Below are 115,555 nucleotides of genomic sequence, written 5' to 3' on the forward strand. Positions count from 1 at the left end.
TCAATGATTCAATTCAATGATACTTTATTGTCACGTGTACCTAGGTGTAGTGAAATACTTTGTTATGCATACAACCCGGTAAAATCGTACAGCATACTTCACCTAGACAGTACACAAGAGTCGCCACGTTTCTGGCATCGACAAAGTTACAAAAAGTTAACCGAAGTTTTATCTTCAGCTCACGGTGGTGAACCAAATCAGCCGTCGCACATAGCAGTAGGCGAGTCGGCCCCTCGCCAGGTCCCCCCTTCATTCTTGGCGGCCCTCCGCATGGTCCCCCCTTTGTTCTCAGCGGCCCCCCGCCAGTTAGCGTTCGACGGTCCCCCTCAATCTCGACGCTCTCGTCAGTTCCCCTAGGCTCTGGATGGTACATCTCGGTCGCGGGTTTCTCCTTGCTCGCGGGTCCCATTGACGCCAGAGTCCGTGGTGGGCAAGCTGGGTCCACGGGTGGGTCTTCCATCTTCGGTCTACAGTAGTTGTGCTGGGCCTGCTTGCCGGGAAACTACCGGCAGTTGCTTGCCGGGAAATTCAGTGTCTGTCATTAACCCATCAAAAGCATCACTAACCCCTCTTAAACGCTGTCACTTTCTTCCTCGGAAAATGGCTGTTTGTTGTTTCTCTATTACCCCTCTCCCCGACTGTCATTCCACTTGTTCCACTTCACTTCCAAAGTACAGTCAGCTCGATCACAGCTTTGAGCCAAAACCTCTTTAACTATCCCGTCGGCACCTTCTGAGAGTCAACAGCGACCACTCACTTTTTTTTTTTTACATACACACCTTTCATCAGAAATAATCTGATCTTTCTGAAAACATCTGTCAACGCCCTCTAGCCTGACTCATCCGATCAAGCACATGATCTGACAAACTTTATTCTTTTTGAAAAAAAGCATCAGAAACAAACAGTTCATCTCCTGCTGCTGCAAACTGATCTTTGTTCTGCCTTGTCTGGAATGAAAAGTATGATATTTATCAAAACAAGAAAACCCTTACTCCCTGTCGACTATTTATTCACTGCCTTTGGTAACTATTGCTGACCTGGGTCATCTGTTGTAGCAACTTGGGTTTACAGAATCAATGCATAATCTAAATCAAAAATTACTAAACATTTGCAGACACTCAAGAGGTTTGCAGTTACTCCTCCAGTGGAAAGCTCAAGACAAAACAGTAACCAGAAGCCAGCAATGCTGATTCTTGGGTAGATTTTTGAGGCCTGTCCCAGTTGTAAAGACTGGGGAACAACATTCCAAGGTGAGCAACACAAATTAATTGCAGGGTTGCAGTGTAGAATTAGATCCGTCAACTCACCAAGGCTGCAATTTGAAAGAGAAGTCCAGCTTCCATCCTTATTCAGGGTATCGACCCGAAACATCACCCATTCTTTTCTACCCACAAATCTGCTCAACCAGTTGAGTTACTCCAGCAGTTTGTTTGAGGCTGTACTTTTCATTGTCTTCACTCAGACTAATGATCCCAACTGCCTGTTTGCTCTCCAAGGTGTTCTAATAAGCCACCTATTGTAACTTTGCCCTTTTCTTTGCATTTGAATTCAATGGCTCACCAAACTCATTCCTTGCTGTATGTTCTTTCAGGCTTGAGAAGGGCTGGCCAATAACCCACAACATGTGGGAAATGCTCATCTAGTTTAGCAGCGTGGGTTGGGGGTTAAATGTTGGGTAATAGATGGACACTGAAGGCATGATCTATATTTCCTGTGTGCGGGACAACACACGGGTTGTCAGAAGTGCAAGGGCATCAAAACGTCATCCTGCAGGTTTGGTTCTGAGGGTGTGGTAGACAGAATATAATAGAATAGAATGCATTTTATTGTCATTCAAACAGCTTGGTTTGCACGAAATTGCATTTTCTACAGTTTTACATTACAAAAAAAGCCCAAGACCCGCATTTAACACAGTTTACATAAACATCCATCACAGTGGATCTCCAACACCTCCTCACTGTGATGGAAGGTAAAGTCTTATCTCTTCCCTTTGTTCTTCTCCCGCGGTCCAGCAGTCCAACTGCAGCGTCGAGGCGATCTGAGGCTCCGATGTTAAAGCCCCGGCGGACGATGGTAAGTCCTGTGGCCGTTAAAACCACGCTGGGCGCTGTTAGGCCCGCTCCGAGTCCTTTAAATCCCGCCATTCCAGCGGAAGAAGTTGCTGTTGCGGGAGCTCCGAAAAGCGGTCTCCCACTAGAGACCTGCGAGCTCCCGATGTTCCGGTCCACCGGGCCTGCGGCCGGAGCCTCCGAAGCTCCGAAGTCGGGTCACAGCCGTGCGCCACCACAGCTCTTCCCGTTCCAAAGTCGGCAAGCTCCGCGATGTCAGGTCCGCAGGCTCCACGACTGGAGCCCTCAGGTTAGTCCCGGCCGGAAGCGGCCGCCGGCTCCTCGATGTTAGGCCCAACGACATCGAAGACCCGACAGGGAAAAAGTCGGGTATGTTGCAAAACACACTTGGCTAATAAAGTATTATTGTATTGTATTGTATTGATTAAACTCAGAGATGATCTGAAGAAAGAAGGTGAAATACAAAGCTGTCGATGAAAATTGGAAATTAACTGGAAATTGGAAATACAAGACATAAACCATAAGTACAGGCCAAGTACAGGGATGTTGGAATAATGGGTGCCCACTGGTTGGACATGGTGACTCTCACGTTCTCAAGTCAAGTCAAGTTTATTTGTCACATACACATACGAGATGTGCAGCGAAATGAAAAGTGGCAATGCTCGTGGACTTTGTGCAAAAAGACCGCGAGCATTGGCACTTTTCATTTCACTGCATTTCTCATTTCTCAACATAGATGTATGTTTCAGTTGTGATAGGAAGCATTCCAAGCTTCAGGGCCAACTCTTAACAAAGTTCATGATATTGTTCATCTTTTATCATCTACAAGATTTATCCCCAAATGTTATGTCTTTTGGAAATAACTTGGTCTCAAGCATATCAATGCCTGGAAAAGCTCTTCCAATTTCACTTTCTGTTGCCAACCATTCAGACAATTTACCTGCTCAAAACAGAAAGTGCTGCAGGAACTCGGTGTGTCAGGCAGCATCTGTGGAGGGAATGGGCAGATGACGTTTCAGGTTGGGACACTTTTTCAGACTGATGGAGGGTGAAAGCTGGAAAGTACTGGTACGGGTGGAGCAGAGCCTGGCAAGTGATAGGTGATACGGGTGAGGGGGTGGGGGCGATTCCAACAGCAATCTGACTGTAAAAGGACTGTTAACTGCAAAGAACTTTGGTTTTCCTGAGAAGGTGGAATGTTCAGCATAAATCTAAGCTTTCCTTTGTTGGTTCTCGATTATGATAGATTTCTCCCAATCCTTTGGAGGTGAAAAGGAGACAGAAGAGTATCAGACAAGGAGAGAAGAGGAATTAAACGTAAAGCTGGTGAAATAGTTCGAAGGGGACGGGATGGAGGAAAGGCTGGGTAGATAAAAGTGAAAAATGGGACAAGGATGAGAGATGAAAGCGCGAAGGGGAAAGGAGAAGGGTGACAAAGGTGGTGGGGGAAATGTGTGACCACTGGGGGGGGGGGGGGGGGGGTATTTCTTGGGAGAATTCAATGTTTATATTGTTGGAGCGCAAATTACCCAAGTGGAATATTTGGTGCTGTTTCTTCCAGTTTGTGTGTGGTTTCACTCAAGCAGTGGAGGAAGCCAAGAACAGAAAGGTCGCTGCGGGAATGGATTTACCTGGTCAGTTTATTTCATAACTTTATTTCATAACTGCAGACAAAAGTGCCAAGATTTTTTTTTGTCAAAAATTTATTTTACATTAAAATATTCTCAACAAAAATACAAAGCTTTCACAGAACATCATAGAGCCAAGATGTTTTTAGGTCTGAATGGTTCATCACACAGCCTCATGCACTCACAAGATCTCAACAGTCCACAGAATATCATAAAGAGTCTAAAAGAACTGTTAAGTTCTCCTGGCTTTGGTCTGACACTTTCTCCATTTTAAATCACCCCTATTGTGCCCTGGTTATAATATCATAGCTCAGAGCCTAACTGGTTGGCCATGCATTTCCATCCTCAAGCCTCACCTTGAGGTCTGTTGAGAGGCTGGAATCCAGTTGTGCAGTGGTTTCTGATGGGACTAACAAACCTCTTGTCTGGTCAAAAATGGACACAGTGGCTATGGCTTTTCCTGGCATTTGGAAGCATTTCATTCAAAATATGATGAGGACTTACATAACGTATGCATGAGGGAGAGCAAAAGAGAGGGAGAAAATATGTGAGAGAAACAGAAAGATTTGATGCAGTTAATTTTTTTGCACCTTCTCATCATAAAGGTCTTCAGACAATGAAGTGCAGTGAATGCGGTTATGTAGGAAAATCCATGTTAAATCCTCCAATTTTCATTATTTCCGTTCCTGGGAGATGCTCCTGACTGGCATTATCCGGAACAGCTTGATCACTTCAAGTGTCGCACTGTAGAAGTTCAATGACATTGAACTAAATGTACCTCCGTCGTCAATTTCTTTCTCTGTGGCGGTAAACGCACTCCGTTTACAATGGCTAGTCTTTAAGTGGTAGCTTCCATGTGCAGAACCTTCATAGCCTCTGCAATCTGTGGACTGGTGTCGAGTTGACTGTACATTCCAACCAAAAAGGCCTTGTGCAAAAGAACTCCTGCGTGCTCTGTGAACAAAGCAGGGTGTATGAATGAGGGACTGAGAGAAATGAAAGAACAGCAGCACCATCATGGAGACACAGGAGATTACAGATGTTGGAATCAGGAGCAACAAACAATCTGCTGCAGGAACTCATGTGGGTGGAGTAGCATCTGTGGGTGGAAAGGAACGGTTGACATTTTGGGTCAAAACCCTGCCCGAATCCTGATGCAGGGTCTCGACCCGAAATGTCCACCATTCCTTTCCACCCACAAACGCTGCTCGAGTCGACGAGTTTGTATGGCAGATTGTTTGTAGCAGCACCGTCATCCAAGTTCAGACAAATAAACGTTTATAATAGCTAAATATCGACAATAAATAACATATTTAAGGCACACCATGGTATGATCTGTATAGTTACTCAATCACTGTACCAGTTTAGAGTGGTACATTGCATGTCTAACAATTAAACTTAACACCCAAGATCTAACGAAGGTTATGGAAAAACCAAGAGGTCTCTTTTAGCACCTACAGTAGTAAGGGCAAGATGTTTGAAAGGAAAGGTGGTTCTCAGTGGCCACTGGAACCAGGCAACACATCATTGGGCAGAGAGATTGGTCAAACATATTCATCGATCCAGAGCCAAGAGTGGAGGGCACATTTCAGTTTGGAGGGATTAATAAAGAACACTGGAGCAAGTTTAAAGGCTTACTAGGTAACAAAATACGTCCAAGCTTTGTACAATCTTACCTTGGCAGAGTAGCGTGTAATCGGGAAGATACTTCAGAGCCGTCTGCACAACATCGTAATTTCCACAGCCGAGGCAGTACATAAATGTTGGGAGAAAGTCAACAGCAATGCTGGAAGAGGAAACCAATGTTAATCACATTGATCTTGGGGAACGGTAGGAGGATGAATGAATGGGGAAACATTTTATACAAGTCATGATGCAGGTTTATGGGACCACATTAAAATCATTGCATGCAGTTCTGGTTGCCCCATTACAGGGGAAAGATGTAGAGGCTTTGGAGAAGGTGCAAAGGAGGTTTATCAGCATGCTGCCTGGGTTAATTTCAGCTACAGGGAGAGGTTGGGTAGGCTTGGATTATTTTCTCTGGAATGTCAGAGGTTGAGGGGGAGACTTGATAGAAGCATATAAAATTATGAGGGGCATAGATAGAGTAGACAGTCAGAACTTTTTTCCTCTGGGTGAAAATGTCCAACGGAGGACATAAGGTGACAGGGGGGGAAACTTAAAGGAGATTACATATCATTACAAACAGGGATGGAGTTCAGCTGCGAGATTGAGTTGTTAGGGATCAAATTCAAAAGCAGCATCTCAAGGGTAATAAAACTAACAAGGGGTGGGAGCAGGATTCAGCTGAAGGCAAGGTTGTAGACTTTTCCATTCCTTTAAAAGGTTAAAGCCACAGAACTATGTCGGAATTTGGGTAATGATTAGCAAAGCAGGAAAAGGAAGGGCTGAAGAGTTTAATATTTATGGTTCATCAGTTCGGGAAAAAATCAATTCAAGAGAAAAAGTGTTAAAAGTTAAAAAGTTACAAAGGTCTAGTAACAAAATAAACAAATAATGACACAAATCAAGACAAACGAGTTGAACTAGCTAATACGCGGACCTAGTTACACTTTGACCTTGGTTAAGAGTAACGTATTCCAGGGAATGTGAAGTTTTGAAATTACAGGCAGTATAGAAAAGGAGTGGTATTAATGTGATTGCACTAACAAAAAATTAACATGAAAGCTTAATGGAGATTGATCTGGCCCAGACGAATGTCAAGTAGAATCATAATGGGTGGAGATAAGACATAACAAACGTCAAGAAAAGTGATATACAGGTGCAAGTAGATGTATAACAGCAAGCATTTAAAGAAATCATTCACAATTCTACGAGTGCGCATTCCATCAGGAAATAGAAACCCAACGGCAAAAGTGAATCCATGCAAAACAAGGTGGGTTGGGGATAATATTAGGTGAAAAGAAGAGGACTTTGTTGACAGGAAGAGTAGCTAGCCTGAAAGCTGGGAGATGTTAAATAAATGAACAGAAGTAATGGATAAACAACAAAGATAAATTAGCAAAATAATTACAAAGAATTGTAAGAGCTTCTAACCTATGTAAAATGGAGCAGGCACGATAAATGTGAAATTATAATGGGAAATAGAATTGTTGAAACATGAAACAAGCAAACATTTCACTTCTGTCTATTGCTTAACAAACAACAAGTGAATAGGAAAGGTAGAGAAAAATGCTGGAAAAACTCAGCGGGTGAGGCAGCATCTATGGAGCGAAGGAAATAGGCAACGTTTCGGGTCGAAACCCTTCTTCAGACTGATGTAAGGGTGGGGGGGGTGGGAAGAGGAAAGGAAGAGGTGAAGCCAGTGGACTGAGGGAGAGCTGAGAAGGGGAGGAGAAAGCAGGGACTACCTGAAATTAGAGAAGTCAATGTTCATACCGCTGGGGTGCAAATCTGCCCAAGCGAAATATGAGGTGCTACTCCTCCAATTTATGGTGGTCCTCACTCTGGCCATGGAGGAGGCACAGAACAGAAATGGTCGGATTCGGAATGGGAGGGAGAGTTGAAGTGCTGAGCCACCGGGAGATCAGGTTGGTTATTGCGAACCGAGCGGAGGTGTTCGGCGAAGCGATCGCCAAACCTATGCTTGGTCTCACCAATGTAGAGCAGCTGACATCTAGAGCAGTTGATGCAATAGATGAGGTTGGAGGAGGTGCAGGTGAACCTCTGCCACACCTGGAACGACTGCTTGGGTCCTTGAACGGAATCTTGGGTCTTTGAATGGGAAATAAAGATCTAACTCTGTTGAAGAACTTATAAAGGAGGAATAATCTAAAGAAAAAAAAACCTGGAGACATGGTTACTGGAGACCTCTACACTGGTTAAATGAAAAGATTTTCTACAGTTCAACAGTTACCACACTCTGCAGTGTTTTCCGTTGCTGTATTTTGAATTACTAAGATTACAATAGGTGTAAATGGTCCATGTTTGGCAAGGTCCAGTTACCGTGGATCATGCTGAATGCTCCTCAAAGCCAAGACAAATGCCGTGTTCCGGGCAAGTTCCTCAGGGGAGCTCATCAGCCGCTGGAGATCATTCTGTGAGAAAAGAGCAAAGGTTTGGTACAGTAATAGCACGTGACAATGTTAATAGCATCAGATCTCAATTTGTCAATTAAAAAAAAAAAATGTTGAGCCAAGTTGGTTGTACTTTAAAGCTCAGTGAATAGTGGAATTTCCTCACTGCTGCTCTCCTATTTGGTCGTTAGGGCTTAGGGTGGGAAGCCAAACTGCTGCCCTGTGACTCCCAATAGTCACATCTCTCTGGTGATTACAGGTTACAGCTGCAGAGCATGCGGATACCAACAAGATCTGTATTTTGAGGTGGGCAGGAACTGTGCATATGTCTGAATTTCACCAGGAAGTTTTAAAGACGCCTGCTTTGATATGTGCAGAGTACACTCTCTTGCAAGTTAATCTTTTCAGTGTGCAGGCAAGAAAGCTTTTTCTCAGACTGCTTGAAAAATATGCACAGCGAGTTTGAGAAGTGTTCTTGGAGGGCTTGTGTCTGAAAGCATTTCAAAGTTGATTAAACTCTACATAGCCATTAGGCTCTCCACAGGCTCACAGCCATGCAGTCCTCAACCCAAGGCAACCGTGTTCTGGTTACGTGGAGTTAGATTAAACCCACTTTAAATGTCATTAATGTGCAACCACATCTAGCACACTCCAAGCTAAGAATCTGATGACGGCAGAATGCTACAAGAGTTCCTTTAATATATGATTCACCTCAGCATCCAAACCCTTACTACTACTCTGAGAATATAGATAGAACCATTTAAGCTTGCATAGAACCAGGAAAATGGTGAGTGACACTGGCCATCACCACCAGGGTCTGTTAGCTCCAATGGTCTGGGATGAGCCATTCTACCTACAAGGATAGATAGAGTTTTTTCCCTGCAGTAAAGATGTTTAAGAGGGAATTTAATAGACAGTCAAAATCATGACAAATTTAAGTAGGGTCAACAAAATCTATTTCCACTATCAATGAGTCAGCAACTAGAGGAATGGATTAAAGTGGCGCCAAAAGATTTGGGGTGGTGGGATGCTGGGCAAAAGTGAAATAGTTATTCTGGAGTTAGATTTAAAGGAAATGGGTACATATTTAATGTGGAATAAATATAGCCTGTGGTGGGAATAACAGGTAAATCAGGCCTGTGGAGGGAAAAGAGACGGGCTGTTCTATTAGACGTTTGTGTAGACACAGTGGGAGGAATGACCTCTTCTGCACTGTAATAGTTCTCCAATACTAACTGTGGTTCAGAATTGCTTTTTCAAAGGCAATACTGAACTTCATCTACATCTCACCATTGCTGCCAAGGCAAATCCGTCAGGTTCAATATTTACAATAGCCTTTTCTCAAAGGCTGCCTACAAACAATTCACAGCTAGAGACATTGTTAGCTGCAATCAAAATCCGTCCGTTCCACTTGTTAGCAGAGTGCAGGGCATTATACAGTTTTGGTGCTAATTAAATGCCGCAGGCAAACAGAGGCCAAGTCTTGTTTGCTTTGAGACACAATTAGTTTGTTTTCTACTTACAGCATAGAAAGGGAGGATCTCAATTCGACGCTTTGACATCTCATCAATATCGTTCAGGACTTCCAGAGTGTCTGTGCCGGTAAATGAGGACACGTTAGGCATCAACCATTCAGAATAATCATTGACACACATGAGGCCCCAGCAAGACATCATCAAAACTAAAATGATCTTCTTTGTTAACAAATGCCTCAATGGATTCAGCTTGCTCTCTGACATAATCTCTCACTAGAAGCGTCCAAGTTATCTGCTTTTCCTAGCTGGCTCCTTGTGTATCCCTACTTCAATGACTCTACCCTTTCTAAATTATTTACTATTGTTAGTTTGATTCTCTTCTTTAACATTCCTTAAACCTCACATTTTAACATGATGGCATCATGGATGATCATTGTGTCTGAAGGTCTCGACCCAAAACATCACCCATTCCTTCTCTCCAGAGATGCTGCCTGTCCCTTATCCTAATAAAATGCACCCTTGTTCTGTGAAATAGCTTCTTATCTGTCAATCACTCAGAACCATCTTTGATTTTGTCTTCATTTAAACCATTCTATTCTATCTATTATGAAAGTTCCCACATGCCAGTAATCCCTCGTGTGTATCACCAATGTACTGCTTTGTTGATTTGTTTACTACACTACTCCATAAATGGTAGCAATAAAACACTCGCCATAACTTTCTATTCCATCATTCCTTATGTGTTCAGTTTACTACACCTCAGGTCCCATTGCTTTGCAGTAGAGGCTCTGTTTAAGTCCTCTGCTATCTTACCTTCCAGAGCACGTGCCCTTGCAATTTTCTGAAGGAACGGTGCCACTTCGGCTGAAGTCAAAGGTGTAGTGGGCGAGAAAGTGACCAATGGCAGTGAGCTTGTTGTTTCTTCTTCTTTGAAAGAGGAAGCGGAGATAGAAGGGGGTTGGGACACAGAGAGAGAGTGTGTGTAAGGGGGAGAGAGACAGAGAGAGAGAGACAGAGATAGAGAAAGAGACAGACAGTCAGACAGAGAGTCAGTCAGAGAAAGAGTCAGTCAGAGTCAGAGACAGAGAGTCAGAGTGAGAGAGTCAGAGTGAGAGTCAGAGTGAGAGTCAGAGTGAGCGAGTCAGACAGAGACAGACAGACACAGAGAGTCAGACAGAGAGTCAGTCAGTGACAGAGAGAGAGAGAGTCAGAGACAGAGAGAGAGAGTCAGAGACAGAGAGAGAGAGTCAGAGACAGAGAGAGAGAGTCAGAGACAGAGTCAGACAGAGAGAGAGAGGGACAGAGGACGGGAGAGAGAGAGAGAGAGAGAGAGGGGAGATAGACCTTAGAGAGAGAGAGAGGAAGAGATGAGAGGGGGAGAGAGAGGGGGGGAGAGAGAGGGGGGAGAGAGACGGGGGGAGAGAGACGGGGGAGAGAGAGACAGGAGAGAGAGAGAGGGAGAGACGGGGGGAGAGAGAGGGGGGAGAGAGAGACGGGGAGAGAGAGAGAGAGAGAGAGGAGAGAGAGAGGGGGGAGAGAGAGAGAGAGAGAGAGACGAGGGAGAGAGAGAGGGAGAGAGAGAGGGAGAGAGGGAGAGAGAGAGAGAGAGAGAGAGAGAGAGAGAGAGACGGAGAGAGAGAGAGAGAGAGAGAGAGAGAGAGAGAGAGAGAGAGAGAGAGAGAGAGAGAGAGAGAGAGAGAGAGAGAGGAGAGAGAGAGAGAGAGAGAGAGAGAGAGAGAGAGAGAGAGAGAGAGAGAGAGAGAGAGAGAGAGAGAGAGAGAGAGAGAGAGAGGAGAGAGAGAGAGAGGGAGAGAGAGAGAGAGAGAGAGAGGGGAGAGAGAGAGAGAGAGAGAGAGAGAGAGAGAGAGAGAGAGAGAGAGAGAGAGAGAGAGAGAGAGAGAGAGAGAGAGAGAGAGAGAGAGAGAGAGAGAGAGAGAGAGAGAGAGAGAGAGAGAGAGAGAGAGAGAGACAGGGAGAGAGAGACGGGGAGAGAGAGAGACCCTTCTGAACCAATAGAAGTACATTACCCTGACCATTAATTTTCTCCTCAGATGAATATTCCCAGTGTTTTCTATACTCATGCAATCTTTTCATTTTTTGGCAGGTCATAATTACATCTTTTAAAGTTAGAATTGCAGTGAACTGTTTTCCTGATTTGCTGAAACCCACCGTCCTGCTGCCCAGCAGAGGGAAATGGTGCAAAAGGGAAGGATGAGCTGGCCATGATCTGTTATTACACTGCTATCAAAAGCATATCAACTGTTGTGTTTTCAGTGACCAAAAACAGTGACCAAGCTTCAAGAAATGCCAAGTTGGCTGTGAAGTTTTTTTCCCCCAAACATTTTGAGGGAATGAAAGGCCCCATATAAATGCAAGTATTCAGGCAGTACGGGCATACTGATATCGTGCAGCATTTTGAAAGGAAGCTGGATTTACAACAGCTGAGCAGATAAAAACAAAATAAATAATCTGATCACAAAATCTTCAATTCCCTCTCCTGCATTATTCACAATGGCTTGACTACATCAATTTGGTCGGAATATTGACTGGTAGAATATCTACTCACCCCCATCCTCATCCTCTACATTCTCCTCGATGAGTCCAGTCCGAGTTGGGAGGGTTAAACCAGCCAGCAAAGATTTAAGTAGGGCCATCTCCGGGTACTCCCGCGACAAGTAACTGGGGGGGCACATCAAAATAAAGGGAATGTTTTTACCGTACAATAAATTATAATGCTCACCGAGCGTTAAAGATGATCAATTTTGATATTATCAAGCACTCACTCTTATTTCTTGAAGCAGTTTGAAGGGAAAGGCACTGAACTCATGACAATGTCTTGCTGCTCCGTGACATTTACTGGTTTTTATTTATTTGTGGGATATGCGCATTACTTGCTAGCGCATCATTTATTATTCTTCTCCAAGTGCCCAGGAGAAGGTGACACAGCCTTCTTTTGAGTAACTGCGGTCAGTGTGGTGTTGTGAAGGAAGGGGGGTCGAACATTTAGACTTAGTGGCCCATGAAGTGATCCAAGTTAAGGTGGCGACTGACTTGGAAGAGTAATTTATAGGTGGTGATATTCCCATCTCCTAACTAATTTGGTGCCAGATATTGTGATTTGGCAGGTGTTGTAGTATTTATGGTAAACAAGTGTATTTTGCAGACAATGCACATTGCAGCCATGACAAAGCTGTGGTAGAGGGAATGAATGTTTAGGGTGGTAAATTGGATGTCAGTCAAAGTTTTGCTTGAAGGGCTGCTTTGTTCTGGAGGGTATGGAGCTTCCAACTGGCCTGGGTGTGCTTGTACATCAGTCACTGAAAGTAAGCATGCAGGTACAGCAGGCAGTGAAGAAAGTTAAAGGCGTGTTGGTCTTCATTGCGAGAGGATTTGAGTTTTGGAGCAAGGAGGTCCTACTGCAGGGACATGGTGAGACCACACTTGGAGTATTGTGTGCAATTTTGGTCTCTTAATTTTGGGAAGGACATTATTGTTATTGAGGGAGTGCAGCATAGGTTCACCAAGTTGATTCCCGGGATGGCAGGACTGACATATGATTAAAGAATGGGTCGACTGGGCTTGTATTCACTGGAAGTTAGAACGATGTGAGAGGATCTTATCGAAACATAAAATTCTTAAAGGATTGGACAGGCTAGATGCAGGAAAAATGTTCCCGATGTGGGGGAGGCCAGAACCAAAGGTTACAGTTTAAGGATAAGGGATGGGCCATTTAGGACTGAGATGAGGAAGAACATTTTCACCCAGAGTTGTGAATCTGTGGAATTCCCTGCCACAAAAGGCAGTGGAGGCCAATTCACTTGATGTTTTTCAGGAGAGAGTTTGCAAGGGCAGGTTTGGAATGTAGTATTAAGCACTGACTGCATTAAGTCCTGAGGCTGGGTTGATCAACTTCCAACAACCAGAGCAGTTTTTCTGTTAGTGATTCCAGTCAGTGGAGTGTCTACTCCTCACTTCCATTTTAGCTTATTGGTTAACAGTGAGGGAGGTAATTCTTACCCTCTGAAGTTCAGCTTTTTGGTCCATATTTAGACAAGATCCAGGGAAAATAATCTTTACAAAACTCAAACCATTAAACAAGTTGTCGGAGAGCAAACAATGTTTGGTAGCACTGTTGGCAAGTCCCTCTGTAACTTGACACTTGACTGACTGGGCAGTCCAGGGCTTCCCCAGGGGGCAGCGATTCATTCATGAGAACTATTGTAAATTTAACAGTTCAACAAATTGGAAATGCAACTACCTGGCAAATAAATAAATAAAAATATAGGCCAACGAAGGGCAAAATGAACGGAGTTCCCAGATGGCAGAAGATGCCAGCAGCCCAACAGCAGCTGGTAAATTCATCCCGCCAGTCTCTGGAACATTTGATTGCATGTCTGAGCTGTACATAATTTGGGCATACATAACCTGAGAGGACCTGTAGTCAGCTGGATTAAATTTGTCCTGTTTTCTTTTTTTAAATACTTGGGCAATTTTACACACATTTTCAGGTGGACTTTGCTGTTAATGTTAGGATAGCTTGGCTAATTTGTACAGTTTAAAAAAAAGAATCTACTAATTTTTTGGGCTGTGTGTGTGTTGCTGCCAAGGTCAGAATTTATTGTTCACTCTCCACTGAACAGAGTGGATTACAGAGCCATTTAAAAAAAATGCCCAAATTACTATACATCTGGAGTCAGATATAGATCAAACAAGAGAAGGACACCAGATTTCCTTCCCTCGTAGACACTGGTAAACTGGATGGGTGTTCACAACAATCTAATACCCGTAAAAAATTATTCATCTAATGTTGAATATCAAAAGAACCTTGCACATTCTGGAAATCTGAAATAAAAACATACAAAACTAACAGTTCTCAGGTAGGATCATGAAGATGAACCATTAAAGCTGTTTCTTTTTGTACGTGCTGCCTGACCTTCCAAGAGTTTCTGTTTTATTTGCTATGTCCAGTTGCCATGGTGGGAACTCAGGCCTACAGTTTGCTGTGATTAGTGACTGTGGTACTGTCCCCACGGTTATCATGAAGCTTACATTTCCAGCACCGCAGCCAGGATGATGCTTGGTCCCGTTGCCCATTGTCATGTGCTCTTATTTACTTTTGTTTGACACAGGAGTGAACAAAATTGCCCACAAACTGGCTTCTGTGATGCTGAAGACTTCAAGAGGAAGCTGAGAATGGATAATTCTCCTGACTAAAGATGGCTCAAGGATTCCCATTTCTGATCCAAGATTATTCCATTGACCATAAGAGTCATGCCATGGAACCCAATAGTGTGAAGGCAGATTTTGTCTTCACAAGGACTGTGCAGTGATCACTCCCACCAATACAGGTATGGTCAGACAGATCTTAAAACAGAAATTACAGAGATATTTTAAAATAATTTGTACGGCTAAAGGAGGAAGGCAGTGGAGTGGGACTAATTAGAGATGCTACAGACTCAACAGGCCAAATGGCATCTTTCTGTGCTGTAATCATTCTGTGACTGGTCAGGATGAAGTCCAGTGGGTTCAATTATCACAATGGTTCACTCAACATTACCACAGAACCAGTCTGACTGCCACACATTTCAAGGTTCAGGCAACTAAGATTATGGTTGTGACCCCAAGCTGCTTATAATGGACACTGGCATCTCCCACTCTATTCTCTGCACTTCATTAGTTGATGCAGGACTGCAGGTGGTATCAGTAGGTGGTTTGCTTATCCACATATGACCTGATGCCATGAGCTCTCATTGGGTCTGGTCCCTGCTGAGGATACATTTAATTGCCCTTGAGATAGAGGCAGTGAGCTGCCTTATTTAACCAATGAAGTCCTCGAGTTGTCGGTAGAGCCACAATGCTGTTGGGGAGGGAGTTCCAGGATTTTGACCCAATGACGGTGAAGCGACGACAATATATGTTCAAGTCAGGTGGTGAGTGGCTTGGAGGGCAACTTTCAGGAGGTGGTGTTCCCATGCTTTTGCGACCCTAATCCTAGCAATCATTAAAATTGCCGTTGTACATTATTAGATGGTACAAACTGTTGCTACTGTGCATCAGTGATGGAGTGAGTGATTGGTTGTGGATGAGATGCCTATCAAGCGGACTTCAATATTTTGTGTGGTGTTGAGCATCTTGAGTGTTATTAAAACTGCACTCATCTGTGCAAATGGAGAGTATTCCACCACATTCCTGGCGGATGGTGAACAGGCTTTGAGGAATTTGGAGGCTAGTTACTCCGCAGGATTCCAGTCCTCTGACCTACTCCTGTAGCCACAGTACAACTATTTTATTACCACAGTCTGCCCTTCGGATGACACAGAACTGTTCCATGTACTGTGGTGGGGGAGTCTGGAACCCTGCCTGTAAGATACCATCTTATTCTCAGTGTGCATGTTTAGCATTTGCTTGACTAGACGGTGAGTCAGCTTTTCCAATTTAGGCACATGGACCCAGATGTAAACAAGGGTAAGGTTAACTGCTCTGCTCTGCCTGAATTCAGGCTGCTAATGGTTAGTCAAGCTTCTTTTATTCTTGTTCTGTTTTAATAGAGTAACTCTTGTTACAAGTGAATGCTTACTAAGCCACATGGAGCCATTAATAGGTCAAACCAACTTAAGAGCAGCAGATTTCCTTCCCTGATGAACATAATGATCCAAATAATTGCAAATCTTTATTTTTCAAAGGACCATTAGCTTTGCTTGATAAGGGGCACATTGGTTTCTCTCGTGTCACAAATGACCATTTATACACTTTTGGGCTAAATGCGTTTGACACCTCCACCCCCCCCCCCCCCCCCCCCCCCCCCCCCCCCCCCCCCCCCCCCCCCCCCCCCCCCCCCCCCCCCCCCCCCCCCCCCCCCCCCCCACCCCCCCCCCCCCCCCCCCCCCCCCACTAAACGTCCCGATATTGATTTGTAAGAGGTAGGATTTCATAAAAAAGATAGTAGACCCCAGGTTACAACAAGATTCCGTTCCAGAGAACTGCTCGTAACCTGAACTGTTCATGTCAGAAATACACCAAAATAGTGTTTGGGAAAAGATACAGAAACAGGCGAGATGGGAGAGCGAGCAGGCGTGGGGGAGCGAGCAGGCGTGGGGGAGCGAGCAGGCGTGGGGGAGCGAGCAGGCGTGGGGGAGCGGCTGCCAACTGTCCTCACTGACGCAGTGAGTGAGTGGGAGAATAAGCTCAGCTCAACCCAAACCCCTGATTGTTGCAGCTCAGGGCGGCGTGGGGAGAGACGGCAAACAGAAAAGCCCAATCCCACCCAGCCGTAATCCATCCCACTGGTCTCCCAAAAATCATTCGCTTGAATCTATGTGGACGTCCGTAAGACGTAAACTGGGGAGGACCTGCACTCTGGATTGAATGACATACTGTCCACCACACCCAGACTCCTTCAGGCAGCCTTATCTTGCAATATGCTGCCTACCATATATTAGTAGGCACACCTCCAAGACTCAGAGGAGAAGCAGCCTCACAACCAGCCACTGCTGCTGCAAGTTGTTAATTATTATTGTTTTGTTGGGAGAAAATTAGAAAATTATTTCCAGTCCAAGCAAAGATTCTGACTGCGTTCAGGATCCTGAACAATGCTATATGAAATTACTACCCTTGCCCATTTACCAATCATTTCAGGAGTGCCAATGTGGGCATCATTCAGCTCCTGTGAATGTCTAAACTGCACCTCTGGATCTGTGCAGCAACTCTTTGGATATTACACCAGGGAAAGCTGCTACGCACGGTCACGGTGGTGCAGCAGTAGAGTTCCTGCCTCACAGCGAATGCAGTACCGGAGACCCGGTTTCGATCCTGACTACGGGTGCTGTCTCTATGGAATTTGTACGTTCTCCCTGTGGGTTTTTTCTGAGATCTTCGGATTCCTCCCACACTCCAAAGACGTACAGGTTAATTGGCTTGGTAAATGTAAAAATTGTTCCTTGTGGATTAAGGATTGTGTTAATGTGCGGGGATCACTGGTCAGTGCAGAGTCAGTGGCCGAAGGGCCTGTTTCCATGCTGTATCTCCAAACTAAATTTACCTGGCTCGCAACCTGGTCCCTTCCCAGGTATTTGGACCAGCCCCAACACATTGAACCTGCATTCCATATATTAATTGTTACCTGTACAAAGCAAGATAAAATAATAAACTATTGTTCTTCAGGCACCAGTGACTAACTGAAAGCCGATTCACCTTACGATCCACGAACTGAGTGCATTTTTAGACTTTTGAGAAACAGTGCAGAAACAGGCCCATCGGCGCACCGAGTCCTTTTTAGTTTTAGGTTAGAGTTACAGCGATGATCAGCGATCACCCTGTACACTAGCTCTATCTTGCACACCAGGGACAATTTACAATTTAGCCAAAGCCAATTAACCTACAAATCTGTACATCTTTGGAGTGTGGGAGGAAACCGGAGCACCTGGAGAAAACCCACATGGTCACAGGGAGAACGTACAAACTCTGAAGACAGCACCCATAGCTAGGATTGAACCCGGTTCTTTGGTGCTGTAAGGCAACAACTCTATCGCTGTGCCACCGCACCGCCCCCTGTGGGATTGGGTAAGGGGGTAATCTTGATGAATAACAGTCATTAATTATCTTAACCCTCATTAAGAGGGCCACTTACTCTACAACACATCAAATTGGCTACTTACTGGAGAACATCTGAATGCTTCTGAAGGAACGGCACAGCTGCTGTTGCATTGAACGTTATAAACTTGTGAATAAAATGCACAAACTTATTGATGAAGGAAGCAAGCAGTCTGGAGTATTTTCCATAGTTCTGTTTAAATAAAAAACACAGAATTTTGTTTTATAACCTGCATTCCAGCTGAGGCCTGTTCTAGTACCTCATGATTAATCTCCCACCAGTTCTGTTTTCATGCTGAGGTGCTGTTTCACAGGACATGCCCATTTTACAGTAATGTGATTGATAGCCTGAATGGTGACAGCCTGTGCCCTCTGACTATTTAACTGGTGAAACCTACTTGTTCAGCACAGAAGGGTAAAGAGTGTTTAAAACAATTAAAGCCCCTCTCTTCACACCATTTGCTCAAATGGAGAGAGTCAAGAAACAGGTAGTATAACCTTAAAATAACCTGGAGTAAGTGTGTCGCAACACAGGTGGAACAATATGGTACATTCTCACCGAAAAAGCTGTTGAAACTGTGGTGTCAATTTCAAACTTCCAATCTCAAACTAACAATTTTTGTTTTGTCAGTTTTCTAAAGGAAAGGATGCAATGGCACTTGAGAGGGTGCACAGGAAGCTCACAGGGGTGTTGGAGAGTTATAATTACCAGGAGAACGGAATGGGTTTGTGTTGATTACTTTGGAACAGAGAGGTTTAAGGGAGATGTGATTGAGGCGTAGAGGGTACCTGGATCAGTTGAAACTATTTCCCCCAAAAGTCTGGGATTTCCTTCAGCTTACTCAGTCCGTACAGACCGTCAATCACTCATTTACACTAATCCAACACTCATCCCATTTCATTCTTCCCTCATTCCCAGCAACTCCCCCTAGATTCAACCACTTATCTACACTAGGGGCAATTATCAAATTAAACCACCAACCTGCATTGTTGAAGAAAACTGTGTGATTACAGGGAGAACGTGCAAACTTCCCACAGGCAGCACCAGAGATCAGATTAGAACCCGGGTCTCTGGAACTGTGAGGCAATAGCCAAGAGAAAACTAAATTTGTTAATGGTAGGATTGGAGAGAGATCGCAGAATTTTGTTATCACCTCAAGAGTAATTGGGGGTTTGAAGCTAAAAACCCGAGACGGCAGAGGAGGAGAAACCCTCACTGCAATGCAGGTAAATGGGAATTATGACGCATTTCAACCATGATCTATTCAGATGGGGGCAGGTTCTCAGTTTCTAGCAGACTCATTCTCCCCCTGACACCACAGGCTCCATCTGAGACCAGACAAGTTAGTGAACAGTGCACCAGGCATCTGTCAGGTTAGTATGGCAAAATTTCTTACCAGGGCAAAGTTTTCCCAGTTGAATTAATGTCTAAAGCTTCCTGTTCTCCAATATTGTCCCATATTCTGAATAACCTAGAAATGAAACTTCCAATATTCTTGACTGACTCTCACTCACCTCCAAGAGTAGAATGAAGGAGAGCAGACAGTCCTGCATTGCCCCCTGGTGTTCGCTCTGAAATAAATATGGCTGTAGTAGCTCCAAGATCCCCAGAACATGCAGGAAGAAAGTCAAATGGTTCTGCTGACGGAACTCCTGGAAATTCAAGTGGACTCGTCCATGCAACAGGGCGGCAATCATTGGCAAATGTCTGAAGAGTAAGCAAATGAAATCAAATCACTGCAAAACATCAAGGATAATGGCTCAGTGCAGATACACAGGTGTAAGAGGTAACTATATATTTTGCATCATACATTCAATATGACTGCTGCACCTCAACTCTATTTACCTTCATTGTTTAGCATGTGTTGCTCTATCCTATTCCTCTTCCACCCCTCTCCCCCTCCCCAACTGTAGTTCCCAGTTTATCTAACACACAAAAAGAGCACGATTCGCTTCAACATCTCTTTTTATGCCAAGATGCATTTTCTTGGTCAAATAATTTATCAATAAACTCATTTAAAATAGGATTGTAATAGTGATGATAACACAATGGTGGATGGTCAGGTTTGGAATATTAGAAAATCAGCTGGTTGATACCTTTTCTCACCCACATAAAGGATGTGTTTGGCTTTCAGCAAGAAACCAAAAGCCCTACCGATAAATGCCCGGAGCAAGATCTGACTATCATTATCCCCGCACCTACTCCTCCAGGAAATCAGTCACCCACTCTCACAACATGTAAACTATCATACATCCACCATCTTCACTAGGAAAACATTCAACTAGAAAAATCCTCACCCACCCACTTGGGAAACCAATATTGGTTCTGCTATTCCACAATTGATTCATGCCTCTTATCCATCCCCAGCTTAGCACACACTCTGGGTATTGCTCCCCATGTACCTAATACATGGGGAAACCAGCCTCTACCACCCAAGAGAGCTCTGAGAAGGAATGATTACAGTAGGGTAGATAAAAAAACAAGAAAGATAGAGTGAGTGAGGGTAAGTGGCTTGAAGCGATACTGATTCAGAGCAATAGGTTCATCATAGAAATTTTGAAACAAGGAATTTAATCATTATGAAATTTTTTCAAAAGTAAACTCATTAATACCTGAGCAATAAAACCGGGTGTGCAACGGCCAACTTTCGGCAGGCCATGTTGGCATCGGCAGTGCGGTTCTCCGATGTCCTCGTGTCACTGGTGTCTGCAAGTAACATTAGCAACCGATGCACTAGTGCATCCAGCTGGAAAAGGGAGAGAGCGGTGAAGAACTTCTGATCACAGATCCCCACAATCACCAAGAAAACCTGTTCCCTGCGGCATAAAATTGCCCGATGCTGTTCACTCCTCTGTTCATCTGCAGCGTTAGCTTGACCTAGGACTACGGTGGATTTTGATTTGTGTATTTCAATGCATTTCCAGCTGACCTTCCACATTCCACTAGTGTCATAGAATCATAGAGTTATACAACTCGGAAATAGACCCATCAGCCCAACTTGCCACGCTGGCCAAGTTGCCCATCTATGCAAGGCCCATTTGTCTGTGTTTGACCCATACCCTCTCCGTAGGATTAGGCAACAACTGTTGTCCATCCCCTAACCCTCACTTCCTGATCCGCCACATCCTATGTTTGTGGGCAGTCAGTGCCCAATTAAGCATTGGACATTTTATCTCTATTTTCAGATCCTTCCATAGTGTTGTCTGTTTTTCCTCTATAATCTCCTCTGACTACAATCTCTGAGGTATGAGCACTCCTCCAATTCTCATCTCTTGATGGCTAGATCCTCAACGGATGGGAAAGAGCTGAACAAGAGGGAATCTTTACTTCATATTTACACAGGTACAACAGCGCTGATGGTCTGCATCATTCAATGGGAGTAATATTTATCATATTCAGTCATGTGACCTATTACACATGGCCCAAGCCTAAGAGACATAGTCAATGCCTCAATATAAGCACTTTGCCCTGAAGGTGACTCTTTCAAATGGATATATCATATCATTTAGGCAATAGTAAACATATTACATATGGAAGAATGTGCTTACATGGTGTGCTACATCCAAAACTTTGTAATAGTTGCACAAATACACTGTATTCTAAGTGTGGTACATTTATGGAATATTTCCTATGAAGCCTGCCATTGATGCTGTTTGCTCAAAGGAAAGTATCACACAGTGTGTTCCATACCTTTTTTAAATGCACCATTTGAAAAGCAATAAATATCGGGATTTTATATGAAAAATGCAATGTATCCTTGGAAGTGTCTAATATAAACAAATGCAGTTGTTACTCATTTTGTTAGGCAAGTTACATTAAACTGCCATTCAAGAGTAGCAGAAGTTCATTCAATTGTAACTTTCTAAAGGGAACTGGATATGTATTTGAGGCAAATATTTGTGGGTAATGGGGAAAGAAAAGAAATATTGCCAGTAATTGGTTTGTTCTATATACTGACTTGGGCATAATGACCTAGTTGGCCTTCTCCTGTGCTGTACTTCTTTGACTATAGGTGTTCCTGCAGGCATGAATATGTACTTATTTTCTTTCTTTCAAGGAGCCGAGATAGGCAAAATGGACACTATACACTAAAAGACTGACACTATAATGGCACTGGTTCCACCCACTTCAACAGACGTAGCAACGAGTCTGAAACTATTCATGAAAACTTCAAACCTTGCATGTGCTTCCGTTGCTGGTGCCTTCACTGCTTAGCACACACTCTGGGAGGTTGACATGGCGGATAACCTCTGGGACCTCAAAGTAAATCTGAAGCAAAAGGTTCTGACAACACTTGCCCATCACACTGCTGAAAAGAGAATGACAAAATCGAATTCAGGAAGGAGCCATAGCAGAAGTCTCAGCAAGCAAGTGTTTGTACTTTTACAAAATACTAACGGAAGCTACACTGTAAAACTCTATTAATTAGGCACGTTGGTGGTGCTGTACTGGCAGATATTCTGCACTGTTATAGGTTATTCCTGTTAATACTCCAATAGACTTTTAATTCACAAAAAGATGCTATTACATTTGCCACTGAGCTGAGTGACTTGGAAGGGCGTTGGAAAGACAGCCTTAGTGACTTTTCAAAGGAGCAAAGGAAACGGGACTCACTGTGCTTAAAGAAATGGTGGGAAACTGGGCTCCCGTGTACTTAACACGAGCATGGAAATGGCAGCCCTGATAAATTTGAAGGGAGTACACGAAACATCACTGGCAAGTCAAATGTTGAACCACTGGGATTTCTAAATAATAGACGTCAGATTCCAGTCTGCAGTAATCCCAGAAACAAGAATGATTGCTATCGCTACTCAACAGGGTCTAAACTAAGGACAGCCAGAGGACAGGATGAAATGCAGTCGTGAGAAAGGTGAGTGACTGGATGTTGGTACAAATATCATTGACAGCAAGTTCAATGGACATGATAGGGAGAAGCGCAGCAGAGAGCAAGGAACAGCAGTTGGATTAAATTGCATTTATTTCAATATAAGATGCCTGACGTAAAGCCAATTAACTTAGGGCAGGGATGGGATTGTGGGATTGGGACGTTATAGTTATTACAAAAACCTAATTAAGGGACAGCACTGACAGCTTAATGTTCTAGGGTCCATGTGTAGTATGCAAGGTAGAGGTGGGCATAACAGAGGAGGATGTCCTGCTGCACTCTTTAAGGAGAACAAACCACCTGTAGTCCAAGATCTTTCTTTACAGAAAGATCACCCACTGAGGCTAGATGTGTGGAAATGAGAAATAGAAAGGGGGTGAACACCTTTGTTGGGATTGTACTATAGGCCCCCAAATAGTCAACAGGATCGAGAGGAACAAATATGCTGGAAGATTGCAGACAGTTGCAATATTAATGAGGTTGTCATAGTAGGGGATTTCATCTTTTCCAATTTAGACTGGGATTGCCATAGTGTCAAGGTCTTAGATGGGGTGGAATTTGTCAAGTGTGTTCAGGAATTTTATCTCTGGCAACATGTAGAGGGCCCTCCAAGGGAAGGGCAAAGCTTGACCTACTTTTAGGGAATTGGCAAGTGAGTGATGTACTAGTGGGCAAGACATTTGGGACCAGCGACCACATTTCTATAAGCTGTAAATAAATAGTTATGGAAAATGGAGAAGCCTGGTCTATGTTAAAGTTCTAAACTGGCCAAGGCCAACTTTACATAAGACGGGAAATTGCAATAGTTGTTTGCGGGCAAAGGGACTTTTCATAAAATGGGAAGCTTTTAACAGTGTGATGGCGAGAGTTCAAGGTATGGGTGGTCCTGCAATAGTGAAGGACAAGGGAAAGGAACCTTGGATGATGAGAGACATTGAGGCTCTGGTTAAGAAAAAGGAGGCATGGGTCAGGAATAGGCAGCTGGCATCAAATGCATCTCTGGAGTACAGGAGATTGAGGAGTACACATAAGAAGAAAATTAAGAGAGCAAAAATGGGGCATGAGATCTCACTGGCAGTTAACATTAAGGAGAATCCAAAGAGATTTTATATGTATTGTGGTGTCATCTCTTCCCTTGTGTGGCGCTCTGATGCTTGCTAACAGCAGAAAGGCCAGGATGAGCGGAATACCAACACAGTGGACAGTGCCTGGCTGCCAGAACACACCTAGTACCCTGGACGGTGCTGTGGACTGAGCTGAGGCCACAACCAAAGGAACAAGAGCGGTGTCCAATTAGCTGTTTTTGGATCAGTCCATCACAATCCTCCTTAAAACACGGCAGTTTCAGCCAGGAAGACAAGAGAAAGAGCGAGAGAAAAAGAATGAGAAAGCAGGAGAGAAAAGAAGAAGGAAACGTTCTTGTTTGCTCAAGATTCCAGCATCCAGTTTCCTGTGTCCTCAGTATATGCCTAGCATCTAGAAAATTACAAAATATTTATTCTTACTACATAGAACACTAAGCTTTGTGCATTCAGATCCACATTTTATGTCTTTTCACATTGTATATCAATAAAATTAAATAAAACCATTCTAGTAGTTAGTACATTGCTCCTGATAAATGGTCTAAATTTATGATCAATCTTTTAGTTTAGTTCGGCCTAAACTAAAGTTTGGCTTCCGACCCACTAAGTCCGCCCTGACCAGCGATCCCCGCACACCAACACTATCCGACACACACAAGGGATAATTTACATTTTTATACCAAGCCAATTAACCTACAAACCTGTACGTCTTTAGAGTGTGGGAGGAAACCGAAGATCTCAGAGAAAACCCATGCCGGTCAATGGGAGAATGTACAAACTCCATACAGACAGCACCCGTGGTCAGGATCGAACCCAGGTCTCTGGCCTTGTAAGCCGGCAACTCTCCCGCTGCGCCACCTTGCCGCCCTTATCTAGCAAATGGGGCGTTAATTTCTGTGCACTCCAAGACAAAACGATGAATAAATGCTTTTGTTTTGTTTACCTTTCACCCCTTTGCTTGATGCAACTGATCAGATACTCTGTCACTTTCTTGATGTTATCCAAATTGCCATGGCAGCAGCTGAGCAACAAGGGAATTCGAGATCGGATGAGGGTGCCAGTGACGTCCTCGGAGGGTTTCTTGATGGGAGTCCCAACGTGGACCTTGGCTTCAGACTCCAAAAGAATGATGTCCACCAGGCTGATGAGCTCACTCTTCTTCAAACACAGGACATACTCCTTAGTATGTTTCTACAAAGGCAAAGGACACTCTCAGTAGCTATCGTCTCAATCCCAACCGTGATGCATTGCCAGTTGACCATCAAGGGCAGAGTTGATAGTGCGAGCCTGGTGATTGCAAACTGACTCACACACTGCCCACATTACACTTCGTACTTCAATGGCTGCAGGTTTCGATACGGAGGTAAGAACGGAAATTGCTGGAAACACTCCAGGCAAAACCCAAAGGAGTCTGCAACCTGAAACATTAACTCAATTTCTCTTTTCAAGATGCCGCCTGAGCTACTGAATGTTTTCCAGCACTTTCTCTTTTTATTTCAGACTTCCAACATTCGCACTATTAGACTTTCAAATTTAACCTTCTCTTTTCAGTTCTACTACTCCAGCTAATTATTTGCAGTTTTCGATAACCTGCATTGTTATTTAGAGTTCTGATGGGTTAAGGCACTCAGGAATATTAACACACAAAGTCTTTATTCAGCAGCATTGAATCAGTTGGATTCATGCACAGTCACCGACCAGAGGGCAGGAATTACCAACATACTACAAGAATCATGTTCTATCATTTAGTTAAGTAATTTGTATCTTAACTGAAATAAAGCTTGCGGCACACTAGATGATGTCTGATTAGATTTTTGGTGGATGTGTTCTTAAGGATGCCCTATATAGTTGGAAGATGTTTGGATAAAGAAGCTGTGATATCACCAGGCAGCATAGAGAGGCTGAATGACTAATCTTTACACTCTACATCACTGTCATGTTCATTCTCTGCTCCTGCAGGCAACTGTTGCAGATGTTGCACTATTTCTGCTGGATTTCAAATACCCCTGCAACTTTGCAAGGGAACAGGGAGTTGTAGATTTGATTTCACTGAGGGCTGAGTCAAGATCATGTTGTACAAAAGCAAGGAAATGCAAATCAGGAACATGAACACAAGAAAACCAGGGCAGGAGTATGCAGCACCTCCTGACTTCTTGTGATCACAGCTGATCAACCCCAGACCTCATCTCCACTTCTGTGCTTGATCCCCACAACCCTCAATCAATAAAATATTGACCTCCATGTTAAACACTTTGAATCATCCAGCTTCCATTTCTGTCTGTCTGAGATTCGCCAACCTTTGAAAATAGAAATTTCTACATACCTCAGTATTAAATGACTGGCCCCTTACCTTATCTATGTCCCCACTTTCAAGGCTCTCCCAATAGTGCAAACATCTCAGCATCTCTGCTGTCATGCCCCTTTCGATCCATTACACACTTGAATAAGGTCATCCCTCATTCCTCTTAACTCCAAAGATTCCAGACCCAACCACTTTTGCCTCTCTTAATGGAACAATCCTCTAATCCCAGGAATTATCTCAATGAATTTCGTTTAGACTGTCTCCAATGTTAAATTCCTTCAAAGGAAAGGGACCACATTTGGGCCTGAATTCTGTGTGTGGCCTGCATTCTATCAAAAGGAGGTGAACGTTTTTCAATCAGCATTTGGTGAATCTCTGGAATTCACTAGCCCAGAAAATTGTGGAGGTTCAGTCACTGAATTCATCCAAAACCGAGATCAGAAGGTGCTATGGTGGGGATCATGACAGAAAACAGCACCAAGGCAGAAGATCAGCCATGTATTTGGAGAATGTGGAACAGACACAAAGTGCCTGGTGGCTATTTCTAAAATCTTAGGCTTCAAATAATGTCCACTTATCCGGATATTCAAGTAAATTTATGCCACAGAGAACCAAGCGTCTTACATTTTCATTCTCCCAATGACTCAACAACTGGTAGTTCCACTATGCCAACTGATTTGCAATCCTACCTGCGGAGTTCTTTGGTCACGTCCTTGCCAGATCCGAGGAATGCGTGTACAGGCCCAAAGAAAATCCAGGGCTGCAGGAGGGTCAAGCCTACAAATAAAATAAAGGAAATAGAGATCATGAATACCAGACCCAAAGAGAGTGGAAGACCCTGTTCTGGAAGAGATAAGAGGATTTCCACTTGTTGGTTATTGCATGGCACTTTTGTGTCATAAATTGTGCTTGCTACATGCAAATTGAACTGAACATAGTGTAAACAGATCAACAACCTCTTTAACATTCCTAACTTTAGGATAGAAAGGTCATTAGCGTAGCAGCAGAAGGTAGTTTGGTAAAGAGCACAGCCATGAGAAGCTACAGTGCAGAGATGTATGTCCCCAACCCAAGCCTTCCTAATAGTTCCACTGTTTGCATCCTTGTTTCCCTGTTGTTCGCACATCTTCCCCATGCAACAATGGGGCATTATAGATTCCACCCTTCCCAAGGTCTTCAGTTGCCAGTTCTGTTTTGTTCTGGCCTTCTCTATCTTTCAGTCTAAAGATGGGTTCTATCTTCGGTATAAACAAGCAAGCATCTGCAGTTCTTCCCTAGACAAGACTTCCTTTGTAACTGCTTGAAATGTGCGTGAGCAAGTTGCCTTATATTTGTAGCCTGTGCTGTTGGTTTGCAACTCACCTGAGCCCCCCTTGGTTACTCAACAGTATGCCGATGCACCGATGCAGTGTCGTCCAGTTTGACTGGTGAGTGAGAACTGCCAGAAGACAGGGTCGGAATGAAAGCAGCTGCATTCTTTGCTGACCTGCAATCTGGATATAAGAACCGTCTGATTAACACAAGAACCAAAGACAATCCAACCAAACCACTACCGAACAAGATCAGAATTTTAAACGTACTGATTTACACATTGATCCCTATTCTATTAGCTTTTTCAAAAGATAAAGATAACACAAATTGACATAGATATTTTGAAATACAAAAATAAACAGAAAAGACCATTTATCCTCCCAAAGCTGTTTCACCATTTAATTGCATCATGGTCACTGTGAATCTTTTAATACTCTTATCTTAAAAATGATTCAGCCTTAAAATTTCCGTCTGTCCCCAGCATCCCCAGGCTCCAGGGAGACAGAATTCCACAGTATTTCTCCCTGACAGCAAACAAGTGTTTTTTGATTACCCTATTAAATGGTCATCCACTAATTTTAGGCTTTCCCCATCAGAGGAACTATTTTTTTTATGTATGCCTATTAAATCAAAACTGCACTTACTTCTGAAATAAACGCTGGTCTTTCTATTTCGGCTCTTACAGAGAAAAGACAGGGCTTTGGCAACCACAATCATCATGCTACTGGCCCAGCAATTTACAAATTGGGCTAACATCCATAGAGACAAGTTCAAATCCCATAACGGCAGATAGGAAACATAAATTTATTAATTAATCGGTATTGAATTAGTGAAGAGGGCATGAAGCCAGTGGACTGTTGCAAAGAACCATCTGGTTCAGCTATATCTTCAGTAATAGAAAGGCGCAGTCCTTATGCAGAATGGCCTATGTGACTCTCAGACCTACAGCAAGATTGTTGACTCTTAAGTGCACTGTGAAATAGTAAGTATGTCAATCAGCATTATCAATTAATGTTGTACATCAGGGAGCACGTTTACCATATGTATGTTGGGGTTCAACACAGCAGCTCATCAGTACCTTCTCAATGGCAATAAATGCTGCCCACATTCCCCCAAGTATTGAAATAAACACAACAGCTTATCACATCTCTCAGAACTACTTCATAGTGAACAAGTTTATTCAGTTGCTGTTTTTAGAGCAGGTTATATCTATCTAATTTTACTGTGGAATCTGACTCAAACTACCGAGTATGCAACATAGTAAATTGAGTCAGATTCCACAGTAAAATTAGATAGATATAACCTGCTCTCAGAACTACTTCATAGTGACCCAAGTTTATTCAGTTGCTGTTTTTAGAGCAGGTTATATCTATCTAATTTTACTGTGGAATCTGACTCAATTTACTATGTTGCATACTCGGTAGTTTGAAGCAACAGGAAAATCTCCAAAACAAATGTGTTGACCACATGCTCTTGTAGCCAAGATGCAAAAATCCCAATTGACATTCAAACCTTCACCGGCTAACAAAGATAAAAGCTACTTCCCCCACTTCAAACTCTGGACACATGCAGTATTCACTTGAAGTTTTGAGGTGTTTAAATAATCCTTACCTTTGGGTCAGCAAACAGGAGCCTCTGTTGTTGGTCAGGGCATTGGGAAATTACTTCAGGATCCAGCAGCTCAGACCAGTCAATAAGGAGCCCAGATGCTGAAACAGGCTTCAGCTGCTCCACACTTCAGCAACCAGGAGAAAAACAGAGATGGTGATAATATGTAAAGGAACTAAGAGACTGCTACATCTAGAATCATCACAGCATGGAAAAAGGCCAGTCAACCAAGAAAGCCTGCAACAGTCCTCTGTAACTGCAATCGAGTCAGTCCCAATCCCTTGCTCCGCCTCTTGCCTTTTTTTTCTTCCTTCAAATATCAATGCAATTTCCCTTTGAAAGAAATAATCGTCTACTTTCACCATCCTGCAGGCAGTGAATTCCAGATCAGTGACTGCATAAAAAACCTTTTATTCCTGTCACCCGTTGGCTCTTTTTATCAATCACCTTAAATTTAAGTCTGCTAATTCTCAACCCTTGCAGCAATAGAAAAACAATCTTCCTTATTCATTTTGTCTAAATTTTTTTTGATTTTGACAACTTCTCAACTTTCTCTGCTCTCAGGAAAATAATTTCAACTTCTTCAATTTATCCACTTAGCTGAATCTCCCGTACCTGGTATCACACTTATCAATCTTTTCTGCACTCTCTCTCTTGGGCAGTTACATCTTTTTACAATATAGAGACGAGAATTGCACTGAATAATCTAATTATGTCAAATCAGAGTTTCGCAGCGAGTCAAACCCCTCACATTTATAACCTTTGCCTATATTTATAATATCCAGTAAAATGTTTTCTTCAACCATGCAACAACACCGTGTACAAAAATACCTATTTCTCTTTGGTTTCTCATCTTTAGAAATGTATACCATATTTTTCTCTAACAACTTTGCCAATGTTCTGCTCTATATCCCTCCCCTTTGGTTGCTACCAATAGAAAATATGAGATGATGTAACACATGCAATAATGAATTGTGCATGGAATAAATTACTGGTTGAATGTGTGCATTGCTCCAATGGGTTTTACAAATCTTAAAAATCTCTTAGAAAATAATGTCCAATTTAGGCTGGGTTGATGAAGTACACCAGGATACAAACAAAGGATTTGTTACAGCCTGAGCAACAGAGAACACAAAAAGATCAAGTTTCCATTGGCACTGTACCGCCACAGCGACTCATTATGAAAAGGCATTCAACTACCTCAAGAGAGCAATGGCCAGTTCCAAGGAAAACAACCCCTCTGTGAAGCACAGCATTAGATATGACCACATGGTAGGAAATACTATGCTTTGCTAGAAGGGTTTTTAACCAGATATAAAGGGAGCTATCTAGATATCATCAAGCCCTTTTAAGCCTTTTTTCTAAGCAATCATAAGATCATGAGTGATAGGAGCAGAATTAGGCCATTCGGCCCGTCGTCTACTCAGTCATTCAATCATGGCTGATCTATCCTAACCCCATTCTTCTGCCTTCTCCCCATAACCTCTGACACAGGTGCTAATCAAGAATCTATCTATCTCGGCCTTAAAAATATCCACCACCGGCCTCCACAGCTTTCTGTGGCATAGACAGATTCACCACCCTCAGACTAAAGAAATTCCTCCTCATCTCCTTCTCAAAAGAACATCCTTTAATTCTGAATTTAAGACCTCTAGACCCGTGGTTCCCAACCTTTTTTTGGCCATGCCCCACCTAATCACCTCTAAAATCCTGATGCCCCCCCCCCCCATGTGGTGACATATAATTCTTATCATTTAAAAAGTGAACTCCATTTCAGCTGAAGAAGCTTAAAACGTCAATACCTTGGTTTAAACAAGCCTCAAAAGAACATGGCATCCATGAAAAAGAAAAATGAAATAAACAAAAGACAGTTAAAGTTCTGAGCAAGAAATTACTAAAAAATTGTAAAAAAAAAAGAAAAAAACATTAGGTGGAAATTGCCCCCCTTAAAAATCAAATTGCCCCTCTGTGGGGCGTACGCCCCACGTTGGGAACCACTGCTCTAGACCTAGACTCTCCCATTAATGGAAACATTGTCTCCACATCCACTCTATCCAAGCCTTTCACTATTCTGTACGTTTCAATGAGGTCCCCCCTCATTCTTCTAAACTCAAGCGACTACAGGCCCAGAGCCGTCAAACGCTCAACATCCAGGTACAGTCACAGAAAGAACTTCCGCTGTCAACGTCGCAAAGCTCAAGCAGCTCAAATTTACCAGTATGATATCACTATCATTCAAACACCAATGACAACTCTGCCTCCTCCTTACCTCACCCAACCCTGCAAAGCCATCATGAATTAGCAGTGGGCCACCTCAAGCTTGATCCAGCATTTAATCTTTCACCCTCTTATTTATCAAGAATCTGCCTCATAGATTCTAGTTCGGCTACTGAGGAAGAATATTCAAAGATTGATGGCCCTATGAGTAAAAATATTTCACCTCATTTTAGTCTTAAATGGGTTAGCCCCTGCAATGACCCCCCAAGTTCTAGATTTTCCTACAGGAGGATGTAAAAACCTATCAAGACCCGTCAGGATCTTGTATATTTTATTAGGTCACAATATTGAAAAGGAATACATGTATACTCCTGTTATTTTAATTTAAGGTTTGATTGTTAATAAAAATGCTGTTTTATTATTTCATTTAATTATGTTGGTATTTAAAATGCTTAGTTATTTTATCAACATTCTTGAGCTGTTTTGTAAATCCAGGAATACAAGGAAGTTAATAATTGCCATGGAACTTCATCATTCATATTATTTAGGAAAGAAATGCAGATGATGGTTAGATGGTCGTATGTTCTCATGAGTTTCCACGCTTCATATACCTCCAGTGCACTTCCAGTGTTAAATACTACTGCTCCTGAACCTCAAGACTGGGGGCCTTCTACTCAAAATTAGATATTCAACAAGCTTCTCATCTGTGTAACAAGGAACTGCAGATTCTGGTTTACACCGACGATAGACAAAAAATGCTAGAGTTACATTTTGGAATGAGACCCTTCATCAGAGGTCTCGACCCGAAACGTCACCTATTCCTTTTCTCCAGTGATGTTGCCTAAACAGCTGAGTTACTCCAGCATTTAGGGTCTAAGCTTCTCATCTGATCTTCCTCGGGTCAAAGGATTCCGTGGCGTGGTAAGGGACAGGAGAGACGTACTTTCATTTCATGAATCTGAGATGATTTTTTAATCATAGTGCGAATAGCCCAAGGAGCAGTCTGCTGACATGAGGGTCACACATCATTGACAGCTTATTAAGACTACTGGAGTCACTGTTGTGGATAGCAGAACCTCAAATGCAAACCAGAAACCTCAAATGCAAACCATTACCTGATCAGGATCCTGGGTAGGTATGCTACTTGTGACAGTCATTACCTAGCTGCCAGTTTACTTGACATTTTGGACAGTAATATGCTCCATACCTCCATTCCTTATGGTGTCTACTGTCATCGTTCAGTCCCAATAATTGCTCATTATACACCCTCAGATTAATTTACTGCACAGGTTATTTGGGCACAACCTCCTCACAACGACCTTTCACGAAAAATCCCCCAATGATACCCCAAAAATACCTGTCGCCATCGACCTCCATCTTTACCACCGAGTCTTCTCCTTCCTGATGAAGAAGTGTGGTTATTAGAGCTACTGGATCCATGGTTGTCTGCTGCGTGGCCACTTCTGGGCTGGTAGTGAGCACAAGTGTCAACAGTTCCTCCAGGTAGGGAGACCGCATCTCAATTAACCCCTTCAATACTGTGAGATTGAGAGAATTTTAGTGATGATCTTGAACAGAACAGATGTCCATAAAAACAAAGAAAATGCCCTTTGCACTACTAACCCGTAGGATAAGGTATAATTATTCCAGGTACTTAGTATTCCATACAACATTCTTTGATTTTATTGATAAATGTAATTTTCATTCATCCTGATCTTTGCAGTTTTGGATTACCTCACACATGCACAAACCTGTCCCCACACAGTTAAATATTGAACATTTAAACCTTTATCTCACAATTAGGCTCTGGTAGGGGATTGTAAACCTGAAGGTATGATCTCAAGAAAAAGGTTTGACCATCTATGACTGACATGAATAAAAATGTCTTCTCTTTAAGGGATATGAGTCTTCGAAATTCTCTGCCCCAGAGAGTTGAAGATACGGAGTCATTAAAAATATTCAGACAGAGGTTCACCTGCATCTCCTCCAACCTCATCTATTGCTTCCGCTGCTCTAGATGCCAGCTGATCTACATCGTTGAGACCAAGCGGAGGCTTGGCGATCGTTTCGCCGAACACCTCCACTCGGTCCGCATTAACCAGCCTGACCTCCCGGTGGCTCAGCACTTCAATTCTCCCTCCCATTCCGTATCTGACCTCTCTGTCCTGGGCCTCCTACATGGCCAGAGTGAGCACCACCGGAAATTGGAGGAACAGCACATCATATTCCACTTAGGCAGTCTGCACCCTTGTGGCATAAACATTGAATTCTCCTATTTCCCATAGCCCTTGCTGTCTCCTCCCCTTCTTAGCTCTCCCTCAGCCCTCAGGCTCCTCCTCTTCCTTTCCCTTTCTTCTCTTCCCCCCCCCCCAACCCTCCATTAGTCTGAAGAAGGGTTTCGGCCCGAAACGTTGCCCATTTCCTTCGCTCCATAGATGCTGCTGCACCCACTGAGTTTCTCCAGACCTTTTGTCTACCTATTGGTTCCTAATGTCCTTTAAGGAAGGATATCTTGCTTTCCCCACTTTGTTCAGTTGTGTACGATCAACTTGTATACTCGTAAAAGTAGCTCATAAACCACTATAAAAGGCCTATAGGTTCCACCACTGACCACTGTTAAAGAAAATGAAGGCAGTTCCCAATACTCAAGTCTCAAACAACACAGCAATAGGTATCCAATCATTGCTATTTGTGGGATCTTGCTGTTTGGTATTTACACAATCATAAAGATCTATCGCACCAGCGGCCATTATGTCCATGTCAGGATAACAAAAAGTGCTATTTTGGCCAATTCAATTTCCCAGCTCCTCATCTATACTTCGATAAATTACAACACATTAGATAGTCATTCACCTGATTTTTAAATGTGCAGGTTTCCACATCAAGCACCGAGTTCAAGACTCAAGTTAAATGCAGGCAAGTGGGACTAGCGTTTCAGGACTTGGATCACTTGGGCCGAAGAGCCTGCTTTCGTGCTGTATGGCTTTCTAGCTAACAACCAACAAGCATTTTATGGGTGAAAAACCTCCTCAACCGCCTTCCCCCACTATTCCTTCCACCATCATTTCAATTATTATCTACCCTGATAGTTAAAATAGGTCCTTCTTGGTCATCATGACTAGGCTGCACAGGATGATGCATCTCGAATAAATCTCCACATTGCCTCCTTTATGCCTGAAAAAAGCTCAAGCCGAGCCACCTCTCTCTGATTATAATTCTCTAACTTTGGTAATATTTTCATAAACTTCCTCTGCGATCTCTCTAGTGCTATTATATCCTTCCTGTAGAATGATATGCAGTACTTGGTTGCTGCAGATTCAACGCTAACGACTACAGTGGAAAACCTCACTGTAGGACATGCTGTGGCTATTAAAATCACAGCATCAAATATATGATCTTTCTCAAGACAAGCTAACTCAGCAACAGAATATCATGAATATGTAGGAAGGAACTGCAGATATAGGTTTAAACAAAAGATAGGCACAAAAAGCTGGAGTAACTCAGCAGGTCAGACATCATCTCTGGAGAAAAGGAATAAGTTACATTTTAGGTCAAAATCCTTCTTCAATCTGAAGAAGGGTCTCGACTCGAAACGTCACCTATTCCTTTTCTCCAGAGATGCTGTCTGACCCGCTGAGTTACTCCAGCTTTTTGTGTCTATCTTCAGAGTATCATTAATAGTTCTACAGTAGGCAACATGTTTCCAGCAATAGTTTACAAAAATATTTTTTCTTCCATCAACCCAGTAACTATTCAGAACTAGGTAGGATGTGGTTGCAGTGTTTTATTGAGGCTTCATACCTCTTTCCATCAATTCTGGCTCCACGTTGCTTGCCTCCCCAGCTTTCAGAGCCGTCATTATTGCTTGTACTGCTGAGTCGATCAACTCCTGGTCTTGCCGATAGCTCAGCTGCTCTGCCAGGAGCATGAAGTTAGCTCTTACTGTGAAAACATAATATATTCCAAGCTGTGTAAAAAATCTGGCATCATAGTATAGAAAGTATCAAGAGAAGGTTATGAGAAGTCCAAGCTACGTGGTATACACTTGCTCATCGAATAAGATAACACCTTCACTTAGGCTGGGCTTTAGACATCAACGAGCCATTATCCCAAATAGGATTAAATAAAGTAGTTTGGGAATAGGCTCATATAATCACAATTTGGTCTGAATTGAGAATTTGTGTGATGTACTTTATATGCGACCCCAATTATTTACAACATTGATATGTGTTGTCATTTTAAATTATTCAGTGTATGGCGTGATAGATCAGTGGTCCAGCAGCTGCTCTGAGGAACTCACAAAGATACAAGCAAAATCCAATAAATGTAAAAAAAATCAACATCCCAGGCATACGTTTTGAAACCGTGACCTGAAGGATCACATTTGTTCAAACCATGCTAACTTGGCTCCTCGAGTAAGGTATTATCTAAATTTTGCAGAACAGCTTCAGAATCCATTATTTTCTTATTTAAAATAACTTCTAATGAATTCACTGGTGGTTAATTGGGTTTAAAAAGCCACCTAAAAAGAGTTCTGACCACAAGGGCTGAGACAGTTTCAAATGCATTCCCAAGCTGTTGTGCATTAATTGATCCCAGCTGGGAGAGCAATAGGATGCTACAAATGGCAAAGCTCTTATGCTTAACATGGATTGAGGGAAGTAGGTTGTTGTTTGGATGAATTGTATGTGGGGGAAAGTGGGTGCATGTGTGCAAATGATGGCTGAGTACGTATGTGAACATAAGAACATAATCAAATACTTCTTCCCTCTGCTCCAGTCTGTCAGAAGATACAGAAGCTTGAAAATGTGCACAACCAGACTCAGGAAAAGCATTTTCCCATCCATTATCGGGCATCTGAACGGTCCTTCCATAAGCTAGGGGACTGTTTGACTCACCTCTATCCCACTGATGACATTGGACTTCTATCACGTATCACAAGACAACCCTCTCATCCCAATGCCAATATATCTTTTCTTAAATAAGGGGACAAATACTGTGCACATTTCTCCTGGTGTAACCAACCAGTACCCTATACTATGGTAATAATATTCCCGATTTCTAAATTCCAACCCTGTTACACTAAAGACCAACTTGCAATCACTTGCTGTGCCTGCCTGCTAATGTTTGTGATTCATGCCTGAGAAGAGCTTTGTACTTCACTCATGTACAAGATTGCTCAATTTAGTTAATAACCTACCTTTACAGTCCACTTACCAAAGTGACTGATCTCACACCTTTCTACATTAAACTCCATTTGCCAAGTTTTCGCCCACTCTCAACCTATCTATATTCTTTAGCAAAGTCCAAATATCCTCATCCCAACATGCTCTCCGCCTCTCTCACGTAATTGGCAAACGTGTGTGCCTAGAGGGCCTGTCCCACTTACGCGACTTTTTCGGCGACTGCCGTAACCCGTCATAGGTCGTTACAGGTCAACGAAAATTTTCAACATGTTGAAAATCCAGAACAAGGTATGACTCTTTGGGTGACTATTCACGACCATACAGGCTTCACCCCGTGACATGTCGCCAGGGTGCCGCCTGTATGGTCGTGAGTCGTCTCCTCGGTCGCCCAAAGAGTCGTAGCGTCTTTCTGGTCGCCGCTTAATTTTCAACATATTTAAACCTGCGACGACCTATGACGGGTGCTGGCTGTCGCTGAAAAAGTCGCATAAGTGGGACAGGCGCTTAAATGTGTCTGTATCTCTGCATGTGCGTGTCTGTGTGTGCTCGTGTCTATTTGCACATGCCTGTCTATCCCTGCAGGTGTCTCTGTACATGCCTATCTGTGTGTGCATGCCGCTGTGTGTGACTGCCTGCTTGTACATGCACTTTTGTGAAGGTCGGTCCCTCTGCGTGCAAACACTTCCAAGTGTAAGTGAGAAAAAGATGGGGAATAAGAGAGAGAGCAAAACCAACTCCAGGCCATTTAACCACTAACATGCTACAGAACTGTACGCAGTGGAATATCAACTGTGCAGGATCCTGTTTTCCTCCTTAGGGTAAGATGGCCATACAGCAACGCATGTAAATGCATAACGACTTGACCGTGTGGATAAGCTAGAGATGACCTGCTTGCATTTGCAGTACGATAGACTAGTAGTAAAGGATGAGAACAGAGTTAAAGACCAACATTTCATGCAACTGAACCAATATCCATCAATCCTTAGGGGGATTAAATTTCAGATCCTTGCTGCCACCTTTCACAATATCACATACAGGATGATCCAGGCTAACCAACATTACATCTGAACTCTCAAAAATTAATTATCATTAGATAGAATATAGATATGCAGATCCTTAGATATGCATATTCTATGTTAATCCTTAACCAAAATCTGGCAGATCCTCCAGGAATCACTGAGAAGATATTCAGAAAATCTAGAACATCTAGATGTAACACAGTAATGTGGTTAGAAATGTATCTAGAGATCAATTTGCAACATGAGCTGGAAAATGATTAATTAGTTAAGCCAAATGACCAACATGATCTTTGACAAAAATCTTTTGCGTGTTGAACCTAGTGTGAAAATGTTAATTTAACACTCAATAAAGAATTGTTTAGTCTTTTGAATTCAGGACATTCAGCACAGTCAGTCATGAGCCAAAGGGTAGCATTTTCACTTTGGTGAGAGAGTTTTAGTTTAAAATAAAATCTAGGCCAAGACTCCCAGTTCAGTACTGATGAAGTGCTGTACAGCTGGAGATGAGATCTTAAACACAGCCTCATCCGTTTTCTTACATGAACGTGATGAATCCCATGGCATTATTTCAAATAACAGTTTTCACAGGTACCCGAGCAATATTGATGTTTGTGGAAATTTAGGAAGGGTGAATTAATGTCATATTTCCTACATTACAGCAATGACAAATCTTCATAAGAACATAATTGATGAGTAATGAAAAACACTGTAGCAGTGCAGGTCTTATGTAGTCAACCTCTGTCTAACCTCACACAAACGCGAGTCAAGTCTTTCAGGGGCCAGGTTTGGGAGATGAAACAATTATAAAAAACACTCTTTGATACTTGCATCAAAGAGCCTTGGGCCTAGAAGACAGAACAACGTAACAAATGGGGTTATTAGGGAGAGAAAGATCAGCCATGATTGAATGGCGAAGTAGACTTGATGGGCCGAATGGCCGAATTCTACTCCTATCATTTATGATTTTATGAAAGTGAGCGGCCATACATTTTGGTAGCAGGGTAAAGGCGCAGACTGTATTTTAAATGGCGAGAAGATTCAGAAATGGGAGCAGGATTCCCAAAAGGTTAATATGCGTCGAATTGGTAGTAAGGAAGGCAAATTCAACGTTAGATTTCCATTTGAGAGGACTAGAATATAAAAGCAGAGATGTAATGCTGAGGCTTTACAAGGCATTGGTCAGACCGTATTGGGAATACAGGAGGCAGTTTTGGGTCCTATATCTGAGGATGGATGTGGTGGTAATGGGGAAGGTCCAAAGGATGTTTACAAGAATGATCCCAGGATGACTGGGTTAGCATATGACGAGCATTGACGGCTCTGGGCCTGTACTTGCTGGAGTTTAGAAGGATGAGGGACCCATTGAAACTTACCGAATAGTTAATGGCCTGGATAGAGTGGAGGTGGAGGGGATGTTTCCAATAGTGGAAGAGTCTAGGACCACAGTGCACAGCCTCAGAACAAAAGGACATACCTTTAGAAAGGAGACGAGGAGGAATTTCTTTAGTCAGAGGGTGGTGAATCTGTGGAATTCATTGACAGAGACGGCTGTGGAGGCCAAGTCATTGAGTATTTTTAAAGCGGAGATTGTCAAGTAAGGGCGTCAAAGGTTACGGGGAAAAGGCAGGAGAATGGGATTGAGAGGGAAAGATAGATCAGCCATGAATGAATGGCAGAATAGACACGATGGGCCGAATGGCCTAATTCTGCTCCTGATACATAAATTAATGAACTTATGTATGTATACTGGGCCGATAGCACAGATTCACTTACGATGAGAAATGGACTTTGAGCCCAACCAATTGTAAAATAGAGGCCTATTAGCTTGTGACAGCAGTGTGATCGCAATGCAGCATCTAACTCACCCTGACCAAGGACAGTCTCAGAGAATGACCAGTGGCACCAAATGTCAAAATTCCCTTTCAGTGTTGCTCACTATTGTGGCATTTTACAAGGCTGATAGAAAGCAAAGAATTAGCTGGCAGGCTCCAGCAGACTGCTTAAGGAGAGATACTGAACAGTAAGCTGATTTCAGTTTAATTCTCCTGGGGTCTGTTGGTGATGGTGGGGGGAGGGGGAAGGAAAGAAGAATGATGAAAACCTCTTATTAAATTATTCCTATCTCCTTCAATAATCTTGGTCACGATTCTTCAGGGCAGCAGAGAGAGAGAGCAGGCTCCTCTCAGGCTTACCAGGAGATAAGTGAAGAATTCTCTGCTTTTAATGTTCCTCTTATCCAGAAAAGGATCACCTAAGCTTTTCTCCAGAGAGGACAAGGTACTGGACAGCACAGAAGATACCATCCACTTGTCACCCCTCCGATGGACATAAAATAAACCATGGTTACTATTTTTCAGAAATGGAGGGCGATTCTTTCCAATGTCCTGGCTGGGATTTATTAATCAACCAACATTACTAAGAAATATATCATATATCATAGAATTATACAGCATGGGAACAGGCCCTTCTACTCAACTCCATTACACCAATCAGTGGGCACCCATCCATAATAACTCTATCATCCAGAACTTAGTCCATATTTGTTTGAACGTGAGAAAATGTGGAAACAGCTGTTCAGAATACTTCCATTCAATCCACAAGAATGATCCAAAACATTTAGCTGTCTGTCAGTAATTCGCCAACCTAATCCTTCTCTGCCCTTTCTCGTCTACCTATACGGTCTCACAAAACTTCGTGTAAGCTCAAGAGAAATTTCATCAACTTTACATTATAGCCTTGTGGAAGCAGAGTACACCAATTAAAAAAAAAACAGCTATTCCAGTCTCCATATCAAAATTCCAGCATTTGTAAGATTTTTTTTTAAACCAACTATAATTCCGAATATTTATTCATTTTCTCATGTTTATACTTCCATTACACTCTTTCAGTGCTTCACTGCTGCCCTGTCACCTTTTCCCACAGTACTAAGTCATGCCTTTTGTGACTTCATCCCTCCTGCCCACCACTCCATCAGAGACCCATGTATTTGCCTGTCACAGTCCTGTGTGTCTGCCTGTCTCCGTCACAGACCTGTGTGTCTACACACCCCTCTGTCACAGTCATGTGTGTTCTTTGCTTCTTCACACCTTTCAGTTTTGATGAAAGATCATTGGCGCAAATATTAATCTTGGCTACTCTCTCTGTCTTACTAATGCTAAGTATTTCCAGCATTTTATTTCCAGAACTGGGATATGTACATTTGGTATGTGTGTACAAATTGGCCACTGTGTTTTCTACTCTACAAAAGAGACCATACATCATCTGCACTTCTTTTTTCTATTAGAGCTTTGCGATGTAATGAGAACAAGGTTGAAAGCTGAATCAAGGCTGGTTAAGCGTTGCTTCATCAGCTTGAGGTTTAAAGACATTAACGTGTATTTTCAGCCAGTCACACATAATTAGTAAAGTACCGTCGCCTGTCCTGTGCTTGAGTGAACACTGAGCAGCCAGGGACTTCAGAAGCGCTCGAAGAGGACCATCTTCTGTCGCAGAGCTCTCCAACCACGTCCGCAGCTGCATCACCATGTTGTAGAACAGGGACACGGCAACAGAGTCCTGAGACCCACTTTTCTGTGAAATCACAACACAAAACAAGCTGTCACCCACCGCAAAATACATAAGTTAACCTGTTCACTGCCAACAAAGTTCCCCCCCCCCCAATATTGGCCATGACCCGAGTACACTTGAGGTTGGCACTGAACTGGTTAAATCTCAGACATTCTACAAAAACATAAATGCTTGGTAATAAAAGGTGGCCAGGTGTAGATCCAGATTGGTAAAGTCAATAACAGACCATTTCAACTGCTCTTGTCGGAGAACACCCACAGGTGGAAGCTGGATAATGCAGCATCGATCTCTTCAGGAAGCCCTGATTTCAAAAGCCCGTTCACACTTGATATCCTGATTGAAGCAGCACAAGCAGGTACAGGAGGACAATGGTATTTGACGACTGTGTGCCACGGTTAATTGGTGGCCGACAAAGAGTGGAGGGTCGGAGTGATTTCCAAACTATTATAATTAAATAACACAATTCAAAAACTATTCACCTTCCCTTTTCCATGCCAAAGTGGTTTCAAACGGAAACATTAACACCATGTCGCCACAGAAGCTGCCTGAACAGCTAAATATTCCCAGCATTTTCCATTTTGTTACCGTTCCCTTTGCCCCTTAGTCCTTGAGCCGAGAATCCCAATTATACACAGTGACGTTTCCAAATTCCATACCAGGTCTGACCTGCACAGGATTTAAGCGGCCATTTCCCAAGAGAATGCTAGAGATCACCAGCAAGACTGAGCTCAGCCACATGGAGCCTGGCGATGGAGTGTACTGACACATGCGCCATTAGTCATCTGGCAAGATGTCTCAGACTTCCACATTTAATAATACTCATAGAAATCCGACACTTACTGAGGTTTACATGGCTGAACCACTGACTCGAAACAACAGGAAGTGTCCCAATATCCTCTGCCACAGAAGGTAGTCGAGGCCAGTTCATTGGCAATATTTAAGAGGGAGTTAGATGTGGCCCTTGTGGCTAAAGGGATCAGGGGGCATGGAGAGAAGACAGGTACAGGATACTGAGTTGGAGGATCAGCCACCATCATATTGAATGGCGGTGCAGGCTCGAAGGGCTGAATGGCTTACTCCTGCACCTAATTTTGATGTTTCTGTTTCTATCCCTCTCGCATGGCAACATAAACGCCAATGTGGATAAATGCTTGCTGCATGGACACTCCACTTTCACAATCCCAACACATTTACATCCATACCTGATATTGATACAGTTGTCTCATTAGAGGACAGGAGATGACATAATTCCTCTGCATGGACAAGACAAAGGCCCTGCCGTGTGGTGAGTTCAGTAGTGTAGAGATGGCTTGGAGCAGACGGACAGCAATCCCGGTGTCCTCGGCCTTGCCCAGGCGGGCGTGACGCACCTCCTGAGCCAGTGTGTGCTGCAGCATTAGTGAGACTGAGCGGCTGCTTGTGTTCTTCCACCTTGGGTCAGGATTCATGGGGAAAAGCTGCAAGGAAAAGATTCATGATTATGATATTATTTAAGATTTGATAACAGGCCAAGTTGTACGTGGATATTTAACATTCCTGCAAGAACCCTTTGACCAAAACTTCAGGGGTGCACTTTCTTTAGAAACATTGAAAATAGGTGCAGGAGGAGGCCATTTGGCCCTTTCGAGCCAGCATTGCCATTCATTGTGATCATGGCTAATCATCCACAATCAGTAACCCGTGCCTGCCTTCTCCCCTTATCCCGTGATTCCGCTAGCCCCAGGAGCTCTATCTAACTCTCTTTTAAATTCATCTAGTGAATTGGCCACTACCGCCTTCTGTGGCAGAGAATTCCATAAATTCACAACTCTCCGGGTGAAAAAGTTTTTTCTTATCTCAGTTTGAAGCATCCTGATGTTTTCTACATTAAAGAATCTTTTAAAATGCATCTTGCTATACATAAGATTAGCAGGAAAAACAGCTAGTTCATTGAAAGAAACAAATTGCTGGAGTAACTCAGCAGGTCAGGCAGTATCTCTGGAGAACATGGATAGGTGGAGTTTCAGGTTGGGACCCTTCTTCAGACTCAAGATTCATTCTATCACCTATCCATGTTCTCCAGAGATGCTGCCTGATCCACTGAGTTACTGGAGCACTTTGTGTCTTCTTTCGTACACCAGCATCTGCAGATCCTCATTTCCAGCTAGTCCATTAATCCTGCCACAACAGAATTAAACAGCATGCAAAACCACCATCAACATATAATATACTAGAAGAGGCAAAAAGAAAAAAAAGGGAAGAGCACTCAGTGCCAAGAAGGGAGAAAAAGGCTCTCACTGAACTCCTAGATAAATGATACCAGCACAAGTGATCATATGGTCAGTGTTTTAGTAGTACTGCTGTATTTAATGTGAAGGGCAAACATCTTCCCTGTGTGTACCTGAAGGAAAAGCCCAGCCAAATCTTCATCTGGTCCAATTACAGGAATCTGCGTTGGCCCCCTAATACGGATGGGACACAGTGGTGCTGTGTTGCTGGAGTTCTGCCTGTTGAGGTCTATGTTATCTAGGATTACAAGAAAGCTATGTTTTAATAACTATAAAAATGCAGTGAATTCAAATCATTAGCATCAATTATTTGCACTGAAACAAGGACAGAATATTTTCACCAGCTGGGTTATTTAGTGTTTATTTAATCCACCCCTACACACCATACCTGTTGCGACTCATCGTGCTCTCATCATTTCCCTCCAGTTACTGTGCAGCGAGTCCTGACCCACCCTCTCTAAAGTCCCTCAATGAATTCTGAGTCACGATCCACTGACTTCCCATTCCAAACTACATTCCCATTGATCACAATGTAATGTTGCTTCGTGACACAAGATCCATTAAAAACAGCATGGAAACAGGCCCTTTGCGCACTGAGTCCACGCCAACCATCAATCACCTGTTCACACTAGTTCTATGTCATCCCACTTTCTCATTCACTCCCTCCACATTCGGGGCAATTTAGAGGCCAATTAACACTAAAAACCAGCATTTCTTGGGATGTGGGAGAAAAACTGAGCACCTGGAGGAAACCCACGTGGTCACAGGGAGAAAATGCGAACTCAGAAAGCACCCAAACTCTAGATCGAACCCGGATCTCTGGAGCTGTGAGGCAGCAAGTCTACCAGCTGCGCCAATGTGCTGTCCCAAATTCTCCAGTGGAAACTGCCAACAAGACTTTGATGGTGAGTAAAATGCAGCAAAACTGAAGGTTGCTAGTGGTACCTCTGCTTGGAGGCAGGGAGGTAGTGAGCAGCGTGTGGAAGGTGTGGCCACCAGTCGCTCCCCTCTCGTGCTGCACTTCCACCAGGTGAGCCATGTAATCTGCAGGGACAAATCAGAGTTAGGACATGTTTGCAAAAAACACACAAATCCATTGCAAGAAATATATGGTGATACACTGGTGGTAGAAGTGGCATCCACTGAGCCACCGTTAACACCATCTTACAAACGATTAATTCCAGGGGACAACGAGCAGCAGCAGGGACTTGAAACCCTCTCAACTCTTGAGCCCAGGGTGGTTAAACCAAAGGGAGCATCCGGGATACCAATTAGCTCAGATGCACTGTTTATTGGGGCTACCCACTCTGAAGGAAAGCGCACCATTTTGAGTAAAATGAAGGGAAAGTCCAAACTCTGCCCTGGGAGGAAATTACGAGGCAGGCACAATATAGGAAGGACGCAATGTGTAGGAAAGAACTGCAAATGCTGGTTTAAATCGAAGACAGACACAAAATGTGGCGTAACTCAGCGGGACAGGCAGCATCTCTGGAGAGACCAACTCTATGATAGAGAAAGATTGAAGGATATGCACCCTGATGTCTGGGAATATCTGGCCCATGGCTGCTGAAAGTGGAGCAGACATTTAGCATTGGGGATGGTATTCAGAATCTCGAGGCCATTCATTAGAACAGAGAAGCCTTCATAGGTGGTAGAAAAAGCCCACCACTTCCCAAGCTATCCGCCTATCTAATCTTGTCAGTCACCACCCACTCCTCGTGTTGAGTCTGCAGTTCCCACACTGGCCTCGTATCCCAACTCAAAAGTTACAAAACCAGAGTGGAAACAAGTCATCCTCGATCCCAAGGGATTACCGAAAAAGAACAAAGATTTGAAGTGATTGTCCAAAATAGCCGGAGGGAAGTCAAGGCAGCATTCTACCGTGAATTGGTGGCAAAAGCAGATTCTATAATACCTTTCAAATAGCTGAGATGGAACTATCTATGGTGCAGTGGGGGTAAATGGCACAATGGATAAAAAGCTCAAAGAGCCAGCACAGGGACGTCAAATGGCCTCCCTTTGCTCCAGGGACGATAATGAGATGGCAATGGGACAGAGCTCATATCATTTGTAGCCCTCGGTCTTCCAAGAAGAGGAAGATTCAAATGTGGCCTCCTTGGTTTCATTGAATTTTATAATGTTACACTAATTTAAACAAAACGCCGTTCTTATTTTTATAGCATCATGATTATTTGTTGAATCACCATACTAACACAAATCTATTGTCAACAAAGAAAACCTGGCAAATTCATTCCCTTGAAAACTAGGCGCCTTGTATGAAACGCAGTCTGAAAATTAGAACAATCGTAAATAAATAAAACAAACACAAGTCACTTAACGCCAGATAAACAGTGAACATTGCCTCTGGGTATCGATGCAAACAATCAGCATTGCATGACCAGAAATAATAGCATGTTAAATAATCGGGAATTAAAAAAATATAATTCATGTTTCAATATCATAAAGAACACCGCAATAAATTTGTAATTTTCCACTTCTGAATCATTCATCCTTCATTTTTAATTACCATCCATTATTTTGAATTAGAACATTGCAATCATCCACTCCCCTGTGTCGTCTGCTTATTACAACTATCCATTCAGTAACTCCATCTAATTTAATCACAATGACTATGCTAGGTACAGCAGATGGTCCAAGATGGATTACTGAGAGGCCCACGCAATCCCCTGCTAATTCTGGCCTGATACACGGAAAGTGGAATGAACAACAGCCAATTCACAACAAGCACCATTTGAAATACAGTCTCCTAACCTCAGCAAGTTGAGGGTCTATACACGTCTGCAGCCTCTGCAGCCTCTTAAAGCAAAGCAGTAGGGAGACTTAATAATGAATGCAGCCAGAATCACTTCTCCAAGTCTCTGGTCGGGTGAACCCTGGTGGATAAATGTCTCCGCTGTCATTGGGAGAGACAAGATCAGGCCTTGGCTCAGTGCGCCGTGTTCTTACCCGAGCCAGAAGGTCATGGGTTCAATCCCACTCCCCAGATGAGCACATAATCCAGGCCAACACCGTGATGTAGTACTTCACTTCTAGGAAGTTGAGCCACTAGAACAAGGCCTCCTTTGCCCTCTGAGAAGTCAACAATCTCATAACCACTATTTGAAAAGGAATGTTGTTCCAGCCAATGTTTATGCTTCACCCAACATCACATCAGCAAACTATCAATAACTCATGATTGTTTGTCATAGCTTGCCATGTGTAAACAGCTGTTGGTGCACTGGATGCAGACGCCGGAACCCCGAAATAAATTGCCGGGAATACACAGCAGTGTAAGCAACATTTTTGGCTCACCGCAACTGAAAACAAGTTATTTAGTTTAGTTTAGTTTAGCGATACACTGCGGAAACAGGCCCTTCAGTCCACCGAGTCTGCCCCGACCAATCATCACCCGTATACTAGTTTTATCCTACACATTCGGGACAATTTACAGAAGCCAATTAACCCACAAACCTGCACAACTCTGGAACTGGGGTCACAGTTTAAGGATAAGGGGGAAATCTTTTAGGACCGAGATGAGGAAAACATTTTTCACACAGAGAGTGGTGAATCTCTGGAATTCTCTGCCACAGAAGGTAGTTGAGGCCAGTTCATTGGCTATATTTAAGAGAGAGTTAGATGTGGCCCTTGTGGCTAAAGGTATCAGGGGGTATGGAGAGAAGGCAGATACAGGATACTGAGTTGGATGATCAGCCATGATCATATTGAATGGCGGTGCAGGCTCGAAGGGCCGAATGGCCTACTCCTGCACCTATTTTCTATGTTTCTATATGGGAGGAAACCGGAGCACCTGCAGAAAATCTGGTCAACCTTTGTGCGGTCTGTGAAATTAATGATAATACCTCCAACATTTACATCCAAATCATTAATGCATATTACAATCACAGTCACAGGGGAATGTACAAATCCTGTACAGACAGTACCTGTACCAAGATCAAAGTCGAATCTCTGGCACTGTAAGGCAGCTACTCTACTATTGCGCCACTGTGCTGCCCCAATTGTTTGTTTTTTTTTTAACTTTTTCTAATTATGGTGAAAGGACATCAACCTGAAACATTAACTTTTTTTATCTCTCTCTCTGATGCTGCCTGACGTGCTGAGTATTTCCAGCATTTTCAGAACTTTTTTGCTCTGGATTCCCTCAAACAGCCAGAGTTGGACAGACTTGGATTGTATTCTCTGGATTGCTGAAGGTTGCAGGAAGACGATGGAAGTAAATACTTTGGCATAGATAGAATAGACAGTCAGAAATGTTTTCCTGGGTTCGAAACATTAAATACTAAAGGGCATAAATTTAAGATAAGAGGGGCAAAGTTTAAAGGAGATTTGCGGAGCAAGTTTTTTTTAACATATAGGGTGGTGAGTGCCTGGAACAGAAGGAGATATGATAGTGTCATTTTAGAGATTTGTGGATAGGCAAATGGTTATGCAGGGGATGGAGGGATATGGATTATGTCAAGCAGGTAAGAGATGGTATTGGCATTATATTATGCACAGACATTATGGTTCCGAAGGACCTGTTCTTGTGCTGTACTGTTTTATTCGCCAAACATCTATGAAGTTTGCTCTCCTGTTGTTGACATGTGCGGAACTTGCCCCCATCCATCTTGTACCACTGAGATATAGACCCAGATCAAAAGATTCTCACCCATTATTGTTACCAAAACACCTACTTTTGTCCATTATATTCTGTTCGAGTGTCTGTGGATCGTGGGACACCGCCTGATCCAGGTATTGCAGGAGTTTGCTCATACTTGAGACTGGGATTCCGAAGGACTGGACAAACAGGATCAGCTGCTGCGGCTCCAAATCTTGGAGAGCTGTGGGAGAGAAAAGCTAAATGAGAACATGCACGCCATTCAGAGCTCAGTGCAAACTCTTCCCACTTCAGTTCCTGATCCTGCGAGGCAACAACAGAAAATAACTTAACTGGATCACATTTCTCCTGTTCTAGCTCGTCTTTCCTTGCCCCATAACAGCAGATTACAATTCCCTCTTCTTGCCATCTCCCTCTGACATAATCCAATGTTTTAAAAACATGAGCTTAACATACCTAACAATTACTGCTCGATTTATCTGCAATTTTCACTGGTTCATTCCACCATTGGTGAAGTCAAGCAACAGAGACAAACCCACCTCCAGTACCATAATTAAAAAATAAACACCTGGAAGGGATTACAAGATTGCAATTTAATTCACAAAGTACAGATGACACCGTAAACCCTGACAGTGAACCTCAAGTGGTTTATTAGAACTGTCAACTTAACGCCAAGGCTTGAAATCACTCCAGGACATCTAATTATATAAGTAATCAACTTCCGAACGTAGCTTTATTCAGCTTTTATTGAGCATCCGTTTCTGTCAGTGAGCTCCATGTTGCTGACTTGCTGTGACTCAGATTAACCACCGAGACAGAACATAACAGAAATGCACCACTTTCTAAACCTTTATCTACAAGTAAACCAACACATTGTTCAAAGCCAATATTCTGAAAGTATATTGACAGTAAACCTGTCACGGTTCTCTGGTGGTTTCATGGAAAGACCACAAAGACCAAGATGACCTCAAATGAAACCCATCGGTTTCCCAACCTCCCGGTCCCCATCATCTGACTGGGAGGTCTTATTCTATAATGTCTATAGGCTATAGGTCAGAAAACCTTGCTTTTCACATTTCTAAACAAGGAAAGAAAATCAGCAAAAGATACAAAGTGCTGGAGTAACTCAACGGGTCAATAGATATCTGGAAGGAAAGAGACAAGAGTGGCAAGTAATCGTAACTGGGGGGGGTGGGGGGGGGGGGGGGGGGAGAGAGAGAGCAGTTGAACAATCTCTGAAAGAATGTAACCTTTTGTAGAAAAAGGTACAAATAAATCTCAATAATCTCATATTGTTATGCCCATCATAACAGACACAAGTTTTGATATCTTGTCATGTAGTGTTCAGTGGGGTCAACTGTATCACAGCCACACTCATCACCTTCATGCATCTATCATGCTCTAAATCAGCTGGTCCCATCCTCTTTAAAAATCTTTTGTGACCACATGGCTTCATGTCACTGTAGCCACTTTCATTACACCTAATATCAAGGAGACTCTTCTCTAGCCTGGATGAATTTGGAGCCAAAATTTTAAAAGGTGACTCACCGGAATCAAAGCAGTATCAAGTGAAAACAGTCTGAACTGGTTAAACATGAAAGGTTATTTTACCTAGTAAAATATACAGAATGGTGTCAACTTGGATCTCATAAAGAAGTGTATTTACTCACCTGCATCCACCAATCTAGATACTTCTGAGCGAATCATGCGGAGTTTCAGCCAGTCAGGGAGAAGCAGTGCTTCTTCTGAAGTGTCGACTAGGAATGCCGTTGGGAGAGGCTTCTTGTCCGGAAACCACACGTCGAGAAGGTGGTAGAAATCACTGTCTCCTGAAAACACACAATTCAAAAACAATTACATACCAGCAACATTTGTAAGATTTTCGAGAGAGATTTCTGGAAAAAGATATCAAGAAAACACTTACATGAGCTGAAGTATCATGTTATTGGCATGAAAATTCAATGTTACTTCAATTCAGAGTTTGAGATCAAGCAGCATCACTCTACAGACATTAACAGCAGAACTTTCTCTTTCTACATATGTTGGACAGATGAACTTATTCTTAGGACATAGCAAGACCACAACTTATAACCCCATGTTATTTGTCTTTGAGATGGTGGACCACCTCTGTAAACTGCTTAAGTTCACGTAACAAAACAACAGTGTTGTTTGGGAGATCGGGAATATGGACTGATCAATAATGATCGGTCAATGATAATATGCAAAGGCAAGATGATGTAGGACTTAGGAAGAAAACTTGCAGGTAATGTTCTCATGTGGCCGTCATCCTTCTCCATCTCAGCAGTACAGTTTCAGAGTTAGAGGATACTACAAAGTAGTGTTGACAAATTGGTGCAGTACACCTTGTAAATGATACAAATTGCAGTCACTATGCACAAATAATGGAGGAAGTAAAAGTTTTAATCTGATGGGTGTTGTCTCAATAATACAAAAATACATAAGAGATTGGTATGCAAATTTGGAGCACACGGTATTGGGGATTCAGTATTGATGTGGATACAGAACTGGCTGGCAAACAGGAAGCAAAGAGTAGGAGTAAACGGGTCCTTTTCACAATGGCAGGCAGTGACTAGTGGGGTACGGCAAGGCTCAATGCTGGGACCCCAGCTATTTACAATATATATTAATGATTTGGACGAGGGAATTGAAGGCAACATCTGCAAGTTTGCAGATGACACTAAGCTGGGGGGCAGTGTTAGCTGTGAGGAGGATGCTAGGAGGCTGCAAGGTAACTTGGATAGGCTGGGTGAGTGGGCAAATGTATGGCAGATGCAGTATAATGTGGATAAATGTGAGGTTATCCACTTTGGTGGCAAAAACAGGAAAGCAGACTATTGTCTAAATGGTGGCCGATTAGGAAAAGGGGAGATGCAACGAGACCTGGGTGTCACGGTAGACCAGTCATTGAAAGTAGGCATGCAGGTGCAGCAGGCAGTGAAGAAAGCGAATGGTATGTTAGCTTTCATAGCAAAAGGATTTGAGTATAGGAGCAGGGAGGTTCTACTGCAGTTGTACAGGGTCTTGGTGAGACCACACCTGGAGTATTGCGTACAGTTTTGGTCTCCAAATCTGAGGAAGGACATTATTGCCATAGAGGGAGTGCAGAGAAGGTTCACCAGACTGATTCCTGGGATGTCAGGACTTTCTTATGAAGAAAGACTGGATAGACTCGGTTTGTACTCCCTAGAATTTAGGAGATTGAGGGGGGGATCTTATAGAAACTTACAAAATTCTTAAGGGATTGGATAGGCAAGATGCAGGAAGATTGTTCCCGATGTTGGGGAAGTCCAGGACAAGGGGTCACAGCTTAAGGATAAGGGGGAAATCCTTTAAGACCGAGATGAGAAAACCATTTTTCACACAGAGAGTGGTGAATCTCTGGAACTCTCTGCCACAGAGGGTAGTTGAGGCCAGTTTATTGGCTATATTTAAGAGGGAGCTAGATGTGGCACTTTTGGCTAAAGGGATCAGGGGGTATGGAGAGAAGGCAGGTACGGGATACTGAGTTGGATGATCAGCCATGATCATATTGAATGGAGCTGCAGGCTCGAAGGGCCAAATGGCCTACTCTTGCACCTATTTTCTATGTATCTAAACACTCAACCCCAGAGGGCATAGAAGATGGCACAGGCAATGTAATGGAAATGCTCCTGCACTAAACCACATTCTTGTGGTGCAATGCTACAAGTGGCCTTCTCTCTCAGCCATGAATAAATAGCCTTGTCATACAGACACTTTAGTGCAGCACCACACTCTTTAACATGTGATCAACCCACAAAGCCTTCAATTTATCATGGTGAGGTGTTTGAGAAAATAGTACATTCTATTATTCATAACCAATCTCAAAAGCACCTCACGTTAGCTACACTAGGACCAAAGTATACTTTCCAAAACTCTCCAACAATTTCAGAACAGGATTCTCATTACATTGCCCACACTTTCCATTTTTGTATTATCCAAGAGAAGTTGCTAATTATATCAAACTTGAGCAACTTTCCACAACCAATTCTCGCAGCTTCAGAACGAATGGGGACTGACGTCCTGAAATGCCTTTGTGACAAGAGAGGAGGAACTAGCTCAGGTTGAATATTAAGCTAGTGGTGAGAGGTGAACAAGGTGAAAACCAAGTTCAGCAAGTAGTTCCTGCAAATAAATAAATGTTAACTAAATATGTTGGAAAAGGAATAGAATCCAAGTTATTCCCTTGATACAATAATAAACCCACTTTTTAAGATACATATATATTGCATTGGGGAAAAACATTCTGAGAATTATTGTTTTTTTCCAAAAATTCAAAGAAATAAAGAACCAAGACACAGACGTTAAAATTTTGAACTGTAGTCTTAACAATGTAGTGAGCAGCCAAGTTGTGTCGAACGTCATAACAAACTGCAATTAGATAGAAACTGATAGCCTCCATCGTAATGTGGTGAATTAGAAAGGTGGTATATGGGATAGATTTGGAACAGATCAGGAAGCTCAAAGCTGGGCATACGTTAACACTGCGGACCATCAGATGTTCACCCTCACAATCTATGCTCAGGGTCCAGCACGAACCATCACTCTACCATCAGATAGAGCTAAGTGATTTCACAATCAATGAATCAGATTAAGTCCTATCACATCTAGTCTTGAATTCGTGGTGGACAATTAAACAGCTAAAGGATGCAGAAACTTCAAGAACATAACATCCTCAAAGATGACAGGGGCGAATTGTCAGTGCTAAAGAATAGCACATATTGAGATGTTTGCAACAGGTGGACGATCTATCTCTCTTCACCTGAGATTCTTGCCTCCACTAGAGCCAGCCTCCAGCCAATTTATTTCCACTCCATTTGATATCATGAAATACCTGGTCCAGAAAAGGCAATGGGAGCCAAAAAAACCCCCTACTATAGTGCTGAAGGCCTGCACTCCAGAACCGGTCACTGCTCCAGTACAGTTACAGCCTGGCATCAAGCCACAATGTGGAACATTACTCAGCTAAATCATGTTCACAAGATCAGGAAAAATCTAACTTAGCTAGCTACTATCAGTTTACTCAATCATCAGCAGAATGACAGAAGCTGTCATAGACAAGGTTGGCTAAAAGCATTACTCATCAATAATCTACTCCCAGGACCACTCACCTTCAAACCACATCACAGCCAGGCACAAAGAGCTAAATTCCAGAGGTGAGAATGACATCAAAGCAGAATTTGAAATGGGGTAGCATCAACATGGGGAAATGGGGTAGTATCAGGGAGTATGGAGAGAAGGCAGGTACAGGATACTGAGTTGAATAATCAGCCATGATCATATTGAATGGCGGTGCAGGCTCGAAGGGCCGAATGGCCTACTCCTGCACCTATTTTCTATGTTTCTATGCAACTGTGGTAAGACTGCAACCAATGGGTATCAATGGAAAATCACAGCAGTGACTGGGACAGAGAAAGATGGTTGTGATTATAGGGTATCAGCCTTAGAACTTTGCAGGAATCCCTCAGGGCAGTATTTCAGACCTGACCATCTTCAACTGCTTCATTAATGACCTCCCTGCCACCACAAGGTAATTGGAGGACCTTGGTGTACATATCCAAGCAGGCAACAGTGCAGGCAGATAATGTGATTAGGAAGACCTATGGGAAAATATTATAATAGCAAGGAGGTTCTGATAAAACAATACAAATCATCATAGGCTGCAACTGGAGCACGGGGTGCAGTTCTGAACGCCACATTATAAGAAAGATATGATGGTGCTGGAGATGGTGAAAAGGAGATTCACTAGAATGTGGCCTGGGACATTCATTTTTCAGTTAAGAGAGACTGGATGTGCTGTGTTTGTTTTCCTTTCAGTGAAGGCTGGGGGGGGGGGGGGGTCATGTGTACATTAGGGGTGCAAAACTATGAGGGGCATGGAAATGGACATTATTTTTTTTTCCTTTTAGCAGAAATGTTTATTACAGTTTTAAGACTAGGCATTGAGTGCTTAAGTAACAGAGTAAATTCCCTACGATATCGGTCAGACCACTCATTGCAGCATACACCTGCAATGTTAATTATTTTAGTATCAACCTACCCACCTGCACCATCCCAACTTACACACACAGGGATTTTTCTTTAAAGCACAACCGTTTAAATCTCCTGCGTCCTACTCCCACGTTTATACCTTGAGGCGGACCCAACGTCAGAAGAATGACCATGGCGTGAACTACCAGAATATGCATGGTAGCTGTCTCCCCAGTGGTCCAACGCAGGAAGACCTGGTCCTGGGACTCAGACTGTGCAATAGAAAAAAGAAAAAAAATAGTTAGTTCTCCCTGCAGCATTCACATTCTTAGAATAAAGTTCTATGTTAGAACCCTAAGCATTGATCTTAGCAGTAATTTTCTAAACAGAATTAGGAAAACATTGAAGAGTTGTTGGGAAGGGAGAACAGAACAAATTGCTTAGCCTTTGAAAAAAACACATGAGCAGTCGACAAGATAGCTTTCTTCTGTGCAAAAAGATTGAATGAGAATTTTTAGAGATGGTACAACCTCACCACTGACTGACCCATTTAATCTTTCTCATAGGACATTCAATTTATAGAAAGGAAAACTCAAATATGAGGGCTTCTGCGCCTCTTTGAAATAAATGAAGAACATAGGAACCAGGAGCAGGCCACTCCACCCCTTGAGCCTGCTCCACCATTCAACAACATTATGACCGATGTTCTGCAACACCACCATCTTCATGCTCTATCTCTCCCACTGTCAATGCCTTGATTAAATCTTCACAGTGCCACAGCTAGAAGAGCTGCTTCCTCACAGCTCCAGCAACATGGGATCAATCCTGACCTTTAATGTTACCTATGTAGACTTATCACTTTCCCCCTCACATCTCAAACATGTGCAAGTGGGTTAACTGGCAACTGTACATTGCTACTCGTGCATAGGTGGATGGTGGAACGTGGAGAAATGAACGGGAAAGTGGAAATAATAAAATGGGAATGGTGCAGGATTACTGTAAATGGGTGTTTATGGTCAGCATGGATTTGATGGGCTGAAAGGCCTATTTCCATGCTGTTCAGTTATAATTTTAAACATCTCTACTTTAAAGAAAACAATTACACCTTTGGTTTTAGATTTCCTTCAATCATACGAATCTCCTATTTTCTCACAAACTCTGAATGAGATTCTTCACTTGGATAGATATAGATATAGATATGCCATTTATTGTCACTATACATGTACAGTGAAACTGAAAGCTGCTCGTACTCAGTGCATACATACAATTTTACACAAAAAACAAGAAACAGAAAAACAAAACAGAAGGGAGATGGGGGGGGGGGAAATAGGTGCACAAATTCTACAGCGCTACATACATATATACATATATACAGATGGAAGTCCGTGTTGGGCGGTGTAGTCAGTGCATGTGTGGATTTGAATTTATGGTAGATATAATTCTCGGGAAGCAGCTATTCCTGAGTCTGTTTGTCCTGGATTTGATGCACCTATAGCGCCTTCCAGAGGGCAGCAGGTCGAACAGTCCAAACGCAGGATGGGAGCTGTCTTTGGTGATCTTCTTTGCCCTGCTAAGGCAGCGGGAGGTGTAGATGTCCATCAGGGAGGGGAGAGGGCAACCAATGATCCTCTGCGCTGTCCTGGTTACCCTCTGAAGCCTCTCCCTGTCTGCCATGGTGCAGCTCCCATACCATGCTGTAATGCAGTATGTCAGCAGGCTCTCGATGGACGAGCGGTAGAAGGTCAGCAGCAGGTTAGAGTCCAGGTTGTGCTTCCTGAGGACCCTCAGGAAGTGCAGCCGCTGCTGAGCCTTCTTGATGACCGCTGTCGTGTTGTCCGTCCAGGAGATGTCAGCCGCGATATGGACGCCGAGAAACCGGAAGGTGTTGACCCTCTCCACACACTCGCCGTTAATGTGTAGGGGGACTAAGTCGGTGCTGTGCCTCCTGAAGTCGACAATGAGCTCTTTTGTTTTCCTGGTGTTCAGAGCCAGATTGTTTTCTGAGCACCAGGTTGTCAACTTCAGGACTTCCTCTCTGTAGGCTGCCTCGTCTCCCTTTGAAATAAGTCCGACCACAGTAGTGTCGTCAGCAAATTTGACGATGCGGTTGTTGTTGTGGGCCGGACTACAGTCGTAGGTGTAGAGACAGTATAAGAGGGGGCTTAGCACACAGCCCTGTGGGGAACCGGTACTCAACCTGCGAGTGGAGGAGAGGTGGGGGCCAAGTCTCACAGTCTGGGGCCGGTTTGTGAGGAAATCCTTAATCCAGGCACATGTGAGAGTGGGGAGGCCGAGAGTGACCAGTTTACCAATGAGGATGTCCGGGATGATTGTGTTAAAGGCTGAACTAAAATCCACAAAGAGCATCCGGACGTAGCTCTGCCCCTGCTCCAGATGGCTCAGCACAGAGTGGAGAGCTACGGTGATGGCGTCTTCTGTGGATCTGTTTTGGCGATAAGCGAATTGGTGGGGGTCGAAGTCTGGTGGTAGATAGTCCTTGATGTGCTGGAGGACCAATCTCTCGAAGCACTTCGTGATTACCGGAGTGAGGGCAACAGGACGGTAGTCATTAAGGCTGGTGATGGGAGACTTCTTCGGCACAGGGACGATTGTGGCTGATTTTAGGCAGGACGGAATAACTGCCTGGGCCAGGGAGAGATTGAAAATTCTGGTGAAGATGGCAGTGAGCTGGTGGGCGCACGCTTTGAGCACCTTACCAGGGACTCCATCTGGGCCGGTAGCCTTCTTGGGGTTCACTGCCAGGAGCACCCGTCTGACATCGTGTTCCCCGACAGTGAGTGGGGTAGTACAGGAGCCAGGTGAGGGTGGGAACAGGGCTGTAGCAGGTGAGTGCTGCTGTTGTGATGTTTCAAAGCGGGAGAAGAAGCAATTTAGCTTTTCTGCCAGCGGCGCACTCAGGTCTTCTGACTTTGTGGCACAGCCTCTGTAGTTGGTAATGTCTTGTATGCCCCGCCATACCTCCCGTGTATTATTGCTGGACAAGTGGGACTCTATGCTCCTCTTGTGATCCGCCTTGGCCTTTTTAATACCACTTTTCAGGTCGGCTCGAGCAGCCCTGTACAGAGAAGAGAATGGAGATGTGGCATGATCCCCAGCAGACACCAGGACACCCAATTGACAACACACATCATCGAGTAGTTCATGAATCCAGTGACAGAGTTGTCGGTAACGTGCTCCACCAGCTCCATATGGTCATCACCACCGCGGGAGATTGAGCCTGTGTAACCAGCCAGTGTACTGAGGGGACCCACTCACCCAGCTGTACACCTCCTCGTCCTCCTTCGTCTTCCGCATCCGCTTCACGTATCGGGAGAAGATGGCGATGAGCGCCACCAACACTGACTCGCACTCCGATCTGTAGGAGTGTTTGGCGAAGAGGTGAGTCATGATGGTGGACCTCTCGACAATCAAGCGAGCAACATCCTGAGTGATCAAAATGATGGGTCACAAAAAATATACATCATTACAACAAGGGAAAGTATGGTGTTTCGTTACCCACCTTTCCCATTAGCAGCACTTCTACTGTTTTGGTTAAATTTGCATATAAAAGGAGGTCGATGAGACAAGGTGCTCAACTAATTAACACAATGGAACATGCAGTGCAGCAAAACTCTCTTAACCAAAGATCCTATAGCAGAGAGCTCTGCTATAGGATCTTTGCTCTTAACCTAGTAGAGCTTTCAGGCTAAAGATAAACACAAAATGCTGGAGTAACTCAGCGGGACAGGCAGCATCTTTGGAGAGAAGGAATGGGTGACGTTTTAGATCAAGACCTTCTTCAGATTGAAGAATCAGTCTGAAAAAGGGTCTCAATCCGAAACCCATTCCTTCTCTCCAGAGATGCTGCCTGTCCCGCAAAGTTACTCCAGCATTTAGTGTCTATCTTCGATTTAAACCAGCATCTGCAGTTCCTTCTTATACAGAGCTTTCAGACTATATTGTATGTTAATCATATTAGTACCCCAACACAATTCAAATTCAATTCTTCAAAGTTGTTACACTTTAACATAATTTTTTTCCAGTTAAACACAATGCACGTAGAAGTAGCAAGAAAAATAGGACACTGGTTAGTTTAAAGGGAACCCTGTATGTTTAATCAGAGAACAGGACATTGGTGAACAGAACCTCGGTGTGCTTAAAGAAGTGCAGGAAATGAAGGCCCAGTGACATTAAAGGGAAATAGAGCATGGTGTGTTTAAGGAGAGCATGAGAAACCGATCCCAGATAAGTCTAAAGGAACGCAGAAAGAAGGATCATTCTGTTTTTAAAGAAAGCAACTGAACCAGAGCTCTGGTAAGTTTAAAGGAAGCATGGTAAATGAGCCCCCGCTGAGTTTAACAGGAGCATGAGAAACAGGCCGCAAATAACGAGATGCCAAACAACTGGGATTTATGAATATTCAGGTAGTGTATAATCAGTGTTTAGCTGTAGGTCGTTCAGAGAGGAAATAAGTCTGCTTGTCTCACAACCCACAAAAACATAAGAGAAAGAAGCTGGCAGCCATTCGGCCCTTCGAGCCTGTTCTGTTATTTTGTCATGCCCGACTTTACTTCCCGATCCCCAGCAATCCAAAAGCCTAACCCAGTCTTGAACATGCTTAATGACACAATTTCCACAACACTCCAGGATACTGAATTTCAAAGATTCAGAACTCTCAGTAGAATTTCCCATTCATCTCAGTTTTAAGCAGTCAACTTCCAACCCCTGGTTCCAGTTTACTCATTTATGCCTCTTGGATGTTAACCATTCCACTATCCACAGTCATATTACACCCTCAGTCTAATGCGCCGTCAAAACCTATTATGTGGCATCTTATTAAATATACTGCTGGGTGAATCAGCAGCCCATGCTCTGACACTATTCAATTATTTTCTTCTTGCTTCCACACCATTCAAACCCGTCACATTATTCTTACCAAGGCAAGGTCGTTGTGCTGAACCTGCTCCTCTACTGGTGCGTGCTGTGACAAATAAATAACATAGGCACTGATGGTCTGGGGATCGGTCTCCACATGAATTGCCTGCAAATCAAAATTAATAAGTAAATTGTTTAAAAATGAAACAACTCAAATAAACGGCAACATTTTCATGTCAGCATTTTATCTCTTGTATGTTCCTAGTCTTTTCTCCCTCTTTTGGCTATGTACCACACCATTCCCCACTCTGGTTAAATCCTCAATAGTTTAACGCACCAGACCCAGTAACAGATCAGCACAGGATTCACTCCTGAGAAGGTGAACAAAAACTGGAATCCAGCGCCACCAAGTGGTGAAAAGCCCTGCTCTTGGAGGAAATGCTGCCACAGCCCATGCAGCAAGTGCAAGCGTGCAAAGACTGCTGTGCACTTACTGTGATCATTCATTTAGATAATTCAAAACCCCTCCAGAAACTCGAGTACATTACCTAAGCTGACAAGTCAGTGCAATATAATGATACTACCTCGCTGTTGAACTTTGCATTTTCACAATAATAAACGAAAGTCCCATCTTACTCACAAATATGATCCCTGAGCATCATTTTGGTGAAGAGATAGGGGATCTGCAGTGCCCTGTGGAATATTTATCCCACAGCCAGCATAATTAAAAGTACAGATTATCGGGCGTTAACCATATTGCTGCTTGTGGAAACTTGCTCTTGGTAATTGGTGCTATCGTTCTGACATTACAATAGTGAGTAAGCTTCAGTGTATTTGAATGACGGGATACTATTCTGTAAAGGCATGATAAAAATCCACAAATTTTGTTGCATTTATAATTTATTGCATGAGTATATGAAGGCATTAAACCCTCCACCCATAAATGCATTTTATTTCAGCCACATTATAGAATACTCAAGCTACTCCAGTTTGCTTTCCCCCTTTTTCACCTGACCTGTGTTCTTTTACTATATTTTTTTCTTCAATAATGCAGTGGGCCAAGGCCTCTGCCAATGCTGTATGGCTCCATATAAAACATTAACACCCAGCCACTCCATTCACATTGTTTGTAAAGCTCACCTGCTGCAGTGCCAAGGAAGTCATCTTACAGACACTGCTGAAGAGGGGCAGATTGGGAAGATCTCGCAGCAGCCACTGATATCTATGGAGTGGTTCACCATCACTTGACTCCTCTTCCATCATCTGTTCTCGCTCCTCCATTTCCCGCAGACTGCTCTCAGAGTCCGTCAGCACCAGGCACAAGCCCTGCAGCAAAGGATAAAGTTTAATGTTCATGCCACATTAGATCCCCAGCATATGAGGGGTCTTTTGAACGTGGCATCAAATCAAAACCATAAAAATGTTTATTTATTTCACAATATCAAAGCAGAAGGGCACCTATTTTACAACACTCCCTCTGCACCTCTCCTCATCTGACATTGTAAAACTCATGAATTACCGGAGACAAATGGAGTGGAGGAGGCACATGTGACACTAAAAAACAGTATTGTGCCAAATTTAGCAATGCAGCCAAATAATCCACTGATTTGTCCTATCTGGCCTCATGTTCACACACAGAGAATGGAAAGTAGCAGTTCCAGGTAAAATCGCAGATCTCACCTGCACTACATTTTGGTGTTACCCCAAAAATGTGAATTGCCACCCTCCAAAACTTTTGCTTTCAACATCCTAGGTGTCATAATTCACAAGAGCTTGGAAAAATACCAGCTATAAAAACACTGCAGTTACTACACGAGCTGGACAAAGACTGAGTAACTTCCAGTGAGTGACTCTGCTCCGAACAACCCAAAGCCATTCCGTAAGACACAAGCCAGAAATGTGGTGAATATTCGCCACAAGTTGAGTGCAATTAGCTCAGCAACATTCAGGTAAAAAAAGCTTCTCAACTGGCATCCAATCGAGTACCACACATCTTGGCTTAGAACATTGATAAGATGCATAGCAGAAACTCCCAAAACCATGACTACTACTGCCTAGAAGGACGTGGGGAAAAGGTATGTGGGGGAAAAGGGTTGTGGGGAAAAGCACCATCTTCCAGATCACACACCATCCTGAAACATGCTGTTCCATTAAAGTTACTCAGTCAACATCCTTTGTCTCCCACAACACAACTCAAGAAAATAGTAGGAGGAGAGCAGTTATACAGCACGGTACCGGGCCCTTCAGCCTCACTTGTCTATGCTGACCAAGTCGCCTACTTGAGTCCCACTTGCTTGCATTTGTCCCATATCACTCTAAACCTTTCTTATCCATGTATCTATCCCAGTGTTGTTTAAATGTTGTAATTACACCCACCTCCAACATTTCCTCTGGCCGCTCATTCAACATACCCACCACCTTCTCGGTGGAAGTGGTAGAGGCAAGTAGCTCTCAGGTCCCTTTTTGATCTTTTCCCTCTGTATCACCATTCAGTAAGATCATGGCACATCTATGCTGGCCTTAACTCCTGTTCCATGCCAGTTCCCCATATCAACAATGCATTGATGTTTCAAATATCTATCAATCTCCACCTTAAATATATTGAATAATCCAGCCTCCACCTCCATCAGGGGCACAGAATTTCAGAGATTCACAGTCCTCTGAGAGAAGAAATGCTGATACACCTCAGTTTTAAATGGTATCTGGTACAATGCCCCTTATCTTGTAACTATGTCCTCTAGTTTGTGACTCTTCCACGGGTGAAATCTAATGTAACAGTGAGAGTACAGGAATTACAGTGGTTAATGAGAGTACTTCACCACAGACAGCTTAAAGGTAACAAGGCAATGATGCCCATGAACATCAAAATAAAACCATACCCATCTACAGGACGTTTAAAAGATGCACATCACTCCAACACACCTTCATGGCCAGAACACGGGAGGCCACCTGTGGAGAGCTCAGGCGCCTCAAGAAGTAATCCAGCACTTCGCAGGTGGTCTGTTCATCAGCTTTGCTGCCCAACAGGAGGTCCTGCAGACGCCCCAGCAGCTGCCGCTGCTTCTGTTGTCTCTGTAATCATGAGTAAATTAGCAAGTTAAAATTAGGAAGCAAACTGGCCTAACCATACCACCCATCTGGGTTCAACTACCACTCCAGATTGTGAGTGCAAACCCGGGCTCCCAGTATTTGTATCGGAGATGCCAACTTTTGATTCAAATGTTAGACTGATGCTGTCTCAGCAAACATATAAGATCTCACAGCTCTGTTTCAAGACCAAGTGAGTTCTGTCCACGTGTGACTAAATGGCATAACCAAAACAGGATACCCATTTTTCTCACAATCATATTTTGACTGGACATCAACATTCTTCCGTGCTGCTGAAGTGTTTGGCGACATCCCAAAGAAATCAATCTTCACTCCACAGTGGCCTAGTGTGGACCATCCACAGAATGCACTGCAGCGACCTGCCCAGCTACTCCAGAAGCATCTCCCAAGTCAGTGACACTTACTATCATGTAGGATGAGGACTTCAGGACCTCAGACCCCTGTTCCTCATCATCTTTAGAAATTCATCACCGCTGCTTCACTGACCCCAAGTCTATATTCTCCACCATCAGTTGAAAACCATTTTGGAAATGCCAACTCTAGAAGTACGGCAGTAGTTCAAGAAGTTGCCTCACCACCCAAATAAAAACAATAAAAATACCATATGCTGAGTAAACAAGGCTTTTTCAGCGATTTACAACCATTCATCATATCTGTGCACTTGATGAGATATAGTCTTACCTGCCGCTTCTTGGCCCGCTGCTCTTTGCTCTCTCCCTCGTCTTCCTCCTCTGTGGTGGCCACCTCGTCAGCTGCATCGTGAAGCAGGAACTCGCACAAGCACTGGACGGGCAGCACATCCAAGGACCCTTCACTCGACTGTACCAGATCTGCTAACCAGGGCATGGATTGAGACGAGGCCTGGAGGAAAGGACAATTTATCAGTCGCTTTAGATTTCAAACATATCTTTTGATTAATATAACATTTCCTGGATGGCTGGAGGATCAGTAACGAAAGAACATAGATTTAAGATAACAGATAAAAAAGCCCAGGAACTGATAAAACTTCTTTCATGCACCAAATTGATAATCAGGAATATGCTGCCTGGAAAAAAAACAGTGGAGATAGATCATTTCAAAAGGAAACCAGATAGTTATATTTAAAAGAAAAATATCTAGAGCTATGAAAAAAAAGCGTGGGAGAGAGGAACTAATTAGAAAGTTCCTTCAAAAAGAAGCACAGCGATCCAAGAATTTGATTCCTTGGTACAAATCCAAACAGCAAGAACAACAAAAGACACAGTTTAGGTGCAATGTGCCTGGGGCAAAGGGGTCTTCGACCTCTCAGAATCACCTGCTTTAATCAAGTCAAGTTTATTCGTCACATACACATACGAGATGTGCAGTGAAATGAAAGTGGCAATGCTCGCGGACTTTGTGCAAAAAGACAAACAAACAAACAACCAAACAAACTATAAACACAATCATAAACACACACATATTCTTTTACATATTAAATATTGGAAGGAAAAACTTCAGTAAAGTTAGTCCCTGGTGAGATGGAAGTTTACAGTCCGAATGGCCTCTGGGAAGAGGCCTTCTCAACCTCTCCGTTCTCACTGCATGGCAACGGAGGCGTTTGCCTGACCGTAGTAGCTGGAACAGTCCATTGCATGGGTGGAAGGGGTCTCCTATGATTTTATTTGCTCTGGAGTTGCACCTCCTGTTGTATAGTTCCTGCAGGGGGTCGAGTGAAGTTACCATAGTGCGTTCGGCCGAATGCTTCAAGCAATGCTTCAAACAGTGCAACTTTTTTTGGCCACCTCAGACACAGCTCCCTCAGAGGGGTACAGAATCATCCGCAAAGCACAAGCTCAGCGAAAGGCAAGTTTTTCCTCATACTATCTCCAACACTATCAGAGCCGTATATATTTGGGGTTAATGTCCTAAGTTCTCAGTCTAAAGTAAGAAATGAAGCCAACATAAAACCACTCAATGAATGTCTTACTGCCACATATTGCCAATACAATAAATTCTGACACACTGTACCAGAGAGCAATAAAATAAATTTGCCACCTATAGTTCCACATTGTCACACTTAGTACTAAGTGAGACATTATAGCACTCTGTGGAGGTCGTCGGGGCAGGTGTTTACAATAGGGCACAGCAGATGCTTTGGCTCAGAGGGTAGCAGTCTCACTTCTGACTCAGAAGGTCACGACTTCAATCTGTACTCCAAATAATTTAGCACATAATCAAGGCTGACACTTCAGTACAATTGATGTCATAGAAAGGAAAGGCGCTGTCTGAGGAGCTGTCTTTTGGATGAGATATTAAACTGAGCGTGAAAAGTAGATGATCCCCGTTCAGTGGTTTGTAAAGGAGCAGGATAGTTGTTTCCAATTATCTGACCAGCATTTATATTTCGACCCCGATAATTAAAGCATACAATTTCACTGCTGCTTGTGAAATCTTGCTGCAATTTCCTTCATTACAACATTGACTCTGCTTCAAAAATACTGCAATGGCCGTGTAGCACCTGTGGATTACCAGATTTGTAGGTAAATGCCATTAACCCATTGCCAAGTCCTTTGTCTGAATATGCCCTATTATATTTGTGCTTGTCCCAGCTCCATTTCAGAATTACCCATTCACTTTTCTGGACCTTTCCTGGATTACTTATTACAAAGGTTGCAGTAGTCTCTGTATATTTATGGAAGCTGTGTATATGGAACGAGCTGCCCGAGAATGTGGTTGAGGTACGTGCAATAATAACATTTAAAATATATTTTGACAAAGGTTTAAAGGGATTACGGACCATAAATGGGCAAAAGGGATTAGATTAGATGGGCATCCTGGCTGTCATGGATGCATTGGGCCGAAAGGCCTGTTTCCATGCTGTATTACTCTATGTGGTTATGTACATTAGAACCTAAAAATACAGCAGCAGACCAGGCCACTCTGAACCTCGGGTTTATTTTGTGCCTTCAACCTTTAAGTTTTCAACAATTCATCTACCTTCTTGTCAAATGTCCCTGATGATCCAGCCTCTATAACCCTGTGGAGTAGTGAATTCTAGAGAGTTACCACCCTCTGCGGGAAGTTCCTGTGCACTTCATTTATAAGTGAATCCTTCCAAATCTTGTTACTATGTCACCTTCGGTTGAGATTCTTCCATCTGTGGCAACACTTGAAAAGTAATTATTTGGCTGTGATGCACTTTATTAAGTGCTAAGGATGTGAAGAGTGTTACTTACAGGCAGGTTCTATCCATTTGTCAATGATTGCTACCTCCAGACAAAACTGAGCTCACTCACCTGCCTCTGAATGATGTTCAGCAGGAAGTCAGGATGACGACTGCGACACAGCAGGTGGCCCAAGCGAAGAGACTGATTCAAGCTCTTTAGCTGCTCGAGAACTTGTGAAGGTGGCCGGCGAGGGGGGCCCCTGGAGAGGAGGAGATCTCAGTCAGTAAATCAGACACCAAATAAAACGTAGTCAACAGAAAGGGGGTAAAAAAATGAATCCTTAGTCACTAACACCAAGCATCTGACATTGGTTGTACGTACCTCGACACATTCAAACCCCAATGTTAAGGAGTATACAAAAACATGGAGCCCACATTTGTCGCTTCAACCATCATTGCCACAATCATTGAAGCTCCATGGAATGAGTGTAGACCAACTGCAGCAACTTGCAAAAAATTCAACAACTCCAAACCACCCGACCATTACAATCTAGGCCAAGGCTTGTAGATACTGTTTGTGGGAACTTCACCGGCTTTAAGTTCCCTTATAAGTCACATGCCATCTTGACTTGCAAATATGCTCTTTTGTTATTTTCTCTAAGTTTAAACACTGTAACTCCCCAAATAGCAGCACTGGAGTATTACTTCTGCAGATTGCAATTGTTCAGATGGCTCATGACTGCCTCCTGACAGACAATTCCAGATGAGCAACAAATGCTATATCCAATGGAAGTGTTAGAAAAATGTAATAAATGCATTGGCGTAACTATCATTAACAGTCTTATATTAGAGGGTGATGAAGTAAAATAATGATCAGGACATTGAGTGGCTTGACAATCCATCAAATAAATAGATGGAGCTCTCATGCACTCTCAAGTGCATCACATTTGCTGGTGTTGCTATTTGTGAGATGAGGAGTAAGTACCAGAAGAGAATGAGAAGCAGTGATACAAGGTCATTGACCAGGATACACTCTCATATTCATGGGAGGACATCAATGTTGCCGCCCCTCCCCACACACTCACTGAGGGTCGAGGCTGGTCAGCTGTGATAGCAGCAGGCTGTTGCTTTCGGTGATGGTCTGCTTTGTCGATGCAGCAGCTAGATGGCTTTCGAAAGCCAAAATCTCCTGCTTTTCTCTCTGTGACATCTGCAGCTCCCGAGTGATCATTTCATTTCTGGTTTCCTCATCGGTCACAGTGCACTGAGGGTAGGAGAAGTTGCTGAAAGTAGAAAAGCAAAAGTATTATACAGTCATGAACACAATCAGGTATTTTCATATTCTTGGTCCCCTTCGTAATTCTGTCTCATGGAGAAATGTAGCAAGGTGTCACCAACATTAATTGATAAATAAGAAAAACTGCAGATGCTGGAAAACTGAACAGGACTTACAGAATAAATGATAGAGCCTTGGAGATTATTGTAGACCAAAGAGATCTTAGTGCATAAATGCATGGTTCCCTGAAAGTAGCATGTCAGGTGGATAGCATGGTGAGGAGGGAAGAGTATCGAGTAAAAATGTTGGGAAATCATGATGCAGCTGAACAGGTCATTAGTGAGACTGCATTTGGAGTAATGTGTGCGGTTTTGGTCGATCAGCTATAGGTTCAATGTCATTAGGTTGGAAAGGGTGCAGAAGCGATTCACTTGGTCGTTACCTGGACTTGCTTGCTTGAGTTATAGGGAGCGGCTGAATGTGTTTTTTTTTCTATGAAGCGTAGGGGGTTGGGGTGTGACCTTATTGAGGTGTATGAAGAACATGAATAATGTGAAAACTCAGTCTTTTACCCAGGGTAGAGGATTCTACAACCAAAGGGGATATGGTTAAGGCGAGGGATTAAAGAGGGACGTCAAGGGCAACTGTTTCATACAGAGGAAGGTCCATATCTGGAATGAGCTATAAAAGGAGGCTATAGAAGTGAATAGTTACGACTTTCACATTTGGACAGATATAGGGATAGGAAGTGTTTTAGAGTGTTATTGGGCAAATGCAAGAAAATGGCACTCGCCAACTTGGTTGGCATGAACATGGTGGGCCAAAGTGCCCGTTTCCATGCTGGATAGCTCTATGACTCGATGAAATGCTGGAGATACTCAGCATGTCAGGCAGCATCTGAGGACAGAGAAGCAGTTAACATTTCAGGTTGATCACATGTCATCAGAGCCTTTTGATGCAAGGTCATTGGCTTGAGATATTAACTCTCCTTCCCTCTCTGTAAATGCTGCCCGATCTGATAACTACCTCCAACTTTTGCGGTTTTGATGTTAGAGATATGCAGAGTAGATTAGGCACCAGTTGCTCACCTGTGCAGATTACACAACTATGTGAGAAGCACTGTACAGAAGCTGTCTACTGAAACCAAATGGTTATTTCAGTATTTATGTTGGACGTCAGCTTCCTCTCATCCCTTTTCAAGAGCTAGGAACAGGCAAATATGCAGTTGGCCAATTAATATCAACAAAGAACTTCAGCTGTGTACCTTTACTTTCAACAGGAGGATAAATATTATGTCACATGTAAACCCTTTGCACACATGCATCCATGTACATGATTCTGATCAGAGGAACAAAGTGTTGATGATCTTCATGAGTAGAAGCGTTACTTTGGAGGTAGAAAAAGCATTTTAAAATATGGGGTGGTTGGTTTGTTGTAGGAGGAGAAACTGTATTGAGTTTAGAAGGATGAGAGCAGATCTTGTCAAAACACTCATGGGGCTAAATGTAGCATTGATGTTTCCACTGAATGTGCTGTCTGTAACCAGGGGACACAATAACACAATAAGAATGAGTAATTCAGATCTGAGATACAAAATTATTTCACCCAGAGCGTAGGAAATGCTAAAGATTCACTACTTGGATTTCCTCACACACAACAACAACACTTCACCAGGGAAAGAAGTGCCCAGATCAAATCTCCTGTAAGAAATGTTTATTCCATGGTAAAATAACTCACTTTGTCATCACCATTTCCATCAACATCTTCAGAGTAGGGTAACCTTCCCATGCAGCCAGTCCTGCAGACAAACACATTTCATCAGCATTCTCTACATCAAAATAAATCAAGGACCATTTACTCCCCAGTCATTCCCTCTTTTCCCCCTTTCCCAATAGGCAGAAGATATAAAAGCTTTAAAGTACATACCACCAGATTCGGGAACAGCTTCTTCCCCGCTATTATCAGGATAGTTTCATAGGCTAAGGATGTAATCCTGATCTCCCAACCTACCACATTACGGCCTGCACTGCCTCTGTTACCACAATGTGTGGACCTGATATCCTGAGAGCGATGCTGTCTGGAGCTGTGTTCCTGGTAGGGCCACCCATGGCGTAAGATCGAGGGGGAGGTCTCTGACAAAGAGTAACCAAGACCTCAACGGTGGAACAGGCGAAAGACGATGGCTGACCTTAGTGGAGCATCGCAACGGCTGGGAAGGCGGATGAAGGCTGCAGCATTAAAGGGTCTCCGGTCATCTTGGATTCCATGCCACTAGATCCTGACCCAGATCTGTCAAGGACCGTGGGGTGGTTGTCTGTGCACCAGTCTCCCCACGTTAAATAAAGTCACGCACAGGCGTCCACCATATAGGGAATAGAACTCTGGAGACACCCATGGTTAGCCACAACCGAAGGAGGCCTAAAAATAACACTACATTCTGAACTCGGGTATTTTCTCTTTGCACTACCTATTGGACTAGAGTAATGGCTTGATTATACTTGCGTATGGTTTGATTTGACTGGATAGCACACAAATTTTTCACCATATGTCAGTACACGTGACAATAACAAATCAATACTAAACCAATATCAATTGCTTGTGCCAGTTCTGTTAGCAAGTCAAAACCTTGGAACTGGATTGGAATTGGAATTGGAAATATGGACTCACCAATTTCTGAGAAGTGGAGGGTGGGGAACCTCTCAGCTGCTGATGCTTTTGCCAGGGGCAAGGATGCCGTTTACATGATGCAGGTAAGTTTGCAGACAAGGGATCACAAGCAGAGTCTCTCACTTTTGTTAAAACCTTGTGAGAGCCTTGCTTAAGCAACTGAGATGATTTTAGAACAATACTAGACCAAGTCTGACCCGTTGTGACTCGTTCCCCAAACGCAATATTGCACCCCTCACCCGTTCCCCCAATGCTACCCGTTTCCACCATTCACCTATTCCCCTCACATCCACCCCTCCTCCACTCCCTCCCTCACCTCTTCCTCCCTCTCCTTTCACCTACCCTCAGTCACCCCCTACCCTCAGTCACTCGCTACCTCCATAACCCCTCTCCCCTCCCTACCTCTCTCACTCCTCACCCATCGTACACCCCCACTAAACACAATGTTTAAATAACACTTCTCCTCCTCCCCCTCCCCTAAAACAATGTAACTAATCTCTCATTGCCCTGGGTGGAACACTGTTGATAGGCAGTTTATGTAAATTAGATCCCATTGTGACATCATACCTGTAACTGCCACTGCAAGTTCAAGTGATTCTTTCTCAAACTAGATTTTCTAAAGTTAAAAATGTGAATAACTTGTAAAATATAACATCAATCTGAACAAAACTTGATAAAAAAACACACCACAAGACAACTGTAAGTAAAGTGGTCGAAAGATTGTAGCGCTATCGTGTAACGTTTTGGCGTAGTTCTGGGAGCACGCACGCACACAGAATCATAAACAAGATGAGAGCTTTTGTTATAGATATCAATCCCTCTTTCATGAGCCTGTCTAAGTTGGCACTAATATTTGGGTGTACACTTCCAATCAACAGCTGCTTATTACTCTCTTCATCATTCCCTTTATCACTCCCACAGGTATGCAATTGCGCAACCTGAGAACTCATCCAGATGGCGACTTTGTGTATCATTCAAGACAAGGAATGTCTTGAATCTGGCTATTTGACTCTAGATGGTGCCAGAGACAAGCTGGATTCCACCCTCAGCTGATGTTTGCACGCAAAGTGCATTACATACCACCGATCACTAATTTTGACAGTCGTAACTGCAACTTCTCTCCCCAAGCTCCAAGGCAAATCGTCTCTCCTCCTGTTGCTGCACCTCAAGAGCTTCTAACATACTTGGAGTATGTTAGGACATGACTTGGAGAAATTCCAAGTCAAACTTGGAAATTTCTGCGCTGTGTCACTTGCTCCAAAAACTAAGGTGAAAACATTCTGCTTTTTCATGCAACAGGGACAGTTTGCAAAGGTGAATACAATGAATATTAACAAATCTAACTAACTAATTAATATAAAGGTTTTTGTAATTTGCTTCATTTACAGTTACTGAACCACATGGGACATAAAGATTTTGTGAAAATGTACTTTGTGAAAATCAATATTTGCAGGTCACTTAGAAACTCACCAATATTTTGCGGATTGAAGGCATTTACAACTAACAATAACAGCCAAGCCTTCCAGTATAAAGATGAGATGGCCAGGGCGGGAGGCTGGTACCTGAATGATGAAGAAAATATCTGTTCAAATCAAATATCATGGGGGACATCACATGTCATCACAAACAAAACTGGCATAGTTCAGTGATGACACTGTATATGGACTTCACTGAAGGTTACAAGAGGAATGGCTCAAATCATTTTTTTGGCGAGACCATTCAAAGATTCAGGCAGCATTTGGGAAAGCAATGAACATTGTATCTATATCAATGATATTTGATTACAATGAAATAATGTGCTAGTTAACGTATGAAATAAAATGCTGTGTACAAAATATATAAATGCATTATCAACCTACAAATCACATATATAGACACAAAATGCTGGAGTAACTCAGTGGGTCAGGCAGCATCTCTGGAGAAAAGTAATAGGTCGAAACTCTTCTTCAAACTGATGTCACCCATTTCTTCCATCCAGAGATGCTGCCTGACCCGTTGAATTACTCCAGCATTTTGTGTCTATCGTTGGTGTAAATCAGCATCTGCAATTCCTATACATCCTATACAAATTATATATTTTATGTTATTCTGGAGTTATGCAGATTGATTGCAGGCGAGCTCACATTCCCCAGCCATGTCTCTGGAGGTACCCAAATTCCCTCACCAAGGATGAGTTGCAAGCGGTGGTTAGGGGCAAAATACATAATCGGCAATACACCACAAATGTCACCACACTAACAGTTTCCATGCATGAGCTTGTACCCAGCAATACCCTGTTGAACTGCGGAGTCTACATATGCACTTTTTCAGTGACAATCAATGAATTAATTGCCAAAAACAGGCAGGCACTTCTCCATGCTACTGCAGGATGATTGTTTTGAAGAGCCACAATAGGGATAAAAGGTTTTTTTTAAATAATGCTGGGCATTGCAGTGTCAGATGGGGAAGTGGAAGCATACCGTAGAATCTTCTAAAATTAAAATAAAAGAACAACCCTGTTAAATGGAGAAAAGGGGAGCCGAAGATTTGAGGGAGGGGTGGGATTAATAGCGTAGCTCTATCAAAAGCCCAGCACAGTTAATAATTAGCTGAATGGCCTCTTACTGTGCTGTAGCTCGTGAGGCTTAGACAGTAGAAATTATCAACCTTAAAATAGATTTAAGAAGTATCCTCCCATAAGCTGTTTTTGCATTTTAAAATCTAGCAAAATATGCTTCATTGTGGATAGGTGAAAGAGTGCAGACAAACCCTGGTGGCAGCTGAATGTTTTCAGGGTGATGATAAGTGCAGAGATTCAGAACTGCATCGATCAACTGAACTCTCTCCACATGAAGGACTTGCAGATCTGAAAGAAGAACAAAATAAGCATAGAATTTTTAGTCAATGAGTTATACAGAATGGAAACAGGCCCTTTGACTCAACTTGTCTATGTCAAACAAGTAGCCTTCCATTTGCCTGTTTTTGGCCCAGATCCCTCTAAAACCTCCTATCCATGTACCTGTCTAACATCTCTGCAAACAACAGCTAGGGGATTCTCTTGTATCCAAAAGTTAATAGAGCTTCACAGTTCACAGGCCTGGATAGAGTGCATGTGGAAAGAATGTTTCCACTGGTGGGAGAGTCTAGGACCCGAGGTCATAGCCTCAGTTTGAAGAAGGGTTTCAACCTGAAATGTCACCTATTACTTTTCTCCAGAGATGAGAGGGAATTTCTTCAGTTTGAGGGTGGTGAATCTGTGGAAGGGTGTGGAGGCCATAAATGGCTATTTTTAAGGCAGAGACAGATAGCTTCTTGATTAGTATGGGTGTCATGGGTTATGGTGAGAAGGCAGGAGAATGGGGTTCAGAGGGAAAGATCAGCCATGACTGAATGGAGGAGATGATGGGCCGAATGGCCTAATTCTGCTCCTATCACTTATGAGCATCATAAGTGACAACATCCCAGATACTCTATTACTGATACTGGGAGAAATATCGCAAAATAGGTGAAGGAGTAGGACAATAAATCCTTCCAGCTTCAGCTCAATACAATCATGGCTGATCCTTTATTGCCAACACTATCTCTCTGTTTTCCCCTTATCCATTCATGCATTCCCGAGGCCAGAAACCAGGCCTCCAGACCAAAGATAGGGAACTCCACGGGTTCACCACTCTCTGGGTAAATACTGAGATTTGGTTTGAGATACCGCTGCTAAAGGAAATATTATTTCTGCATCTACCCTACCAATCCCTGTGCCAAAAGGATGGGAGCAGAAAAGATTTTTTAAATGTGACTCAATCCCAAAGAATGCTGTACAATGAGCATTAAGCAATGACTAAACAAGAGTAGAACAGCAGCTCCCTCTACACCTGACAGTCTGTTATCATTTTATTTCATAAACAACATATCATACTGTCCAGTTATCAGAACTCTGTGAAACCTTGAAATCTGGCGATCCTCAGCAGCCTCTTTTTTAGCTACTTAAAGATGTATTCCTTCTATGTATTACCTTGCAATAGTATCAGCATATGCTTTATTTTGAAAACAATATCTGAGGACAAATACAGACAACAGAGATATCGACAGTGGAGCATTATATTAAAGAAGGGAATGGTAGACATTGAAGATGGTTATTAAAAATCACTGCAGGTTCTTGATCAGCTGGGCAAGTGGGCTGAGGGATGGTTCCCTGTAAGTGATGTCACAGAAAATAGAGTGGGCAAGAAGGCTTACATTGGCCTCCATCAGTCAGAGCATTGAGTATAGAAGTTGTGATGTTATGTTACAGTTGCACAGCACATTGGTGATGCCACATTTGGAGTCTCATGTTCAGTTTTGGTCACTCTGTTATAGAAAGGCTGTCATTAAGCTGGAAAGAGCGAAGAGAAGATTTACGAGGATGTTGCCAGGATTCAAGAGGCTGAGCTATAGGGAGAAGTTGGGCAGGCTCGGACTTTATTCCTTGGAATGCAGGAAGCTGAGGGGTTGTACACACGTTATAGAGGTGTATAAAATCATGAGAGGATAGATAGGGTGAATGCCTATTCAGAGTCTTTTACCAAGAGTAGGGAGTGAAGGACCAGAGTACATAGGTTTAAGGTGAGAGGGGAAATCTATATTACTAAAAGTCTGTTCTTGACCGGTTTTGGCCATCTGTGCTGCGATTTCCGAAAGAATGCCGCCACCTACGGCCGTCATTTTTGGCCACCTTGCTCAGAGCTCCCCTCCGCCACATGTGTGCCGAGGATTTTTCCCGTCGATGAAAAATGACAGAGATATTAATGATTTTATAAAACTCCCCATTCTCTCTGCTGCCCCCGCTGGCGGCAGGGGGGAGGGACTATAAAACCAGGAAGTGGTGTGCCTCAATCAGTGTCTGCAAGCTGGAGGAAGGCAGAGGGTCACGTTTCTCTGAGCTGTGAATAACACTGAACACATGTCTACTCAAATGTAAGTGTCCTTAGTGGTTCTAAAACGCTGCTTGCAGAATGTGTCTATTGGTTCTAAAATGTTTGCAAAAAGTGTTTATTGGTTCTAAAATGTTTGCAAAAATTGTCTCTTTTGGTTCTACAATGCTTGCAGAATGTGTCTTTTTTGGTTCTAAAATGTTTTTTTAGGTTCTCCTCCCCTCTCCCCCCCCCCCCCCCCTCCTCCCCCCCCCCCCCCCCCCCCCCCCTCCCTCCCCCCCCCCTCCCCCCCCCCCCCCCCCCCCCTCCCCCCCCCCTCCCTCCCCCCCCCCCTCCTCCCCCCCCCCCCCCCCTCCTCTCCCTCCTCTCCCCCCCCCTCTCTCTTTCCCCCCCTCTCCCTCTTCCCCCCCCTCTCCTCTTTCCCCCCCTCTCCCCCCTCTCCCTCCCCCCCTCTCCTCTTCCCCCCCTCCCTCTCAAACCCCCTTCCCTTAATCCCCTCCCCTACACACCCCCTACCCTCTTCCCTCCCCCTTGCTCCCCACCTCACCCCCCTCTCAGCACCCCCCTCTCTCTCTCTCCCCTCCACTCTCACCCTCTCTCTCTCTTCCCCTCCTCTCCCACCTTCCCCCCCTCACCCACCCTCCTCTTATCCTCCTCTCCACTCCCCTATCCCTCTTAATTTCGTTCAGACCGATAGGTCTGAATGACAATAAAGGATCTATCTATCTATCTATCTTGCCCCTCTCTCTGTGTCTCTCTCTGCCTCTGCCTCTTCTCTCTCTGTCCTCACTCGCTACCCCCCCCCCCCCCCCCCCCCCCCCCCCCCCCCCGCCCGCCCTAGATGTGATGCAAGTTGGGGGCTATGCGTCAGTAGATAGGGTGGTTATGGGGTAAAAGGAGCATATTAATAATATTAATATAATATCAAGGGGGTAATTAGCGTGAGTGCGGTGGGGGTGGGGTGGGATAGTTAGTGTGTGTGACGCTGCGTGCCGCCTCCCCCCCCCCCCCACAAAACCCCCCATTGGGGGAACAGGCCCAACGGGTCTCCACTTGGTCTAGTATTTTATAGATACCAGAGAGGCAACTTTTACAATCAGAGGGTGATGAGTATTTGGAACAAGCTGCCAGAAGAGGTAACTGAGGCAAGTAGTTTTAAATATATTTGGACAGGTATATGGATAGGTTGAGTCGAAGGGCCTGTTTCCATGCTGTACTCTACGACTCTATGATTCAATGTTGAGAACAGCGCCTATTCAGGCGATGTTTGTACAAACTTGATATATAATCCCAGAGTTTAGATGACTGAGAAGAAATATAATTGAGTTGGTTAAAATAACAGAGGGATTCACGAGGGTAGATGCAGCAAAACTGCTCCTGTTGGTAGAGAAGATTCTTATAAACAAGCGCGGCAGAAGAAATTAAAACTGAAGTATTCCAAGATAAAATATCACATGATGCATTAGATTGACATGTTCGTGTCCAGTTATTGACTACAAATGAACACATTCACAATTCCTACTGATAAACTAGCATCAAGAGCATGTGTTAAATTGACAAGTGCTCTATGCATGCAGAGCAAATAGAGCATTTTCCTTATTAGGTGTGAAGGCCATTGGTGTTCATTCTGTTGTACCTGATCATAATAGGGTATTTAAAAACAAAATTATTCTGGCGACGTGGGCATCAATGGCAAGGCCTTACGAGACTGAGAAGGTGTTGTAATAGTTCTTCTTGACCACTGCAATCATGTGGTAGAGAGGCTCTCACATTACTGTTTAGGGCAATGATCGGGGGGATCTAGCACATTGAAGAAAGTGCAAATACATCTCCTTGTCTGGATGCCATGAACCTTTGGGGAGAATGTTGAAAATCAAGGTTTTCCCAGGCACTTGCCAAAAGAATTCACTGTTTTTGAAACTGTACAAAGGAAAGCAATCCTCAAACTAACTGTGCACTCAAGAAAATGACCAATCACCGTCTTCAGGGAAGGATTAAAAATGTCCGCATTAATAAACTCGTAAGATAAGCATATAGACCCGTTCTTGCAACCTCCCTCATAAACTAAGGATGTAGTCCCGATCTCCCAACCTCCCTCATTGCAGTCTTGTACTGTTTTTATATCTGCACTTTCTCTGTAGCTGTAACACTATAATGCTGCAATACACTATTCTACACTCTGGTATTTTTCTCTTGGCATTATCTGTTGTACTTGATTATACTCATGTATAGCATGATTTAACTGGACAGCATGCAAACACCATTTTTCACCATACCCTGGGACAAATAGTAATAAAGAAAAAGAATAACAAATGCAAGCTACCGGCCACGTTACCATCAGCCTGCACCAATGCAGCTCGTTTCACCAGATGGTCGGCTAATTCCATCGCATCAGCCGGCCCCAAAGCTAAATCCCGTGATAATCCAATGACCAGGATCCGCATCAGGGTGTCCTCCAGGAGTGGGACCTCAGAGCACAGCCGAAGAAAGAAGCTGAAAAGGAATAAGGAATTACCAGCTTTCACAGATTCATGCACTTGGAGGACACTTAACCCTCTTGTCTATGCTGATTCTTTCGCAGCAACCTAATTAATCTAAATTTCTCTTATCTTTCCCTGAAGCCGTGCTAATTATTCCTATTTTTAAGTATTTATCCAAATTCATTTAAAAAGTTACTACTGAAACCACTTCTATCAATCCTTGCAGGCAATGCACTGTTGATCATAATTCACTGCATAAATATTCATTTGCCCCAATGGATTTTGAACCAATTATGTTAAATCTTTCTCCTCTGGACACCAGCGCTCCCTGAAATAGAAACAGCATCTACCGAGCTACTCTATTAAAAAATATTATATAATCAGTCAAATCTTTGAATGTGTTTATTAAATCTTTTCATTGTCTTCTGTGCCCTAAGGAAGCAATTTCAGTTGCTTTCACTCCCCACCCCCTTTCCCCCACCCCAATCACTGGCAAAAATGGGCTGTGGTTAATTTGCCTTTATAATCAAAGTCCTTATTCTAGTCAATGTCAGAAGTGAAGTTGAAGCACACCATAAAGTATGGGCCACGTGACTCAGACATTGCTCAGCTATTCTATAATACCACGGCTGAACTGATCTCAGCCAGTACTCCATTTCTGCTGGATCCCTGAAACCTTCCACCAGCCTACTGTCAAAAAGTTCATCAGCCATCGCAGTTCCCTGCAGTAAAGGATCTAAAAATTCAAGATCTCCATGCCGCTCCTCCCACCTCCTCAGAAAATAAATTGCCTTAAATGGAGACTCATTTGCTGAAACTGTTCCCTAGCTCTAGACTCCTGCAGTGGAGAAACATCTTCTAATCATCAACCCTGTGAATCCCCCTCTAACAATTCAACATGATTGCTTCTTATTCTTCTAAACTCCAAATGATACAACCGCAACCCTTCAAGCCAGGAATCAATTTAGCAAGCATTATCTGATCTGCCTCCATAGCAATTATACCTCTTATATAAATGATGAGATATACACACAAGTGGGTATTTCATTTTCATTCAGAGGATAAACATTCCTCATCTGTAAGCACAGATAGTGAACATTACCAAGCTAACGGACCCTACGTTGGTGAGGAAGCATCACAAAAGAGTCCAACCCTATTCTGGATACCATTGGCTTACTTACTCTCTCAGTGACCTCAGGCGCTTAAGGCCCATTATAATACTGCGGAAACACAATAACACAGCAGAGGTGGTGAAAACACATTCTTGCCTTTGGACAGTAAAATAGTCACCAGCTGATGTCGGAACTGATTCTACAGCAATATTGTGAGGGAATTGTGCTCGTGCCATCACTGGGAGTGTGGAAACTATTGGAAACAAAGTGCTTACTTTCTGTCACTTTCTGGAGGCCAATTATCCCATTTGTAGTATGTCTCCGGCTGTTCAGTGAAGAGCACCTTATGCAAACTGCAAGGAGGATGATTAAAGTTAGTTATGAAATAGAAACATAAGAGCATGTAAGTTCAGATAATCTACCAGGCACAGCCCACATAAAATTCTAATTAAAAAAAGTAATTTGCCGAGACCAACATATTGCAGGGGTCTGGGAGACATTTCCACCCACAGGAAGATATTCTAGGTTACACAAAAAAGCTGGAGAAACTCAGCGGGTGCAGTTTGAGTTTCTCCAGCTTTTTTGTGTAACCTTCGATTCTCCAGCATCTGCAGTTCCCTCTTAAACACGGAAGATATTCTAGCTTGGACCATTTTGCCACATGGATGCAACACAGCCCACCCCAGCCCTCTGACCAACCTCCACTCCTCCACCCCCCACCCCCACTTCATTACACTGTGCTACTTAGTGTCAACAGAAAAGGCTGTAATCCCTGGATTCTCCTAGTCTTAAATTTAATTATCTTTCCTGTCATGTGTTCCAAAACGTTTAATACTTCAAATTAATAATAATTACACAATACGCTTCTGAGATCCCGTTCTTAAATTTAGCTCTTATACCTGGAATTGTCCGTATACGGTCTACACCTCATAGAGATAATTCCAACATTTTACATGAGTGGATCCTTCCCTTTCCGCTTCATTTCTCATTGTCACTTGGTGATGAGCTTCATCCAGGCATCAAGTAGGAAAGGTATCACAGGGGAGAATATGTATCCCATAATTATGAAATTCCCTGACCATTGCAATATTTTTCATCCTTCCCATACTTCAGAGAAAACGTCCCACTCCAAGGTGTCACGGTAAATAGTCTAGCTTCCAACAGCATTCATTATTTTTCTCGTAATTAAATCATTACATCTGTTGAATAGAATGTTTCTGAATATCTTCATTTTCTATCATATTTTGGTTCCTCTCTCTATATGCTTTCACACCAAACCATCGTGATGCTGGGCCTCTCCACGAGGTGTAACTGAGGCTTGCTGAAAACTGTCCAGGTATTCTTCCGACTTCCATCGTGTCCAACTTTAATTCTTGTTCAATGACTTTAAACCACAGAGATTCGACACGGAAACATTTTGAGTTGAAATTTTCATTAACGGCTATCCCACTCTTCATTAACTGTGTTGTTCTACACTACAGACCCACCAGCTGCACTGCCATAAATAGCAATTATATTTTACGTATAGTCCTTTATAACACTGCTCTTCAAATTAAACACACTGATTTATATTAAACACTGAAAGTACTGGACACAAACATTAACAACTAACTTCACAAGTTTATAGAAAGCACAAGTAATATTGAGACAAGTACAGCACTTCCTCCTCCTCCTCCCTGCTCTAAATTTCCACCTGGGTAAAATCATTTCACTCTGTTTAGGATATGTTTCATTTAATATGTATTACACTAGAAAAATCTACCAATATGTCCAGTTAGGGAAGAATTATCTTTGGTTGCTGGTTCTGAAGGATGCGTGCAAATTAACTATTGGTTACACTGACAATTGCACATTCAATTCCAAATAAAAGGACAATAGCATTAAATACGAAAAATTAGTGCAACCAACCTACTGATCCTCAGCAAACATTTACCACTGATGTCCAAAGAAGATTATTTTCCTCTCAAGTCAGCAAGAAAGGGCACCTACCAGTGGATGTAATCCTTGGGATTCAGTTTGCAAACGGTTGGCACCACAGTGTGCAGCCACCACACAGTATCTCGCTGGATGGTTGCAATCTGAGTCTGAAATGCACGCAGCCCTTCCAGGTCTTTGGTTCATAATGGTGAGGAGAAAAAAAATACAGAGAAAAAAGATAAATATATTTCACACTTCCACAATTATTTGTCAAAACATTTTAAGAATACAAGAATATATTGAACTTTATTGCCTTCCATCACAGTGAGGAATCCACTGTGGTGGATGTTTATGTTAACTTTTATGTGGCTGTGTGTCTTGTTGCTTTTCACTTAGTATGGCAACTCAAATTTCACTGTACCTTAACTGGTACATGCGACAATAAACTGACCTTGAAACATCCCTGGATTACAGCACAGACTAACACAAAACTTCTCATCAGTATTTATCCATGCAGGCAAAGTGAACATAAAACACCCAATCTTTGATGTTGGTGTCCTAATCAGCTGAACGTCAACCCACATGTTTTGGAGAATTTCTGGGTCTGTATAACTCTGTTCCATATTGCTACATTGCAGCAACAGGAAACTCCTCATTAAACTGGCCAGATTTAAAATGTCCTCTGGCATGGGTGCACTGTGATGCAACAGCCATAAAATGAGCGAGAATATCAAAAGTACAAGCAAATGAAGAATACTGACAGGTAACAAGCGACATGCAGCTCTGTGTTAGCTGAGCATAATATAATATACAAAAGTGTTGATCATTGCTCCCCATTCTAAATCTGCTTCTGGCAGTTGTATGATTTTCATTTATTGTATTAATAGAGTTCTCAACATTGCTTGCCACAGAGGAACACACAATTTAATGGATGTTAATCACACACTGCTATCTGGGGACCAAACAATTTTAATAAGCAAAACATTCTGAATAATACAGCCTGCTTTGTTTAAAGATGTATTAATGCAGCTGTAAACATAAGCATCTAAGCTTTTCACCTCTGTAATTTTGTGGAACCTTGAAGGCCTATTTAAGGTCTTGTTCACATTAATCCATGTCTATCTCAATCTCATTACAAACCAATTTAAAGAATCAAAAAATATATAACATCCATAATAATCTTAAAATGCCCAAAACACGTGACAGCCAATGGAATATTGTTTGAAAATTAGTTCTTCCAATTTATTAAACTGACAAATTGCTCTTAATTTCCCACACAACCAGAAATGTGATAAAGTCCAGTTAATCATTTTTTGGGAAATGACAAGAGAAGATGCAGGAAATATTCAGCAGTTCAGGCATCCTCAGGGAAAAGAGATACAGAGTTAACGTTTCAGGTCGCGGACCATTAATCACAACCATGGTTATCTCTTTGTAACGTTATCTATCCGTAGATGCTTTGTAACTACCCACAGATGCTATCCGATTCCAGCCTTTACCATTTTTATTTCAGATTTCCAGCATCTACACTTTATTTTGATTTTCACCTATTTTAGTGATTTGGATGACTGATAAATATTCACCAGGACTCCAGGGAAAACTCCAAGGCTCTTCAAAACAGTAATATTAGAATCTTTGAACTGGGAACAATACAGCACAGGAAAATACCCATCATGAATGATTTGACTGTGATGCCAATCTAAACTAATCCCATCCACAGCAGCAAACTAGATTAGGTGCTGAAGTACAAAGTTGAACTCTGATGAAGTTGGAAAGTAAATTTGTTCTAGTTATTTAAAAACAGAATTGAGAATTGCAAACAGACTTGAGAATTGCTATTTCCCTGGACTTCATGAGTTATGCTGTCAGGGTTCAACAACCAGGTTGATAAATGCTCATTTAATGTTCAACTCTTTTTTGATGGAGTTAGATTTTACCATGACCCATTTTAATTTAAAGCTTTAAAGTCAGTACTCAGAAATATTTCAAAGTATTTTAATCCAATAACAATAAAACAAATGACATGTTTTTACTTTCCCATTGTTGCATGCTGCGTCTCATTGTGGCAAGGTTGGCTGTGTGTTTCCTATATACAACAGTGGCTGCATTTTAAATCATCTAGAGCAATGATGGATCAAGCAGGTCGAGAGGACACAGGCCCAGCACAAAAATGGGAAGTTAACGAATGGGGACAAGAGGCCAAGGAGCAGAGCAACAATGGACCCAAGCAGATCCAATATACAGGGTTGGCCCGAAGCATAAAGGTAAACAGTGGGAACTAGAAGCCCAGGAACATAGTGTTGATAGATCAGAGCAGCCTCAGCAGAAGGTTGATAGGGACAAGATTCATCTGTAAAGCCGTATTTTGTGCTGGAAACTGCAAATTAGGACAAGTGGTATTTTTTTAAAGGGACAAATTTGTTATAATTCTGCAGTGGAATATCACAGTTACTATCACTTTATCTAACTATTATTGATTTATGCATTATATAGAATGTAGAAGACATTCACTTGCACATTTCCAGCCCACTATTCCCCAAGTCTTTGTACTTACTCTTTTTTTCGCCTTTGTCCCATGCAAGCCCTGCTTCCTTTACTTGTGCTGTAATCCCCAGCATCATTGACAGGGTCAGTAGGTCTGTCACCTGGATCACAAAGCGCTCCTGCAGAACCAAGAAAGCAAGTTACAATTCCAGCTAACACCATCCATTTAGCTTGTTGTCCTTTCAGATGGGTCGATAGAGAATGGACTGATAATTGAACTGATTTTTTCTGGCATTCAACAGTTTCAGAAAATTTCTCCCAATTTCATTATTCCTCATTCTACACTGCTGGGCTGTAAAATGAGCTCAAGAAAGATATGGCAATGTGCTGACAAAATCTGCCATTGATTCTAGAACTGTCAGTCCAATATGATTATATCAATTCATGAACTGTGACAAGCAAGCTATTGCTGAATCTTTCTGCCGTTCTTTTGGTCACCCACTATGCCATTGCTGATCGGGTCAAACAACCCAGCTTTGTACCCCCTCCCTACACAATGCTTCTGATCTGAATCAAACCATGAACTTCTGACCAAGCTTACTCTGATCACTGCTGCAAAGTTTTCAACCACAATTTGCAGTAGTTTCTGCAAAAAAACTGTCAATAAACAAAATATTAAAAGCAATATTTTTCAAAAAGCTCAGTTGGGAACTTATAGCCCGGAGTGGTAATGTCATATGTAAACACTGGAATCCAACTATGTCAATCTGCAGATTACTGCATATATTTTATGTCTTTTGCAAGAGGAGAGCACAAAGTCTGATATCTGACAAGCGAAGAACAGTTCAGTGGCAGAACACTGAGTTGGGTGCAGGTCTCTCCGATTGTGCTTTGATAGGATAGAGAACTATGAATGATTCCAAAACAAGAGGAGTCCCTAATAACTGCAACACAAAATTATTTATTTAAGAAGAGTCACACATGCAATACTTGGTCTCACATGTAAGAGTTAAGCTGAATAGCCAATGTGTATTCAAGAGGAAGTTGGAAAAAAAGACAAAGGAATAACATTTATGTTGGAATAGGGCAAGGGGTTTGTGTGGAGCAAATGCACTCGCATGAACAAGTTGGTAATTCTGTGAAAATCTAACACAGTTCTACTAACCATAGACGTATACAGGGCAATTGGATAATGCATAGACAGTGCTCAAGTTAATGGATCTTAACAGGACTAGCTTTCGAGTACGATTGCAATCCAAGTTGTCCCAACTAACGGAAGGAATCAGGACTGGTCGTGTATGTGTTTCCACAATAACATTGATCAACCTGGTAAACCACCATCTTGGCTAACACAAGAAGATACTGAAGCAATGCTACAAGGAGAAGATGGCAACAATTGCAGTGTTGCAAAGAAGGAAAACTAAAATAACCTAATGAATCTGCTTATATTGATTACATAAAACAGGCCACCTCTGTTAGCTCCATTTGACTATAAATGATTTTTTGCACACTTAAGTACCAGCACACACCTTAAATTCCATATCTAGGTATGTTTGCTCCTTCCGCTCCTGCATCAGGCCCAGGCAGAAGGAGGGAAAGTTGATCTCATGTTTGGTTTGTTTAATAATTTCCCGCAGCAAAGCTCGAGATGCTCGAAGGTAATCATCTTTATTGGTGAGCAAATCCTGGAACACCATAGCTAGATACTGAGAAAATATAGTGCAAGTGAGTCAAATAATAATATACATAGCTACAGAAAAAAAAACAGTGAAAAACATAAACTGCCGTCAACTAACATGTAACCAGTCATGAATTACTCAAACTCCAGGTGATTTAATGCACTCGCCAATTTTGGGATTAAGTAGGTGCAAACGTTAACTTCTGAACTGTCATCATTAAAGTAAATTTAGCAAAAGGTGGTTATATAATCCTCAATCTACTTTGGACAGGAAAAAAATGGATATACATCCAAACAGACTATTTAAACCCTTTACTGGCTGTGTGAATGATATGTACCTAAAGAAAGACATGGTCAGGCCCATTATCCTCCTTCATCAGAACCTTATCAGAACATCCATTCCTTTTTCCTGATTTGGCTTGCTGTCCGTGCTATTTATCCATGTTATTTGACTTAACTCCAAATGTCTAACCATGGAGAGTACCTTACATATTTTGGATGTACTAAGAGCTTTAATTTCTGTAGTAAAATATGTTGGAAGCCGATTGCAAGACTGATACCAGTAATGAGGGGATTGTCCTTCACTACATTGACTGAATTGACTGGCGACTGCGTGAGGCTGTCAAGGTAGATATGATGGCCATAGGTCCACGTGAAAGGTGGACAGCCATTTAGAGCTGAGTGGAAAGAAAATGTGTTCACCAAGCGCCCTGTGAACCTTTGGGATTCTCTATCTCGGGGAAATATAAATGGTTAGTCAGTGAGTAACATTGAAATAAGTGGGCGGCCACGCAGCCACGGTGGCGCAGCGGTAGAGTTGCTGCCTTACAGCGCCTTACAGTGCCAGAGACTTGGGTCTGTAAGGTGTTTGTACGTTCTCCCCGTGACCTGCGTGGGTTTTCTCCGAGATCTTCGGTTTCCTCCCACACTCTAAAGACGTACTGGTTTGTAGGTTAATTGGCTTGGTGTGAATTGCCCCTGGTGTGTATAGGATAGTGTGTGGGGATCGCTGTTTGGCGTGGACTCGGTGGGCCAAAGGGCCTGTTTCTGTACTGTATCTCTAAACAAAACAACAAAAAGTGGAAATTTGGGATTTAAAGGTAATCAGGGGACACGATCAAAGTGTTGGAGAACTGACAGAGTTGGCTGAGCTGACTGGCAGAGTTTCCAACATTGTATTTCAAAAATAAAGGGCAGGCTGTTTTTGTTGTATCTGCCAGCAGAAGATCAAGCAGGCAAAATGTTGTCTTTGCTTTCAATGAGAGCTTTCAATTCGCTTCCCATTACTAATGCTGGAATTCACTGTGTTTCCTCCCAAGACTTGAAGAGAATGCATGTGGAGAGGATGTTTCCACTAATGGGAGAGTCTAGGACTAGAGGTCAGAGCCTCCAAATTAAAGGACGTTCTTTTAGGAAGGAGATAAGCAGGAATTTCTTTAGTCAGAAGGTAGTGAATCTGTGAAATTCTTTGCCACAGACAGCTGTGGAGGCAAAGTCAATGGATATATTTAAGGCAGAGATGGGTAGATTCTTGATTAGTACGGGTGTCAGAGATCATGGGGTTAGGAGGTAGAGATAGATCAGCCATGATTGAATGGCGGAATAGACTTGATGGGCCAAATGGCTTAATTCTATTCCTATCTCTTATGATAAGTCCAGTCCTGGCACAACCTAGGCTGACATCTTATGACCTGTTGCCTGTGCTCCTCATGAAGTCCATCAGGGCTGTGCTAACTTGTGGAAGTTAGTTCTTGCAGATACCGTTTGGCAACCATCTGAGTCAGGGGCAAATGGCTGACTGTTAAAGGACTTTTGGGCAGGACTTGTTCTGCCTTACTTGGAAAACTGTGCGCAAGAAAGAGACTCAATCTTTGTAGTTCTGGTAGGGAAAACTTTAAGGAAAAAAAGTGGCCTCATGCTTACTTTGTACAAGGCAGCTTAATTTTTCATTTTGATAGAGAGTGCCTTTTGAAATACAAAGCAAAACTCAGGCCATTAAATGACTCCTTTTCCTCCAAAATGTTATCTTCTTAAATGAATTGCACACTGCACAGAAGTATCCGCTATGATCTTCCCATGAACAAATTAACAAAATAGCTCAATTTAACTTCTTGCATGACACCAGAACCATTGGACTGCTTGTGGGTAACCTAGGTACGTGAGAGCTCACCTTGGGGGCCAGTTCAGAGTTGTGCTGCAGCACCGTGTAGAGGACCTGCATGTTGTTTGGATTCCGTGCATTGGACAGCTCATTGAAAATTACAAGCTTCACCAGTGTTCCCAGGTTATCACGGTGGGCATTCAGCAATTCCCTAATACCAAAAGGAAGGAGAAACGTTTTACAGTGAAGCAATTATACAGAACAGGTTGAACACGATTTTCTGGAAACTGATTATCCACACGAGAGGCTGGCCTGAACTTCTATTGGGATTGATCTTTGGTGGGGCGAGTTCAAGTTGGACCTGTATTGATGGAGTACAGATTGGTTGCGGTTATCTGATTTGGTGACCTGCCCGGGTAGAAAATGAAAATTTGAGCCAAAACCAATCTAACTACAATCAAACATAGACACAAAATGTTGCAGTAATTCAGCGAGTCAGACAGCATCACTGGAGAAAATGGATAGGTGACGTTTCAGATTAGGACTCTTCTTTTGACATTGTAGTTGGGGTGGGGGGGGAAGAAAAAACTGACGAGAAAAAGTCAGAACAAATCAAAGCCAGTGACAGATGACCTCTGGCAAAGAGGTTCCCTGATATTCGATTGTTGGCTAGAGATGGTGTGAACCCAAGATATGAGGTGGAAACAGGCAGTCTAAAAGCATGGTTTCATTGTTCTTGTTTCCACCTCATTTGTTACTTGAATTGTCACCTGCCTTAACTCATTTACGGCTGAAACTCCCATCCAAGCCTTATTAGTGCATTCCAGAATGTCCTTGTCCAGTTATGAGAAAAGTAAGTGATTGTGACAAATGGACATGGACATACAAGACCAAGCTTGAGTGACCAAGCATCTTCATGAAGTAAGTAGCATGTAATTGAAACTTAATCATTAGACATTGTTGCTTGGATAATTGTGTGTATGTTGACAGACTGAGATGCTGTGCTACAGCACAAGGTGTATACCTTGATCATAATCTGTTCAATCATTCTCCTGACTAAATTGCACGTAGCCAAATTCTATGCAATTATATGATACAAAATATAGGTGGATTTAAAAACTTCCTTTAAAACCACCACTTCAATTACCCACTGTGGAAGCATTCCAAGCACTTTCAAGATGTTGAAGTTCTTCAGTTTTCTCAGCTGAATTTATACCTCCTTAGTTTGAAGAACATTTTATGGATGTCTAGCTTCATTGACATGGATTCATTTTCTTGACCTCTGTAGATGATTGGTTTCAAAGGCTCTCTGTAACATATTTACAGGATACCCTGCAATTCTGGTACTCACTTTATGCATAGCATGTAATGGTTCAGCAAAACCTTGGGCTTCAGGCGGATTTTGATGAGATTCGACATAACTTCCATGTCCTCTGTTCCATGTGAAGAGCAGTTGGTGCAGACCGACATCAGCAGGTCCTGAGCGGGACGGGTCAGCTAACGGACAGACACAAAACAAAACTGTTAACAAAAGGCCAGAAATGGATCAAAACAGAAATCCTGGGGGACTATAAGGATGAATTCCTCTCTGTTCCAGACAGGGAACAGCGGGGAATTTGTAGATAAAAGTTTTAGTTTAGTTTTAGTTTTAGAGATACAGCGCGGAAAACCAGCCCACCGAGTCCACGCCAACCAGCTATCATACACACACGGGACAATTTTTACATTTACCTAGCCAATTTACCCACACACCTGTACGTCTTTGGAGTGTGGGAGAAAACCGAAGATCTCGGAGAAAACCCACATGGTCGCGGGGAGAACGTACAAACTGCACCCGTAGTCAGGATCAAACCCGGGTCTCCAGTGCTGCAAGCACTGTAAGGCAGCAACTCTGCCACTGTGCTGCCCTAGGTGTTGCTTATCAGGCGCAAATATAGGTCAACAAGCACATGGGTAATGGATAAATGTACAAGTGGATGTGTCATAGTCATGGCCTCAGAATAAAAGGACGTTCCTTTAGGAAGGAGATGAGGAAGAATTTCTTTAGTTAGAGGGTGGTGAATCTGTGGAATTCATTGCTAATTCTGCTCCTACCATTTATGAACTTATAGTCGAATATGATTCTACATTTTTAGAACTCCGAAATGAACTTTGGATCATACTGTGCCATTGCTAAGTCCACCTGTTTCAACCTCATTGCTATTGCTAGAATCTTTAGCTGCCTTATACATCTCTATCAATACACTAGTGGGTGGCCTGAATGTCCAGTCTCTCTTTGTCACAATCACTTACACAGTGAACAATCACTTCACAGCGCATAACTGGGCAAGAACATTCAGGAATACACCAATATCCAAGTCCAAAGAAAAGACTTGGATGAGAGTTTCTGCAATAGAAGAGTTGAAACAGGTGAGGATTCAGGCAACACATGAGGTGGAAACAGGCAGCTAACTATGGCACAGTATTGTTCAAAGTTCATCCTGGGGATGAAAATATGGAAGCTTATTCAATTATGATTCAGAAAGTGACCCTCCGCCCATCATGTTCATGTTGGCCTAGATGGCACCACGGTTAAAAATATCTCTGATCACAGCTAGGAAAAGTCTATTCTTTAGCCTCTGAGATTACGATAGGAACGATAAGCAAGCTTTCATTCTTCACAATTCAGGAACTTTTTCTCAATCAATGCTCCTTCAGACATGCAGTTAGATAACTTTGAAGCAGCAGTATAGTCAATAATTATGGGCAGTGGTAGAAGGAAAGTATCACCAGCCTACATCTGGAAGAATAGGAAAGGGCACATCACCCTTTTGGCAGAGTCACTGGGGTGTTATTACTTATTTTAATCCAGGTCATCTAGCCACAGTGGCAAGGTTAAAAATCTCACAGGTAGAGTCAAATGAGTTGCACAAAAAGTGTATTTGGAAGACCACAACATATTCAAGAACACTGTAAAGACAAGGTAAGAAAAGGATGCTTGTTTGCAAGGTCAAAGGAGGTCAAATGTAGCTTTTGTACAGAAAGACAGACGATGCTAATTTGGAAAAAGAGGGAAAGAGTACTAAAGGAGGTCTGCAAACACCAGTGTCAGGAAGGGAAGCTGGATGTTTTTATGCTGTATAGAAGTCAAATCTGGAGTTGTATCAACTATATACAAAGCATATTTATTAAAAAAACTTCCTCAGTAAAGGAAAAAAAGGTTCCAGTGCAAGAACAGGAATTGGAAAAGATGGAAATTTTCACCCTGTTCTAAAATGCCAGTTAAATTTAATTCCTTTTAGCTTCACATCAACTGCAACCACTCGACCTTTAGTTTGTGATGCTCCATGTGGTCCCACCTTTGGGTTCTGCAGCCACATCTCCAGCCGTTGAACAGCCATCAGGCGAACCTCCTTGTAACCGCAGGTGGCCGTGAGCAACCGCAGCAGGTTCCTCGAGACATTATCCATGGGCTGTCGCCGGTTGAGCTGGTCACGAAGCATGTCGATTACATAATCTTCCACACTCTCAGCCAAGTCCTCATACCTAGAGAAAGAATCAGATTGTTTTTGAAAACTGCTGCAGAATATAACTTCATAAACGTCAGGTAACTTTCACTTTTCTCTCAGCATATCTGATTTACAGCTTCTTATCCAACGGCCACAAATGGGGAAAATAGCCAAAGGGGCCCTTTTCTCAACAACCCCCCCCCCCCCACGTACACTCCTCACCTGCACAACTCTAAAGCAATGGCCTACTATTTATGAGTATCTATCAAAGGCCCAAAGTTATGTTATGTTAATTAAAACGACTCACCATATTCCTCAATATCATACCACAGTGCAGTTAAAATATTTCTCTTTCTAACTATCCAAAATGTCCATGGCCTGTGATTGGAATAATGCAATGGGCTCTCACCTTGGCATCACTTGACCTGCCTCTACATCTGGGCTCATTTTCTCTTCTGCAATAAGCAGCTCGGCCTGATTATCGTCATCGTCTGGTGTGGATGGATGTGGGCTCCCGCCTGCAGAGAATCAACAGAAGAAAAACCACTATAAAAAGCACAACTTTAGAGATCATATTACAAAGCTATCATTAACAGTCAATTCAGTAGAAATTCTTCTACCAAGAGAGCAGAGAGAATGAAGAACTTCCCACCAGAAGAAATATCACAGGTCCATTTCAGGAAACGAATTTAATAGTGAGAAAGAAATAAAGGACGTGCTGCCTAACTGCCTAGAGTGCGTTTGTACTGCATAGTTTGCCTCATTCTCCAATTAATGCTCTAGATAACCAATCTCAACCAGAGTATTGATGTCCAAAAGGAAATATGCAGTCTTTGATATCGGGAATATCTAGGATTTTCTTGGGCTCCATATGCTTCCCACAACGGTATTGGATAATCCAGTAAACCCCATCAAGTGTGAAGAGCAGCCACTTGAAAGGAACATCCGAACATTACCCATGGAATTGCCAATAGCAAGCAAAGCACCGCAAATGGTGCAAAGGCAGAAGTAAAATATCTAACCAAAGAATGTTGAGAACATGAGAAGTTTAATTTGAAGCTTACAGGAAAACTGCATTTAAGGAACTGGAATTCTCACCTGCGCTGAGGTCACTGCCAATCCTGCCTCCATCCGCTTGCAGCAACATACTTTTCGGAGACACCTTTGTGTTAAAAGCGGTCTGAATATTCTCAACAAAAGTCTTGCATTGGTGACTGTCCACCCAGATACGTTCACCGAGGGAGTCCTCAATATACACCTGAAGGGAAGAAGTTTGTAATGTTGATTTCAATAAATAGGTTGCAGTGAAAGAACTCATGTAGTTCATCTAATCACCACTTTCATGAGTCAATTATAAACCCATTTGGGTGAAAACAGCTAACTGAAAATTAATATAACACAAGGATGATATACCATAATACAAGTGACATATTACTAAACGTTTCATTGCATTGCAAGAAGCAATATGGTTAATAAGCAGTAGGAAAGAACTGCAGATGCTGGTTTAAATCAAAGATAGACACAAAATCCTGGAGTAACTCAGCAGGACAGGAGGCATCTCTGGAGAGAAGGAATGGGTGACATTTCGGGTCAAGATTCTAGGGGGCGCTGCTCTGGCAGCAGCCATGTCAGCAGCGCGTCAGTTTTTCAACCTATTTAAAATTTTTTAGTATGTTTTAAAGTTTGTATTTAATGTCCCTTCGTGTGTTTTGTGTGGGGGTGGTGTGGGGGGTGGGGGTAAGGGGGAAACCGCTTCGGTCGCCTCCTCCATGGAGAGGCGAGTTTTTCCAGGTCGCCTCCCCCGTGGCCTAACTTTGGGTGGACAAGAGGATGGGGACTGGACTTTGTGCCTTCCCCCACAGTGGGAATCACTGTGGGGGGATGTTTTATGTTTGGTGTTGAATTTCTTCATGAATACTTTGTTGTATTTTTATTAATGTGCTGCAAGGACATCTGAATTTCCCCTGAATAAGGGGATTAATAAAGTTTATTCTATTCTATTCTATTCTATCAAGGACCGGTGTTACAGTTTTATTGTGGTTGTGTGTTCTTTATTATTGTACTGCTGCTGACAACCCAAATTCCACCGACCCTGGTTGTGTGGCAATAAATTATATCTATTATATCTAAGACCCTTCCTCAGTTACTCCCCCATTTTGTGTCTACCTTATGGTTAATAAGCAAAAGTGCTACAGTGCTATTGGAGTGATGACTTATGAAGGGATGTTAAATAAGGCTCCACCTGCCCTACTGGATGAAGTCAAAATCCAATGGCACGATTTGACATACAGGGGGCGCTGTCCTGTGCATGGCTGCCCAGCCAGCAGCTGTCCGTCTCTTCATCTTTTATTTTTTATTTTAGTTAGTTAAAGTGTTTTGTTTGGAGGTCTAGACTTTTTTATGTGGGGGGGGGAAAACTACCTTTCAGGGTCCCTACCTGGTCGGAGAGGCAGCTTTTCTCCGGGCTGCAGCTTCGACCCGTCCTCGCGGCCTACCAGCGGGCCTGGAGCAGCGTTTCCTGTCGGGGACCGCCCAGAACCTCGGCTTCGGCGGCGGCACAGCGCTGGAGCGCTATCGCGTAGCTGGCGATGCCTTGCCCGGGTCGCCGCGCTGGAGCTCCGGTGAGCTGAAGACCGCCGGGATAAACATCACGGAGCTGCGGGTCTGTGGAGCGACCAGCTGCGGGCGGCGGCGCTGAACTTTACATCAGGAGCCTGGGATCTCTAGATGAGTTTGCCAGTTGTGGAGCTCCAACCGGTGCGGCCTTGTTGGCTTCGGAAGCCGCGGCCTCCAGTGCGGAAGCGGCCGTTCTAGGGTTCCCAGGCCGCTGGGAGGACTCTCCCGACGCTGGAGCAACATCACCTGGCGAGAACGGCCTGGAACATCGGGCCTCCGCAGAGGCAACTGGGGCCGACTATGGGTGAACTGGGGTTGGGGACTGGACTTTGTGCCTTCCCTCATGGTGGGAGCCATTGTGGGGGGATGTTCTTTGTGTTTAAGACTCTTATTGGTGTTATGTCTGTATTATTTTTTTGTGTGCTGCAAAATGGCAAAAAGCATTTCACTTCACTACACCTGGGTGTATGTGAATGTGACTAATAAAATACCTTTGACACATAGCAACAGAATTCTTTACTTTGCCCTTAGCATTCTTTACTTCTCAGCAAACATCATGGATACAGATAAACAGGCCATTTATTTTATTGCTGATCTATGAGGAGCTCTGCATGCATAAACTGCCTACAGTATACTTTATTATAACTGTGACTTGCAGAAAGGATTTTATTGGATGCAGTGTTTTAAGACATTCGAGACCTATGAAGCGGTGTAGAAATGTTTTTTGTTAAATGGGCAATAGTATGGTGAATTAATTGAGCATTTAGAGTATGTTGTTGAAAAGTAATTTGATTCATTGTACAGTGGTGAGGCATACCATTATGCTCAGGATTCCCCCAAAATTGCACCAATTTGGAAACACAAAAAAGTTTGTCCATAACCCGGACTCTGCATTAAACTAACACACAGTGTAGTCCTATTTTAATCAAGACTGCCAGCCAGAATGCAGTTGATTAAAAAACTCACAAGAATGGAACATAAAACAATAAATGACATAGAACTGCGTCGCAAAACCAAAAACAGTGGTTCATTGAACAAATTGTCCATACCTTGACAAAGATTTCAGGCCAGTTCTCATCTTCCTCGTAGGCTGCCATGAGGAGATTACAAGTGAGCACTGAAACCAAACTGTTGCCTTTCGTTTTGAAATTAATAGCAGCATCTCGTCGAAGCAAACTGCAAAGGGCCTAATACAAAGACATTAAAATAACACATCAATCCCTGCATAATGATTTGCTTACGATTCTTTTCCCTCATTTCCACCATGACGGACTAGCAAGAGCTCAAACATCTAATTAAATTAAAAATGTACAAAGCAGGAACCCATGTGCGCAAGTGATCCATGCTGGAGTTAACCCGCAAGGCGAGCCTTCACAACTCCAACTTCATTTAATCCTACCAAACAGGTCTGCTTCACTCACCAAGGAATAGTTTGTATGCTTCCCCTTAAAGCATTATATAAAAATAGTTTTGATGACAGTTGCCAAATTCATTGTGCAGGTCAAGAAGGTGAAAGATTTGCTCAGTTTCCAGTCTTGGCTCAGTCAAAAGATCTGAGATTCACACCCTACTTCAAAGACAATCTATATTGGCTTCTTCACTGTAATGTGGTGCAATATTAAGGGACATGCAGTCTTTCAGATGAAATGTTGAGCCGAGGTCCTATCTACACTTTCAGATGCATGTAAAATAATCCATGGTAATAGTTAACAATAACATTTAAAACAAAAAAACTGGCCATAAAGCCCTTCAGGATGACTCAAGAGTAAGAAATATTTAAAGTTGCAAACTTCTTTTAACTGCTGTGTAGATAATTTCTAAGATAGAGGTATGAAGTAAACTGAACGTTTCTGTAAAGGCCTGTATAATGAAGCAGGAGCAGCTCTTTCACCTTGCTCACAATACACAAACCAGAAGTGTTAGGCTGAACCTGAAGGTTGTTTATCATAAATGAAGTAACCATGCCCAGTAACATTCAAGTAGATATTCTCAGCACCCTTTCTAAGGCCTTTCTTTCCTGAATCAAGCTGCCCATTATTGTCCACAATATTCCAGTTGAGGTCCTACTTTGCAGCCATTCCTTCCTTCCTCCCATGTAATCTATACCAAACCTCACCTCAATAACACCCTCTGTTGCAAAGACGTTGGGTTTGATTTTGGCTAGATACATCAGGCTGAGAAAGAGCATTGTATCTGGCTTCACCCGATTGAGCTTCATCTGTTTCACTGCTCCGCAAAGCAGCCCTTCAATGCAGTCATCATTCCCTTCTTGTTCTGCAGCCTCAATCTCGTCCAGCAATGCTGCTGGGGGAACTGTGTAAAACAAAAAACATAAAAATCACCTATAACTAGAAATATCCTGCTGAACGGCGACAATTAAGCATCTATTATCAATATTCATTATCACTGTTAAAGTCAAAGCTTTTATCGGCCTCTGCAGTAAATGTGCCATTAAGTTACAATACCTTTTGGCCAGAGTGATAGAACAGTACTTCACCGCTACACGTCCAAGACTATGTCTACCATGGTCAGTACAGCTGTGCAGCTAGTGGAGCTGCTGCCTCCTAGATCCAGGGAAAGGGTTACCTTCTGATTTCTGATGCTCACTGTGAAGAGTTTGCACATTTTCCCTGTGAATCGGGTGCAGCGATGCCTACAGTGGTGGGTTGTCCCAGGGAATAGATAGTCTGGAGAAGCTTGCTAAATATTATTTTGCCATTCTCAATAATAAAGCTGATATTAACAAATTAGCCGAAACCTATCTCTATCTAATAATGATATACGTTTAAAAGATTTTACTGCAGATGAGGTTTCAAATGCTATCCATAGTATTAAAGAAAACATTGCTGCAAGCCTAGACTGCGTGTCTTTAGGTAGGATTCACAAAATGGACATCAACATGTCAATTAGCATGTATTCTTCTTGGGTTCAAGGTGGGATAATTTGAGCTGGTGTTAAAAACAGTCACCTGTAGCTCCACAGCAGTGTGCAAATCCATCCCGCCGGTCTCCCAAATGCTTGTTTATATGTACAAGCTCTACTTAAGTTAGGTATTTGTAAGCTGAGGAGGTCCTACGTGTATTTTCATATTTGTTGAATAATTATTCATTGTATTCATTGGCTGCCATGCTTCCAACATTAATTACAACAGTGACCTAATTTGACAAAACAGGTTGTAAAGGTACTGGCAAATATCTGGAGGTCATGAAAAATTATATCCTGTTTAATTTTGAAGGATTGAGTTAAATGGTGAAAATGTCCGAAGAAACAAGAGCAGATTAGAGAGCAGATCAACAGCAGATCAGAGCAAAATACCAGGCATTAGATCAAGTTGACAGAGGTGGACAGTTGAAAAGACAACATCCTGCAACTCATACCTTCAATTGGTACCACAGAAGGTTCCTTAATTGAAGGAGATATAGCTCGTTTCTCAGCAACGGCAGCCTCTGCCAGGCGCCCCAGTGCACTCAGTGGCGGAGTGGAAGAGATCTTTGGACGCTTTGAAAGGCCAGAGGTTGAGGCTAATCCTGATGCTCCCTCTCGTTTCCGATCAGACTGCAGTCCTGCCTGCGTTGGCTTCAGGAGTGCTGCGGGCGCCTTGGTGTCAGAGGCCTGACTCTTCGAGCCCAGCGCTATAAAGTCTCCAGGTGGAGGATGGCCTGAAAAGATACACAAAACTAAACATTAAGATTGATCAAAGGATTGCAAAGTGTCAGTAATAGTAACATGGAATAATAGCAGAGTATGATAATAACAAGAAAGCTGACCACTTAAGACTAGCTTTATGTGAATGGTATCATGAATGACCATGGAGTGCAGAGTAGTGAAAATCAGGTTTCACTATGACAGGATAACAAGATACCCTGCGATATTATATTTTCAAGACTTGGGACCAATCAAAATTTTGCATCTGCATTCTCTTTCAAAAGTGGGATCATCGTCAGGTGAGGATATGCAAACTGAAGAGTTAAGATCAACCATGTTCTAAATGATTGATTGTTCCCCAATTGAAACAAACTGTTAAAGTGTAAATTCCCATGGTTCAAGTTAGTGCAAATGCTATCTTCTCTCTCACTTCATACTTTGGAAGAAGGAACAACATGAACCTAAATTGAATGTCTATAGCCAATATCAGAACTAGATGTTAAAACTTCTAAGTTTTGAGGGGTCTTGATAAGCTGAACATTTCCTTTCATTGGAGAATCTAGAATTATGATTACCATGTTAAAAGTAAAGAGGTCGCCCACTTAAGACAAAAACGAGGCAAAATTATTTATCTCATTAAGGTCAGGAGTCTTTGAACTCTCCTTGTGAATGTGAAGCCGAAGCATTGAATATTTTTATGGCAGAGGTTTATACCTGATAGCAATGCGAGCTGAAAGATTATTATGGGCGGGTATGAAGACTGAGTTAATGTTATAATTCCAATGATCTCATTAACTAAGATAACATCAGGAAAGATCACAGAGTGAAGAAGAATACAATCTACAAATCAGGGGCATGCTGATAATTCATATATTTGTAAAACCACAAAATAATGGTGCACTCTTTACAGCTCGACATAACTATGCTGGAGAATTTTATTTTGGGTGAAAAACAAAGCTACATCTTGTGAAGGAGGTCTCACTTACCACTGGGCTTGGCACTGCTGGGCCGCCGAATTGCTACAGCTTTTGGTCGGTTCATCACGACTAATTACGTGTCTTGCCCTTCGTTATTATTGTGAATTGAAGGGGTTGCCCAAGTCTGTCAGCATGAAATACAAAGTTACAGAGACAATGTAAGCAAAAGAAATACTGAATTACTGGAAAATCAAAAATAAACTCTTAGCTTTTCGGTTGAATAACATCACTAACAGATGGTCAATGTTAGATGTGGATCCCTCAAAATGTAAAGCCTTGTCAGAAAACAAATTTAAATGACAATCAAAAAGTATCATAATCTGTAACTTTTTATTGTTTCCACCTCTCACCTTCCAGTTTTGTCACCATCTCCAGCCTTCCTTCCCTAACGTGTCTCTATCTGCCCATCAACCCCTCCTCACCTGGATTAATCTATCACTCATGGATCACCCCCCTCCCGCCTCTTACCTCTTTATATTAGCTATCTCCCATTTACACTCTAAGTAGTGGTGCAGGGTCTCAACCCGAAACAGATTGTGCTTGACCCACTGTGTTCCTCGTTGTTTTACTGCAGATCCCAACAACTCCTATGTCTCAAATATATTATTTGTTAAATATAGTACTTTTTACCTACTAAATAATATTCACTGTTAAATAAATACATTTGTTAAACGTGTATTTAAAATAAAATTAAGTACATTTTTAACAATCACACCCAAAACAATTTGTTTTCACTGGGGGGGGACAGAGGATGTGGTCGTTATCACCCCACGGAGTCCCGGGATCGCTTCCCCTGCATCCTGATTAGTACGGATTGTTCTTGATTAGTACGGGTTTCAGAGGTTATGGGATGAGGGCAGGAGAATGGGGTTAGGGGGAGAGATAGATCAGCCAATGGCGGAGTAGACTCGATGGGCCGAATGGTTTAATTCTGCTCGTATCACTTATGACCTGACCCAGGTTACAGGAGGAGCTTCACCAGCTGCGAGGCGGGACGAGTATGGCGGCGCGGACACGCTGCCCCTTATCTGGGCCCGATGAGAACAGGGCCGTTTCCACGGAGACCGCCGGCTCCCGGTCACCTCAGCGGTCCGGCGCTGAAACCCTTCCCCCGGCTCCAGATCACACAGCGGTCCAGCGCTGAAACCCTTCCCCCGGCTCCAGATCACACAGCGGTCCAGCGCTGAAACCCTTCCCCCAGACCCGTCTCCCCGTCCGGAGCACGTTGGCCGCGTACCGAGGAACCGCATCACCACGTCACTTCGCGTCCTGATTGGTCCATTCCCCTGCAGCGTGGGACGTCGCTGACGTCACTGTTCAAGGAGGAGGCGGACGGTGGGTGACACATCGAGTGTGACAGGGAGCATCGAGTGTGACAGAGCATCGAGTGTGACAGGGAGCATCGAGTGTGACAGAGCATCGAGTGTGACAGGGAGCATCGAGTGTGACAGGGAGCATCGAGTGTGACAGGGAGCATCGAGTGTGACAGAGAGCATCGAGTGTGACAGGGAGCATCGAGTGTGACAGGGAGCAGCGGGTGTGACAGAGCGTCGAGTGTGAGGGAGCATCGAGGGTGACAGGGAGCATCGAGTGTGACAGGGAGCATCGAGTGTGACAGAGCATCGAGTGTGACAGAGCATCGAGTGTGACAGGGAGCATCGAGTGTGACAGGGAGCATCGAGTGTGACAGGGAGCATTGAGTGTGACAGAGCATCGAGAGTGACAGGGAGCATCGAGTGTGACAGGGAGCATCGAGTGTGACAGAGCATCGAGTGTGACAGAGCATCGAGTGTGACAGAGCATCGAGTGTGACAGAGCATCGAGTGTGACAGAGCATCGAGTGTGACAGAGCATCGAGTGTGACAGAGAGCATCGAGTGTGACAGAGAGCATCGAGTGTGACAGAGAGCATCGAGTGTGACAGAGAGCATCGAGTGTGACAGAGAGCATCGAGTGTGACAGAGAGCATCGAGTGTGACAGAGAGCATCGAGTGTGACAGAGAGCATCGAGTGTGACAGGGAGCATCGAGTGTGACAGGGAGCATCGAGTGTGACAGGGTGTGAGAGCATCGAGTGTGACAGGGAGCATCGAGTGTGACAGGGAGCATCGAGTGTGACACAGAGCATCGAGTGTGACAGGGAGCATCGAGTGTGACAGGGAGCATCGAGTGTGACTGAGAGCATCGAGTGTGACTGGGAGCATCGAGTGTGACACAGAGCATCGAGTGTGACACAGAGCATCGAGTGTGACAGGGAGCATCAAATGTGACAGGGAGTGTCGAATGTGACGGAGTGTCGAGTGTGACAGGGAGTGTCGAGTGTGACAGGGAGCACCTAGTGTGACAGGGAGCTCCTAGTGTGACAGAGAGCATCAAGTGTGACAGGGAGCATCGAGTGACAGGGAGCTCCTAGTGTGACAGAGAGCATCGAGTGTGACAGGGAGCTCTGGGTGTGAGGAGATCTGGTGTGATAAGGAGATCCTGATGTGACAGGGAGTTGTGGTTCACGTTCGTTTAGTTTATTATTATTACTGTACCTAGGTACAGTGAAGAGCTTTTTGTTGTGTGCTATCCAGTTAGTGAAAGGACTGTGGGGTTTGTTTAGATGGGTGGTGAGGACTGAGTGTGTGAGCGGAGGGCAGCAAGAGCTAAGCATGAACAGGGGGCTGAGAGGGCCGAATGTGTGAAGGTGACAGCTAGGGTTGAGTGTGAGTTGGAGGCAGCCAGGGTCAAGTGTGAAGAGGGGTAGCAAGGGCCTAGTGTGAGCGGGGTCAGTGAGGGCTGAGTGCGGGCAGTAGCGGCGAGGGCCAAGTGTGAGCAGGGGAGTGAGGCCAGAGTGTGAGCAGAAGAGTGAGGGACGAGTATGAGCAGGGGCGGCAGCGCTAGGCACTTTCCTGACAGTGAACAGTGGGGAAGGACTGGGCACTAAGCCTTTGAGTGTGCATTAAACTGTGGACAGGAGATAGAGACTAAACGAGAGGAGCTAAACGGGAACAGTGTGGAATATTGTGCTGTGGCGGTGAATGTGTGTGTTTGTAGCAATCGCAAATAAATACCATGGATCAGACAATGTGGTTGTGTATGCTCTATCCTACCACCCTATGCTTCCTTTGGATAAAACACAGGTACAATCACAATTATGAGAATTATTTATGTAAAGATTGAAATGAGTTAATTCAGTCTGAAAGTAGGATATTAAATTTGAATTAAAATATGCAGAGCAGAGATACGACCTGGCTATAGTAGATAGGGATGACATTTAAAAGTAAACCACAAATTATTAACATTATAAATTATTATATAGTTAACAGCATATATCCATTTTAAGGCAAACAATGAAAGTCACCCATCATCAGCTTTCAAGGAAAGTTAAAGTGGTGAGTGTTTGATCAAAGGAAAAGGCTTCTAAGTTTTCCAGCAAAAATCAAATCAGCATCAGGATTTGCTGAGGAGAGCTACAATCTTGATAAGGAACGCAATAGAAACAGTTTCTATAGATATGGGAAAGATCAGTAAAAATTCATGTCAGTCACTTGAACTCGGGAGGAAATATTTTGAGGAATAAGGAAATAATGGCAAAATTAAATATTGTGCTTGTCTACATGGATAAAAAGGTAGTAACCTTCTTAAAATAATGAAGGATTTACAGGTCTTACGTCTAGCTGAAAGAAATTAACATTATTCCAAATAATCAGTTGGAACATCAAAAATTACATTTTCATCAAAATCAAAATAAAAAAAAAACATATGTATATAGTAATATATATGTATGTGGGTATGTGTATATATAAACACACACTGAACTTTATTATATAGTTTACAGTGTACAATGTTTACATATTCTGTTGTGTCGCTGCAAGTAAGAATTTCAGTTTTCTTTCTGGGATAAAACAATAAAACCCTTGATCCTTGACTCAAATTTCTAACACATGACAGATAGGGAAAACCAATTGATACTGGTGTATTTTGACTTTCAGAAGACCTTTAATATGGTACCAGATATGGATTTAAAAAAAAGATTATACCACGTGCACTGAAGCTAACATACTGGCATTGATTGTGTTTTTTGAAGAGGATTGATGAAAGCAGTATGGTAGATGCTGTCTGCATTGACTTCAGCGAGGCCTTTGATAAGGTACCACCTAGTTCGGAAGATTAGATCATATGAAATGTAGGGTGAGCAATCTAATTGTATATAGTTTTTAGTTAGGAGACAGAAGGTGGTGGTAGAGAGTTGATTTTCAGTCTGCAAAAAAGTAGTGTACATGGAATGGGCTGGGAGTACAAGTGATAGAGATGGGTATAATTATAACATTCAATATACATTTCGTAGAAAAGTACATTGACAGGAAAGGTTTGGAGTGAAATGGGCCGGGCAAGGCATAGGCATTTGGGACTAGCTTGGCTAGGCAACTTGGTTAGCATCAGCGAGTTCAGCTAAAAGGCCTCGCCCTAACCGGTCAAACTGGGATCGGTGCTGGGACCAGGCTCATCACAAACTATATCATTGACTTCAAAGAGTTTACCAGGTGCAGTATCCAAATTTCCCCATGATTCAAAGCCAAATGGCAGTATGAGCCTCAAGGAAAACACAGTGAAGATTAAGGCATATATAGATGGGTTAAAATATTGTACAAGGACTTGCTAAATGGGGTGTGTGTGTGTATTACCCATACTGAGGGGAAAAATGTAATGTAACCTTTTTAAAATGTGGAAGAGAGTGAAAGGGATTTCTGTTCTGAAGAATAGAAATGGTATGTTGGTCAAATAATACGATATATTTTGAGCACAACAGCAAATATCTTTCTCTGAAATACCCCCTGACTCATGCGTCTGGCACCAAGGTCACTGACTCAAAATGAGGGGTTACCTGCCATGATTGAGATGAAGAGAAATGTCTTTATGTGGAGACGGTGAACCTTTGGAATTTTCTACCCAAGAAAGCTGTGGAGGCCGTGTTGCCAAGTATATTCCAGGGAGCTCAATACATTTTTAGATATTGAAGAAATGGCAGCATGAGTTTCTGCATGAAGTGGCGCTGAGGTACAACTTAGGAACATGCCCTTTGGCCCACCGAGTCCACACCAACAATTGATTACCCATTCACACTAATTCTGTTATCCCACTTTCTCATCCGCTCCCTACACACTAGGGGCAATTTGCAGAGGCCAATTAATGATCCAGAGATGCTGTCTGACCTGCTGAGTTACTGCAGCACTTTTTGTCTATGATCTTACTGAATGCTGGAGCTGGCCTACTCGTGCTCTTGTCTTTATGCAAGTGCTGGGGTGAGACAATAAGATCACTGGATAATCAAATCAACATGTTTTACCCCTGTGACTACCCCGTGCAGCAAAATACGTCAAGTCCAGGCAGGAACTTGGTTTGTTAAAGACAAATTGTGAATTTATGAAACTTCTTTCACTTTCCTTTCCAACCAACTAATGCAGTGTGTTTGAAGTGTAATTGCTCTGGTGATGCAAGGAACAGAATGTCTAATTTTCTTGCAATGAGCAATGTGACAAAACCAGATCATCTGTGGTAGTGACTTTGGTCAGGGGATGAATATTAAGCATGGTGAACTCTCCTGCTGCTCTTCAACGGCAATAAGGGATTAGCTTTGCCACATTTAACCCAGCACGCAGATAGGATCTCAGTTTAGCATCATCTCTTGGTTTGGCACATACAATGTTAGAGGATTGGAAGCCATGAAGTATTAGTTCTGAGCTGAGGGTGATACTAACTTGGTGTGACTGACGGCGTTACTTTCCATGGCCTAACAGCCGTGATTTACACTATTGCTGAGATGCCAGCTAAATTACAGGCTGCTATTTGATTACAGCTTGTATCACCTGGCACTTCAAGATAGAACTGGGTGGTTTACTTTATAAAGGATCAAATTGCTAAACAGCCACAACGCGTGAGGTCTCTAAATTATTTTCTAATTTTAGGTTGGAGGAAGTGGATTCATTTTTTGTCTCTCCTTCTGTTCTGCTTTTGCTTCTTCTGATTGCTTTCACTTCTTGACTTGAAAAGCCGCTGACAACAGGAGCAATGTCATGCAGGGATTAGTCACGTCCACCAGTTAACACGAGATCATTATAATAAAATTACAAAGGACAGGCTGCTGTGATGCAGTATAGCTTTTGGACACGAAGAGCAGCTACGGAGATCAATTGCTGGCAGCCTCTCGGTCCATGAAGATCAGGGTGGAGCAGTAGACAGGCGATTAAAATAGGCAAGTAATCAGAGGAAATGTCAGTTGTAAGAAACCGTAGTGTGAATATTGAGCAGTCGGAGAGAAAGACAAGAACATGTGCAGTATTGAAGGTTGCAACTAGGGGTGCATGAGTGATAAAAGTAATGCTGGGAATATGTGGAGAATTTAACAGACTAAAAGCCCCTGGAATGTAAGGGTGGCACAGTGGCATAGCGGTAGAGCACCAGAGACCCAGGTTCAATCCTGACTACGGTTGCTGTCTGTACAGAGTTTGTACATTCTCCCTATGACCACGTGGATTTTCTCCGGTTTCCTCCCACACCCCAAAGACGTGCAGATTTGTAGGTTAATTGACTTTGGTAAAATTGTAAATTGTCCTTAGTGTGTAGGATGGTGCTCGTGTATGGGGTGATCGCTGGTCAGCATGGACTTGATGGGCTGAAGGTCCTGTTTCCGCACTGTATCTCTAAATACTAAAAGGTGTAAAATATTAAGGCACAGATTTACATTTAGGTTGTGATTTTCCTAATCCAGATTGTTCCTAAAACATGTCACAGCCAGTACCATAGTTTATGAAATAGTCATATAGCTCAGAAATTGGTCATTTCACCCAGCTCGTCCATGCCGACCGATGTCCCACTTAAATTAATTCCATTTGCCCAGGTTTGGCTCATATCCCTCAATCTTTCCATTTTAATGTACCTGTCCAAGTGTCTGTTAAATGCTATTATAGTACCTGCTTCAACTACCTTCTCTGGTAGCGCATCCTTCCTCAGTGTGGAAAAACCTCCCCTCTCACCTTAAACCTATGTCCTCTGGTTTTTAATTCCCCTCCCCTAGGGGCATTTACCCTGTTTATTCCCTTCATGCCCAACCTTTCCCTGTAGCTCAGGCCCTCGAGTGCTGGCAACATCCTCATAATGTGTAGTATGTATATAAACAATGAAGAGAGTTGGGTGTGAATGGTTGGAATCCTAATGGTAATGTTGTCTATTTCAGCACCAGTCTCCTCCAGTCCAGTTGGTGTCCACCTGAACGTTACCCTGTGTGTCCCATCATGCTTTGCGATACAGGGACACCGATGATTCACATCAAGGCACGAAGCTCGCCCTACCCAGGGTCACAGGTCAAGCGGTTCCCTGTCCACAATGATAAAGTCAGGTGGAGCAGAGAGTGGGCAGAATATGATCCGGTGGACTACACGGCAGAGATTGTCAAGGCTGGGCCAGAATGGGCTGATCCTGACTTTAGGTAATGTTTCATGGGTTGGGGAGGGAATTTGGAAGACAGAGAGGCAGGAATAGCAGAGTAAATGTGAATGGGGGGATATTAGAAAAAGATCAAAGAGAAGGAACAGGTTTTTTGAGAGGAAATCAGGATGGGGATTGAAGGCTTACGAGAATAATTGAACTGGATAGGAAAATAATTAGGATGCGGGGAAAGAGTGAGAGAGGATGAAGAGAAGGCAGGATTGTCAAGGAGAGAGATTAGGAAATGGAAAATGGGATAAGTTAGGAAATGGCGGGTGTGGTGGGCATTAGGAATATGGAGGTATGTGTACTTTGAAGTGAAGCCCTCATGGTTTTCACTCTCCAAGGCTCGGCATAATTGGGAGGCCCAGTTCTCCTTGATTAGTAAGGTGTGATCAGAGAGCGTAGTACAGGTTGCTTTGTGCAGAATTAGTAATAAGATGGGTAAATAAATGGCATGTGGAGAAACAAATAGATAGGGTGGAGAACTAAGTCTTAGAATCAGTTTAGGTTTCGCTGAGGAACAGCAAAACGCAGGACATATTAATGGGAATTGTCCACAGTCCCTAAACACCAGTGGTAATGAATGACACAGTATAAATCAGGAAATCTTAGCTGCATATAACAAGGTTATATAATAATCAGGGGGGACTATAGTCTATATATAGGCTGGGCAAAAGTAATTGCATGGATGATGAATTAATGGAGTGTCTGAGATGGTTTTCTTGTTCTGGATGCTGATGAGTTACTTTAGTTTACAGGGTATTTTGGATCTGATATTATTTAATGAAAAAGGGTTTATTGCTGATATATTCGTTCAGGAGACTTAAGGAACTGTAATTGTAATGAAATTATAACAATTTTACTTATAAATTGAAAATGATTTAGTTCATGCTTGAGACCATGGTCTTGAGTCTGAATAAAGCAAATTACAAAGGAACGAGATTAGTTTTGTGTTGGAAGGAACTGCAGATGCTGGTTTAAACCGAAGATAGACACAAGCAGCTGGAGTAACTCAGCGGGACAGGCAGCATCTCTGGAGAAAAGGAATTGGTGACGTTTCGGGTAAAGCGGGAATCTACCATAAAAGGCGTGACAGCAAACCACTCATTACTAACTTTTAAGTAATAAATGCATGGAGTTACAAGGCCCCCTCTTGAAGCCAAAAAGGACAACAGGAAAATAAGTCTAGCTATGGTTGTCATTGCAAGTCATGGGTGGAATTAGATCAAATCAATGGTGCCAAAAAAAACAGTATACCTGAGGATTTGTAAAACTTCAGAATTCTGCAAAGGAAGGCAAAAGTATTGATAAGAAATAAGCAGTGATATGGGAGTATAAATATAAATCTGCTAAGAGTTAAAAAAAAATGTTTTAACAAGTCTGAAGAAGGGTCTCTACCTGACATGTCACCCATTCCTTCTATCCAGAGATGTTGCCTGTCCCGCTGGGTTACTCCAGCACTTTGTGTCTATCTTCTATTAAAGTATTTTTTTTAATGGTGAGAGATTGAAAAGTGTTGGTGTTCAGAGGGAACTGGGTATTCTCGTACACAAGTCACTGAAAATTAACATAAAGGTATAGCAAACAGTTCTGAAAGTAAAACGGAATGATGGCCCTTATTGCAAGGGGAATTGAAGGCAAGAGATATCTTGATGCCATTATATAGTCTGCTGGTGAGACCATGTGGAAATTGTCTGGTGTTCCAACCTACCTGCGATAGAGAGAGTGCATCAAAGGTTCACCAGATTTTCCCGGAATGGCAGGTCTGTTGCAGGAAGATAGATTCATCAGACTGGGATTATATTCTGTATTTTAAAGAATCAGAGGTGATTTCATTGAAACACAAAGCCTTTGTGAGGCTTGACAGGGTAGATGTTCTGTTGATGTTTCCCCTGGCTGGTGTGTATAGAGCTATTCATTGTCTCAAAATAAAGGGCAAGCTATGCCAAACTGATGGGTTGCAATTAAATGACACATAGTGTTGTGAATCTTTGATATTTTCCACCTGGAGGGCTGTGAAAGCTCTGGTTTATTTATTACAGATCGATACATCTACAGATATTAAGTGAATATAGGGATTTGTGGTTAGCATTGGAAAGTACTGCTGAGGTGGTAGATTGAATGGCAGAGCAGGCTTGAAGAGCCAAATACCTAACCCAAGTCCTTCAATTATGTGTGGCCAAATTTGTGTGGCACCCTTCATTCTGAGCTGCACCACAATGCTTATGGAGTTGTCAGATGATTGATGTTAACTTCACAACGCATAGAATTAAAATCAAACTACCATATTGTTTGTGGCACAGGGACAGCAGGCGACTGAAACATGTTCCACGCTTCAATGCACTGGATGGGGTCATCAATCGGAGGAGCTACCTGGGTGCGTACGATCTGGACAAGGACAACCTGCCTCGGTGAGTGCTGATTCCACTCATTTGTTTCAACTGGGGGGGTGGGCTATCGTGTTTTGAAGCAGTGACAGGCACATGATGTCCGAGAATATCTGCCTTCTAACTCGTTTTAATTGCTGCGTTCATTGCCCACTCACCTGAGCTGTCGAGCCTCCCAGACCAGAGATCATGCCCAAACCTCTCCACCTCCCACTCCCCTTCTTCACATTGATTACGCTTTTGTTACCTGCTTTAATATCATCTAACTGGTTTAGAAAGAGATTTTGTTTGATATCCTTCGTCAATTGCATCAGGTGATTTTAGTAAATTAATGAAGCTGTGTAAATGGAAATAAAGAAAATTATGTCACCTCCTCATTATTGTTGGTAACTGTGTATGTTTGTATATTTTTGTAATTATATATTTCCAACACTCGCTCATTAAAAAAATCAAAGGTTCAATACTTAGTCTGTGCTAATCTCTTCATCTCAAATATCTGTGTTTTCGGCATCAGGGATATTTTTGAAGTAGGAGATGGAAGAAACCTGTGAAGGCTGCCAGTACTAATTTCTGTATGTATACTCCCATTAGAAATATGATTGTGGTAAGAGTAGCTGGATTGTGTTGGACTGTGACTTTTCCACAGTTGACTTATCTGAAAATAAATAATGATCACTAGAGTGAGATACAAGAGGTTACCCCCACATGTTGGCCTTAGGATGAGGCAGAAATGACTTGCATTTACCCAACACTTTTCATTACTTTAATGTCAATGTTTTTTTCTGATATCGGTAATGTTAGTTGAGGATTAATTGCTGTTTAGAACTTCCAGGCAATTGAGAAGGGCACAAAATATATGCCTTGTGAACATTGCCCATATCCAATGGATAGGTAAAAAGTTTTAATATTATATCTATAGGATGGAAACAGGCCCTTTGGCCCATGAGTCAATGCCGATCATCGATCACCCATTCACATACGTACGTTCTATGTTATCCCACTTTACCACTCCCAGACACTAGGTGCAATTTACAGAGGCCAATTAACCTACAAACCCACGCATCTTTGGATGCTTTTACAAAGTTCCAAGTTATTCCAGATAATGGAATTGATAGTTTGCTATAGTTTATTTCAGAGTTCAATTGCATAACAAATTGTAAGGTGACTATGTGAATATTAGGGAGAAATTTAGAACTATTTATGAACTGGGCACAATTATCACTGGAGACTTGGGCTAATACACAGGAGGAATAATAGACTTGCCAACGCTTGCGTTTAAACATTTAGCAGTGTCGTTTACAAAGGTAACTGACATCTCAGTCCTAACAGTCAATTCTTCAGAGTAGTGGTCTCCAGAGATTAAGCTAAAACACAGATTCAGCCTCTCAATATTGATTAACATATCAGAGAAAGATGGACATACAGTATCTTCATTCGTTAGACTCGAGCACAATAAAACAGCACTTATCAATTCCTTGTCTAAGGAGTATGAACGAAAACATCAACCACTCTGAAGGGAACATTGAAAAGTAAGCTCATTAAAGTTTAATAAATATTCAATTAAATCATAATGGGAAGTGGGAGACGGTGGCCTAGTTGGGCCATTGATCTGAATCCCGCTGCGATAGCTGTGAAATTTAAACTCAAGTAATGAATCATCAGAAGAGCAAATGGGACCACTGATTTAGTTGATTCTCATAAAAACCCAACTGGTTCAGTCATATCCTTCAGGAAATTAAACTTCTCTCCTTGCCCTGTCTGGTTCCAGCCTTAGTGGAATTTGATTGATTCTTAACTGCCCATTTAAATGTCCCCAAAAGACAGTCAAGCCATTTAGGCTTGGTCAGTGAATGATGACATGTCTGACAATGCCCTCCTCGTGTGAATTAAGAACAAAATACTTTAGAGTCCAGCAAAGAGTAGGGCTGGATAGCATATTTTAGAATTTTGGATAAATACAACGAAAAACACATTTTGAGCAGAATTTATTCTGCAAAACATCAATACCCATGTTTATATATAAAGTGTCCTTGAGGTGGGCAAATCCCAGTTCACGTTGATGATTCTGAAAAATGGTTTCTAAACAATGCAGCAATTTCGGAGAATGTTACTGGAGAGGTCTTCTATGGCTAGAGGGTCAATCTACACCTAACACTTTTTGATATTGTACCAGTAAGCAAATAATATTTTATCCACACACCCAGGATGCTTCAACCACTTTCTTACCACTGTGCTGAACCAAGCCCATACTGTGTACTGTGTTACTTTCGCTGCTTGCAAGAAGGGACAGTGACAGGGAGTGATGACAGGATTGGAGGACAAGGGAAAGATTTTTAAAACCCTGGATGGACAATCATACTGGAGTTGGGAATCTGGAAGCAGTGCTTTTGGTTAAGCCACTAAATTATTTTTTTAATATAGTCAGACTTGAGGTAACAAAGGTGATGTGACAAATCAGGTCACTAACACTTAGAGAAGGTCTTGCATCTAAAGAAATGTCCACAGGGTGGCAGGGTGGCAGGGTGGCGCAGCCTTACAGGTCCAGAGACCTGGGTTTGATCCTGACACCGGGTGCTGGCTGTACAGAGTTTGTACGTTCTACCCATGGCGATCTGCATGGTTTTCTGTGGGAGCTCCGGTTTCCTCGCACACTCCAAAGACGTGCAGATTTGTAGGTTTATTGGCCTGGTAAAATTGTAAATTGTCCCTAGTGTGAGGGATAGTGTTAGTGTGCGGGGATCGTAGGTCGACGCAGACTCGGTGAGCCGAAGGGCCTGGTTCCGCGCTGTATCTCTCTGAACTAAACTAAACTAAATTGGCTTCCAGATATCACACCTATCATTAACCTCGTGACTCAAGTTTAACAATCAGCCTGTTCCACTGTTGATCAAACTCTGAATTAACTTATTGTCATACAAACCTGATACCATCTGGGTCCACTTGCTCAGCAACACATGCAGTTGTGCTTCTGTGCTTGCAAAACTATCATTTACAAATCACTGAACATTGGTATAAGTTTAATGCACCTGATGTGGTGTGTGCCTCTCATTCAATTCATGCTAGTTTCATGATTTGTCACTGAGGCGGTATGAAACTTCAATGGCTCTTGCTGTTATTCCTAGGAATCCGATGGGAAGAACAGGAATGATTTCCCGAGGCTTGCTGGGAAAGTGGGGACCAAACCATGCAGCTGATCCCATTGTTACACGGTGCGTAAATAAATAGAGGCAGCCAAGCATGCACCAACATTCTCATCCAAAACACATTGTAGCTTTTATATTTGAAATGCGGTCATGGTTGTAATGGAGGAAATGCAACAGCCAGTTTGCACATACCAAGCTCGCATGAATAATGTATGTTTTGGTCCTGACATCTCTCTCTCTCTCGTGCAGGTGGAAGAGAGAAGGAGGTGGAAAGGTGATCCACAAGCTCTCTGGAAAACCCATCTTACAGTTCATCTCAATAGAGAGGAAGGACTGCAAGCAATGGGCAATTCCAGGGGTGAGGACAACGTAATGTCTCTGCACAACCTACATTCTTTAAGTCAGTGAGACCAATGTGGACTAGGCGAACGTTTCACCGAAGACGCGCTCCATCCACCAAGACATGGATCTCCCAGCTATTAACCATTTTATCTCCCCTACCCATTCCCACACCAATCTTTTGTCCTGGGCAGCCTCCATATCCAGAGTGAAGCCAAAGGCACACTGGAGGAATGGAACCTTATATTTCTCTTGGGTAGCTGACATGCCAACAAAATGAGCATTGAATTCTCCAATTTTAAGTAATACTTCCCCCATCCTCTCTCTCTTTCCTATGCCCTATCCCCACCTGGGTTGACACCCATTTCTCCAACTATCCTGTCCCTCTTTAGTGCCCCCTTCCCCATTCCCTTCCACCCATATCCTTCCCTCTGGTTTTATATTTCACTCCTCTACTTTGCTTATCAGACACCTTTTTGTCTCCTTTTCATTTCTGGCCTTGGTCACTTACTCCATCCATCTGCCATCAAATTCCCCTCGCCTGTATCCACCTAGCACTTGCCAGGCTTTGTCCTGGCCCCATCTCTCTTTTCCAGCTTTCTCCCCCTTTCTACAATCAGTTTGAAGAAGAGCCCTGACTCCAAACATCGCCTTTCCGTTCCCTCCAATGTTGCTGCCTGACCCGCTGAGTTACTCTATCACAATTTATGTTTTGCTCAAAAGTACAGAATCTGCGGGACCTTGCGTCACCATCCTTACACAGTCTACGCTTTCACCTCAATCTTGGACAAGACACATTAGTCTTGTGGTTTCTGCCAACTTTGGGTGTGGCAGGATGTGAGTGTAGATTACTGGCAAGAAAAGACAAACTGACCCATCAAATCTATGTAACCCTGACGCTCAGATATCCAAGGATGTTGTGCACTCTCTACAAGTTCAAATTTGTGTTCTTATTTTGGTTTTCTCGAGTAATCCCGCAGCCAAAGATTCAGATTCAGAGTCACATTTATTGTCACATGCACCAATTAAGGTACAGCGAGTGATATTTGAGTTGCCATGCAGCAATACAATTAAAAGAACACAACACAATTAAAAAGGATTGAACTTAACATAAACATTCACCACAGTGATCACTGTGATGGAAGGCAATAAAGTTCAGTCAATCTTCCTCCTTTTGTTCACCCGTGTGATCCCTTCATCTCGGAAATCAAGGGCAATAGATTATGGAGTGTTCCCCTCTCCCAGATCCCAAGTCATTGGACTCAACAGTTTGATTTGAGTAGTATTTTCAGCTGACTAAAATCGCCTCTCCGTCTCGCGGCAGGGAATGGTGGATGCTGGTGAGCAATTGTCCGCCACGCTGAAGCGCGAGTTCGGGGAAGAGGCGCTCAATTCTCTCAAACTTCCTGGCCCGGAGAAGGTCCGCATGAGAAAACAGTTCCGAGCCATTTTCAGCAAAGAGAACGCTGTGAAGGTGAGCAGGGGCAAGGCCTGTTTCTTGATCTTTGCACACTCAGGGATGGAGAGCCGACACATCCAGTGCCAGCATCAGTTCAACGGCTCTGTGCAATTACTCTAGTGGTAGAGTTCCTCTGGGCTCCTGGGCTGTTTATTTTGAGGGTGAGGATGCAGGAGCAAATGAGGAAGAAGAATTTAATTCCATGGGTGTTGTTTGAAAGGATTTGCGATTGGATGGGTTGTGTTATTTGAATGTGGTGGCGCAGTGGTACAACTAATAAATCGTTGCCTCAATACCAGGGACCTATAATTAATCCTAATCTTGGGTGCTGTCTGTGTGGAGTTTGCACATCCTCCCAATGCACTGGTTTCCTCCCACGTCCCAAAGATGTGTAGGCTGATGGGTTAATTGCACACTGTAAATTCCCCATGGTGTGTCTATGAGTGATGGACTCTGTGGAAACTTAAAAGGAATGTGGAGAAAGTACAAAATATGGGATTGGTGTAAATGGTTGGTGGGCCGAGGGTCTGTTTCTGTACTGTACCTCTCCATGACGCTAAGGTGGGTAGGGTTGAGATGTGGGAATGGGATGTGAAATGGATGATGTGGAACCATTGGGTTGCGAGTCAGGAAGTGGAGTCTGTGGTTGACGTGCAGAGGGCCTGGAGTAGATTGCGAGTGATCTAAGTAGAAGCTTTTGTGGTTTGTGGGGAATTGGGCTAGGGATTGTTCTGGGGTTGGGTGCGAGTCAGCACAGCGGTTAAGCTGGTGATTAGTAGGTCATTTAAAAGTTACCCTTGGCTCAAAATATACTCTTGTCTGGTCTGCTCCAGTTCATTGTGTCTCACTCATACTCTCACCCAGATATACACAGGATATGTGGACGATCCTCGGAACACTGACAACGCCTGGATGGAGACACAGGCCGTGAATTTCCATGATGATGCTGGTATGTGTGGGAAAGTGTCATTGGGAGTGGGAAAAGGAGGAAGGGTGGTGGTGGAGAAGGAGCGCGTGGAGATGAGGAAGGCAGGGTGAAAGTTGAACAAGGGTGATGAAAAGTTGAGGAAGAGGAAGAGATATCTTCAGGCTCCAGAGAGGGTTGGCTGTAAAGCAGTTTGGGATATCTGGAGGTTGTGCAAGGCAGTATACAGACACAAGGTCTTGCTTTTGTTGAAATCAGTGTCAGAGGTGCTGATCACTTGCTCTGGTAGTAATGTAGCTTCTCTTTCTAGGGGACAGCGTGGGAGACCTGAATCTACATGCAGGTGACGATGCCGGGGATGTCCAGTGGTTTGACATTGACCAGAATCTGCAGCTCTACGCCAGCCACACTGGCTTCCTGAAGATGGTCGTTGAGTTGCGGGATGCCCATTGGTAGCGGCGGATGGCAGGCAAAGTAAATCCGAGGAGGATCAAAATGAACAGAAACTGAGATGCAGGGGGCAGAGTGGGAGCTGTGTCTCCATTCTCCCTCACTTCCTCATGCAACCACTCACTTCTCTTCCCTTGTGCCTTTCCCTTGGCCTTCTCTCACCACTCCCTCTAGTGATCTATGCATTTCCACCACGCTCCCTTCTTATCAGCATCCTGACCATCTTTCCTTCACCCGTCTCCCTCTATGCTGCCTGCCCTATTTTCCTCTCCCCTTCTCAGTCAAGATGAATAATTTTAGAGAAATTGTGAGGAAGAGCTGAAAATGCCTCCTCTTTCTCAATAAACCGAAAGATAGATCGTTTATTAAAGATGCCCTAATATGGAAATCAGATCAATTAGTGACCTTGTTATTCTACAGTAAGCACATTAAAAACATTCCTGGAGTATGTGCCAGTAATCATTGTCAAATGATATTGAGCCAACACAAAATTGGACAGACATGTGCAGATACTGTAGGCTCACAAAACTGGAGTAACTCAGCGGTGCAGGCAGTATCTCGGGAGAGAAGGAATGGGCGACGTTTCGGGTCGAGACCCTTCTTCAGACTGAAAGTCGTGGGGAAGGGAAAGGAGAGATATAGACGATGAGGATGTTGCCAAACTCTCATGGGAGAGAGAACTTCTTCAAAGTAGGCATGTTTTGAGGAGATTTAGCAGTGGAGCAGACGAATTGTGTAGGGAGGAACTGCAGATGCTGGTTTAAACCGAAGACAGACACAAAAAGCTGGAGTAACTCAGCGAGACAGGCAGCATCCATGTTTTATGTAACAATCTGTGTTGGGCTGGGTCTGTGTACCTGTGATATTGCTGTAAGCAAGATTTTCATTTTACCTATACCCCACCACATATGTACATATGACAATAAACTGGACTTGAACAATAAGCTAATAGCAATTTCAATTCAAGAAAAGATGACATGATTCTTCTTCCTGGTCCACTGTTCAAAAATTCACCCCTCAGCACGGAAGCAGACCATCTTGCCATCACCGTCCTGCTCTCAGGCTGAGATCAATGGGCGGCGTGATCGACGTGGCAGCGGCCTCTGATGTCTGTCTGTCTTTTTTTATTTTTTTTGTCCCGTTGAGGGTATAGTTTGTAGTGGGTTTTTAAATGTGTATGTGTGGGGGGGCGGGGGGAGGAAACTTTTAAATCTCTTCCCTGTACGGGGACCCGAACTTTCCTTGTCGGGTCTCGGTTGCCATTGGGGCCTAGCGCCGTGGAGCGGCCTCCAACCGGAACGGCAGCTCAAGTCTCGGAACCGGTGGAGCTGCGGACCTACCATCGTGGAGCAGGCCGGCTTCGGAGTGTGGAGAGCTGTGATGGCGCGCTGCTGCGGCCCGACTCCGGTGGATGGTGACACCGGGAGCTCGCGGGTCCCCGGTGGGAGACTGCTTCACGGAGCACCAACAACGGTAACTTCTCCCGCCCGAAGCGGGGCCTTACATCGCCCTGCGTGGCTTAAACAGCCGCAGAACTTGCTAGCACCAGCCGGGGGCTTTGACTTTGATTTCGGGAAAGAATGGAGAGCAGGGGAGAAACAAGACTTTGCCTTCCATCACAGTGAGGAGGAGATTCACTGTGACGGATGTTTGTGTAAATTATGTTGGTTGTGTGTCTTGGTTCTTTTTCTTGTATGACTGCAGAAACCAAATTTCGTTTGAACCTCATTTGAGGTTCAAATGACAAATGGTAGTGTATATATTATTGTATTGCATACATATTTCCCACATTACTTAATGTAATTACACTAAAAGGACTAATGGCTATAAAGTGCTTTTGAGTATGTCTGATATTGTGCATGTTCTTATACAAAGGGGCTATGGTATGAAATGGTAGACACTTTAGGTGGGTGTGAATGATGGGATTATATTTCATTAAAATTATTAACTTTAATCTATGATACTAGGATCAAAAATATGTAGCAGGTAACAACTTTTCTTTGCCCTCCTGTATTCCGGCAGAAATAGTATATGGTGTTGTGTATCTGAAACGGTTGGAACGTAGAATAGTACAGCTCAGGGACAAGCTCTTTGGCCAATGATTCTAAATTAAACTAATCTCTGGCTGAAGTAGTGTAAGAAGGAATTGCAGACGCTGGTTTAAACCAAAAATAGACACAAAAAGCTGAAGTAACTAAGTGGGACAGGCAGCATCACTGGAGAGAAGGAATGTGTGATGTTTTGGGTCGAGATCCTTCTTCAGCTTTTTGTGTCTTTCTCTGTCTGAAAGTGATCCATGTACCTCTATTCGCTGCATATTCATGGTTCAATCTAAAAGACTTAAACGCCATTGTTTCCATTACTTCCGGCAGCACATTCCTGGCACCATGCTGCAGAAGAGACGAGCAACACCAGAAAATACTTTTCAGTTTAATTTAATATAGAGATACAACGTGGAAACAGGCCCATTGGCCCACCAAGTCCACGCTAACCAGCGGTCTCTGCACACTTACACTGTCCTACACACACTAGGGACAATTTACAATTATACCAAGCCAATTAACCTACAAACCTGTACGTCTTTGGAATGTGGGTGAAAACCGGAGTTCCCGGCGAAAACCCACGCAGGTCATGGGGAGAGCATACAAACTCCGTAGAGACAAGCACCCATAGTTAGGATCGAACCCGGGTCTCTCAGTGCTGTAAGGCAGCAAATCCCCTGCTCCTCCGCACCCCTATTGAACAAAATAAATTCAGGTTGACCACACCACCAGTAACTTTGCCACCAAGTGGATCCAATATTGTGGGATTACCATCTATTGTGGGTCAACGTATTGGAACTTCTTACTAAAAGCCACGGTCATGTAGACCTGAGTGCTGCCCACTTTCCAAGACCACTGGATGGATAGTCAGTTCTAACCTGTGCATCAATACAATGCTAATTTGAAATACTTGTACCTCAAGGAGAGAGGGCAAATGAGAGGAAGTGTTCCACAGTTTTGAGGTCAAGAGATGGGGATCAGTCTGTTTTCATTTGAATTAATAGATGACAAATTACTCTGAGCAACCAAGACTGA

The 115,555-nt window shown here is 43.0% G+C and overlaps 2 protein-coding genes across 9 annotated transcripts; one reads left to right on the forward strand and one right to left on the reverse strand.

Moving 5' to 3' along the window:
- Nucleotides 1–3,704: 3,704 nt before the first annotated feature.
- ints1 (integrator complex subunit 1) lies at nt 3,705–97,429 on the reverse strand. 6 transcript variants are annotated; one of them, XM_055651346.1, is made up of 48 exons: nt 97,261–97,429; nt 96,314–96,428; nt 95,060–95,341; nt 93,799–93,995; nt 92,732–92,869; nt 90,165–90,324; nt 89,476–89,584; nt 88,917–89,103; nt 86,930–87,075; nt 85,648–85,789; nt 83,329–83,505; nt 81,870–81,978; nt 79,388–79,508; nt 77,674–77,751; nt 76,142–76,299; nt 71,669–71,765; nt 70,391–70,482; nt 67,991–68,051; nt 66,063–66,260; nt 65,108–65,237; nt 62,532–62,711; nt 61,665–61,814; nt 59,883–60,068; nt 58,804–58,908; nt 57,144–57,311; nt 54,028–54,139; nt 49,529–49,687; nt 47,935–48,081; nt 44,189–44,287; nt 43,357–43,481; nt 42,179–42,433; nt 40,820–40,979; nt 35,006–35,146; nt 32,562–32,742; nt 28,991–29,114; nt 27,431–27,561; nt 26,758–26,845; nt 24,710–24,957; nt 21,976–22,108; nt 20,412–20,545; nt 19,314–19,506; nt 17,864–17,991; nt 11,776–11,888; nt 10,023–10,133; nt 9,258–9,328; nt 7,664–7,755; nt 5,374–5,483; nt 3,705–4,651 (listed from the first exon to the last, which is right to left on the reverse strand). In XM_055651346.1, the coding sequence occupies exons 2-48, from the start codon at nt 96,366–96,368 to the stop codon at nt 4,536–4,538; spliced, it is 6,597 nt and encodes a 2,198-aa protein (XP_055507321.1). In that variant the 5' UTR covers nt 96,369–96,428; nt 97,261–97,429; the 3' UTR covers nt 3,705–4,535. The 6 variants fall into 6 exon arrangements, with proteins under 6 accessions (XP_055507321.1, XP_055507319.1, XP_055507318.1 ...); XM_055651344.1 differs by having other exon boundaries at nt 76,130–76,299; XM_055651343.1 differs by having other exon boundaries at nt 10,023–10,136; nt 76,130–76,299; nt 97,256–97,429.
- Nucleotides 97,430–97,524: 95 nt separating this feature from the next.
- Nucleotides 97,525–113,422, forward strand: LOC129706827 (ADP-ribose pyrophosphatase, mitochondrial-like). Of its 3 annotated transcripts, none has more exons than XM_055651350.1 (8): nt 97,525–97,639; nt 103,522–103,773; nt 106,079–106,186; nt 109,285–109,371; nt 109,555–109,663; nt 110,969–111,118; nt 111,968–112,052; nt 112,339–113,422. In XM_055651350.1, the coding sequence occupies exons 2-8, from the start codon at nt 103,580–103,582 to the stop codon at nt 112,482–112,484; spliced, it is 879 nt and encodes a 292-aa protein (XP_055507325.1). In that variant the 5' UTR covers nt 97,525–97,639; nt 103,522–103,579; the 3' UTR covers nt 112,485–113,422. The 3 variants fall into 3 exon arrangements, with proteins under 3 accessions (XP_055507325.1, XP_055507323.1, XP_055507324.1); XM_055651348.1 differs by lacking the exon at nt 97,525–97,639 and adding an exon at nt 98,372–99,427; XM_055651349.1 differs by lacking the exon at nt 97,525–97,639 and adding an exon at nt 102,386–102,540.
- Nucleotides 113,423–115,555: the final 2,133 nt, after the last annotated feature.

Source organism: Leucoraja erinacea, chromosome 20, assembly GCF_028641065.1.
Source record: "Leucoraja erinacea ecotype New England chromosome 20, Leri_hhj_1, whole genome shotgun sequence".
In the NCBI taxonomy this organism is placed as follows: Eukaryota; Metazoa; Chordata; class Chondrichthyes; order Rajiformes; family Rajidae; genus Leucoraja; species Leucoraja erinaceus.

Bases quoted from the DNA above. Each gene is read 5' to 3' on its own strand.
- LOC129706827 (XM_055651348.1), top strand. From the start codon at position 99,360: ATGGATCAGACAATGTGGTTGTGTATGCTCTATCCTACCACCCTATGC. The intron at 103,774-106,078 runs GTAATGTTTCAT...TTTGTGGCACAG, and splicing joins TGGGCTGATCCTGACTTTAG to GGACAGCAGGCGACTGAAAC. The intron at 111,119-111,967 runs GTGAGCAGGGGC...ACTCTCACCCAG, and splicing joins GCAAAGAGAACGCTGTGAAG to ATATACACAGGATATGTGGA.
- ints1 (XM_055651343.1), bottom strand. From the start codon at position 96,368: ATGAACCGACCAAAAGCTGTAGCAATTCGGCGGCCCAGCAGTGCCAAG. The intron at 61,815-62,531 runs GTAAGACTATAT...TCATGATTACAG, and splicing joins AGCGGGCCAAGAAGCGGCAG to AGACAACAGAAGCAGCGGCA. The intron at 26,846-27,430 runs GTGAGTTGCAAA...TTTTATTTGTAG, and splicing joins AGTAACCAAGGGGGGCTCAG to GCTTGACCCTCCTGCAGCCC.